Source organism: Anomaloglossus baeobatrachus, unplaced genomic scaffold (assembly GCF_048569485.1).
Source record: "Anomaloglossus baeobatrachus isolate aAnoBae1 unplaced genomic scaffold, aAnoBae1.hap1 Scaffold_452, whole genome shotgun sequence".
Lineage (NCBI taxonomy): Eukaryota > Metazoa > Chordata > Amphibia > Anura > Aromobatidae > Anomaloglossus > Anomaloglossus baeobatrachus.
Window position 1 is genome coordinate 1 of NW_027443859.1, and position 110,886 is coordinate 110,886.

General features: G+C 50.5%; 1 protein-coding gene, 1 long non-coding RNA gene and 2 pseudogenes across 2 annotated transcripts in view; 1 reads left to right on the forward strand and 3 right to left on the reverse strand.

The window, feature by feature from the left end:
* The first annotated feature begins 309 nt into the window (after window positions 1-309).
* On the forward strand, window positions 310-29,106 carry LOC142280473 (uncharacterized). Its single transcript, XR_012742745.1, has 3 exons — window positions 310-439; window positions 566-658; window positions 28,983-29,106. It is a non-coding gene; the product is annotated as an uncharacterized LOC142280473 (long non-coding RNA).
* LOC142280472 (lanosterol synthase-like) lies at window positions 28,997-45,311 on the reverse strand (annotated as a pseudogene).
* Window positions 45,312-61,231: 15,920 nt separating this feature from the next.
* On the reverse strand, window positions 61,232-90,516 carry LOC142280474 (lanosterol synthase-like; annotated as a pseudogene).
* A 3,180-nt stretch (window positions 90,517-93,696) lies between these two features.
* The window catches only part of LOC142280476 (endoribonuclease YbeY-like), a 22,636-nt gene continuing 5,446 nt past the window's right edge, over window positions 93,697-110,886 (reverse strand). The window contains exons 2-5 of the mRNA XM_075332737.1: window positions 108,819-109,032; window positions 107,090-107,221; window positions 105,730-105,798; window positions 93,697-93,911 (exon numbers count right to left, since the gene is read on the reverse strand). Of these exons, the coding sequence (XP_075188852.1) occupies window positions 93,816-93,911; window positions 105,730-105,798; window positions 107,090-107,221; window positions 108,819-109,028 (507 nt within the window). The 5' untranslated portion in view covers window positions 109,029-109,032 and the 3' untranslated portion in view covers window positions 93,697-93,815. The remainder of the gene's footprint in view (window positions 93,912-105,729; window positions 105,799-107,089; window positions 107,222-108,818; window positions 109,033-110,886) is intronic.

Here is a 110,886-nt window from a genome sequence, read left to right on the forward strand (position 1 = left end):
TCTTAAGATTGCCATACAGAAGAGATGACCACTCCCATTTGGCTAACTAGAATTGATTTACATACAGGGAAGAAGGGACTATATATCTGGGGAGGTCAGATGCAGTTGCAAAATATAAACATCGCCATATTAAGGAGAACAGCGGCATTTACACCAGGTTAAAAAAAATTTTTATGGCAACTATTTCGGTCCTATTTAACGTCCGATCGTATTACAGTGAATGTATTCAAAGTTAGTTCTAATTAATTGAATATTTGTCATGCTCAAATAAATAATTCTCATCATTTTCCTGTGTTCCTTTAAGTGAGTCATCTATAGTTGCTGATCAGCTGCTTGCAGATGTCGTACTGAATCTTTCAAGAAATGTCGCAGAAGAAGAAATAAAGGCAGAGATTGGAAGAGTGAAAGAGGAAAAACGAAGGAAGGCAGAAGAAGAAAGGTAAGATGCGGCATTTTCACATCCTTTGTACTTTATTTTAGCATGTTAGTTATGATAATATCCTTTTTTATTATTATTATTATTATTATTATTATTATTATTATTATTTCTTGAATTTTACAACAGGAGGATTCAAGAAAGAGAGCGACTTCTTTCTCTGGAGGCCCAATCTCAATGTGTTAACTGCTCCAGTGGCCCTGGTGCCGGGTGGCATGCTGGGTAATAAGGGGTTAAGACCAAGTTTGTTTTACCAGCTAGTATTAAGCCAGAGAGTCTTAATGTCAAGTCAAGTTTGAATCGGCCATTAAGAATCTCCAATAAAGGATTAAAAAAAAACAAAAAACAAGACACAGAAGAAAAATACTTTATTAGAAATAAATACACAGACACACTTAGAGACTCCCTCTTACCCCTCCACGATCCTGGTCTTTTGTCTTCTTCAACCAATCTAGCTCTGCGATATCACACAGCACAGGGGAGGAAGAACGCTACTCCTCTCCGTGCTGTCTAATCACTCAATGGGTGAGCAGAGGCTGCGGTTCGGTAAGCGGTGACATCACCGCTGCCACCGTTGCCATAGTAACCTGACGGGCGGGTTACTATAGCAATGGTGATCTCCGATCACCTGATTCCCGGCGCTGCTATTCATCGGCGTGTGGCAGCTAATCCCTGCATGTGGGCTGACTCTGTAAAGAGCGCCGACATGCAGGGACGAGGAGCATGTGCCCGAACATCTCGCCAGTACACAGCGATCGCCGAGTATACCGAGATGCTCGGGCAAGCACTGCGTACTGGCGAGATGCACTGACAGGCCAATGAGCAATGATCGTACTCGGAAGGAGAAGCAGCGGGAGACAGTCTGCAGGACGCATTGCGGGACCTGTAAGTATAATGACAATGTTTATTATTAACTGTATTCCTATTTTATAGCCCCCCCCGCCCCATCCCATAACTGTAAAGTCAAAGATCAGTGATTGGGACGCAAGATCGTGTTATCTTGATCCTGATCATGATCTTTACAAAATGATCGGCCGTGTCTCCCCAATCCCGACCATCAGGGGGATCGCCCATCCCTACTTTTAACATTTCTATTAAAATTGCCACAGAGAGGTAATCTAACATGTGTTAAAGGGAATCGGTCACCAGGTTTTTGCCACCTAATCCGAGAGCAGCATAATGTAGAGATAGAGATCCTGATTCCAGCGATGTGTCACTTACTGGGCTGCTTAGTGTAGTTTTGATAAAATCACTGATTAATCAGCAGTAGATTATCATTACAGGACTACTTGGCGTGCTGCAGGTAGTCCAGCATATTCATGAGCTCTGTATAACTGCTAGATCGGCAGCAGATAAAAAAAGAGAATTTTGTTTACTTACCGTAAATTCTTTTTCTTATAGTTCCGTATTGGGAGACCCAGACCATGGGTGTTTAGCTTCTGCCTCCGGAGGACACACAAAGTACTACACTCAAAAATGTAGCTCCTCCCTCTGAGCTTATACACCCCCTGGAGAACCAGATCTAGCCAGTTTAGTGCAAAAGCTGAAGGAGAATAACCACCCACAAGTAAAAACAGAGCAAGAACCGGAACAACCGGAGACTCTGTCCATGACAACAGCCGGTGATAACACGCGGAACAAGAAACTGCCAACAGGCAACAGGGAGGGTGCTGGGTCTCCCAATACGGAACTATAAGAAAAAGAATTTACGGTAAGTAAACAAAATTCTCTTTTTCTTTATCGTTCCTATGGGAGACCCAGACAATGGGACGTCTCAAAGCAGTCCATGGGTGGGAATAAACAGAAAAACTAAGAAGTAGGCGGAGCCTAACTTCACAAATGGGCGACAGCCGCCTGAAGGATGCGTCTGCCCAAGCTCGCATCTGCCGAAGCATGAGCATGCACTTGGTAGTGCTTTGAAAAGGTATGCAGGCTAGTCCAAGTGGCAGCCTGACAGACTTGCTGAGCCGTAGCCTGGTGCCTGAAAGCCCAAGAGGCACCGACAGCTCTGGTCGAGTGTGCCTTGATCCCCGGCGGGGGAGGCACCTGAGAACACTGGTAGGCATCCGAAATGGTCGACCTAATCCAACGGGCTAAAGTCGGCTTAGAAGCAGAGAGGCCCTTACGCCGACCGGTGGTTAGCACAAAAAGAGAGGTGCACCGCCTAAGAGCAGCGGTGCGAGACACACAGATCCGGAGAGCACGCACCAGATCCAGAGTATGCAACGCTTTTTCAAAGCGATGAACAGGAGCCGGACAAAAGGAAGGTAGTGTAATGTCCTGGTTAAGGTGGAAAGGAGAAACCACCTTAGGAAGAAAGTCCGGAGTCGGACGGAGAACCACCTTGTCTTGATGAAAAACCAAAAGAGGTGACTCCGAAGAGAGCGCAGCCAAATCAGAGACTCTCCTGAGGGAAGTTATGGCCACTAGAAAGACCACTTTCTGTGAAAGACGAAACAAAGAAACCTCCCTAAGAGGCTCAAAGAGGGGTTTCTGCAAAACCGTGAGAACCAAATTGAGGTCCCAGGGATCCAAGGGCCGCCGGTAAGGCGGAATGATGTGAGACGCGCCCTGCAAGAAGGTGCGGACCTGAGCCAGCCGGGCGATACGCCGCTGGAACAGCACTGACAGAGCCGAGACTTGTCCCTTGAGGGAGTTGAGGGACAGTCCAAGCTGCAGACCGGACTGTAGAAGGACAGAAGGGTCGGCAAGGAAAAAGGCCAAGGAGGATGGCCGGAAGAGCGACACCAGGACAGGAAAATTTTCCAAGTCCTGTGATAGATCTTGGCAGAGGAAGACTTACGGGCCCGAGTCATAGTGGAGATGACTTCAGGGGGGATACCGGAAGCCGTCAAGATCCAGGACTCAAGAGCCACGCCGTCAATCTGAGAGCCGCAGAATTCTGGCGGAAAAACGGACCTTGTGAGAGAAGGTCTGGACGGTCCGGAAGATGCCACGGCACCTCTACGGACAGAAGGAGCAGGTCTGGATACCAAGCTCGCCTGGGCCAGTCCGGAGCAATGAGGATGACTCGACGGCCCTCCATTCTGATCTTGCGCAGAACTCTGGGCAGGAGAGCTAGAGGGGGAAACGCATAGGACAGACGAAACTGGGACCAGTCCTGAACCAGAGCGTCCGCGGCGAATGCCTGAGGATCGTGGGAGCGAGCCACGTAAACCGGAACCTTGTTGTTGTGACGGGATGCCATTAGGTCCACGTCCGGAGTGCCCCACTTGCGACAGATTGACTGAAACACTGCCGGATGCAGGGACCACTCCCCACTGTCCACGGTTTGACGGCTGAGATAATCTGCCTGCCAGTTTTCCACGCCTGGGATGTGGACTGCGGATATGGTGGACTTGGAGTCCTCCGTCCATTGAAGGATGCGTTGTACCTCCAACATTGCAAGGCGGCTGCGTGTCCCGCCTTGGTGATTGATGTAGGCAACCGCTGTCGCGTTGTCTGACTGGACTCGGATGTGCTTGCCCGCCAATAGCTGGTGAAAAGCTAGGAGAGCCAGAAGCACGGCTCTGGTTTCCAGCACATTGATCGAGAGGGCTGACTCGGACGGAGTCCAAGTGCCCTGTGCTCGGTGGTGGAGACATACCGCTCCCCAGCCGGATAGACTGGCAACCGTGGTGAGGATCACCCAGGACGGGGCCAGGAAGGAGCGTCCCTGAGACAGAGAGAGGGGCCGAAGCCACCACTGAAGAGAGCTCCTGGTCTGTGGCGACAGAGCCACTAACCTGTGCAAGGAGGAAGGCCGCTTGTCCCAACAGCGGAGAATGTCCAGCTGCAGTGGACGCAGATGGAACTGGGCAAAGGGAACAGCCTCCATTGACGCGACCATCTGACCCAGCACCTGCATCAGGTGCCTGATGGAATAACGGCGGGGCCTCAGCAGAGAGCGCACCGCCAGTTGGAGGGACTGCTGTTTGCCGTCACTTGTGAGGTTGCCCTTAATCAGAGTCTCGAACTGCATCCCTAGGTACGTGAGCCTCTGGGTCGGAGTCAGAGTGGATTTGGGCAGATTGACAAGCCACCCGAATTGGGCTAGAGTGGCAAGAGTGAGCGAGAAACTCCGCTGACAGTCTGCGCTGGATGAAGCCTTGACTAGAAGGTCGTCCAGGTAAGGAATCACTGCCAACCCCTGGAGGTGCAGGACCGCAACCACTGCTGCGATGACCTTGGTGAATACCCGAGGGGCCGTGGCTAACCCGAAGGGAAGAGCCACGAATTGGAAATGTTCCTCTCCGATTGCAAAACGTAGCCAACGCTGGTGTGACACTGCAATTGGCACATGGAGATAGGCATCTCTGATGTCGATTGATGCCAGGAAATCCCCTTGGGTCATTGAGGCAATGACTGACCGCAGAGACTCCATGCGAAAATGCCGCACCCGAACATGCTTGTTGAGAAGCTTGAGATCCAAGATGGGCCGGATGGAACCGTCCTTTTTGGGGACTAGGAAGTGATTTGAGTAGAAACCTCTGAACCGTTCCCGGGCGGGAACCGGTACAATTACTCCGTTGGCCTGCAAGGATGCCACGGCCTGAGAGAAGGCGGCGGCCTTGGAGCAGGGGGGAGTTGACAGAAAAAATCTGTCTGGCGGGTTGGAAGAGAATTCTATCCTGTAGCCGTGGGAGATGATATCCCGCACCCACTGATCGGAGACGTGTTGAAACCACGTGTCGCCAAAGTGGGAGAGCCTGCCACCGACTAAGGACGTTGCTGGCGCGGACAGATAGTCAAGAGGAGGCTGCCTTAGTGGCAGCAGCTCCTGCAGTCTTCTGTGGACGCGCTTTTGTGCGCCAGTTGGATTTTTGGTCCTTGGCTGAGTTAGTGGACGAGGCCGAGGGCTTAGAGGACGACCAGTTGGAGGAACGAAAGGAACGAAACCTCGACTGATTCCTACCCTGGACAGGTTTCCTGGTTTTGGTTTGTGGCATGGAAGTACTCTTCCCGCCAGTAGCTTCCTTAATAATTTCATCCAGCTGTTCTCCGAACAGCCGGGACCCAGCAAAAGGGAGCCCAGCAAGGTACTTCTTTGAAGAAGCATCTGCCTTCCACTCTCGAAGCCACAAGATCCTGCGGATAGCGAGGGAATTAGCCGAAGCCACCGCAGTGCGGTGAGAAGCCTCCAGCATGGCAGACATGGCATAGGATGAAAAAGCTGAAGCTTGGGAAGTTAAGGTAACCATTTCGGGCATAGATTCCCTGGCGAGGGAATGCATCTCCTCCAGAGAAGCAGAGATGGCTTTGAGAGCCCACACTGCTGCAAAAGTTGGGGAGAACGAGGTCCCTGCCGCCTCATATACAGATTTGGCCAGAAGGTCAACGAATCCTTAAGAGAGGTGCCATCAGCCACTGATACAACGGTCCGGGCTGAGAGTCTAGACACCGGGGGGTCTACCTTTGGTGAATGAGCCCACTCCTTGACCACCTCAGGTGGAAAGGGAAAACGGTCATCAGAACCACGCTTTGGAAAGCGTTTGTCAGGACAGGCTCTGGGCTTGGTCACAGCGGCCTGAAAACTGGAGTGGTTAAAGAACACACTCTTTGTCCTCTTAGGCGAGGTAAACTGGTGCTTTTCTGCCAGAGAGGGTTGCTCCTCTGATACTGGCGGATTGACATCCAGTACAGAATTAATGGACGCAATCAAATCACTAACATCTGAGTCACTTTCGGACAGATCAATGGGGCACATGGAATTAGCCTCCGAGCCCCCTGTAAAGGCATCGTCCTCGTCCTGCGAGTCAGCTTCTGAAACAGAGCCGCGGGACGAGGAAGGAGAGGGAGCCCTGCGTCTCCTCTTAGGAGGACGGGGTCTGGGACCAGATGATGAATCCTCTGTGAGCTCCGCTGAGAGAGCCCTAGCAGAAGAGGCACCCTGTGAAGGGGGCTGATGCATGTTCAGCAAAGTCCTGGACAGCTGTCCCATGGAGTCGGCAAAAGACTGGGAGATAGACCTAGATAAGGATTCTACCCAAGCCGGGGGTTCAGCCACAGGAGCCGGAGCAGCCGGAGAGACCACTGGGGGTGCGATTCCAGGCTGAGGCATCGTCAGGTTAGAGCAGGCATCACAATGTGGATAGATGCTCGGATCAGGCAGTAGGAGCTTACATGCAGTGCATACTGAATACAGCTTTGGAGCTTTGCTCCTCGTGTGAGACATGCTGCTGGAGTGGGGGCTCTGCCAGAATGACCCCCAGAGAGTATATACAGAGGTCCACAACCAGAGGTTGTGGCTTACCAGACCGCTGGAGCGGTGTTGTGTGCCCTCCAGATCCCGAAGCCCGGACCCCCAAGCACCTCCGCAGGGATGCTGCAGACCAGTGCTGATCGCAGAGAAAACGCTGAGAAAATGGCGCCGGAGCGAAGAGAGGGGGCGGGACCTACTCTGAGAGCGGGATCTGGAGGGCCAAAGAGACTTACAGGGGAGGAGACATGTACCCAGTGAGGAGTGTCCCTCCCCTGTGCAGAACGGCCGCTGGGCGGAGCCGCGCTGTCCCTCTGCATGAATGACATGCGAGGGCAGTGAAACCGAAAGTAGGCCTCCGGCGAAGCCGGGGCCTAAATTTGAGCGGTGCGGCCGGCGCGCAGGCACCATCGGCGCGGTTCTCAGGCGACAGCCAGAGAACCCGCCGGAAATGTCAGAAAACTCACTCAGCACACTCTCCCACAACAATAAAGTAAAGGGACCCCCAATATATAAACGTCTCAGGTACTTAGCTTGCTGAGACGCAGGGTTCCAAGTCCCTGGGGATGAGTGCTCCAGTCCAGCAGGATCCTGAAGGGCTGCGGATGGAGACCGGTCTCCTGCCAAGCATGGAGAACCGTGCTGGCTCCCACTTCAAGCCAGAGCCCAGGAGGGATGGTGAAGGAGCACGGCATGTAAGGCTCCAGCCTTGGAATCAACCTTAACAGCACCACCAACACAGTGGGGTGAGAAGGGACATGCCGGGAGTCCAGGCTTGGACCCGCTTTTCTTCAAACTCTTTCCAAAAATCAAAAATCAGATGAGAATGCATGTGTGGATGTATGCCTCCTGAACACAAAGCGATAAACTGGCTAGATCTGGTTCTCCAGGGGGTGTATAAGCTCAGAGGGAGGAGCTACACTTTTGAGTGTAGTACTTTGTGTGTCCTCCGGAGGCAGAAGCTAAACGCCCATTGTCTGGGTCTCCCATAGGAACGATAAAGAAACATTGATTTTATCAAAATGACAGCAAACAGCTCAGTAAGTGACACATCACTGGAATCAAGGTCTCTGTCTCTGCATTATGCTGCTATCAGAACGGGAAGCAAAAACCTGGTGACAGATTCCCTTTAATACACCCTAAGTGAATAACAGTCCAACATTACAGAAGCTTGAAGGTCTACTAGCGGTAACCTTTGGAGGCTTCAGCAATAAATATTGTCATTTTTTTCCTTTAAGAAATAAAAAAAAGTCCCTATAGTTATAACATTTTTCCAATATTCCTTAGTTTATTCCTGCTGCACTCTGAATATTCTGTTTTGTTGGGGTTTTTTTTAATCTGCCATATAGTTCCAGATACATGGGCCTTTTTATCTAATGCAAGTTTTGTTGGTCTTTCCAAGGGGACGGTGCTCACAGGTTTCTTTGGGGGCGTGTACTTAGGCTGCTCTGCATAATTATCTTGCTGACCATGCCCTCTTAGTAAAGATCATGAAAATTGGCACTACATAGAAAAAGCCCATATCTCTGGAAAAGAAAATAGAATAATCAGGGGAGCAGCGGGAATAAAATCAGAGCAAAACCTGAACACTTTTGACCTTGAGATGGATCCTCTTTAAATATTATGGCAGATCCAATAATATTCCAATTCTAACACCTCCAAAAAGACAACTGCAACCTCCTCACAGAAAAACATGGTGGGAGTCCCTTTATTCTATTCTAAGTTCATAAACCTGAATTGAAGTAACCCACTGCCATGGCTCTCTATTGGCTTTACCTACGTGGCCAATTTGATGGCTTGAACAACAAACAGGACCTCCAAAAAGTAATATACTGCAACAAAGAAATCCGATGTACAAGCCAAACCCCCCCCCTCAAAACATAGTGTATGTATATACAGCTGTAGCCCCCCAAATCTTAACTTTGGAGCCAAATTACAACACTAAAATGAGCCACTGATTTCAGCATTTAGATAAATAAATTTAAAAGATTTATCCAACAATAGGTGTAGGAAAAAAAAATAAATTTATACCTCCAAAACCAGCCCCATTCCTCTATAGTCCGTGTTGTGGGACCAGTTTATGGAGTATAATTTTTTTAAATTTTTATTCATCACACACTACTAAAGGGGTTTCCAGTTATTAACTTTAAGGCTATGTGCGCACTTTGCGTTTTTACCTGCGTTTTGAACTGCAGCGTTTTCATGGCAAAAGGCATGCGTTTTGATTTTCCAGCAATTTCTATGGGAAAAAGGGATTTCATGTGCGCACTATACAGTTCAAAACGCTGCGTTTAATTTGCATATTTTTGGGCAAAAACTCAGCGTTTAAAGAAGCAGCATGTCAATTGTTTTTTGCCATTTGGGCAGCGTTTTGCTATCACTGGAGGCAATGGGAAATGTCAAAACGCATTCTACATCAAAATTCCAGCGTTTTACATGCTTTTTAGCTGCAGAAAATATGCTTTTTGGACAAAATAAACGCATGCGGTTTTGACTTTATAATATTGGAATAATATGTCCCTTTACACACAGAGTCCGATAATTAAATTAATGAAATACCATAATTTCATGTTATTTTATGCATATATATTAAAAAAGTTATATATTTAATAAAAATATTTATTTTGCGTATGATTTTAATCAATATATTTATTATCATTTTTCCCGTTTTTTCAATAGTGTTTGAATGTTTAAACTTTATATAGTAGTGTCTTTGTATTGAAAACGCATTTGACTTTAAGCAATGAAAAAGCATGTAAATCGCACTAAAAACGCGGTAAAAACGCACGCATACTTATCACGTTTTTTCAAAACCAACTATGGCAAAAACCATTTCTGCCAGAGGATGCGTTTAGAACTGCAACTACCTCGACGCAAAGTGCGGACATAGCCTAAAAGTTCCAACATTAAAAAGACGTCATATTTACCTGCATTTTCATCCCATCTAATCCCAGCCTGCAAGAAGGTAATTGTGTAAGAAAAAATGTAGAAAGAAAGTAAACTTCAATTACATGCGACAGCATAAAGAAAAAAGAGAATTTTGTTTACTTACCGTAAATTCTTTTTCTTATAATTCCGACATGGGAGACCCAGACCATGGGTGTATAGCTTATGCCTCCGGAGGACACACAAAGTACTACACTAAAAAGTGTAGCTCCTCCCTCCGAGCATATACACCCCCTGGATGACAGAATCCAACCAGTTTAGTGCAAAAGCTGAAGGAGGACATCCACCCATAAGTAGAGATAGAGTAACACCCGGAATAACCGGAACCTCTGTCTACAACAACAGCCGGTGAAAACACACGGAACAAGAACTGCCAACAGGCAACAGGGAGGGTGCTGGGTCTCCCATGTCGGAACTATAAGACAAGGAATTTACGGTAAGTAAACAAAATTCTCTTTTTCTTTATCGTTCCTTTATGGGAGACCCAGACCATGGGATGTCTCAAAGCAGTCCATGTGTGGGAATAAACAGATAACTGAGAAGTAGGCAAAACCTAGCTTCACAAATGGGCGACAGCCGCCTGAAGGATGCGTCTGCCCAAGCTCGCATCTGCCGAAGCATGAGCATGCACTTGTTAGTGCTTCGAAAAGGTATGCAGACTGGACCAAGTGGCAGCCTGACAGACCTGCTGAGCCGTAGCCTGGTGCCTGAAAGCCCAAGAGGCACCGACAGCTCTGGTCGAGTGTGCCTTGATCCCCCGGCGGGGGAGGCACCTGACTGAGTACACTGGTAGGCATCGGATATGGCCGACCTAATCCAGCGAGCTAAGGTCGGCTTAGAAGCCGAGAGACCCTTGCGTTGACCTGTGGTCAGCACAAAAAGAGAGGTACACCGCCTAAGAACAGCGGTGCGTGATACATAGATCCGGAGCGCCCGCACCAGATCTAAAGTATGCAATGCTTTCTCAAAGCGATGAACAGGAGCCGGACAAAAGGAAGGCAATGAAATGTCCTGGTTAAGGTGGAAAGGAGAAAACCACCTTAGGGAGAAAGTCCGGAGTCGGACGGAGAACCACCTTATCTTGATGAAAAACCAAAAAAGGTGACTCCGATGAGAGCGCAGCCAAATCAGAGACTCTCCTGAGAGAAGTTATGGCCACCAGAAAGACGACTTTCTGTGAAAGTCGAAATAAAGAAACCTCCCTAAGAGGCTCAAAGGGGGGCTTCTGTAAGGCCGTGAGGACCAGATTAAGGTCCCAGGGATCCAAGGGCCGCCGGTAAGGCGGAATGATGTGAGATGCGCCCTGCATGAAGGTGCGCACCTGAGCCAGTCGGGCGATACGCCGCTGGAACAACATTGACAGAGCCGAGACCTGTCCCTTAAGGGAATTGAGGGATAGTCCAAGCTGCAGACCGGACTGTAGAAGGACAGGATGGTCGGCAAGGAAAAAGGCCAAGGGGCATGGCCGGAAGAACGACACCAGGACAGGAAAATTCTCCAAGTCCTGTGGTAAATTTTTGCCGAGGAAGACTTCCGAGCCTGAGTCATAGTGGAGATGACTTCGGGAGGAATGCCGGAAGCCGTCAGGATCCAGGACTCAAGAGCCACGCCGTCAATCTGAGAGCTGCAGAATTCTGGCGGAAAAACGGACCTTGTGAGAGAAGGTCTGGGCGGTCCGGGAGATGCCACGGCACCTCTACGGACAGACGGAGCAGGTCTGGGTACCAAGCTCGGCTGGGCCAGTCTGGAGCAATGAGTATGACCCGACGGCCCTCCATTCTGATCTTGCGCAGGACTCTGGGCAAGAGAGCTAGAGGGGGAAACACGTAAGACAGACGGAACTGGGACCAATCCTGAACTAGCGCATCCGCTGCAAAGGCCTGAGGATCGTGGGAGCGAGCCACGTAAACCGGGACCTTGTTGTTGTGCCGGGATGCCATTAGATCCACTTCCGGAGTGCCCCACTTGCGGCAGATGGACCGGAACACTGCCGGATGCAGAGCCCACTCGCCGCTGTCCACGGTTTGACGGCTGAGATAATCTGCCTCCCAGTTTTCTACGCCTGGGATGTGGACTGCGGATATGGTGGACTTGGAGTCCTCCGTCCACTGAAGGATGCGTTGAACCTCCAACATTGCCAGGCGGCTGCGAGTCCCGCCCTGGTGGTTGATGTAGGCAACTGCTGTCGCGTTGTCTGACTGGACTCGAATGTGCTTGCCCGCCAACAGGTGGTGAAAGGCTACGAGAGCTAGGAACACAGCTCTGATGTCCAGCACATTGATCGAGAGGGCTGATTCGGACGGAGTCCAAGTGCCCTGTGCTCGGTGGTGGAGAAATACTGCTCCCCAGCCGGATAGACTGGCGTCCGTGGTGAGGATCACCCAGGACGGGGTCAGGAAGGAGCGTCCCTGAGACAGAGAGAGGGGCTGAAGCCACCACTGAAGAGAGCTCCTGGTCTGTGGCGACAGAGCCACCAACCTGTGCAAGGAAGAAGTCCGCTTGTCCCAACAGCGGAGAATGTCCAGCTGCAGAGGACGCAGATGGAACTGGACAAAGGGAACCGCTTCCATTGACGCCACCATCTGACCCAGCACCTGCATGAGGTGCCTGATGGAATGACGGCGGGGCCTCAACAGAGAACGAACCGCCAGATGAAGGAACTGCTGTTTGACTAAGGGCAGCTTCACAAGTGCCAGCAGAGTCTCGAATTGCATCCCTAGGTACGTAAGTTCCTGGGTCGGGGTCAGAGTGGACTTGGGCAGATTGACAAGCCACCCGAATTGAACCAGCGTGGCGAGAGTAAGCGAGACACTCCGCTGACAGTCTGCACTGGATGAAGCCTTGACTAGAAGGTCGTCCAGGTAAGGAATCATTGCCAACCCCTGGAGGTGCAGAACCGCAACCACTGCTGCCATGACCTTGGTGAATACACGAGGGGCCGTGGCTAACCCGAAGGGGAGAGCCACGAATTGGAAATGTTCCTCTCCGATTACAAAACGTAGCCAACGCTGGTGTGAAACTGCGATTGGCACATGCAGATAGACATCTCTGATGTCGATGGATGCTAAGAAATCTCCTTGGGTCATTTACTGATCGCAGAGACTCCATGCGAAAATGCCGCACCTGAACATGCTTGTTGAGAAGCTTGAGATCCAGGTCGTAAGGCACCGTCCTTTTCGGGGACTAGGAAGAGATTTGAGTAGAAATCTCAGAACCGTTCCCAGTCGGAAACTGGTACAATTACTCCATTGGCCTGCAAGAATGCCACGGCCTGTGAGAAGGCGGCGGCCTTGGAGCAGGGGGGAGTTGACAGAAAAAATCTGTTTGGCGGGCTGGAGAGAATTCTATCCTGTAGCCGTGGGAGATGGTATCCCACACCCACTGATCGGAGACGTGTTGAAACCACACGTCGCCCAAGTGGGAGAGCCTGCCACCGACCAAAGGACGTTGCTGGCGCGGCCAGATAATCAAGAGGAGGCTGCCTTGGTGGCCGCAGCTCCTGCGGACTTCTGAGGACGCGGCTTCATGCGCCAGTTGGTTTACGGTCCTTGTCTGAGTTAGTGGACGAGGCCGAGGGCTTAGAGGACGACCAGTTAGAGGAACGAAACCTCGACTGGTTCCTGCCCTGGACAGGTTTCCTGGGTTTGTGGCATGGAAGTACTCTTCCTGCCAAAAGCTTCCTTAATAATTTCATCCAGTTGTTCGCCGAATAGTCTGGTCCCAGCAAAAGGGAGCTCAGCAAGGAACTTCTTAAGAAGCATCTGCCTTCCACTCTCGAAGCCACAGGGGCCTGCGGATAGCGAGGGAAATAGCCGAGGCCACCGCAGTGCGGTGGCAGTCTCCAGCATGGCAGATATGGCATAGGATGAAAAGACTGAAGCCTGGAAGTTAAGGCAACCATTTCAGGCATAGAGTCCCTGTGAGGGAATGCATCTCCTCCAGAGAAGCAGAGATGGCTTTGAGAGCCCGCACTGCTGCAAAAGATGGGGAGAACGAGGCTCCTGCCACTCATATATCGATTTCCAGAAGGTCGACCTGGCGGACAGTGGAATCCTTAGAGAGGTGCCATCAGCCACTGACACAACTGTCCGGGCTGAAAGTCTAGACACCGGAGGGTCCACCCTTGGTGAATGAGCCCACTCCTTGACCACCTCTGGTGGAAGGGGAAAACAGTCATCAGAACCACGCTTTGGGAAGCGTCTGTCAGGACAGGCTCTGGGCTTGGTCACAGTGGGCTGAAAAACTTGAGTGGTTAAGGAACACACTCCTTGTTCTCTTAAGGTATACTGATGCCTTTCTGCCAGAGGGGGATGCTCCCCTGATACAGGCGGATTGTGGTCCAGTACAAATATAATGGACGCAAACAAATCATTAGCATCTGCGTCACCTTCGGACAGATCAATGGAGTACATGAAGTAGCGTCCGAGCCCCTAGTAAAGGCATCCTCTTCGTCCTGCGAGTCAGCTCGTGAATCAGAGCCGCGGGACGAGGAAGGAAAGGGGACCCTGCGTCTCCTTTTAGGAGGACGGGGTCTGAGACCAGATGAAGAATCCTCTGTTAGCTTTGCTGAGCGAGCCGTAGCAGCAGAAGCGCCCTGAGAAGGGGGCTGATGCATGCTCAGCAGTAAGTATAGACACAAGGCACTCCCAAAATTCTTGATGCTGTGATTTTATTTATCAGTGGATGTGCATAAATAACGTTTTCGGTCACAGAAGACCTTCATCAGTTGCACATGGGGAAACTGGATGGTGCTCGTGTCACAGCGCGGAATCCACCGCTGCATGGGGGCATGCAGCGGTGGATTCCGCGCTGTGACACGAGCACCATCCAGTTTCCCCATGTGCAACTGATGAAGGTCTTCTGTGACCGAAAACGTTATTTATGCACATCCACTGATAAATAAAATCACAGCATCAAGAATTTTGGGAGTGCCTTGTGTCTATACTTAGTTTCTTGGCTTTGGAACCTACTAAGTGCACCCCTTTCCATCTACCAATATTTTCCATTTCAAGGAAGTGCCATTTGTTATATTCAAGCATGCTCAGCAGTGTCCGGGATAGCTGTCCCCTGGAGAGAGGGATTCTACCCAAACCGGGGGTTCAGCCACCGGAGCCGGAGCAGCCGGAGGGATCACTGATGAGCTTCCAGGCTGAGGGACCACTATGTTAGAGCAAGCATCACAATGTGGTTATGTGCTCGGTACAGGCAGTACGAGTCTACATGCAGTGCATATTAAAAACAGCCTTGCAGCCCTGCTTTGATGTGAGACATGCTGCAGAAGTGGGAGCTCTGTCCAGAATGACCCCCAGTAAACAGAGTATATAGGCAGCTCCACAACCGGAGGTTGTGGCTTGCCAGACCGTTTAACATAGAGATATCTCTGTGCCGTCCAGATCCCCCAGCCCAGGCCCCCATTTGTCACAATGTGGTTATGCAGACATTGAGAACGCTGATAAAATGGCGCCGGAGCGAGGAGAGGGGGCGGGGGCCTACTCTGAGTGCGGGATCCGGAGGGCAAATGAGGTATACAGGGGAGGGAATCTTTCCTCAGTGAGGAGTGTCCGTTCCCTGTGCTGAACAGCCGCTGGGCGGAGCCGCACTGTCCCTCTGCATGACTGACATGCAGGGGCAGTGAAATCGAAACTAGGCCTCAGGCGAAGCCGGGGCCTAGATTTAAACATGCGGCCAGCGTGCAGGCACCATCGGCGCGGTTCTCCAGTGAAAACTGGAGAACCGGCCGGAAATGTTAACACAGTCATATAACACACTATCCCCAATATATAAAGTACAAGGGACCCCTGGAAAGACCACTTTCTGTGGTAATAACGTCTCAGTACTTAGCTAGTGAGACGCAGGGCCAGGTCCCTGGGGGGGTGAGCGCTCTGTCCGGCAGGATCCTGAAAGGGCTGCGGATGGAGACCGGTCTCCTGCAAAGCAGTGAGAACCGTGATGGCTCCCACTTCAAGCCAGAGCCTCAGAGGATGGTGAAGGAGCGCGGCATGTGAAGGCTCCAGCCTTGTAAAATCAACCTTAACAGCACCGCCGACCCAGTGGGGTGAGAAGGGACATGCCGGGAGTCCAGATTGGACCCGCTTTTCTTCCAAATCTTTGAAATCAAAATTCAGAGAATGCATGTGTGTGTGTGACCTCCTGAACACAAAGCATTAAACTGGTTGGATCTAGTCATCCAGGGGGTGTATATGCTCGGAGGGAGGAGCTACACTTTTTAGTGTAGTACTTTGTGTGTCCTCCGGAGGCAGAAGCTAAACACCCATGGTCTGGGTCTCCCATAAGGAACGATGAAGAAAGACTGCTCCCCAGCCGGACAGACTGGCATCCGTGGTGAGGATCACCCAGGACGGGGTCAGGAAGGAGCGTCCCTGAGACAGAGAGAGGGGCCGAAGCCACCACTGAAGAGAGCTCCTGGTCTGAGGCGACAGAGCCACTAGCCTGTGCAAGGAAGCGGTCCGCTTGTCCCAACAGAGGAGAATGTCCAGCTGCAGGGGACGCAGATGGAACTGGGCAAAGGGAACCGCCTCCATGGAGGCCACCATTTGACCCAGCACCTGCATCAGGCGCCTGAGGGAATAACGGCGGGGCCTCAGGAGAGAGCGCACCGCCCCCCGAAGGGACTGCTGTTTGACTAAGGGCAGCTTGACAAGTGCCGGCAGAGTCTCGAATTGCATCCCAAGGTACGTGAGTTTCTGGGTCGGGACCAGAGTGGACTTTGGCAGATTGACAAGCCACCCGAATTGGACAAGCGTGGCAAGAGTGAGTGAGACACTCCGCTGACATTCTGCACTCGAGGACGCCTTGACTAGAAGGTCGTCCAGGTAAGGAATCACTGCCAACCCCTGGAGGTGCAGAACCGCAACCACTGTTGCCATGACCTTGGTGAATACTCGAGGTGCCGTGGCTAGCCCGAAGGGGAGAGCCACGAATTGGAAGTGTTCCTCCCCGATTGCAAAACGGAGCCGACGCTGGTGTGAAACTGCAATTGGCACATGCAAATAGGCATCTTTGATGTCGATGGATGCAAGAAAGTCTCCCTGGGTCATTGAAGCAATGAGTGATCGCAGAGATTCCATGCGAAAGTGCCGCACCTGAACATGCTTGTTGAGAAGCTTGAGATCCAGGATGGGCCGGAAGGAACCGTCCTTTTTGGGGACTAGGAAGAGGTTTGAGTAGAAACCTCTGAACCGTTCCGGAGCGGGAACCGGTACAATTACTCCGCTGGCCTGCAAGGAAGCCACGGCCTGAGAGAAGGCGGCGGCCTTGGAGCAGGGGGGAGTGGACAGAAAAAATCTGTTTGGCGGGCTGGAAGAAAATTCTATCCTGTAGCCGTGGGAGATGATATCCCGCACCCACTGGTCGGAGACGTGTTGAAACCACACGTCGCCAAAGTGGGAGAGCCTGCCACCGACTAAGGACGCTGCTGGCGCGGCCCGATAGTCAAGAGGAGGCTGCCTTGGTGGCAGCGGCTCCTCCGTTCTTCTGGGGACGAGGCTTCGAGCGCCAGTTGGGTTTTCGATCCTTAGCCGAGTTAGTGGACGAGGCTGAGGGCTTAGAGGAGGACCAGTTTGAGGAACGAAAGGACCGAAACCTCGACTGGTTCCTGCCCTGGACAGGTTTCCTGGCTTTAGTTTGTGGCAAGGAAGTACTCTTCCCGCCAGTAGCTTCCTTAATGATTTCATCCAGTTGTTCACCGAACAGTCGGGTCCCAGAAAAAGGGAGCCCGGCTAGAAACTTCTTGGAAGCAGCGTCTGCTTTCCACTCACGAAGCCACAAGATCCTGCGGATCGCGAGGGAATTAGCGGAGGCTACCGCTGTGCGGTGAGACGCCTCCAAAATGGCAGACATGGCATAGGACGAAAAAGCCGAGGCTTGGGAAGTTAAGGCCACCATTTCGGGCATAGAGTCCCTGGTAAGGGAGTGCATCTCCGCCAGGGAAGCAGAGATGGCCTGAAGGGCCCACACTGCTGCAAAAGACGGGGAGAAAGAGGCCCCTGCCGCTTCATATACAGATTTGGCCAGAAGGTCAACCTGGCGGTCAGTGGAGTCCTTAAGAGAGGTGCCATCCGCCACAGACACAACTGTCCGGGCTGAGATTCTAGACACCGGAGGATCTACCTTTGGTGACTGAGCCCATTCCTTGACCACCTCAGGTGGAAAAGGAAAACGGTTATCAGAAGTACGCTTAGGAAAGCGTTTGTCAGGACGGGCCCTGGGTTTGGTCACAGTGGCCTGAAAACTGGAGTGGTTAAAAAACGTACTCCTTGCTCTCTTAGGTGAGGTAAACTGGTGTTTTTCTACCAGAGAAGCTTGTTCATCAGACACTGGTGGATTAAGGTCCAGTACGGAGTTAATGGACGCAATCAAATCGCTAACATCTGCATCACCTTCGGTATCAATGGGGTACATAGACGTAGCGTCTGAGCCCACAGTAAGGGCATCCTCCTCGCCTTGCAATTCGGCCCGTGAATCAGAGCCGTGGGACGAGGAAGGAGAAGAGTCCCTGCGTCTCCGTTTAGGAGGACGGGGTCTGGGATCAGATGAAACATACTCTGTGAGCTCTGTAGAGCAAGTCGGAGCAGCAGAGGCACCCTGAGAAGGGGGCTGATGCATGCTCAACAGCGTCCGGGACAACTGTCCCATGGAGTCGGCAAAGGACTGGGAAATAGCTTTAGAAAATGATGCTACCCAAGCCGGGGGTTCCGCCACCGGGGCTGGAGCAGCCGGAGGGACCCCTGGGGAGACTCCAGGCTGAGGCACCACCACATTAGAGCAGGCATCACAGTGTGGGTCTGTGCTCGGTTCGGGCAGTATGAGCTTACATGCAGTGCATATTGAGTACAGCCTTGCAGCCTTGCTCCTGGTGTGAGACATGCTGCTGAGGAGGATGTTCGGTAGTAGAGAATTCACTCCTTCAAAAAGCCACCAGAGAGTGTATAAAAAGTCCACAACCAGAGGTTGTGGCTTACCAGACCGTTTTGTGTGCCCTCCGGATTCCCAGCTTGGACCCCCAGACAGATAATTCACTCCTTCTGCAGAGCTGCAGCAGCCAGCGCCGACCAGTGTAAAAACGCTGAGAAAATGGCGCTGGTGTGAGGAGGGGGGGCGGGGGTTAATCCAAGAGCGGGAACCGGAGGGCTAAGGAGAAATACAGGGGAGGGAATCATCTCCTCAGAGAGGAGTGTCCTCCCCTGTGCTGAACGGCCGGTGGGCGGAGCCGCACTGCCCCCCTGCATGACTGACATGCAGGGGCAGAGAAACGAAAGTAGGCCGCGGCCGAAGCCGGGGCCTAAATTTATCCATGCGGCCGACGATCAGGCACCCTCGGCGCGGTTCTCAGGAAAAAACCAGAGAACCGGCCGGAAATCACAGTAAAGGGACTTATGAAGCAGAATTGCACAAATAACACACTCTCCCCACAATAAAATGCAGAAGGGACCCCTGAATACCGTCTCAATACTTAGCTTTTGAGACGCAGGGCCAGGTCCCTGGGGGGGGGTGAGCGCTCCGTCCAGCAGGATCCTGAAAGGGCTGCGGATGGAGACCGGTCTCCTGCAGAGCAGTGAGAACCGTGAAGGCTCCCACTTCAAGCCAGAGCCCGTAGGGATGGTGAAGGAGCGCGGCATGGAAGGCTCCAGCCTTAAGGTCAACCTTAACAGCACCGCCGACACAGTTGGGTGAGAAGGGACATGCCGGGAGTCCGGTGGACCCGCTTTTCTTCCAAATCTTTAAATAAAAATCAAAAATCAAAAGAGGATGCATGTGTGTGTGTGACCTCCTGAACACAAAGCATTAAACTGGTTGGATTCTGTCATCCAGGGGGTGTATATGCTCGGAGGGAGGAGCTACACTTTTTAGTGTAGTACTTTGTGTGTCCTCCGGAGGCATAAGCTATACACCCATGGTCTGGAGCTCCCATAAAGGAACGATAAAGAAAATGCAATTTTATATTAAATTGTACATTAACATGTACCTCTAATGAAAAATTAAACATTTGCAATGGTTTTGTGACCTTGTATAGTACCTGCAAAGACTTTCCCTTCAAAGCTCAGCTTTACGCTAAATGCACACGCTGAAGTTTTTGTTGCATTTTTGATGCTTTTTTTGGTGCAGTTTTGTTGTCATAAACTTCTAACTTTTGACTTCTCAGCAAAGTCTATGAGAATTCAGATTTGCTGTGCGCGTGTTGCAGTTTTTTTGTCTGCAGTTTATTTGTCACGAACTTGTGACAAAAAAATTGCAGCATGTTCTATCTTTTTGCGTTTTTTTGGCTTGCTTCTACTGAAAAAACGCATCAAAAATCGCATGGTCAAAAAACATCTAAAATGCACTTAGGCCCTGTGCGCACACTGCGTTTTTTGCTGCGGATTTGCTGCGGGTTTTGCTGCAGAAAAGGAGCGGTTTTTGTTCATAAAGTTCATGCAGTCCTTCCCCAGCAAAATCTATGAGAAATCCAAAATGCTGTGCGCACATTTCCCCTACAGGTTTTGCTGCAGAATTTCTGCAGCAAAAATAAGCAGCATGTCACTTCTTTTCCATAGGTACCTACGGTTTTCCCCTGTGTTTTGACATTGATAATGGTTAAAAACCGCAGGGAGAAAACCATGGCAAAACCGTAACAAACTGCAGAATGGTAAAACCGCATGCAGATTTTGGGTGCGTTTTTTTTGCCGCAGGTGCGGAATTCTGCCAGAGGGAGCATGTTTTGCTGAAGAAACACATCTATCCAGTTTGCACAGACCCTAAAAACGCAGCATCATAAGGGCTTGTTTGCACGTACATGCTGAATATTCTGCAGCGATTTGACAGTGCATGTGAGCTTTAAATCGCTGCAGAAACACTGCGTAATGGATGCAGTGTTTCAGCAGAATAAATGCCGATTTCATGCGCTCGGGATGCTGCCGCCACCATAGACAGAGTGGGAGCTACATCCAAAGCGCACAAAATAATTGACATGCTGCTTTTTTGAACGCACGGATTTGGGTCAAAATTCTGACACTCAAATCGCTGTGTTCTAAAAAGCAACGTGCGCACGGATTATGCATAATCTTCATAGATTGTGCTGGGAATGCAAGACGCATGCAGTTACGCTGCAGTTCTATATGCAGCGTAAATGCATGAAATTACGCAATGTGCGCACAAGCCCTTACAAGCATATTTTTTACAAATCTGGGGCAAGGTGCAGTTTTGTTGCGGCAACAAAACTGCAGTGTGCGCATGTAGCTTTAGGGTATGTCTGCACGCTGCAGTGTGCGCATGTAGCCTTAGGGTATGTCTGCACACTGCAGTTTTGTCATAACTACAAAGAAGGGAATTTTGTTTACTTACCGTAAATTCCTTTTCTTCTAGCTCCAATTGGGAGACCCAGACAATTGGGGTGTATAGCTTCTGCCTCCGGAGGCCACACAAAGTATTACACTTTAAAAAGTGTAACCCCTCCCCTCTGCCTATACACCCTCCCGTGCATCACGGGCCCATCAGTTTTGGTGCCAAAGCAGGAAGGAGGAAACTTATAAATTGGTCTAAGGTAAATTCAATCCGAAGGATGTTCGGAGAACTAAAACCATGAACCAAAAGAACAATTCAACATGAACAACATGTGTACACAAAAGAACAAAAGCCCGAAGGGAACAGGGGCGGGTGCTGGGTCTCCCAATTGGAGCTAGAAGAAAAGGAATTTACGGTAAGTAAACAAAATTCCCTTCTTCTTTGTCGCTCCATTGGGAGACCCAGACAATTGGGACGTCCAAAAGCAGTCCCTGGGTTGGGTAAAAGAATACCTCGATAAAAAGAGCCGAAAAACGGCCCCTTCTTACAGGTGGGCAATCGCCGCCTGAAGGACTCGCCTACCTAGGCTGGCATCTGCCGAAGCATAGGCATGCACCTGATAGTGTTTTGTGAAAGTGTGCAGACTCGACCAGGTAGCCGCCTGACACACCTGCTGAGCCGTAGCCTGGTGCCGCAATGCCCAGGACGCACCTACGGCTCTGGTAGAATGGGCTTTCAGCCCTGAAGGAATCGTAAGTCCAGATGAACGGTAGGCTTCAAGAATCGGTTCCTTGATCCACCGAGCCAAGGTTGACTTGGAAGCCTGCGACCCCTTACGCTGGCCAGCGACCAGGACAAAGAGCGCATCCGAACGGCGCAGGGGCGCCGTGCGAGAAATGTAGAGCCTGAGTGCTCTCACGAGATCCAACAAGTGCAGATCCTTTTCACCTTGGTGAACTGGATGAGGGCAAAAGGAAGGTAAGGAGATATCCTGATTGAGATGAAAAGGGGATACCACCTTAGGGAGAAATTCCGGGACCGGACGCAGAACCACCTTATCCTGGTGAAACACCAGGAAGGGGGCTTTGCATGACAGCGCTGCTAACTCAGACACTCTCCTAAGTGAAGTGACTGCCACTAGGAAGGCCACTTTCTGTGAAAGGCGTGATAGAGAGACATCACGCATCGGCTCGAAAGGTGGCTTCTGGAGAGCCGTGAGCACCCTGTTAAGATCCCAGGGTTCTAGCGGACGCTTGTAAGGTGGGACTATGTGGGCCACGCTCTGCAGGAACGTGCGGACCTGCGGAAGCCTGGCTAGACGCTTTTGAAAGAACACGGAAAGCGCCGATACTTGTCCCTTGAGGGAGCCGAGAGACAAACCCTTGTCCATTCCGGATTGAAGGAAGGAAAGAAACGTGGGCAAGGTAAACGGCCAGGGAGTAAAACCCCGATCAGAGCACCAGGATAAGAAGATCCTCCAAGTCCTGTGGTAGATCTTGGCGGACGTTAGTTTCCTGGCCTGTCTCATAGTGGCAATGACATCTTGAGATAACCCTGAGGACGCTAGGAGCCAGGACTCAATGGCCACACAGTCAGGTTGAGGGCCGCAGAATTCAGATGGAAAAATGGCCCTTGAGACAGCAAGTCTGGCCGGTCTGGCAGTACCCACGGTTGACCCACCGTGAGATGCCACAGATCCGGGTACCACGACCGCCTCGGCCAGTCTGGAGCAATGAGGATGGCGCGGCGGCAGTCGGACCTGATCTTGCGTAACACTCTGGGCAGCAGTGCCAGAGGAGGAAAAACATAAGGCAGTCGAAACTGCGACCAATCCTGAACTAAGGCGTCTGCCGCCAGAGCTCTGTGATCTTGAGACCGTGCCATGAATGCCGGGACCTTGTTGTTGTGCCGAGACGCCATTAGATCGACGTCCGGCGTTCCCCAGCGGCAACAGATCTCTTGAAACACGTCCGGGTGAAGAGACCATTCCCCTGCGTCCATGCCCTGGCGACTGAGAAAGTCTGCTTCCCAGTTTTCTACGCCCGGGATGTGAACCGCGGAGATGGTGGAGTCTGTGGCTTCCGCCCACAGCAGAATCCGCCGAACTTCTTGGAAGGCTTGACGACTGCGTGTGCCGCCCTGGTGGTTGATGTACGCAACCACCGTGGCGTTGTCCGACTGTATTCGGATCTGCCTGCCCTCCAGCCACCGCTGGAACGCCTTTAGGGCTAGATACACTGCCCTTATCTCCAGGACATTGATCTGAAGGGAGGACTCTGTCGGAGTCCAGGTTCCCTGAGCCCTGTGGTGGAGGAAGACCGCTCCCCACCCTGACAGACTCGCGTCCGTCGTGACCACAGCCCAGGATGGGGGCAGGAATGATTTTCCCTTCGACAAAGAAGTGGGAAGAAACCACCACTGAAGAGAGGTTTTGGCTGCCCGTGAAAGGGAGACGCTCCTGTCTAGGGACGTCGACCTCCTGTCCCATTTGCGGAGAATGTCCCATTGAAGTGGACGCAGATGAAACTGCGCAAAGGGCACTGCTTCCATTGCTACCACCATTTTCCCTAGGAAGTGCATGAGTCGCCTCAGGGGGTGTGACTGGGCTCGAAGGAGAGAGTGCACCCCTGTCTGTAGTGAACGCTGTTTGTCCAGCGGTAGCTTCACTATCGCCGAGAGAGTATGAAACTCCATCCCGAGGTAAGTCAGCGTTTGGGTCGGTGTCAATTTTGACTTTTGGAAATTGATGATCCACCCAAACCTCTGGAGAGTCTCCAGGGCAATGGTCAGGCTGTGTTGGCATGCCCCCCGGGAGGGTGCCTTGACTAGAAGATCGTCTAAGTAAGGGATCACCGAGTGGCCCTGAGAGTGCAGGACCGCCACTACTGCTGCCATGACCTTGGTGAAGACCCGTGGGGCTGTCGCCAGTCCGAAAGGCAGTGCTACGAATTGAAGGTGTTCGTCTTTGATGGCAAAACGCAGGAAGCGTTGATGCTCTGGTGCAATCGGCACATGGAGATAAGCATCCCTGATGTCGATTGAAGCTAGGAAGTCTCCTTGGGACATCGAGGCGATGACAGAGCGGAGAGATTCCATCCGGAACCGTCTGGTTCTGACATGTTTGTTGAGGAGTTTGAGGTCCAGAACGGGACGGAATGATCCGTCCTTTTTTTGGCACCACGAACAAGTTGGAGTAGAAGCCGTGACCATGTTCCTTAGGGGGAACGGGAATCACCACTCTTTCTGCCTTCAGAGTATTCACCGCCTGAATCAGAGCATCGGCTCGCTCGGGGGGCGGAGATGTTCTGAAGAAACGAGTCGGAGGACGAGAACTGAGCTCTATCCTGTAACCGTGAGACAGAATGTCTCTCACCCATCGGTCTTGGACATGTGGCCACCAGGCGTCGCAAAAGCGGGAGAGCCTGCCACCGACCGAGGATGCGGTTTGGGGAGGCCGAAAGTCATGAGGATGCCGCCTTGGGGGCGGTTCCTCCGGCGGTCTTTTTAGGACGTGACTTAGACCGCCATGCAGAAGAGTTCCTCTGGCCCTTCTGTGACCTGTTGGACGTGGAGCAATGGGGTCCGGCTGAGGGCCGAAAGGACCGAAACCTCGGTTGAATCTTTTGCTGCTGAGGTCTGTTTGGTTTAGACTGGGGTAAGGACGAGTCCTTTCCCTTGGATTGTTTAATAATTTCGTCCAATTGCTCGCCAAACAAACGGTCGCCAGAAAATGGCAAACCGGTTAAGAATTTCTTGGAAGCAGAGTCTGCCTTCCATTCGCGTAGCCACATGGCCCTGCGGACTGCCACCGAATTGGCGGATGCTACCGCCGTGCGGCTCGCAGAGTCCAGGACGGCGTTCATGGCGTAGGACGAAAAATTCAACGCCTGAGAAGTCAAAGACCCAACCTGCGGGGTCGAGGTACGTGCGACCGCATTAATCTCAGACAAACAAGCTGAGATAGCTTGGAGTGCCCACACGGCTGCGAATGCCGGAGCAAAAGACGCGCCTATGGCTTCGTAGATGGATTTCATCAGGAGCTCTATTTGCCTGTCAGTGGCATCCTTGAGCGATGAGCCGTCTGCCACTGATACTACTGATCTAGCCGCCAGTCTAGAGACTGGAGGATCCACTTTGGGACACTGAGCCCACCCCTTAACTACGTCAGGGGGGAAGGGGTAACGTGTGTCATTAAGGCGCTTAGTAAAGCGCTTGTCCGGAAATGCTCTGTGCTTCTGGACAGCATCTCTGAAGTTAGAGTGATCGAAAAACGCACTCCTTGAACGTTTGGGAAACCTAAACTGGTGTTTCTCCTGCTGTGAAGCCGACTCCTCTATAGGTGGAGTTGGAGGAGAAAGTTCTAGCACCTGGTTGATGGACGCTATAAGGTCATTTACTATGGCGTCCCCTTCAGGTGTATCAAGATTGAGAGCAACGTCAGGGTCAGAGCCCTGAGCTGCGACCTCCGCTTCATCCTCCAGGGAGTCCTCATGCTGAGACCCTGAGCAGCGTGACGAAGTCGAGGAAGATCTCCAGCGAGCCCGCTTAGCTGGTCTGGTACTGTGGTCCGAGTCGGAGTCTTCACCGTGGGACCTAGGTGTCACCTCAGGAGCACTTTCCTGCGCCGACCGAGATGGGCCTGGGGGCGATGAACGCACAGCGTCCTGGGCCTGTGTTACCGGTCTGGACTGCAAGGCTTCTAATATCTTAGCAGACCATTTATCCATAGACTGAGCCATGGATTGTGAAAGTGACGCAGAGAGTTTGTCAGCCAAAACTGCAAACTCTGTTCCTGTCACCTGGCCAGTGGAAGCCGTCTGTTCTACCTGAGCCGAGGGTCCCACCAGTGCCCGGGGCTCCGGCTGAGTGAGTGCCACAGGGGCCGAGAATTGCACACAATGAGGGTAGGTGGAACCTGCAGGTAACATTGCCGCACAAGAGGTACAGGTTGCAAAATAAGCCTGTGCCTTGGCACCCTTGCTCTTTGCGGACGACATGCTGTTGTCTCCCCTTAGAGTAATCAGTGAGGGTATATAGCCACAGGCAATAATGCGGCCGAACAGAGAAAATGTATACAGTATAACTATATATATATACACTTCGGCACCCAAGGGGGCCAGCACCTAACGGTGCTGCTTACCGACCGCCCAAAGCGGTTGTGTGACCACCAGATTCCCTGCCTGGGCCTCCCAGAGCTTGCTCTGTATTCCTCCACTGGCAGCAGTGTTATAACAATGGCTGCCAGCGTTCCGAGAGGAGGAGGGAGCCGTGGGCGTGACCTAAAAAGTGCGGGAATCTGATGCCCCACAGTGCTCAGTGAGGGGGGAGGAGGATATCAAAGTATGCTCCAGCCCTCACTCTCGACGTGCAGTCGAGCGTCCCGCCCTTACCCCTGACTGGCAGGCCCGGGGGCGGGAGTTATCGTACTAGGCCGCAGAAGCCGGGGACTAAATTTAATAGCCGCGGCCGGCAAACAGGTGCGGTCGGCGCGGTAGTCCCGGCGCCACAACAAAACACAGCAGCCGCTGCAGCGTTTGTTACACAGGCGCTCCAGCGCCGACCCCAAGGGGACACAGAGTACCTATTTAGATGCAGGGCCTGTCCCTGATGAGCCTCAGTCTCCTGTCCGTCAGATTCCCCCAGGGGCTGCGGAGGGAGCCCGGTTCCAGTGCCTGGTGACCGGTTTGGATCCCACTTCTCCCAGAGCCTCTAAGGGATGGGGAAGGAAAACGGCATGTGGCTCCAGCCTGTGTACCCGCAATGGGTACCTCAACCTTAACAGCACCGCCGACATTAGTGGGGTGAGAAGGGAGCATGCCGGGGGCCCTGTGAGGGGCCCTCTTTTCTTCCATCCGATAAAAATCAGCAGCTGCTGCTGACTAAAATGTGGAGCTTGCGTGAATGTGTGCCTCCTTCAACACAAAGCATAAAACTGATGGGCCCGTGATGCACGGGTGGGTGTATAGGCAGAGGGGAGGGGTTACACTTTTTAAAGTGTAATACTTTGTGTGGCCTCCGGAGGCAGAAGCTATACACCCCAATTGTCTGGGTCTCCCAATGGAGCGACAAAGAAAATGCACCTTGTGGCCAAAAAAAGCATGCGCTTTGGTGCGTTTTTGACCATGCGTGTTTTAGCACCAATGGGTGAAAAACACAGGTAAAAATGCAAAAAGAACTGACATGCTGCAATTTTGTGGTCACCACAAAACTGTAGCCAAATAATAAAAAGCAATGTACGCACAGCAAATCTGAAATCTCATAAACTTTAGTGGGGAATGCAGCTTGTGGTGACTAAAAGTTCATCACAAACTGCACCAAAAAACGCGTCAAAAACTGCAGCGTGTGCATGGAGCATTGGATGTTGCACTTTCCCTTCTTCCCAATTCACATCTTAGTAAAGTATGTGATTGTCAAGTTACAATACAACTGCAGCCTAAGGCTATGTGCCCACGGGGAAAGTGTCCTGCGGTTATATCCGCAGGAGCTCCCCGAAAACCGTACCACAACTTTTGTCTGTTTCCATGCTGCGGAATGTCGTGCGGATATGCTGCGGGCATTCTGCATTGAGTATACAGTGCCATGGCTTCGGCACTGCATCCTCTATGAAGAACAAGTGCTGAGTGATCGGGGCGTTCATACTTTCCTCCATCACACAGCACTTCTCTCCGGCCGTGTCACTCTGTCAGCGTCTGCACTGTGCAGGAGAAGGTGGGCGGGCCTGAACTAGCTCTGGCTGTCACATGACCGGAGCTCGTGTAGGCCCCGCCCACCTCCTCCTTCCTGCTCCTAGCTCCACTGCCGTCCTGACTCGCGTGTCTGTTATCAAGGCAGGTAAGTATGGGACCAAGGCAGGTAAGCCTCTATCTCCATAGTGGAGCGCCAGGATTTCCGCAGGTAAATCCACAGGAATAATTGACATGCAGTTATGCGCGGCTGCGGGACATCCGCAGCAAATCCCGCAACCGCACATACCGCAGCGTGGACACAGACACTCCCCATGTGCCGCTTGCTTCTGCGGATTTTTCTGCGGAAAACCTGCGGATTTATCTGGATTTTCCAGATAAATCTGCAGGTTTCAAAATGTACAGACACTCCCCATGTTATCCTATGGGACATGGGGAGTGTCTGTGTCCACGTTGCGGAATGTGCAGTTGCGGAATATACTGCAGATGTCCCGCAGCCGCACATAACTGCATGTCAATTATTCCTGCGGATTTACCTGCGGAAATCTGCCTTGGTCCCATACTTACCTGCCTTGATAGCAGACGCCCGTCACTTTCTTCCGGAGCACAGGAGCGCGGTGGAGCTAGGAACAGGAAGGAGGAGGTGGGCGGGGCCTGCACGATCTCCGGTCATGTGACAGCCAGAGCTCGTTCAGGCCCGCCCACCTTCTCCTGCACAGTGCAGACGCTGATAGATGCCGGAAAGTGAAGTGCTGCGTGATGGAGGTAAATATAAACTCCCCGATCACTCAGCACTTGTTCTGCATTGAGGATGCAGTGCCAAAGCCATAGTACTGTATCCTCAATGCAGAATGCCCGCAGCATATCCGCAGGACGTTCCGCTGTACATCCACAGCATGTAAACAGACAAAAGTTGTGCTGCGGATTTCTGGGAGCTCCTGCGGATATATCCGTAGTACACTGTCCCCGTGGGCACATAGACTTCCATTACACTTCTCCTTCCTGCCGTCTGACATAATGCAGAGGCTGCTGTAATCACAGGATTCTATTATCTCGCAGGCTTCTTCTAGAGACATAGAAAAAGCTTGTAATCCCATGTTTGGGTAAATATATTCTACTTCATTATATTGGGCAAGTATTTATAATCTACCTATCTCTCATATTTATCAATTCTTGGAGCATTCTTTTGCAGGGAGAAAGTACAGAGCTCCTTGTACTATGCCCGATATTGGAAAGAATAGAATGGGCATATAGTAAGGGAATGAAGCCAATAAACAGCATTGATCGCCCACTTTCTTTTTAGAACATAAACTTTAATTAACACCTTTGGACGAATATCATCAGATTTTTTAAGTGGCTCATTAGTGGTACATTTTAAAAGTTAAGTTGCAACAAATCAGATAAGAAAACTAATCCTACGAACTGTATTTCTGCACAGGATGTGATCACTACTTACCAAAGGTAATCAGGGATGCGATCTACATGTTCCCGGAATGATGGAGATTCTGGTCCATCTACATGCCAACGGACCATCATATTAATCACTTTAGAGATCTGTTACAGAAGAAGATTTATTTCAAAATTAGAATTTTTCTTTAAAAAAAAAATCAATAAATAATTCATGTTTCCAGGAGACTTACTGGACCAATGCTGATACACTTGGTAAAGCGGTCATCTGCTGTTACATGGTCATATAATTCATGCACAGCACGCCGGCGAAGAGCAGGAATGTGGTACGCCTCGTATGCATTCAACAGGACTGAGAAGAAAAGTACAAAATGACTTATGGGAATAAAATACTTCAACTGAAAAGTTAAAGGGAATCTGTCACCAGGTTTTTGCCACCTAATCTAATGTAGGGGCAGAGATCCTGATTGCAGCGATGTGTCAATTACTGAGCTGCTCAGTGTAGTTTTGATTAAATCACTGATTAATCATCAGTAGGTTATCATTACAGGACTACTTGGCATGCTGCAGGTAGTCCAGCATATTCCTGAACTCTGTATAACTGCTAGATCTGCAGCAGAGAAAGCATTGATTTTATCAAAATGACAGCAAGCAGCTCAGTAAGTGACACATCGCTGGAATCAGGGTCTTTGTCTTTACATTATGCTGCTCTCAGATGGGGGAGCAAAAACCTGCTGACAGATTCCCTTTAAAATCATAAAAAGTGAAAATCTCATTAAATTTAATTTATTTAAATTTTGAATTCTAAGAGAAACAACACACATAAAAATCTGCATAATTGTATAGGTACAAATGCTGCACTGACGATAATCAATGCCTCCTACCATAGGCAAAGTCCAGTAAGATACTGTGCGGTGTATACAGGTCACAAGCAGCAACACAGTTCCTCTGTGCCGGCCAATTTATACTGCTATATTCCTGCACGTACAGCTCCTGCATGAGAAGCAAATGTGTAAATACATGTCCCACTTGATAAAATACAAGTGATAAAATACGTGTTCTGCCCCTTACTTGTCTCAAGCTGCGGATCAAGTTATCCTCACGGGCACTCAGACGTGTAGCATAGCAGTAACTCATGGGTAAGTAAACCTGACGGCAGTGACACCATATGGTGCTGGGGTGAGCAGGGAACCACTGGGGAAGAAGCCTACAAGACAACACTAGATGTTAAGGGGGCTTTACACGCTACGATATCGTTAATGTTTTATCGTCAGGGTCACGTCGTTAGTGCCGCACATCCGGCGTCATTAACAGTATCGCGGCGTGTGACACTTACCAGCGACCTTAAACGTCCTCCAAAGTGGTGAAAATCGTTCACCATGGAGGGGTCGTCCTAAAACCAAAAATTGTTAATGGTTGTTAGTAGATGTTGTTCCTCGTTCCTGCGGCAGCATACATCGCTGTGTGTGACACCGCAGGAGCGAGGAACGTCTCCTTACCTGCGTCCACCAGCAATGAGGAAGGAAGGAGGTGGGCGGGATGTTCGTCCCGCTCATCTCCGCCCCTCCGCTTTGATTGGTCGGCCGCTTAGTGACGTCGCGGTGACGTCGCCGTGACGCCGAACGCACCTCCCCCTTGAAGGAGGGATTGTTCGGAAGTCATAGCACCGCCGCCGACCAGGTAAGTGCGTGTGACGATGCCGTAGCGATAATGTTCGCTGCGGCAGCGATCACGCGATATCGCATGTGTGATGGGGGCGGGTGCTTTTGCGTACGATATTGATAGCAATTGCTAGAAATATCGTAGCGTGTAAAGCCCGCTTTAGAGAAGAGTGGGAAAGGATAATTCACATTACTTTCCCAGCAAGATTATTAGAAAAATACCTGAAGATATGCGGAGACTATATGTAACGCAGAGCGGTGCTGATTAAAGGGAACCTGTCACTAGATTTGTCCCCTATAAACTTCAGCAACGAACAGTGAGCCCTTACATACAGTATTCCAGAATACTGTATATAAGACCCCAGGCCGCACTGCATAAAGTAAAAAACCAGCTTTTATTACACTCGTCTGGGGGGCGGTATGGTCCGATGGGCGTCGCTGCTCTTAGTCTATTGCCTCCTCTCTCCATCACCTTCCTCCTTATCTGCTCCATGTGGATGACGCATCCTAAATCATGCACACAGAGTCCTCCACTGTGTTCCTGCACAGGCGCACTTCTCTATACCATGCTGAGGGCAGAGCAAAGTATTGTAGTGTGCTTTGACCTTGAGCCAATGCCTCCTCTCTTCTTGTGATCGCCGTCCTCCTTCTTGCTTTGTGTGGATGACACATCCTACATCATCCACAAAGAGTCCTCCATTGTGCTCCTTCGCAATTCTCTCTGCCCTGCTGCAGGCAGAGCAAAGTATTGTAGTGCGCAAGGAAATATTAAGACCGCCCACGCATGCGCCCACTATACTTTGATCTGCCCTCAGAGAGCAGTGCGCGTGCACAGAAAAGCAATTGAGGACTCTTTGTGGATGATGTCAGACGCGTCATCCACACTAAGCAAGAAGGAAGACAGCGATCGCAAGAAGACAGGAGACACTGGATCAAGGCCAGCAATGCCCATCCGACCAGACCACCCTGCAGGTGAGTACAATAAAAGCTGTTTTTTACGTTATTCAGATTGGTCTGGGCTTTTATATACAATATTGTAGAATTCTGTATATAAGAGCTCATTGGTGGTGGCCGCAGCTTTTAGGGGACAAATCTGCTGAGTGGTTCCCTTTAAAGGGCTCTGTCAGATTTCCAGTGCCCCCAGAACCACTAGTAGTTCTGGTGCTTATCTAGAATCCCTCACTAACTGTCCCTTCATGTAGTACCATGTTTTTCCAAAAGTAAGACACTGTCTTATACTTTTTTTTGCCCCCCAAAAAGCGCTAGGGCTTATTTTTGGGGGCGGTCTTATTTTTGGAGAAACACGGTTTCCAAAAAAACAGACCCCCCCACTTCCCAGGAGACTCATACTTACCAGACCCTGGAAGGCTGAGTAATTCCGAAATCTTCCCTGTGATCTCCGGCAGCCGCTGCCAGCAAGTATGCTGCACGCTGCCTCCTGCTGCTGGACGGACACACACACACACACACATACTCATAACCCAAACACTCATACACACACACACACACACACTCCATCCAGTGGTACAGAGTGCGTCCGTCAGGTTATACCTTTCAGAAGCCCGTACATTCTAGCCTCTACCCCAGCCTAAGGGATGGGAGTAAGTCATGTGTCCCAGGTCCTTGCGCTCCACCGTACGGCTTCTCAGGATCGGTATCGCTGGATGTGGTGAGTGTGTGTGAGCGATCTGAAGGGAGATTGTGTGTATGGTGTGTGATTGTGTGTGTGATGTGTGCGGGGGTGCGATCACTACAGGTTCTGCCGCTCAGCGTCTGGTCAGTATAATTGCAGGGTGTCCGCTTTCTATAATGAAGTGTCCTGTAGTATCTTTCTGCACTGACACTTCATTATTGAACCGCGACTAAGGCTTATTTTCGGGGGAGGGCTTATATTTAAGCCTTGCTATGAAAATGCTTAAAATCCCTGCTAGGGCTTATTTTTGGGGGAGGTCTTATTTTAGGAAAAATACGGTAGCATACATAAACACATCTTTAGAAAAAGTATTTCTTAAGATCGTTTATGACATGCTAATAAGGTCAGTGACTAGTTGCAGGGACGTTAGTTCCCTGGCTAGTCGGCCGACTCAGCATGGTATCACACCCCAGTGGGCGCATGCGCACTGCTTTGTACCCATTAGCATTGAGCTTCTTTGACGCCGGGTGTATGTGTAGCCGGCTTCAAAGACGCTCACTATCCACGAAGGATGCGATGTTCCTGACTTCCACAATAACTAGCATTTTTAGAAGAGAGTATCTGGAGTAAAAAGAGCATTTGAAGGTAGAAATCCAATGTTTCTAAGCGCGGTGTCAGGGGACTGGGTCCACAGACAATTGATTTTTAGTAAATGCTACTAATATTGATACAGATAATTATCTCACGGTCACAGCCACCAATAAAGTCATATCAAGTCTGAATAATCCAAAAAGAAACTCACCACATCTCTGGGAATAGAGTGTTCATTCCCTCCCAACTGTACACATTCAGCACAGATAGCCAAAATTTCCCCCAAGAAGGAATACCAATGGCACCTCCTGCAACGAAAGTTGGATACATCGGATCAAGCATGGAAAAAATATACTGACATATTATCTGCAAACGATTGTCAGTTGTGAGATGCGCTGGATTGATGCTAAAAGCTGATGTGAACTTACCCTTACTATGAAGATTGTTGCGGGCGCGGGTCATATCTGGGTCATCCTGTGACACTCCGAGAAGTCGCAAAGAGGTGTAACTGAGCGCCGTGCCAAACACAGTGCTCTTATCTTCAATATGCCTATGTATAAGATAGTTATTTATTATGGGGAACATAGATATAGAATCAGTACAAATTTTATTTTGTGATTTCGTAAAAAAAAAAAAAACAAATAATTAACGACCAAATTCAAATGTGAAAGGACTCCTTAAAGGGGCTATTCACTATTTGGAACAACCACTTCTTAATTGTTAGATTCCAAAGCATAGACAATACACACATCACTTTTAAAATTAAAGTTAAAGTGAATAACACTTAATATTTCAATAACATGGCACCTGGTAAGCGGGGTAGATGTTACCTGGCACATGGACAGTGTGCTTTTAAAACTGAATGTCACAACAGTGTACAGATGCACAGCGTGCTGTGCAACACAAAGGTAACATCGGGAATAGTATAGAAGGAAGGCCCTGGTGACAGGGATAGAAGCCACACACTGCAAGTCACTTGAGTTTGTACCCTACGCTCCCTAACGTCCCTACACGGGTCCTTCCCCTTGTCGCCGTTACATGCCTAGTCACTCGCTTGCCCTGAACTCACCCTGGCTAGTGAGAAGGCCGGCAAGAACACTAGTCTCAACACTGCAATAATACAACACAAGGAATAGACAGAAAGACAATAGACACAAAATGAAAACACTCCAAGCTCCTCCAATGCAGCTAACACTACAGCTGCAATAGTCATGACTCCTCTGTTTCTTCCAGAGACAGGCTCCATCCAAAGTGGTCAATATAGAATCAGAATCTATCACCAGCATTAGAGGGTAAGACATGTGAATTTTTATAGCGAATGGGAGTGGTCACAAAAGAGCTGCACCAGAGATTAAGGCTACAAAGGACAGCCAGATAGGATAGAACCCTTAATCCCTCCAGCACTAAAAGAAAGTACGGTATATTCACTCAAATAAAAGTTGTAGACCTGCGCATAAGGTGTTGTGACCTTCTAGTCCCTGATTAGCCAGAGGTCTCCCCAAAGCAGGACACAGACATGACACTGATGTGTTGGAAGTAGTAATAATGGCCAGGGATAGGGATCTGAGCAATTTTGATAAGAGCAAAATTGTGAATGTGATATGACTGGGTAAAAGGTGGGGTGTTCCCTGAATAAAGTGTTTACTAACCACAAAAAGTAGTGTAAAGAAGGTCGCCCGGTAAGCAGGAGTCAGGGGATCTACATTATATTAGCAGAGTGGTAATAATGTTATAGTCGATAAGTATTTAGATAAATCCCTTCACCACCAGTGCAGTGCACACCCAGAGTCTGCACTTTATGTTACTTATCAATGTGTCCATCACCTTTTTTTTCAACAGAAAAAGAGAATTTTGTTTACTTACCGTAAATTCTTTTTCTTATAGTTCCGTATTGGGAGACCCAGACATTGGGTGTATAGCTTCTGCCTCCGGAGGACACACAAAGTACTACACTCAAAAGTGTAGCTCCTCCCTCTGAGCTTATACACCCTCTGGAGGACGAGATCTAACCAGTTTAGTGCAAAAGCTGAAGGAGAATAGCCACCCACAAGTAAAAACAGAGCAAGAACCGGAACAACCGGAGCCTCTGTCTACAATAACAGCCGGTGATAACACGCGGAACAAGAAACTGCCAACAGGCAACAGGGAGGGTGCTTGGTCTCCCAATACGGAACTATAAGAAAAAGAATTTACAGTAAGTAAACAAAATTCTCTTTTTCTTCATCGTTCCTTATGGGAGACCCAAACCATGGGACGTCTCAAAGCAGTCCATGGGTGGGAATAAACAGATAACTGAGAAGTAGGTAAAACCTAACTTCACAAATGGGCGACAGCCGCCTGAAGGATGCGTCTTCCCAAGCTCGCATCTGCCGAAGCATGAGCATGCACTTGGTAGTGCTTTGAAAAGGTATGCAGACTGGACCAAGTGGCAGCCTGACAGACCTGCTGAGCCGTAGCCTGGTGCCTGAAAGCCCAAGAGGCACCGACAGCTCTGGTCGAGTGCGCTTTAATCCCCGGCGGGGGAGGCACCTGAGCACATTGGTAGGCATCGGATATGGCCGACCTAATCCAACGAGCTAGGGTCGGTTTGGAAGCCGAGAGCCCCTTGCGCTGACCTGCGGTCAGGACAAAAAGAGAGGTGCACCGCCTAAGAGCAGCGGTGCGTGACACATAGATCCGGAGCGCCCGCACCAAATCTAAAGTATGTAACGCTTTCTCGAAGCGATGCACAGGGGCTGGACAAAGGGAAGGCAATGAAATGTCCTGGTTAAGGTGGAAAGGAGACACCACCTTAGGGAGAAAATCCGGCGTCGGACGGAGAACCACCTTGTCTTGGTGAAAAACAAAAAGGGTGACTCCGAAGAGAGCGCAGCCAAATCAGAGACTCTCCTGAGAGAGGTTATGGCCACCAGAAAAACCACTTTCTGGGAAAGTCGAAACAAGGGAACCTCCCTAAGAGGCTCAAAGGGGGGTTTCTGTAAGGCCGTGAGGACCAGATTAAGGTCCCAGGGATCCAAGGGCCTCCAATAAGGAGGAATGATGTGAGATGCGCCCTGCATGAAGGTGCGCACCTGAGCCAGCCAAGCGATACGCCGCTGGAACAACACTGAAAGAGCCGAGACCTGTCCCTTGAGGGAATTGAGAGATAGTCCTAGCTGCAGACCAGACTGCAGAGAGGACAGGATGGTCGGCAAGGAAAAAGGCCAAGGAGCATGGCCGGATGAACGACACCAGGACAGGAAAATTCTCCAAGTCCTGTGGTAAATCCTGGCCGAGGACGACTTGCTAGCCTGAGTCATAGTAGAGATGACCTCGGAAGGAATGCCTGAAGCCGTCAGGATCCAGGACTCAAGAGCCACGCCGTCAATCTGAGGGCCGCAGAATTCTGGCGGAAAAACGGACCTTGTGAGAGAAGGTCTGGGCGGTCTGGGAGACGCCACGGCAGTTCCACGGACAGACGGAGCAGGTCTGGGTACCAAGCTCGTCTGGGCCAGTCTGGAGCAATGATTATGACCCGACGGCCCTCCATCCTGATCTTGCGCAGTACTCTGGGCAAGAGAGCTAGGGGAGGAAACACGTAGGCTAGACGGAACTGGGACCAATCCTGAACCAGCGCGTCCGCTGCCAAGGCCTGAGGATCGTGGGAACGAGCCACGTAAACCGGGACCTTGTTGTTGTGCCGGGATGCCATGAGATCGACTTCCGGAGTGCCCCACTTGCGGCAGATTGACCGGAACACCGTCGGATGCAGGGCCCACTCGCCGCTATCCACGGTTTGACGGCTGAGATAATCTGCCTCCCAGTTTTCTACGCCTGGGATGTGAACTGCGGATATGGTGGACTTGGAGTCCTCCGTCCACTGAAGGATACGTTGGACCTCCAACATTGCCAGGCGGCTGCGAGTCCCGCCCTGGTGATTGATGTAGGCAACCGCTGTCGCGTTGTCTGACTGGACTCGAATGTGCTTGCCCGCCAACAGGTGGTGAAAGGCTTCGAGAGCTAAGAGCACAGCTCTGATCTCCAGCACATTGATCGAGAGGGCTGATTCGGACGGAGTCCAAGTGCCCTGTGCTCGGTGGTGGAGAAAGACTGCTCCCCAGCCGGACAGACTGGCATCCGTGGTGAGGATCACCCAGGACGGGGTCAGGAAGGAGCGTCCCTGAGACAGAGAGAGGGGCCGAAGCCACCACTGAAGAGAGCTCCTGGTCTGAGGCGACAGAGCCACTAGCGTGTGCAAGGAAGCGGTCCGCTTGTCCCAACAGAGGAGAATGTCAAGCTGCAGGGGACGCAGATGGAACTGGGCAAAGGGAACCGCCTCCATGGAGGCTACCATTTGACCCAGCACCTGCATCAGGCGCCTGAGGGAATAACGGCAGGGCCTCAGGAGAGAGCGCACCGCCCCCCGAAGGGACTGCTGTTTGACTAAGGGCAGCTTGACAAGTGCCGGCAGAGTCTCGAATTGCATCCCAAGGTACGTGAGTTTCTGGGTCGGGACCAGAGTGGACTTTGGCAGATTGACAAGCCACCCGAACTGGACAAGCGTGGCAAGAGTGAGCGAGACACTCCGCTGACATTCTGCACTCGAGGACGCCTTGACTAGAAGGTCGTCCAGGTACGGCGCGGCCCGATAGTCAAGAGGAGGCTGCCTTGGTGGCAGCGGCTCCTCCGTTCTTCTGGGGACGAGGCTTCGAGCGCCAGTTGGGTTTTCGATCCTTAGCCGAGTTAGTGGACGAGGCTGAGGGCTTAGAGGAGGACCAGTTTGAGGAACGAAAGGACCGAAACCTCGACTGGTTCCTGCCCTGGACAGGTTTCCTGGCCTTAGTTTGTGGCAAGGAAGTACTCTTCCCGCCAGTAGCTTCCTTAATGATTTCATCCAGTTGTTCACCGAACAGTCGGGTCCCCAGAAAAAGGGAGCCCGGCTAGAAACTTCTTGGAAGCAGCGTCTGCTTTCCACTCACGAAGCCACAAGATCCTGCGGATCGCGAGGGAATTAGCGGAGGCTACCGCTGTGCGGTGAGACGCCTTCAAAATGGCAGACATGGCATAGGACGAAAAAGCCGAGGGCTTGGGAAGTTATGGCCACCATTTCGGGCATAGAGTCCCTGGTAAGGGAGTGCATCTCCGCCAGGGAAGCAGAGATGGCCTGAAGGGCCCACACTGCTGCAAAAGACGGGGATAAAGAGGCCCCCTGCCGCTTCATATACAGATTTGGCCAGAAGGTCAACCTGGCGGTCAGTGGAGTCCTTAAGAGAGGTGCCATCCGCCACAGACACAACTGTCCGGGCTGAGATTCTAGACACCGGAGGATCTACCTTTGGTGACTGAGCCCATTCCTTGACCACCGTCTGGTGGAAAAGGAAAACGGTCATCAGAACTACGCTTAGGAAAGCGTTTTGTCAGGACAGGCCCTGGGTTTGGTCACAGTGGCCTGAAAACTGGAGTGGTTAAAAAACGTACTCCTTGCTCTCTTAGGGTGAGGTAAACTTGGTGTTTTTTCTACCAATGAAGCTTGTTCATCAGACACTGTGGATTAAGGTCCAGTACGGAGTTAATGGACGCAATCAAATCGCTAACATCTGCATCACCTTCGGTATGTACATAGACGTAGCGTCTGAGCCCACAGTAAGGGCATCCTCCTCGCCTTGCCATTCGGCCCGTGAATCAGAGCCGTGGGACGAGGAAGGAGAAGAGTCCCTGCGTCTCCGTTTAGGAGGATGGGGTCTGGGATCAGAGGAAACAGACTCTGTGAGCTCTGTAGAGCGAGTCGGAGCAGCAGAGGCACCCTGAGAAGGGGGCTGATGCATGCTCAGCAGCGTCCGGGACAACTGTCCCATGGAGTCGGCAAAGGACTGGGAAATAGCCTTAAAAAAAGATGCTACCCAAGCCGGGGGTTCAGCCACCGGGGCTGGAGCAGCCGGAGGGACCCCTGGGGAGACTCCAGGCTGAGGCACCACCACATTAGAGCAGGCATCACAGTGTGGGTCTGTGCTCGGTTCGGGCAGTATGAGCTTACATGCAATGCATATAGAGTGCAGCCTTGCAGCCTTGCTCCTGGTGTGAGACATGCTGCTGAGGAGGATGTTCTGTAGTAGAGAATTCACTCCTTCAGAAAGCCACCAGAGAGTGCATAAAAAGTCCACAACCAGAGGTTGTGGCTTACCAGACCGTTTTGTGTGCCCTCCGGATTCCCAGCTTGGATCCCCAGACAGATAATTCACTCCTTCTGCAGTGCTGCAGCAGCCAGCGCCGACCAGTGTAAAAACGCTGAGAAAATGGTGCTGGAGTGAGGAGGGGGGGTGGGGGTTAATCCAAGAGCGGGAACCGGAGGGCTAAGGAGAAATACAGGGGAGGGAATCATCTCCTCAGAGAGGAGTGTCCTCCCCTGTGCTGAACGGCCGGTGGGCGGCGCTGCACTGCCCCCCTGCATGACTGACATGCAGGGGCAGAGAAACGAAACTAGGCCGAAGCCGGGGCCTAAATTTATCCATGCGGCCGACGATCAGGCACCCTCGGCGCGGTTCTCAGGAAAAAAACAGAGAACCGGCCGGAAATCACAGTAAAGGGACTTATGAAGCAGCATTGCCCAAATAACACACTCTCCCCACAATAAAATGCAGAAGGGACCCCTGAATACCGTCTCAATACTTAGCTTTTGAGACGCAGGGCCAGGTCCCTGGGGGGGGGTGAGCGCTCCGTCCAGCAGGGGCCTGAAAAGGGCTGTGGATGGAGACCGGTCTCCTGCAGAGCAGTGAGAACCGTGAAGGCTCCCACTTCAAGCCAGAGCCCGTAGGGATGGTGAAGGAGCGCGGCATGGAAGGCTCCAGCCTTAAGGTCAACCTTAACAGCACCGCCGACACAGTGGGGTGAGAAGGGACATGCCGGGAGTCCGGTGGACCCGCTTTTCTTCCAAATCTTTAAATAAAAATCAAAAATCAAAAGAGGATGTGTGTGTGTGTGTGTGACCTCCTGCACACAAAGCATTAAACTGGTTGGATTCTGTCATCCAGGGGGTGTATAGGCTCGGAGGGAGGAGCTACACTTTTTAGTGTAGTACTTTGTGTGTCCTCCGGAGGCATAAGCTATACACCCCATGGTTTGGGTCTCCCATAAGGAACGATGAAGAAATAAAGTTATGGGTGTTAGAGGATAGCAACGCAAACCAAATATATGAATATTTAAAACAAATTATGATTTTTCTTTTGATCCAAACAAACAAAAATAAAAACAACTCGGAAGAATCATGCTGTAGGTTTATACTGCACACTGAATGCAGTAAAAAGAAAAGCCCAAAAAGTAATGGCTTTTTTTCCACCCGCCATTTCACTACATTGAGGGTTTTTTTCTCCCACTTTTCAGTCATATGGTTAAGTCAATGATGTTAGTCAAAATATTAACTCGTCCCTCGCATTGTGGTCCTGCGCATGCGCACTTTGATTTGCCCTGCACAAAGCAGATCAAAGTATTGTAGTGCGCATGCACGGGCAGTCTGTAACCTTTTCTCGCTCCTGCGCTTTCCAGTACTGTGATCTGCCCTCAGTAGGGCAGATCAAAGGGTGCCTGCGCTGAACTGCAGTGTTGGCCTGTGTGGATGACGTAGATGCGTCATCCATACTGGGCTGGGTAGAAGGAGGACGGAGATCACTGCAAAGAGTAGGAGCCGGATCGGAGAGCAGCGACACCTAATGGACCGAACTGCCCTGCAGGTGAGTACTATAAAAGTGTTTTTTACGTTCTACGAGCGACATCCATCGGTGTCATCCACATGGAGCTAGGAAGAAGGACGACGACTGCACAGGATAGAGGAAGCACTGGACCCGAGACCAGTGACTCCCATTGGACCCAATCTCCCCGCAGGTGATTATAATAAAGGTCTTTTTTACATTTTACAGAGTGGCCTGGGCTCTTATATACAGTATTCTGGAATGCTGTATATAAGAGCTCAGTGGTGGTGGCCGCAGCTTATAGGGGACAAATCTGGTGACAGGTTCCCTTTCAGGGGTTAATAAATTCATTGTAACTACAAAGTCAACAGAAAAAATACATTTCATACTTATCAACTGACCTTTGGCTTGTGCTCTCATACTCCGAGATAAACCTATAAGCGGGCTTTACATGCTGCGATCTCGCTAGCGAGATCGCAAGCGATTGTACCCGCCCCCGTCGGTTGTGCGACACGGGCAAATCGCTGCCCGTCGCGCACAACCTCGCTTAACCCCGTCATACCTGCCCTGCGACATCGCTCTGGCTGGCGACCCGCCTCCTTCCTAAGGGAGCGAGTCGTGCGGCGTCACAGAGACATCACACGGCAGGCGTCCAATAGAAGCGGAGGGGCGGAGATGAGCGGGACGTAAACATCCTGCCCACCTCCTTCCTTCTGCATTGCTGGTGGAGGCAGGTAAGGAGATGTTCCTCGCTCCTGCGGTGTCACACACAGCGATGTGTGCTGCTGCAGGAACGAGGACCAACATCGCTAATGAGAGGTAAATGATTTTTTGTTTTAGGACGACCTCTCCGCAGCAAACGATTTTTGCCGCTTTTGCGATCGTTTTAGGTCGCACATAAGTGTTACACGCTACGATCTCGTTAATGACGCCGGATGTGCGTCACAAACACTGTGACCCCGACGATAATTCATTAACGATATCGTAGTGTGTAAAGCCCGCTGTAGGGTATTTCACGTGCAATCATACACACAGAGCTCATCCAGAAGTCTGTATTTTTGATCTGAGTGTTTTTTGTCAACGGATGGCCACCTATAGGTGGAGCCACGCCAGTCCACTAGTTGACCAGGTGGGAGGGGCAGACTGAGGACAGAGCAGACAGGAAGACAGTAGTCAGAAGAGAAACTGCAGTGAGACAGTGCACTCAGAGAGAGTCTGTAGTCGGGTCACTGTGGTGTGTGAAGGTGGAAGTGAAGTGACGGTCTGACGCGGATTAACGGTGACCTGGTACCCAGAAGAGGTGGTTGCCGATGGAGTACGGTGGAGTACTCCCAGGAACTACGCACTGACGGGGTACAGGACCCTAGGACAGGAAAGAGCTCGAAGCTGGCCTGTTAACACCTGCACAGCGAGGGGACCATGAAGGACCTGGCTAACCCTACGAATCCAAAGACTCAGTAGCAAAGGGAGAGCCGGAGACAGGACCAGAGACTACATCCCCACAGGGTTCATGCTACCGTCAGGCGGACAGAAATGGACAAACCACCGAACGGGAACCCCCCAGTTCCTCTACGCCACGGGGACCCATTTACCAGAGACAGGTGCAGGGGAAGAAGGTACCAAATCACCAAACTGGCACTGGAACGAAGGGAGGCGAAACCAGCCGGCCTCGGGCAACCAGTTATTACCAACCTGCCGTGAGTGAAACCAAAAAACTATGTGTCCAAAAACACATGAAAGAGTAAATATTGTCAAACACAATTTTATTAAGGATGTACAAAATACAAACTATTAAAAAAATGGTATACACCAAATCTGTGACACAAACTTTGGGTCACAGTGGGGCATGGGAGACAATTACAAGAAGAGATGGAAAACTCCACAGGGGTGGGTATCGGGACATCAGTATATGAATTGAAAACAGTCAGAGTGGGACACAATATACATCCCAAGCGGGTAACGTTATCGGATATACCCCCACTCTGGCTATGTTCAAAAATCAGAATGCTACCATATATAAAATATCAACCATGAGTTCCTGCGAGGATCTATCAGACCCATATATAAGTCAATATCTCAAAGGATCAAAGGTAAAAGTAACACTAATATAATATGCAGGGTGCATCAGTACATACAAGGCACAGAATGCCGCAATCAAAAAATGTCCACGGTCTAGGCCCGACGTGCGTTTCGTGTCCTTTGTCAAGGGCCACCACAGATTGTCTGTATTGTCAAAGGACAAAAACCAGTTGCACTAAACCTTAGTGTGGACTCCCTTTTTCTAACACCTATCACATCACCCATCCTCTGGGGCCCGATCCTGCTTGCGGAGGGTCTACTATCCAAGCTGCAAATAACACCAGCCCCAGTAGTGACATTCTGCAGCGGCGGCTCCATCTATATAGCCACAACACCGCAAGTGGGGTCACGTGTGAACACTAATTTAATCCCTTGTAAATATATCCCATTACAAAAAGGGCACGGAAGCGGGCAACAGCCACCACAGTGACATCCCCCAAGAGAGACATCGCCCGGAACCAAGTACCCCATATCCCTGGGTGCTACACAGCCATATCCTGAGTACAAAGACTTGAATGTGCGCAGCACGTCCACACACTCTTATGTATGTGCAGTCAGTCATATACTCACAGGCCCCATCCGCCATCAGGCAGCTGCACAGATCGCAGGTACCGCACCATCTCCTTCTTGGTAGCGTCAGGGAGGGGCGTCTGTGTCACGTGGCATACAATCAGCAGACCTAAAGAGTATCACAGATTTACAGCAAGTAAAGTAGACGGGAGTCAGATGTAGTGATGGTGGTCATGTATCACTGACAAGTCTCACCTGGCATCAAGAACAGTGGGCCGCCATAATCCCCAGCCCAATGGCCATCCTCCGCTTGTAAGGCAGAATAAAATGTTAGTCCATTTTCTGCTCCATCCTGGGCCGTATTCGCCTTGGGTAAGTCTTTTAAAAATTCACTCTGCACGAGAAAGTAAAAGTCGCGTTATTGATGGTCAGCTTATACCGACGTATATGGATCAATAAAACGCTACGGGTCAGTGCACTGTCCGAGGGATAACGGATGTGTGAATACAGCATTAAGGGTGCTTTACATGCTGCGACATCGCTACCGATATATCGTCGCGGTCATGTCTTTAGTGACGCACAGCCGGCGCCGATAGCGACATCGCAGCGTGTGACACCAAGGAGCAACAATCAATGATCGCAAAAACGTCAAAAATCGTTGATCGTTGACACATCGCTTGTTTTCATAATATTGTTGTTTGTGCATGCCGCTGGTTGTTCGTCGCTCCTGCGGCGTCACACATTGCTATTAACTCATTTTTAAGCCAGCAATGCAAAGGTTATGTTATTGGATGAAGGCTGGGCACAGTTTTTGTTTTACATCATACTATATATTGAACAATTTGAAAGGTAAATTCCTTGAGATTTATTTTTTTAATTTTCTGCGATTTTCTGCGCGTAGCACTGAAAAACCTAATTTCATGCAATTTTGCCTTTCTATATTTGCTCCATTGTGTCTGCATTAGGCATCATAGACTTTAGGAAGACTTCCCTTTGATATTGAAATCTGGTGATTTTTTTATGTAAGATTTTTTTTCTAATATATGTCCACTTTATGGATTTTACTTCTTTGCTTATATTTTAATGATTTATGACCACAAACCACAACAAAGTTTAAGGTTCCGGGTAAAAAGAGAAATCATGCAGATTTATTATGTACTCCAATTGCAAAAATGATTTTTAGTCCTAAATGTAAGTACACAAAAAATAAAATTAAAAACGTGTCCTCAAATGTGGAGAACCCCTAGTGCTGCTCTCCTGCAGTTAAAGGGAGTGTTTCACTTTCTTATACAAAAGTATCATTATTTATAAGGTTTTCAATACTGGATCTTTTCTTATCTAAACTCCTTAGAAAAATAATACAGGCTGCATGTGAATAAGTGTTAGGTACCGTGTCCAGCCCCAGCGAGTGCACCTCCAGGGCGGATTGTGGACGGTCGTCTCCCTCCACATAGCGCTAACACTGTCTGCCCTCCGTACAGGACAGGCGCCAGCGGGTGAGGTCTGTGGCTGGATCGCTCTTGTAAGGACCCCCCCTTCTGCGCAGACACCTGGGGGAAAAAAAATTGCAAAATGACTTTCTAAGTTTAATTTTAATTATTACCATTAAAGGGGTATTCCCATCTCCAAGATCCTGCCCTAATATGTAGTAGATGTAATAATAACAATATTAGCAAATACCTCCAATTAGAAATGTAGTATAGTTCTCCTGATTATCTATGTCTCTTACCTCATGTGCAGGGCATTGCAGCTTAGGTATCCATAGTTATGACCACTTGCAACATACTATCACTATATGAGTCTTCGTAACCATGGATACCTAAGCTGCAATGCCCTGCAAATGAGGTAAGTGACATGGCTATATCAGGAGAACTATATTGCATTTCTAATTGGAGATATTTGCTATTATTATTATTATTATTATTATTATTATTACACCTACAACATATTGGTATAAGATCTTGGAGATTGGGATAGTCTTTTAAGAATAACCGCAAATAATAGTGTCAGAAATACTGGACAACTGCATAAATAGCAATTCCCCTTTATACTCAGAAGATTTGACTAGAATACAATAAAACCAGCTCAGGGCTATGAAGAACCTAAACCTGACATTACGCAAGGTTATGTTGGATCGTCACCAGGCTGCTTCTCCGGTGATTGCAGGGACAGTTCCCTAATACTCACGTCCCCTCGCTCATTTCTCTGTTCTGCACCTGGTTACTGTCTACCCCTCCATCCCTTAAAACCCAAAGTGGTAACGCATTAAGACCCAGAGGATTCTAGGACTTGTAGTTCTTAAAACCTCTCAATCCAAAGCCCGAGATACGGTAAAGGACTACATTTCCCAGACAACACCGCGCCGCCAGATCCTACATCACGCTATCCTGACATGAGCAGAGACAGCAGGAGCCAATCACAGCGCTGATAGCTGTATACATGTAGGCGGGGCCATCAGCTATCAGCCAATGGGTGGTGACAAATACAGAATAGCGTGTTCCGTCAAGTGCTGTCCCCGAGTCTCTGCAGCTGTCGCTTCAGTGTGAGGTCAGCGCTGCCGGGAGGCGGAGGAGCGGAGAATAAGCTCCAGTCCTTATATTGACAAATAAAAGGAAACTGGTTTTCTGTAATATTTCTCACGACCCTCCCATTCAATTTTGTTGTGACACAAATAAAAACCCCCATTATGTCACCTGCAGCTCAAACTCTACTTACTGCTCACTAAACCTGCCAGGTGCAATATGCATCCAAGACCATGAGCAGTTCTGGGTGTATATTGCTAATCCCTGCCTAACCGTCCCTGTATACACTAGCATACAGTAGATAAAGCGAGCTTTAGAAAAAGTATTTCTAAAGATCCTTTCTGATATGCTAATGAGTGAGGGGACTAGTCCCCTGGGCGTTAGTTCCCCTGACTAGTCGGCCCCATTAGCATGTTAGCACGTCCCTGTGGGCCCCTGTAGGCGTGCTCTCATGCTAATGAATGCGCAGGATCACAGGATGATCTCACTCAACCCTCCGCTGCCATCGCGTCCGACACTGGATTTCGGCTCAGTGCACATGACCCCGCAGTGTCCATATTTCTAATCCATACCTAACTGTCCCTGTATACACTAACATAGATAAAGAGATCTTTAGAAAAAGTATTTATAAAGATCCTTTATGATATGCTAATGAGGCCAGGGACTAGTCGCAAGGGCTGTAGCTCCTGCGCTCATTCTGCTCTCTTAGCACGCCCCTGGGGGCTAACATGCTGTTGAATGCCCAGCGTCATCAGTGGTGATACGCATACCTGTGTTTGTTGTCACGGACTCAGACGCCAGGTTTAGGCTCAGTACACATGATCCGAAGTCACCGACACTTCTGGTCATATTTCTAAAGTCAGTTTATCTTATGAACATTACCCCTTCAACTAGTCACAGGGGCGGGGGCGTTAGTTTCCCTGACTAGTCAGCCCACTTAGCATGTAATCAGGCCCCTGTGGACTTGATAACATGATTTACAAGAGCCGGTGTCATTGCCAGCCCTGTACAAATCTTGCACATGCGCAGCTTTGTTCCCTCACATCACTTAACCTCTGAAGCCGGGTGTACGCGTCCCTGCATCAGAAAGGCGCACTGCACACGGGGGCAGAGATACCATTGGTGTATCCTGTGCGGCCGTACAGGGACCCAAGAGGTCTGGGGGCCCATTTATACCCCAAAAGCAGGTGCAACTTTGCATTTTTATGAGCTCTTGGGCTGCAAAGGGCCCATATATTCTTCTTGCACAAGGGCCCTCTTCTGTCTGTGATCTCTCCCGTCCAGTCCCTGGACTTGTACTTCCTGCAAAGTTATTTTCTCTGATGAAGCCCTTCTGACTCTTGAGGACATCTAGATGAATGATTGTCCTGTATAAGCAAAACTATTTTTTTTTTTAATTAAACTGAACTACAAAAGTGATTTTTAGCTTTGCATACATGCAGTTAAGTAAAAAAAAAAAAAAAATGTCCCCAGAGGTGGACATCCCCTTTAAATTATGTTTTTTCTGTAATGAGTTATTAAGGTGAGGCGATATTTATCAAGTTACACTTGGATACATCTGTAGTGAGATATAGTTTGGAGAACAAGTCTGGAGGGTACAAAGACTACTTTTCTGCCGTCACAGACCTCTGTGCCACATATGATATGAGCAGGAATATCATTGTCACAAGAAGGTTGGGGGAGCCTGCGTGCAGATACTGCTTAGATGCCTTCAACTTAACCTAACAGTGAAACTGCTGATTAGAAATGTGCAGCCCTAAAATGCATTACATGAAAGGTCCACTATATGTACATAGGCTTTTGGTGGAGGAAAACTTATCAAATAATTTGTTCATGGAAACTGTTTGTGCTGCCCCTCGTCTGTACTGTGTGAACTCAGTCTAAAGGCCTGTTCAGACCAGAGTATTATGCAGATGCGTGCCGTCTGAGTAAAATCAGTTTGACTCAATAGGGCTTTTCAGATGACATTTTTTTACACAGACGCTCAGTAATTGCAGCATGCACTATGCTTATCTGAATGCCGAATGAAACTCACCCATAGAAGTCTATGGATCTAAAGAAAAAACCCTGATTCCACACACATGTTGATTTAATCTGATTTTTATGAATACACTAGCTGTAGTACCTAGTGTTAGTAACTAAGTGTCTTTCTGTTTCTCTCTCACTCTCTCCCTGCCTCTTTCCTTGCCTGGCTGTCTCTGTCTGTCTGTCTGTCTCTCTGTGTCTGTCTTTCTCTCTCTCTCTGTCCATCTATTTCTATTTATTTTAAACACGAGGTTAAATTTTCCCCTCAAAACATAGTCTATGACGTTCCCTAAGTCACATGAGGTGGCTGTGAAAAATGTCATGATTGTAAATGAGACTGTGCGGATTCCTTTAGCGGAGACACACACACACACACACACACACACACACACACTCCAATACATGTACACATTCATACATACATTCAGCTTAATATATTAAATCTCCAATATGAACTAAGGAAACTCTATTTGATCCTGTACATTTTTTAATGTAGATGTCTGAAAAGGGATTGCACATGGACATAAAAAACGGACACATTGACGACAACATGAGTTAAAGCTTTCTGGATGAAAATCGGATGAATATTCATACGCTCGAGTGACCCGGCCTCAGTCTTCTTTCTCTTCTGATCAGACTTTTAGAACTTTTTGTCTAAATCTACTGAGATCATGTAACTCATTTTTGCCGATGTCATTCTTCATGACAACGTATAATTGGGCTAAGAAAAATTGTTATCCAATGTAAAAAAAATTCACCATTAGATTTGCAAACTGGATAATGTACAGTCACGGCAATATCAGAATCCTCCCTTGTTTCTTGGCTCTCCTAATAATGGAACTCATCCCCAGGATAGTGATTCTAATATTGCAATCAGCTGGTAATGATGGATTAGGGAATCATCTGGGATAGTATAAAGTGCAAAATCCTACAATTATCGCTAACCATCATGTCCTATAATTGATGCATGACGTATGTATATAATTCCTGTTTCTCAGACGCCGCTTTCTCTGTTCTCCGTGCAGCTCATGACATGGAAGTGATATTATTCTTGGTCGTAATGCTCTGACGTCAGTGGGCTAAGTGCAGATCCAGTCGCTCGGTTTATCTCCATTAGAACTTCACTTTCCTTCTCAAACATCTGTGAGAGTGAACAAACGATATGAAAATAACTAGAATTTATTAATATTCATTAATACTAAATATATAAAATCTTGGGTTAACTTTTATATTAGTGTTCCTTTATAAAAAAAAAAACGTATACTCTATGGAGCATAGAGACTAGCGGTGTCCCCAGAGGCCAGAAGACCTTTCTACAACAGATGAAAAATAAAAGCAGTATTGGGGAGCAGCAGCACAAATTTTGCCTGATCGCCAGGGATGAAATGAGAAATACACAACATAACAGGTTGCTGATTATATGTGTGGCGCCCCTGACCTGGTCAGGCACCACTGAGTACTGCACCCATGCTGGGGACAGTACAATACAGGTAATCCAGATGGCTGACTGGGGTGTGGAACACAGGCGCATAGTGATCAGGCCTCACACATGTACCTAAGAGAGGACCCCTGGGGAACCCAGGAGGGGGCAGAGCCTACGCCTTCACTGGAATAGTGGAGGGGGTGAGAGCTTCCATCTCCTCTCAAGGGGTGTGGTAAGAGAGTCTGGTTGCTAGGTGGCGTAGGCAGACACAAGTGGGGAAGGAAAGAGAGATAGGAGGAGTTAGTTAGAGCTTGGAGCTCGGACTGAGGAGATGTCAGCAGAAAGAGGAGAGATGGAAAAACCCACCAGTGAGTCGGTTAGAGCAGAACTCCAGAGGGCTCAGTGAGGAGCAGACCTGTGGGGCTGCTGCTGTCTAACAGCGCCCGCGCAGTGGCTACAGACGGGGGAGAACGGTCAACTAGGAGTGCTGCCTGAAAGCCAGCTTCAGCTAGAGAGTGCACGGAGTGGGAAGTAAGGAGACTTCTAGAGAGCACCAGGCCCAACCGGGCGGCAGATCCCGAAGCGAGGATAGATTCACCTTTCCCTGCTAAACCTGCCGGTGTGGGGCTCTTACAGCCCACACCACAACACTACAAAAGCCGCAGCCACGTAACCGCAGTGAGGGCCCATAGGTCATAGGAGGCAAGAGGCTGGAGTGGCCTGGTCCGGGGAACAAGCATACGGCGAACGAAGGGGAGAGAGGCTGCAGCATCTTCCCTGGGTGACCCCCATAGGGACTCAAAGTCGGGGTCACCCCAAACCACCAAGGGCTAAGGAAGGCGAGTCAGTAGTCACCCTCATAAAGTCAGCCTGAAGGATACCTGGTTCCCACCTGGTTCATCTCAGCTACGCCCGGGTTACTCACCCTGCCACCTGAAGTGAGTAAAAACCCTGAAAGACATCCTGCCTGTGTGGTCATTCTGCGACTTGTGGTACTACAAACCTACACAGGGCCCTGGGGCTTGCCTCACTCTCAGGAGGCTACTACATCTAACTGCACACACCATCAGCCCCAGGCGACCCTCAACCTGCAGTGGCGGTCCCTACTGGCCGCAATACTGAGAGTGGCGTCACGATCAAAACAGAAGATTTCCTACCAGTGACGGAGATCCAGCAACGTGGAGTCCCTGAAGGTAACGCACCGACACCGACACTACACCTGCGGGGCTTCACATCTGGCGTCACGAACAGGATAAGGACTAGACCTGTTGAGACAGGTGACCATGTGCCTGGGCGGTCCGCTTGAAAAATTGGAAGCGCCGCCATATTGCCACCATGAAAAGCGCGCTGAAAAACAACAGCAGCCCGCGCTGGAAGAAGTTACCGCCCACGAAGAGGTGTGGCTACCCAGAGATCCCCTGCAGAGTTCTGACCTTGCCAGCTATGAGAGTGGAAGCGTCGAGAAACGGCGGAGCAGAAGGGGAGCCACAAGCCTGCTGCTGGGAGAGGAGCTGCTGAAAGAGGCAGAACAGAAGCTGGACAGCTTGCTACAGGAGGCTGACGGCGCGGATCCACCAGGCCAGGTATACCCTGAAACCACCAGCCCATGAAAGCCGCCTATACATCCTGCCAGAAGTGGCTGAAGTCGCGGCCAACGGGAGAGGAAGATTGGAGGAAAGGTCTGGGGAAGTAGATGGCCCAGACCTGGTTGCCAACAGGACCGGTGACCTGCCTCCTGAGAGGGTTTTGGGTGGGTTAACGGACTTGTGGGTGGAGGGTGGTGATGTCTGATACCTGGTGCTTTTAAAAATGTTTTACATGTTTTAATGTTTTATGCATTTTAAAATGTTGTCTTGCAGCCCGAGGACGTGCTGGTGATAACTAAGGGGGAATGTGGCGCCCCTGACCTGGTCAGGCACCACTGAGTACTGCACCCATGCTGGGGACAGTACAATACAGGTAATCCAGATGGCTGACTGGGGTGTGGAACACAGGCGCATAGTGATCAGGCCTCACACATGTACCTAAGAGAGGACCCCTGGGGAACCCAGGAGGGGGCAGAGCCTACGCCTTCACTGGAATAGTGGAGGGGGTGAGAGCTTCCATCTCCTCTCAAGGGGTGTGGTAAGAGAGTCTGGTTGCTAGGTGGCGTAGGCAGACACAAGTGGGGAAGGAAAGAGAGATAGGAGGAGTTAGTTAGAGCTTGGAGCTCGGACTGAGGAGATGTCAGCAGAAAGAGGAGAGATGGAAAAACCCACCAGTGAGTCGGTTAGAGCAGAACTCCAGAGGGCTCAGTGAGGAGCAGACCTGTGGGGCTGCTGCTGTCTAACAGCGCCCGCGCAGTGGCTACAGACGGGGGAGAACGGTCAACTAGGAGTGCTGCCTGAAAGCCAGCTTCAGCTAGAGAGTGCACGGAGTGGGAAGTAAGGAGACTTCTAGAGAGCACCAGGCCCAACCGGGCGGCAGATCCCGAAGCGAGGATAGATTCACCTTTCCCTGCTAAACCTGCCGGTGTGGGGCTCTTACAGCCCACACCACAACACTACAAAAGCCGCAGCCACGTAACCGCAGTGAGGGCCCATAGGTCATAGGAGGCAAGAGGCTGGAGTGGCCTGGTCCGGGGAACAAGCATACGGCGAACGAAGGGGAGAGAGGCTGCAGCATCTTCCCTGGGTGACCCCCATAGGGACTCAAAGTCGGGGTCACCCCAAACCACCAAGGGCTAAGGAAGGCGAGTCAGTAGTCACCCTCATAAAGTCAGCCTGAAGGATACCTGGTTCCCACCTGGTTCATCTCAGCTACGCCCGGGTTACTCACCCTGCCACCTGAAGTGAGTAAAAACCCTGAAAGACATCCTGCCTGTGTGGTCATTCTGCGACTTGTGGTACTACAAACCTACACAGGGCCCTGGGGCTTGCCTCACTCTCAGGAGGCTACTACATCTAACTGCACACACCATCAGCCCCAGGCGACCCTCAACCTGCAGTGGCGGTCCCTACTGGCCGCAATACTGAGAGTGGCGTCACGATCAAAACAGAAGATTTCCTACCAGTGACGGAGATCCAGCAACGTGGAGTCCCTGAAGGTAACGCACCGACACCGACACTACACCTGCGGGGCTTCACATATGCCCTCAAATCCAGAGCAGAAACATAATCAACATGTAAATGGGGTTCTCTGTGGACCACAGTCTCCTGGAATACATATAATATGGCTTGGTCACCCATTCGTAGGAAATAAGGAGGGGCATTTCTTATAGACATCCCATTTGTGGCTGTACTTAAAGGGGTTATCCACTACTAGGACAACCTCTTTAATTCCACATATTTCTCGAAGGTAAAATAATAAAGAATATAATTACCTCCCATACCGGCGCCCTTCTAGCTATGTACGGGCTCGAGGTGCTGGAGATCACATGGAGTTGTGACGTCATGCGAGCCCCGCATCCAATCAGCGCCAGCTTCCTTCTCAACGCCTTAGGACCAAATGAGTTAATCAACAGGAAGTGAGCTCACTTCCTGTTGATTATTCGTTTGGTCCGAAGGTGGGGAGAAGGAAGCTGGCACAGATTGGATGCGGGGCTCTCATGATGTCAAAACCCCACATGAGCAATGGGAACGCGAACCACGGCACTGTTAGAAGGGCGCCAGTAAGGGATACAAGTATAGTCTTTATTATTTTACCTGGGGGAAATGTGAAACAGAAGGGGTTGTCCTAGTAGTGGACAACCCCTTTAAATGTGTATGCACATCTTCTGTCTTCTGATGCGCACCGTGCCTCTGACTCCAGGATTTCTGCTTGCCAGATGGAATGTACAATGACAGTTAACACCTCCAGTATGGTTGCACTACTGGTCTAAACCGTCTTCTTTCCCTTCTGGCTAGTAGGGGCAGTTCTGCCTCTGCAGCATGGAAGAAGTGCAAGGACACTGAAGCTGGCCGGACCCAGACAACTTCAGAGTGGCATTTACAAACTGTATAGTAAAAAGCCTTTAATCACCTGCTTCTTGCCTAGGGAAAAGCCACTAAAGTGGTCGGTAACCAAGGCAACAAGCAATCAACTTTACAACTAAAAATGAAGGGAATTTTGTTTACTTACCGTAAATTCCTTTTCTTCTAGCTCCAATTGGGAGACCCAGACAATTGGGTGTATAGCTTCTGCCTCCGGAGGCCACACAAAGTATTACACTTTAAAAAGTGTAACCCCTCCCCTCTGCCTATACACCCTCCCGTGCATCACGGGCCCATCAGTTTTGGTGCCAAAGCAGGAAGGAGGAAACTTATAAATTGGTCTAAGGTAAATTCAATCCGAAGGATGTTCGGAGAACTAAAACCATGAACCAAAAGAACAATTCAACATGAACAACATGTGTACACAAAAGAACAAAAGCCCGAAGGGAACAGGGGCGGGTGCTGGGTCTCCCAATTGGAGCTAGATGAAAAGGAATTTACGGTAAGTAAACAAAATTCCCTTCTTCTTTGTCGCTCCATTGGGAGACCCAGACAATTGGGACGTCCAAAAGCAATCCCTGGGTTGGGTAAAAGAATACCTCGATAAAAAGAGCCGAAAAACGGCCCCTTCTTACAGGTGGGCAATCGCCGCCTGAAGGACTCGCCTACCTAGGCTGGCATCTGCCGAAGCATAGGCATGCACCTGATAGTGTTTTGTGAAAGTGTGCAGACTCGACCAGGTAGCCGCCTGACACACCTGCTGAGCCGTAGCCTGGTGCCGCAATGCCCAGGACGCACCTACGGCTCTGGTAGAATGGGCTTTCAGCCCTCAAGGAATCGTAAGTCCAGATGAACGGTAGGCTTCAAGAATCGGTTCCTTGATCCACCGAGCCAAGGTTGACTTGGAAGCCTGCGACCCCTTACGCTGGCCAGCGACCAGGACAAAGAGCGCATCCGAACGGCGCAGGGGCGCCGTGCGAGAAATGTAGAGCCTGAGTGCTCTCACGAGATCCAACAAGTGCAGATCCTTTTCACCTTGGTGAACTGGATGAGGGCAAAAGGAAGGTAAGGAGATATCCTGATTGAGATGAAAAGGGGATACCACCTTAGGGAGAAATTCCGGGACCGGACGCAGAACCACCTTATCCTGGTGAAACACCAGGAAGGGGGCTTTGCATGACAGCGCTGCTAACTCAGACACTCTCCTAAGTGAAGTGACTGCCACTAGGAAGGCCACCTTCTGTGAAAGGCGTGATAGAGAGACATCACGCATCGGCTCGAAAGGTGGCTTCTGGAGAGCCGTGAGCACCCTGTTAAGATCCCAGGGTTCTAGCGGACGCTTGTAAGGTGGGACTATGTGGGCCACCCCCTGCAGGAACATGCGGACCTGCGGAAGCCTGGCTAGACGCTTTTGAAAGAACATGGAAAGCGCCGATACTTGTCCCTTGAGGGAGCCGAGAGACAAACCCTTGTCCATTCCGGATTGAAGGAAGGAAAGAAACGTGGGCAAGGTAAACGGCCAGGGAGTAAAACTCCGATCAGAGCACCAGGATAAGAAGATCCTCCAAGTCCTGTGGTAGATCTTGGCGGACGTTAGTTTCCTGGCCTGTCTCATAGTGGCAATGACATCTTGAGATAACCCTGAGGACGCTAGGAGCCAGGACTCAATGGCCACACAGTCAGGTTGAGGGCCGCAGAATTCAGATGGAAAAATGGCCCTTGAGACAGCAAGTCTGGCCGGTCTGGCAGTACCCACGGTTGACCCACCGTGAGATGCCACAGATCCGGGTACCACGACCGCCTCGGCCAGTCTGGAGCGATGAGGATGGCGCGGCGGCAGTCGGACCTGATCTTGCGTAACACTCTGGGCAGCAGTGCCAGAGGAGGAAATACATAAGGCAGTCGAAACTGCGACCAATCCTGAACTAAGGCGTCTGCCGCCAGAGCTCTGTGATCTTGAGACCGTGCCATGAATGCCGGGACCTTGTTGTTGTGCCGAGACGCCATTAGATCGACGTCCGGCGTTCCCCAGCGGCAACAGATCTCTTGAAACACGTCCGGGTGAAGAGACCATTCCCCTGCGTCCATGCCCTGGCGACTGAGAAAGTCTGCTTCCCAGTTTTCTACGCCCGGGATGTGAACCGCGGAGATGGTGGAGTCTGTGGCTTCCGCCCACAGCAGAATCCGCCGAACTTCTTGGAAGGCTTGACGACTGCGTGTGCCGCCCTGGTGGTTGATGTACGCAACCGCCGTGGCGTTGTCCGACTGTATTCGGATCTGCCTGCCCTCCAGCCACCGCTGGAACGCCTTTAGGGCTAGATACACTGCCCTTATCTCCAGGACATTGATCTGAAGGGAGGACTCTGTCGGAGTCCAGGTTCCCTGAGCCCTGTGGTGGAGGAAGACCACTTCCCCCACCCTGACAGACTCGCGTCCGTCGTGACCACAGCCCAGGATGGGGGCAGGAATGATTTTCCCTTCGACAAAGAAGTGGGAAGAAGCCACCACTGAAGAGAGGTTTTGGCTGCCCGTGAAAGGGAGACGCTCCTGTCTAGGGACGTCGACCTCCTGTCCCATTTGCGGAGAATGTCCCATTGAAGTGGACGCAGATGAAACTGCGCAAAGGGCACTGCTTCCATTGCTGCCACCATTTTCCCTAGGAAGTGCATGAGTCGCCTCAGGGGGTGTGACTGGGCTCGAAGGAGAGAGTGCACCCCTGTCTGTAGTGAACGCTGTTTGTCCAGCGGTAGCTTCACTATCGCCGAGAGAGTATGAAACTCCATCCCGAGGTAAGTTAGCGTTTGGGTCGGCGTCAATTTTGACTTTTGGAAATTGATGATCCACCCAAACCTCTGGAGAGTCTCCAGGGCAATGGTCAGGCTGTGTTGGCATGCCCCCCGGGAGGGTGCCTTGACTAGAAGATCGTCTAAGTAAGGGATCACCGAGTGGCCCTGAGAGTGCAGGACCGCCCCTACTGCTGCCATGACCTTGGTGAAGACCCGTGGGGCTGTCGCCAGTCCGAAAGGCAGTGCTACGAATTGAAGGTGTTCGTCTTTGATGGCAAAACGCAGGAAGCGTTGATGCTCTGGTGCAATCGGCACATGGAGATAAGCATCCCTGATGTCGATTGAAGCTAGGAAGTCTCCCTGGGACATCGAGGCGATGACAGAGCGGAGAGATTCCATCCGGAACCGTCTGGCTCTGACATGTTTGTTGAGGAGTTTGAGGTCCAGAACGGGACGGAATGATCCGTCCTTTTTTGGCACCACGAACAAGTTGGAGTAGAAGCCGTGACCATGTTCCTGAGGGGGAACGGGAATCACCACTCTTTCTGCCTTCAGAGTATTCACCGCCTGAATCAGAGCATCGGCTCGCTCGGGGGGCGGAGATGTTCTGAAGAAACGAGTCGGAGGATGAGAACTGAGCTCTATCCTGTAACCGTGAGACAGAATGTCTCTCACCCATCGGTCTTGGACATGTGGCCACCAGGCGTCACAAAAGCGGGAGAGCCTGCCACCGACCGAGGATGCGGTTTGGGGAGGCCGAAAGTCATGAGGATGCCGCCTTGAGGGCGGTTCCTCCGGCGGTCTTTTTAGGACGTGACTTAGACCGCCATGCAGAAGAGTTCCTCTGGCCCTTCTGTGACCTGTTGGACGTGGAGGAATGGGGTCCGGCTGAGGGCCGAAAGGACCGAAACCTCGGTTGAATCTTTCGCTGCTGAGGTCTGTTTGGTTTAGACTGGGGTAAGGACGAGTCCTTTCCCTTGGATTGTTTAATAATTTCGTCCAATTGCTCGCCAAACAAACGGTCGCCAGAAAATGGCAAACCGGTTAAGAATTTCTTGGAAGCAGAGTCTGCCTTCCATTCGCGTAGCCACATGGCCCTGCGGACTGCCACCGAATTGGCGGATGCTACCGCCGTGCGGCTTGCAGAGTCCAGGACGGCGTTCATGGCGTAGGACGAAAAAACCAACGCCTGAGAAGTCAAAGACCCAACCTGCGGGGTCGAGGTATGTGCGACCGCATTAATCTCAGACAGACAAGCTGAGATAGCTTGGAGTGCCCACACGGCTGCGAATGCCGGAGCAAAAGACGCGCCTATGGCTTCGTAGATGGATTTCATCAGGAGCTCTATTTGCCTGTCAGTGGCATCCTTGAGCGATGAGCCGTCTGCCACTGATACTACTGATCTAGCCGCCAGTCTAGAGACTGGAGGATCCACTTTGGGACACTGAGCCCACCCCTTAACTACGTCAGGGGGGAAGGGGTAACGTGTGTCATTAAGGCGCTTAGTAAAGCGCTTGTCCGGAAATGCTCTGTGCTTCTGGACAGCATCTCTGAAGTTAGAGTGATCGAAAAACGCACTCCTTGAACGTTTGGGAAACCTAAACTGGTGTTTCTCCTGCTGTGAAGCCGACTCCTCTATAGGTGGAGTTGGAGGAGAAAGTTCTAGCACCTGGTTGATGGACGCTATAAGGTCATTTACTATGGCGTCCCCTTCAGGTGTATCAAGATTGAGAGCAACGTCAGGGTCAGAGCCCTGAGCTGCGACCTCCGCTTCATCCTCCAGGGAGTCCTCATGCTGAGACCCTGAGCAGCGTGACGAAGTCGAGGAAGGTCTCCAGCGAGCCCGCTTAGCCGGTCTGGTACTGTGGTCCGAGTCGGAGTCTTCACCGTGGGACCTAGGTGTCACCTCAGGAGCACTTTGCTGCGCCGACCGAGATGGGCCTGGGGGCGATGAACGCACAGCGTCCTGGGCCTGTGTTACCGGTCTGGACTGCAAGGCTTCTAATATCTTAGCAGACCATTTATCCATAGACTGAGCCATGGATTGTGAAAGTGACGCAGAGAGTTTGTCAGCCAAAACTGCAAACTCTGTTCCTGTCACCTGGCCAGTGGAAGCCGTCTGTTCTACCTGAGCCGAGGGTCCCACCAGTGCCCGGGGCTCCGGCTGAGTGAGTGCCACAGGGGCCGAGCATTGCACACAATGAGGGTAGGTGGAACCTGCAGGTAACATTGCCGCACAAGAGGTACAGGTTGCAAAATAAGCCTGTGCCTTGGCACCCTTGCTCTTTGCGGACGACATGCTGTTGTCTCCCCTTAGAGTAATCAGTGAGGGTATATAGCCACAGGCAATAATGCGGCCGAACAGAGAAAATGTATACAGTATAACTATATATATATATACACTTCGGCACCCAAGGGGGCCAGCACCTAACGGTGCTGCTTACCGACCGCCCAAAGCGGTTGTGTGACCACCAGATTCCCTGCCTGGGCCTCCCAGAGCTTGCTCTGTATTCCTCCACCGGCAGCAGTGTTATAACAATGGCTGCCAGCGTTCCGAGAGGAGGAGGGAGCCGTGGGCGTGACCTAAAAAGTGCGGGAATCTGATGCCCCACAGTGCTCAGTGAGGGGGGAGGAGGATATCAAAGTATGCTCCAGCCCTCACTCCCGACGTGCAGTCGAGCGTCCCGCCCTTACCCCTGACTGGCAGGCCCGGGGGCGGGAGTTATCGTACTAGGCCGCAGAAGCCGGGGACTAAATTTAATAGCCGCGGCCGGCAAACAGGTGCGGTCGGCGCGGTAGTCCCGGCGCCACAACAAAACACAGCAGCCGCTGCAGCGTTTGTTACACAGGCGCTCCAGCGCCGACCCCAAGGGGACACAGAGTACCTATTTAGATGCAGGGCCTGTCCCTGATAAGACTCAGTCTCCTGTCCGTCAGATTCCCCCAGGGGCTGCGGAGGGAGCCCGGTTCCAGTGCCTGGTGACCGGTTTGGATCCCACTTCTCCCAGAGCCTCTAAGGGATGGGGAAGGAAAACGGCATGTGGCTCCAGCCTGTGTACCCGCAATGGGTACCTCAACCTTAACAGCACCGCCGACATTAGTGGGGTGAGAAGGGAGCATGCCGGGGGCCCTGTGAGGGGCCCTCTTTTCTTCCATCCGATAAAAATCAGCAGCTGCTGCTGACTAAAATGTGGAGCTTGCGTGAATGTGTGCCTCCTTCAACACAAAGCATAAAACTGATGGGCCCGTGATGCACGGGAGGGTGTATAGGCAGAGGGGAGGGGTTACACTTTTTAAAGTGTAATACTTTGTGTGGCCTCCGGAGGCAGAAGCTATACACCCCAATTGTCTGGGTCTCCCAATGGAGAGACAAAGAAAATGCACCTTGTGGCCAAAAAAAGCATGCGCTTTGGTGCGTTTTTGACCATGCGTGTTTTAGCACCAATGGGTGAAAAACACAGGTAAAAACGCAAAAAGAACTGACATGCTGCAATTTTGTGGTCACCACAAAACTGTAGCCAAATAATAAAAAGCAATGTACGCACAGCAAATCTGAAATCTCATAAACTTTAGTGGGGAATGCAGCTTGTGGTGACTAAAAGTTCATCACAAACTGCACCAAAAAACGCGTCAAAAACTGCAGCGTGTGCATGGAGCATTGGATGTTGCACTTTCCCTTCTTCCCAATTCACATCTTAGTAAAGTATGTGATTGTCAAGTTACAATACAACTGCAGCCTAAGGCTATGTGCCCACGGGGAAAGTGTCCTGCGGTTATATCCGCAGGAGCTCCCCGAAAACCGTACCACAACTTTTGTCTGTTTCCATGCTGCGGAATGTCGTGCGGATATGCTGCGGGCATTCTGCATTGAGTATACAGTGCCATGGCTTCGGCACTGCATCCTCTATGAAGAACAAGTGCTGAGTGATCGGGGCGTTCATACTTGCCTCCATCACACAGCACTTCTCTCCGGCCGTGTCACTCTGTCAGCGTCTGCACTGTGCAGGAGAAGGTGGGCGGGCCTGAACTAGCTCTGGCTGTCACATGACCGGAGCTCGTGCAGGCCCCGCCCACCTCCTCCTTCCTGCTCCTAGCTCCACTGCCGTCCTGACTCGCGTGTCTGTTGTCAAGGCAGGTAAGTATGGGACCAAGGCAGGTAAGCCTCTATCTCCATAGTGGAGCGCCAGGATTTCCGCAGGTAAATCCACAGGAATAATTGACATGCAGTTACGCGCGGCTGCGGGACATCCGCAGCAAATCCCGCAACCGCACATACCGCAGCGTGGACACAGACACTCCCCATGTCCCGCTTGCTTCTGCGGATTTTTCTGCGGAAAACCTGCGGATTTATCTGGATTTTCCAGATAAATCTGCAGGTTTCAAAATGTACAGACACTCCCCATGTTATCCTATGGGACATGGGGAGTGTCTGTGTCCACGTTGTGGAATGTGCAGTTGCGGAATATACTGCAGATGTCCCGCAGCCGCACATAACTGCATGTCAATTATTCCTGCGGATTTACCTGCGGAAATCTGCCTTGGTCCCATACTTACCTGCCTTGATAGCAGACGCCCGTCACTTTCTTCCGGAGCACAGGAGCGCGGTGGAGCTAGGAACAGGAAGGAGGAGGTGGGCGGGGCCTGCACGATCTCCGGTCATGTGACAGCCAGAGCTCGTTCAGGCCCGCCCACCTTCTCCTGCACAGTGCAGACGCTGATAGATGCCGGAAAGTGAAGTGCTGCGTGATGGAGGTAAATATAAACTCCCCGATCACTCAGCACTTGTTCTGCATTGAGGATGCAGTGCCAAAGCCATAGTACTGTATCCTCAATGCAGAATGCCCGCAGCATATCCGCAGGACGTTCCGCTGTACATTCACAGCATGTAAACAGACAAAAGTTGTGCTGCGGATTTCTGGGAGCTCCTGTGGATATATCCGTAGTACACTGTCCCCGTGGGCACATAGACTTCCATTACACTTCTCCTTCCTGCCGTCTGACATAATGCAGAGGCTGCTGTAATCACAGGATTCTATTATCTCGCAGGCTTCTTCTAGAGACATAGAAAAAGCTTGTAATCCCATGTTTGGGTAAATATATTCTACTTCATTATATTGGGCAAGTATTTATAATCTACCTATCTCTCATATTTATCAATTCTTGGAGCATTCTTTTGCAGGGAGAAAGTACAGAGCTCCTTGTACTATGCCCGATATTGGAAAGAATAGAATGGGCATATAGTAAGGGAATGAAGCCAATAAACAGCATTGTTCGCCCACTTTCTTTTTAGAACATAAACTTTAATTAACACCTTTGGACGAATATCATCAGATTTTTTAAGTGGCTCATTAGTGGTACATTTTAAAAGTTAAGTTGCAACAAATCAGATAAGAAAACTAATCCTACGAACTGTATTTCTGCACAGGATGTCATCACTACTTACCAAAGGTAATCAGGGATGCGATCTACATGTTCCCGGAATGATGGAGATTCTGGTCCATCTACATGCCAACGGACCATCATATTAATCACTTTAGAGATCTGTTACAGAAGAAGATTTATTTCAAAATTAGAATTTTTCTTTAAAAAAAAAATAAAAAAAATCAATAAATAATTCATGTTTCCAGGAGACTTACTGGACCAATGCTGATACACTTGGTAAAGCGGTCATCTGCTGTTACATGGTCATATAATTCATGCACAGCACGCCGGCGAAGAGCAGGAATGTGGTACGCCTCGTATGCATTCAACAGGACTGAGAAGAAAAGTACAAAATGACTTATGGGAATAAAATACTTCAACTGAAAAGTTAAAGGGAATCTGTCACCAGGTTTTTGCCACCTAATCTAATGTAGGGGCAGAGATCCTGATTGCAGCGATGTGTCAATTACTGAGCTGCTCAGTGTAGTTTTGATTAAATCACTGATTAATCATCAGTAGGTTATCATTACAGGACTACTTGGCATGCTGCAGGTAGTCCAGCATATTCCTGAACTCTGTATAACTGCTAGATCTGCAGCAGAGAAAGCATTGATTTTATCAAAATGACAGCAAGCAGCTCAGTAAGTGACACATCGCTGGAATCAGGGTCTTTGTCTTTACATTATGCTGCTCTCAGATGGGGGAGCAAAAACCTGCTGACAGATTCCCTTTAAAATCATAAAAAGTGAAAATCTCATTAAATTTAATTTATTTAAATTTTGAATTCTAAGAGAAACAACACACATAAAAATCTGCATAATTGTATAGGTACAAATGCTGCACTGACGATAATCAATGCCTCCTACCATAGGCAAAGTCCAGTAAGATACTGTGCGGTGTATACAGGTCACAAGCAGCAACACAGTTCCTCTGTGCCGGCCAATTTATACTGCTATATTCCTGCACGTACAGCTCCTGCATGAGAAGCAAATGTGTAAATACATGTCCCACTTGATAAAATACAAGTGATAAAATACGTGTTCTGCCCCTTACTTGTCTCAAGCTGCGGATCAAGTTATCCTCACGGGCACTCAGACGTGTAGCATAGCAGTAACTCATGGGTAAGTAAACCTGACGGCAGTGACACCATATGGTGCTGGGGTGAGCAGGGAACCACTGGGGAAGAAGCCTACAAGACAACACTAGATGTTAAGGGGGCTTTACACGCTACGATATCGTTAATGTTTTATCGTCAGGGTCACGTCGTTAGTGCCGCACATCCGGCGTCATTAACAGTATCGCGGCGTGTGACACTTACCAGCGACCTTAAACGTCCTCCAAAGTGGTGAAAATCGTTCACCATGGAGGGGTCGTCCTAAAACCAAAAATTGTTAATGGTTGTTAGTAGATGTTGTTCCTCGTTCCTGCGGCAGCATACATCGCTGTGTGTGACACCGCAGGAGCGAGGAACGTCTCCTTACCTGCGTCCACCAGCAATGAGGAAGGAAGGAGGTGGGCGGGATGTTCGTCCCGCTCATCTCCGCCCCTCCGCTTTGATTGGCCGGCCGCTTAGTGACGTCGCGGTGACGTCGCCGTGACGCCGAACGCACCTCCCCCTTGAAGGAGGGATTGTTCGGAAGTCATAGCACCGCCGCCGACCAGGTAAGTGCGTGTGACGATGCCGTAGCGATAATGTTCGCTGCGGCAGCGATCACGCGATATCGCATGTGTGATGGGGGCGGGTGCTTTTGCGTACGATATTGATAGCAATTGCTAGAAATATCGTAGCGTGTAAAGCCCGCTTTAGAGAAGAGTGGGAAAGGATAATTCACATTACTTTCCCAGCAAGATTATTAGAAAAATACCTGAAGATATGCGGAGACTATATGTAACGCAGAGCGGTGCTGATTAAAGGGAACCTGTCACTAGATTTGTCCCCTATAAACTTCAGCAACGAACAGTGAGCCCTTACATACAGTATTCCAGAATACTGTATATAAGACCCCAGGCCGCACTGCATAAAGTAAAAAAACAGCTTTTATTACACTCGTCTGGGGGGCGGTATGGTCCGATGGGCGTCGCTGCTCTTAGTCTATTGCCTCCTCTCTCCATCACCTTCCTCCTTATCTGCTCCATGTGGATGACGCATCCTAAATCATGCACACAGAGTCCTCCACTGTGTTCCTGCACAGGCGCACTTCTCTATACCATGCTGAGGGCAGAGCAAAGTATTGTAGTGTGCTTTGACCTTGAGCCAATGCCTCCTCTCTTCTTGTGATCGCCGTCCTCCTTCTTGCTTTGTGTGGATGACACATCCTACATCATCCACAAAGAGTCCTCCATTGTGCTCCTTCGCAATTCTCTCTGCCCTGCTGCAGGCAGAGCAAAGTATTGTAGTGCGCAAGGAAATATTAAGACCGCCCACGCATGCGCCCACTATACTTTGATCTGCCCTCAGAGAGCAGTACGCGTGCACAGAAACGCAATTGAGGACTCTTTGTGGATGATGTCAGACGCGTCATCCACACTAAGCAAGAAGGAAGACAGCGATCGCAAGAAGACAGGAGACACTGGATCAAGGCCAGCAATGCCCATCCGACCAGACCACCCTGCAGGTGAGTACAATAAAAGCTGTTTTTTACGTTATTCAGATTGGTCTGGGCTTTTATATACAATATTGTAGAATTCTGTATATAAGAGCTCATTGGTGGTGGCCGCAGCTTTTAGGGGACAAATCTGCTGAGTGGTTCCCTTTAAAGGGCTCTGTCAGATTTCCAGTGCCCCCAGAACCACTAGTAGTTCTGGTGCTTATCTAGAATCCCTCACTAACTGTCCCTTCATGTAGTACCATGTTTTTCCAAAAGTAAGACACTGTCTTATACTTTTTTTTGCCCCCCAAAAAGCGCTAGGGCTTATTTTTGGGGGCGGTCTTATTTTTGGAGAAACACGGTTTCCAAAAAAACAGACCCCCCCACTTCCCAGGAGACTCATACTTACCAGACCCTGGAAGGCTGAGTAATTCCGAAATCTTCCCTGTGATCTCCGGCAGCCGCTGCCAGCAAGTATGCTGCACGCTGCCTCCTGCTGCTGGACGGACACACACACACACACACATACTCATAACCCAAACACTCATACACACACACACACACACACACACACACACACTCCATCCAGTGGTACAGAGTGCGTCCGTCAGGTTATACCTGTCAGAAGCCCGTACATTCTAGCCTCTACCCCAGCCTAAGGGATGGGAGTAAGTCATGTGTCCCAGGTCCTTGCGCTCCACCGTACGGCTTCTCAGGATCGGTATCGCTGGATGTGGTGAGTGTGTGTGAGCGATCTGAAGGGAGATTGTGTGTATGGTGTGTGATTGTGTGTGTGATGTGTGCGGGGGTGCGATCACTACAGGTTCTGCCGCTCAGCGTCTGGTCAGTATAATTGCAGGGTGTCCGCTTTCTATAATGAAGTGTCCTGTAGTATCTTTCTGCACTGACACTTCATTATTGAACCGCGACTAAGGCTTATTTTCGGGGGAGGGCTTATATTTAAGCCTTGCTATGAAAATGCTTAAAATCCCTGCTAGGGCTTATTTTTGGGGGAGGTCTTATTTTAGGAAAAACACGGTAGCATACATAAACACATCTTTAGAAAAAGTATTTCTTAAGATCGTTTATGACATGCTAATAAGGTCAGTGACTAGTTGCAGGGACGTTAGTTCCCTGGCTAGTCGGCCGACTCAGCCTGGTATCACACCCCAGTGGGCGCATGCGCACTGCTTTGTACCCATTAGCATTGAGCTTCTTTGACGCCGGGTGTATGTGTAGCCGGCTTCAAAGACGCTCACTATCCACGAAGGATGCGATGTTCCTGACTTCCACAATAACTAGCATTTTTAGAAGAGAGAATCTGGAGTAAAAAGAGCATTTGAAGGTAGAAATCCAATGTTTCTAAGCGCGGTGTCAGGGGACTGGGTCCACAGACAATTGATTTTTAGTAAATGCTACTAATATTGATACAGATAATTATCTCACGGTCACAGCCACCAATAAAGTCATATCAAGTCTGAATAATCCAAAAAGAAACTCACCACATCTCTGGGAATAGTGTTCATTCCCTCCCAACTGTACACATTCAGCACAGATAGCCAAAATTTCCCCCAAGAAGGAATACCAATGGCACCTCCTGCAACGAAAGTTGGATACATCGGATCAAGCATGGAAAAAATATACTGACATATTATCTGCAAACGATTGTCAGTTGTGAGATGCGCTGGATTGATGCTAAAAGCTGATGTGAACTTACCCTTACTATGAAGATTGTTGCGGGCGCGGGTCATATCTGGGTCATCCTGTGACACTCCGAGAAGTCGCAAAGAGGTGTAACTGAGCGCCGTGCCAAACACAGTGCTCTTATCTTCAATATGCCTATGTATAAGATAGGTATTTATTATGGGGAACATAGATATAGAATCAGTACAAATTTTATTTTGTGATTTCGTAAAAAAAAAATAAACAAATAATTAACGACCAAATTCAAATGTGAAAGGACTCCTTAAAGGGGCTATTCACTATTTGGAACAACCACTTCTTAATTGTTATATTCCAAAGCATAGACAATACACACATCACTTTTAAAATTAAAGTTAAAGTGAATAACACTTAATATTTCAATAACATGGCACCTGGTAAGCGGGGTAGATGTTACCTGGCACATGGACAGTGTGCTTTTAAAACTGAATGTCACAACAGTGTACAGATGCACAGCGTGCTGTGCAACACAAAGGTAACATCGGGAATAGTATAGAAGGAAGGACCTGGTGACAGGGATAGAAACCACACACTGCAAGTCACTTGAGTTTGTACCCTACGCTCCCTAACGTCCCTACACGGGTCCTTCCCCTTGTCGCCGTTACATGCCTAGTCACTCGCTTGCCCTGAACTCACCCTGGCTAGTGAGAAGGCCGGCAAGAACACTAGTCTCAACACTGCAATAATACAACACAAGGAATAGACAGAAAGACAATAGACACAAAATGAAAACACTCCAAGCTCCTCCAATGCAGCTAACACTACAGCTGCAATAGTCATGACTCCTCTGTTTCTTCCAGAGACAGGCTCCATCCAAAGTGGTCAATATAGAATCAGAATCTATCACCAGCATTAGAGGGTAAGACATGTGAATTTTTATAGCGAATGGGAGTGGTCACAAAAGAGCTGCACCAGAGATTAAGGCTACAAAGGACAGCCAGATAGGATAGAACCCTTAATCCCTCCAGCACTAAAAGAAAGTACGGTATATTCACTCAAATAAAAGTTGTAGACCTGCGCATAAGGTGTTGTGACCTTCTAGTCCCTGATTAGCCAGAGGTCTCCCCAAAGCAGGACACAGACATGACACTGATGTGTTGGAAGTAGTAATAATGGCCAGGGATAGGGATCTGAGCAATTTTGATAAGAGCAAAATTGTGAATGTGATATGACTGGGTAAAAGGTGGGGTGTTCCCTGAATACAGTGTTTACTAACCACAAAAAGTAGTGTAAAGAAGGTCGCCCGGTAAGCAGGAGTCAGGGGATCTACATTATATTAGCAGAGTGGTAATAATGTTATAGTCGATAAGTATTTAGATAAATCCCTTCACCACCAGTGCAGTGCACACCCAGAGTCTGCACTTTATGTTACTTATCAATGTGTCCATCACCTTTTTTTCAACAGAAAAAGAGAATTTTGTTTACTTACCGTAAATTCTTTTTCTTATAGTTCCGTATTGGGAGACCCAGACATTGGGTGTATAGCTTCTGCCTCCGGAGGACACACAAAGTACTACACTCAAAAGTGTAGCTCCTCCCTCTGAGCTTATACACCCTCTGGAGGACGAGATCTAACCAGTTTAGTGCAAAAGCTGAAGGAGAATAGCCACCCACAAGTAAAAACAGAGCAAGAACCGGAACAACCGGAGCCTCTGTCTACAATAACAGCCGGTGATAACACGCGGAACAAGAAACTGCCAACAGGCAACAGGGAGGGTGCTGGGTCTCCCAATACGGAACTATAAGAAAAAGAATTTACGGTAAGTAAACAAAATTCTCTTTTTCTTTATCGTTCCTTATGGGAGACCCAGACATTGGGACGTCTCAAAGCAGTCCATGGGTGGGAATAAACAGAAAAACTGAGAAGTAGGCGGAGCCTAACTTCACAAGTGGGCGACAGCCGCCTGAAGGTTGCGTCTGCCCAAGCTCGCATCTGCCGAAGCATGAGCATGCACTTGGTAGTGCTTTGAAAAGGTATGCAGGCTAGTCCAAGTGGCAGCCTGACAGACTTGCTGAGCCGTAGCCTGGTGCCTAAAAGCCCAAGAGGCACCAACAGCTCTGGTCGAATGTGCCTTGATCCCCGGCGGGAGAGGCACTTGAGAACACTGGTAGGCATCCAAAATGGTTGACCTAATCCAACGGGCTAAGGAGAGGTGCACCGCCTAAGAGCAGCGGAGCGAGACACATAGATCCGGAGCGCCTGCACCAGATCCAGAGTATGCAACGCTTTTTCAAAGCGATGAACAGGAGCCGGACAAAAGGAAGGTAAGGTAATGTCCTGGTTAAGGTGGAAAGGAGAAACCACCTTAGGGAGAAAGTCCGAAGTCGGACAGAGAACCACCTTATCTTGATGAAAAATCAAAAAAGGTGACTCGGAAGAGAGCGCAACTAAATCAGAGACTCTCCTGAGGGAAGTTATGGCCACTAGAAAGACCAGCTTCTGTGAAAGACGAAACAAAAAAACCTCCCGAAGAGGCTCAAAGGGGGGCTTCTGCAAAACCGTGAGAACCAAATTGAGGTCCCAGGGATCCAAGGGCCGCCGGTAAGGCGGAATGATGTGAGACGCACCTTGCATGAAGGTGCGGACCTGAGCCAGCCGGGCGATACACCGCTGGAACAGCACTGACAAAGCTGAGACTTGTCCCTTGAGAGAGTTGAGGGACAGTCCAAGCTGCAGACCGGACTGTAGAGAAGACAGAAGGGTCGGCAAGGAAAAAGGCAAAGGAGAATGCCCGGAAGAGCGACACCAGGACAGGAAAATCTTCCAAGTCCTGTGATAGATCTTGGCAGAGGAAGACTTACGGGCCCGAGTCATAGTGGAGATGACTTCAGGGGGGATACCAGAAGTCGTCAAGATCCAGGACTCAAGAGCCACGCCGTCAATCTGAGAGCCGCAGAATTCTGGCGGAAAAAACGGACCTTGTGAGAGAAGGTCTGGACGGTCCGGAAGATGCCACGGCACCTCTACGGACAGATGGAGCAGGTCTGGATACCAAGCTCGCCTGGGCCAGTCCGGGGCAATGAGGATGACTCGATGGCCCTCCATTCTGATCTTGCGCAGGACTCTGGGCAAGAGAGCTAGAGGGGGAAACACGTAGGACAGACGAAACTGGGACCAGTCTTGAACCAGAGCGTCCGCTGCAAAGGCCTGAGGATCGTGGGAGCGAGCCACGTAAACCGGAACCTTGTTGTTGTGACGGGATGCCATTAGGTCCACTTCCGGAGTGCCCCACTTGCGGCAGAGACTGAAACACTGCCGGATGCAGGGACCACTCGCCACTGTCCACGGTTTGACGGCTGAGATAATCTGCTTCCCAGTTTTCCACGCCTGGGATGTGGACTGCGGATATGGTGGACTTGGAGTCCTCCGTCCATTGAAGGATGCGTTGAACCTCAAACATTGCCAGGCGGCTGCGTGTCCTGCCTTGGTGATTGATGTAGGTAACCGCTGTCGCGTTGTCTGACTGGACTCGGATGTGCTTGCCCGCCAACAGGTGGTGAAAGGCTAGGAGAGCTAGAAACACAGCTCTGGTTTCCAGCACATTGATCGAGAGGGCTGACTCGGACGGAGTCCAAGTGCCCTGCGCTCGGTGGTGGAGACATACCGCTCCCCAGCCGGATAGACTGGCATCCGTGGTGAGGATCACCCAGGACGGGCCAGGAAGGAGCGCCCCTGAGACAGAGAGAGGGGCCGAAGCCACCACTGAATGGAGCTCCTGGTCTGTGGCGACAAAGCCACTAGCCTGTGCAAGGAGGAAGGCCGCTTGTCCCAACAGCTAGAATGTCCAGCTGTAGAGGACGCAGATGGAACTGGGCAAAGGGAACCGCCTCCATTGACGCCACCATCTGACCCAGCACCTGCATCAGGTGCCTGATGGAATAACGGTGGGACCTCAGCAGAGAGCGCACCGCCAGTTGGAGGGACTGCTGTTTGACTAAGGGCAGCTTCACAAGTGCCGGCAGAGTCTCGAACTGCATCCCTAGGTACGTCTGGGTCGGAGTCAGAGTGGATTTGAGCAGATTGACCAGCAACCCGAATTGGGCTAGAGTGGCGAGAGTGAGAGAGACACTCCGCTGACAGTCTGCGCTGGATGAAGCCTTGACTAGACGGTCATCCAGGTAAGGAATCACTGCCAACCCCTGGAGGTGCAGAACCGCAACCACTGCTGCCATGACCTTGGTGAATACCCGAGGGGCCGTGGCTAACCCGAAGGGGAGAGCCACGAATTGGAAATGTTCCTCTCCGATTGCAAAACGTAGCCAACGCTGGTGTGAAACTGCAATTGGCACATGTAGATAGGCATCTCTTCGATGGATGCCAGGAAATCTCCTTGGGTCATTGAGGCAATGACTGACCGCAGAGACTCTGTGCGAAAATGCCGCACCTGAACATGCTTGTTGAGAAGCTTGAGATCCAGGATGGGCCGGAAGGAACCGTCCTTTTTGGGGACTAGGAAGAGATTTGAATAGAAACCTCTGAACCGTTCCCGGGCGGGAACCGGTACAATTACTCTGTTGGCCTGCAAGGATGCCACGGCCTATGAGAAGGCGGCGGCCTTGGAGCAGGGGGGAGTTGACAGAAAAAATCTGTTTGGCGGGCTAGAAGAGAATTCTATCCTGTAGCCGTGGGAGATGATATCCCGCACCCACTGATCAGAGACGTGTTGAAACCACGCGTCGCCAAAGTGGCAGAGCCTGCCACCGACTAAGGACGTTGCTGGCACGGACAGATAGTCAAGAGGAGGCTGCCTTAGTGGCAGCAGCTCCTGCGGTCTTTTGTGGACGCGCTTTTGTGCGCCAGCTGGATTTTTGGTCCTTGGCTGAGTTAGTGGACGAGGCCGAGGGCTTAGAGGTTGACCAGTTGGAGGAACGAAAGGAACGAAACCTCGACTGATTCCTACCCTGGACAGGTTTCCTGGGTTTGGTTTGTGGCATGGAAGTACTCTTCCCGCCAGTAGCTTCCTTAATAATTTCATCCAGTTGTTCACCGAATAGCCTGGACCCAGCAAAAGGGAGCCCAGCAAGGTACTTCTTTGAAGAAGCATCTGCCTTCCACTCTCGAAGCCACAAGATCCTGCGGCTAGCGAGGGAATTAGCCGAAGCCACCGCCGTGCGGTGAGAAGCCTCCAGCATGGCAGACATGGCATAGGATGAAAAAGCCGAAGCTTGGGAAGTTAAGGTAACCATTTCGGGCATAGATTCCCTGGCGAGGCAATGGATCTCCTCTAGAGAAGCAGAGATGGCTTTGACAGCCCACACTGCTGCAAAAGTCGGCGAGAACGAGGCCCCTGCCGCTTCAAATACAGATTTGGCCAGAAGGTCAACCTGGCGGTCAGTGGAATCCTTAAGAGAGGTACCATCAGCCACTGATACAACAGTCCGGGCTGAGAGTGTAGACACCGGGGGGTCTACCTTTTGGTGAATGAGCCCACTCCTTGACCACCTCAGGTGGAAAAGGAAAACGGTCATCAGAACCACGCTTTGGGAAGCGTTTGTCAGGACAGGCCCTGGGCTTGGACACAGCGGCCTGAAAACTGGAGTGGTTAAAGAACACACTCTTTGTCCTCTTAGGCAAGGTAAACTGGTGCTTTTCTGCCAGAGAGGGTTGCTCCTCTGAGACTGGCGGATTGAGGTTCAGTACCGAATTAATGGACGCAATCAAATCACTAACATCGGAGTCACTTTCGGACAGATCAATGGGGCACATGGAGGTAGCCTCCGAGCCCCCTGTAAAGGCATCCTCCTCGTCCTGCGAGTCAGCTCCTGAAACAGGGCCGCGGGACGAGGAAGGAGAGGGAGCCCTGCGTCTCTTTTTAGGAGGACGGGGTCTGGGACCAGATGAGGAATCCTCTGTGAGCTCCGCTGAGAGAGCCCTAGCAGCAGAGGCGCCCTGAGAAGGGGGCTGATGCATGTTCAGCAAAGCCCAGGACAGCTGTCCCATGGAGTCGGGGAAAAGACTGGGAGATTGACCTAGAGAAGGATTCTACCCAAGCCGGGGGTTCAGCCACCGGAGCCGGAGCAGCCGGAGGGACCACTGGGGGTGCGATTCCAGGCTGAGGCATTGTCAGGTTAGAGCAGGCATCACAATGTGGATATATGCTCGGTTCAGGCAGCACGAGCTTACATGCAGTGCATACTGAGTACAGCCTTGCAGCCTTGCTCCTTGTGTGAGACATGCTGCTGGAGTGGGGGCTCTGAGCCAGAATGACCCATAGAGAGTATATAAGAAGGTCCACAACCGGAGGTTGTGGCTTACCAGACTGTTTGTGTGCCCTCCAGATCCCACAGCCCGGACCCCCAAGCAGCTTAGCAGGCATGCTGCAGCCAGCGCTGATCACAGAGAAAACCGCTGATAAAATGGCGCCGGAGCGAGGAGAGGGGACGGGACCTGCTCTGACAGCGGGAACTGGAGGGCCAAGGAGACTTACAGGGGAGGGGACATGTACTCAGTGAGGAGTGTCCCTCCCCTGTGCCGAACGGCCGCTGGGCGGAGCCGCACTGTCCCTCTGCATGATTGACATGCGAGGGCAGTGAAATCGAAAGTAGGCCTCCGGCGAACCCGGGGCCTAAATTTGAGCGATGCGGCCGGCGCGCAGGCACCATCGGCGCGGTTCTCAGGCGACAGCCAGAGAACCGTCTGGAAATGTCAGAAAAGTTACACAGCACACTCTCCCACCATAATAAAGTACAGGGACCCCAGAATATAAACGTCTCAGGTACTTAGCTTGCTTGAGACGCAGGGTTCCAGGTCCCTGGGGATGAGTGCTCCGGTCCAGCAGGATCCTGAAGGGCTGCGGATGGAGACCGGTTTCCTGCAAAGCATGGAGAACCGTGCTGGCTCCCACTTCAAGCCAGAGCCCGAGGGATGGTGAAGGAGTGCGGCATGTAAGGCTCCAGCCTTGGAATCAACCTTAACAACACCGCCGACACAGTGGGGTGAGAAGGGACATGCTGGGGGTCCAGAATTGGACCCGCTTTTCTTCCAGCTCTTTCCAAAAATGAAAAGTCAGATGAGAATGCATGTGTGGATGTATGCCTCCTGAACACAAAGCAATGAACTGGTTAGATCTCGTCCTCCAGAGGGTGTATAAGCTCAGAGGGAGGAGCTACACTTTTGAGTGTAGTACTTTGTGTGTCCTCCGGAGGCAGAAGCTATACACCCAATGTCTGGGTCTCCCATAGGAACGATAAAGAAAAGTATCTAAGTACTAGAATGCACGTCAGCATAGAAAATGTATGAGATTCCTCCTTACAGGGAAGATGGCGGCTGTGTTATACAGCCAGCACTTTCTTCAATCGCTGCTGTTTAACAATTTAGATATCGCGTTCAATCGCTGATGGCATTCAAACGGTTCCGTAGCCAATGCACACCCATATCGCCACCCAACGGGATATATCTGCAGGTCCCTATAGTTGCATAATTTCCATTTTTGGGTCAGGATAAAAATGTAATAAAAGGAAATCAAAATTAGGTATGTACCCCAATAAATAAGAAAACAAAAACAAGCCCTCACACCGCTTTTCCGATGAAAAAAAAGAGAATTTTGTTTACGTACTGTAAATTCTTTTTCTTATAGTTCCGACATGGGAGACCCAAACCATGGGGTGTATAGCTTATGCCTCCGGAGGACACACAAAGTACTACACTAAAAAGTGTAGCTCCTCCCTCCGAGCCTATACACCCCCTGGATGACAGAATCCAACCAGTTTAGTGCAAAAGCTGAAGGAGGACATCCACCCATAAGTAGAAATAGAGTAACACCCGGAATAACCGGAACCTCTGTCTACAACAACAGCCGGTGAAAACACACGGAACAAGAACTGCCAACAGGCAACAGGGAGGGTGCAGGGTCTCCCATGTCGGAACTATAAGAAAAAGAATTTACGGTAAGTAAACAAAATTCTCTTTTTCTTCATCGTTCCTTATGGGAGACCCAAACCATGGGACGTCTCAAAGCAGTCCATGGGTGGGAATAAACAGATAACTGAGAAGTAGGTAAAACCTAACTTCACAAATGGGCGACAGCCGCCTGAAGGATGCGTCTGCCCAAGCTCGCATCTGCCGAAGCATGAGCATGCACTTGGTAGTGCTTTGAAAAGGTATGCAGACTGGACCAAGTGGCAGCCTGACAGACCTGCTGAGCCGTAGCCTGGTGCCTGAAAGCCCAAGAGGCACCGACAGCTCTGGTCGAGTGCGCTTTAATCCCCGGCGGGGGAGGCACCTGAGCACATTGGTAGGCATCGGATATGGCCGACCTAATCCAACGAGCTAGGGTCGGTTTGGAAGCCGAGAGCCCCTTGCGCTGACCTGCGGTCAGGACAAAAAGAGAAGTGCACCGCCTAAGAGCAGCGGTGCGAGACACATAGATCCGGAGCGCCCGCACCAAATCTAAAGTATGTAACGCTTTCTCGAAGCGATGCACAGGGGCCGGACAAAGGGAAGGCAATGAAATGTCCTGGTTAAGGTGGAAAGGAGACACCACCTTAGGGAGAAAATCCGGCGTCGGACGGAGAACCACCTTGTCTTGGGGAAAAACCAAAAAGGGTGACTCCAAAGAGAGCGCAGCCAAATCAGAGACTCTCCTGAGAGAGGTTATGGCCACCAGAAAAACCACTTTCTGGGAAAGTCGAAACAAGGGAACCTCCCTAAGAGGCTCAAAGGGGGGTTTCTGTAAGGCCGTGAGGACCAGATTAAGGTCCCAGGGATCCAAGGGCCTCCGATAAGGAGGAATGATGTGAGATGCGCCCTGCATGAAGGTGCGCACCTGAGCCAGCCGAGCGATACGCCGCTGGAACAACACTGAAAGAGCCGAGACCTGTCCCTTGAGGGAATTGAGAGATAGTCCTAGCTGCAGACCAGACTGCAGAAAGGACAGGATGGTCGGCAAGGAAAAAGGCCAAGGAGCATGGCCGGATGAACGACACCAGGACAGGAAAATTCTCCAAGTCCTGTGGTAAATCCTGGCCGAGGAAGACTTGCTAGCCTGAGTCATAGTAGAGATGACCTCGGAAGGAATGCCTGAAGCCGTCAGGATCCAGGACTCAAGAGCCACGCCGTCAATCTGAGGGCCGCAGAATTCTGGCGGAAAAACGGACCTTGTGAGAGAAGGTCTGGGCGGTCTGGGAGATGCCACGGCAGTTCCACGGACAGACGGAGCAGGTCTGGGTACCAAGCTCGTCTGGGCCAGTCTGGAGCAATGATTATGACCCGACGGCCCTCCATCCTGATCTTGCGCAGTACTCTGGGCAAGAGAGCTAGGGGAGGAAACACGTAGGCTAGACGGAACTGGGACCAATCCTGAACCAGCGCGTCCGCTGCCAAGGCCTGAGGATCGTGGGAACGAGCCACGTAAACCGGGACCTTGTTGTTGTGCCGGGATGCCATGAGATCGACTTCCGGAGTGCCCCACTTGCGGCAGATTGACCGGAACACCGTCGGATGCAGGGCCCACTCGCCGCTGTCCACGGTTTGACGGCTGAGATAATCTGCCTCCCAGTTTTCTACGCCTGGGATGTGGACTGCGGATATGGTGGACTTGGAGTCCTCCGTCCACTGAAGGATACGTTGGACCTCCAACATTGCCAGGCGGCTGCGAGTCCCGCCCTGGTGATTGATGTAGGCAACCGCTGTCGCGTTGTCTGACTGGACTCGAATGTGCTTGCCCGCCAACAGGTGGTGAAAGGCTTCATGAGCTAAGAGCACAGCTCTGATCTCCAGCACATTGATCGAGAGGGCTGATTCGGACGGAGTCCAAGTGCCCTGTGCTCGGTGGTGGAGAAAGACTGCTCCCCAGCCGGACAGACTGGCATCCGTGGTGAGGATCACCCAGGACGGGGTCAGGAAGGAGCGTCCCTGAGACAGAGAGAGGGGCCGAAGCCACCACTGAAGAGAGCTCCTGGTCTGAGGCGACAGAGCCACTAGCCTGTGCAAGGAAGCGGTCCGCTTGTCCCAACAGAGGAGAATGTCCAGCTGCAGGGGACGCAGATGGAACTGGGCAAAGGGAACCGCCTCCATGGAGGCTACCATTTGACCCAGCACCTGCATCAGGCGCCTGAGGGAATAACGGCGGGGCCTCAGGAGAGAGCGCACCGCCCCCAGAAGGGACTGCTGTTTGACTAAGGGCAGCTTGACAAGTGCCGGCAGAGTCTCGAATTGCATCCCAAGGTACGTGTCACGCTCCCCGGGTCCTCACCCCCGTTCCCCGGCTCACCTGCCACGCTCTCCGCTTCCCAGTCACCGGATTCCGTCCGTCCCAGGGCTCCGGGCCCCCGATCCCGGCGCCCGACAGCTTCCCTGGACCTGGCCGGCTCCCCTGCGTCCTCCTCGCAGCCTCCTTCCCTGGCTTCTGGCACCCGGGCGGCGCGCATGCGCATTAGGGCGCGCGCGCGGTCACTGACCCTTTCTTAAAGGGCCAGCGTCCATTAACAGGAAATGAGGTTGCACAGGTACAGGGTATATAGGGGGTCATTGTCCAAGGGGGCGGGGCCTGATCTTCGTGTTCCCTGAGCTAGGAGTCAGGTCTCTTGGTGTTTATGTGCCTGTACTCACCTATCTGTCTTTGTAGAGCCGTACCTGCCTCGCCATCCAGTCTGCCGTGTCCTGATCCCCGCACGCTGTCCGTCTGCCATCTGACAGTCCGTACCATCCCGGATCCCTGCGGTGACCCGTCATCTTGCTCCAGAGGTTCCGGACCCCGCCTGATATCACCTCGGCCTCCGAACCTGAGCTACGTCACCAAGACCACCTTCTGTGACTCCGTGGTCCCTGGGACTCCTCCGCTGCCTTCACTTGCACGGACTGTTCTGCTGCCCATCAGTGCTTCAGCTGCCGGACTCCCTACCACCATCTCAGAGAGTTCGGTCCAGTGGATCCACCTCCTGGGTCTGCCCGACCGCCCGGCCGTGACAGTAAGATCAGGCCATGGATCCCGCTGCAGCACTATCGGTCCTGCAAGAGGAACTCCAGCGTCAGCATGAAGTCCAGACCCGCATGCTGCAATTCATGACCTCCGTGGACACCCGCCTGTACACATTACAAGCATCAATGACGCCTGCGGCACCCAGGTCCCCCGCCAGGCAAGCCATGGCCCCCGCACCAGTGGCAACCTCGTCAGATGCTTCCCGACTCCGTTTGGCGTCACCTCCTCGTTATGCTGGAGATCCCAAGACCTGCAGGGGCTTCATAAATCAATGTTCCCTTCATTTCACGCAGCTGCCACATCTGTTCGCCTCCGACCAAGCCAAGGTCGCCTTTATAATGTCCCACCTAGAGGGCGAGGCGCTGGCGTGGATGAACCCCTTGTGGGAGAAGGAGGACCCCATGACCAAGGATCTTCAACAGTTCCTGCAGGCATTCCGCAGCACCTTTGACGAGCCGGGACGCGCTTCTGCCTCTGCTTCATCACTCCTCCGCCTACGTCAAGGAACACTGACGGTGGGCCAATACGCCATCCGTTTTCGCACTTTGGCTTCAGAACTCGGGTGGAATAATGAGGCCCTAACAGCCGCCTTCTGGGAGGGACTCTCGAGTCGCATCAAGGATGAGTTGGCGGGTCGGGACGTGCCCTCCACCCTAGATGCCCTGATTGCCCTAGCAACTCGTGTGGACATACGTTTTCAGGAGCGCTCCAAAGAGCTATCTCGTGAGAGACGCCCGTTACGGCATTCATCTCCTCCTCAGAAGCCCTCCGTACCTCAGTCATCAACAGCTGGGAGTTCCGTCCACGAGCCCATGCAGATTGACCGAGTGCGTCAGTCTGCACAACGTAGAGCAGAGCGGCTTGCCAAGGGTCTCTGCTTTTACTGCGGTGAGGGCACACACCTCCTCCGTTCCTGTCCGGAAAGGCCGGGAAACTCCAAAGCCTAGGGTTGGTAGGAGAGGCCACCCTAGGTGCTGGGACTCTCTCTGATCCGGTCACATGGACCGTGCAAGTGACAACGGGAGAGACGCGGTTCACGGCTGAGGCCTATCTTGATTCCGGGGCAGCAGGCAATTTCATCCAGCAAGCCACCGTGGACAAATACCAGGTGCCTGTTATCCCACTCAGCAAGCCCCTGGTGATTGCCTCTGTGGATGGGAGACCCCTTTCTGACACCATCTCCTGGACCACCAGGCCGGTTGAACTGCGTATCGGTGCTCTTCACACCGAGAACATCGCCTTATACGTCCTTCCGCACATGTCCCATCAGATCCTGCTGGGCCTTCCATGGTTACGGACTCACGAACCATCAGTCAGCTGGGGCACTGGCGAAATCACCCGCTGGGGTGCTTCGTGTCATGAGAGATGCCTAAAATCCACACAACCCATCCGACGACCTCCGGTTCCTGAGAACCTACCGGGGCTGCCCTCGGCTTATTGGTCCTTTGCTGATGTCTTTGATAAAAAAGAATCCGAGGTACTGCCGCCACATCGCCCCTACGATTGTGCCATCGACCTGCTCCCTGGAACAACGCCACCACGAGGACGGATATATCCTTTATCTCCAGCCGAAACAAGGGCTATGTCTACTTACATCTCAGAGAGCCTGGCTAGGGGATTCATTCGGAGATCCTCCTCTCCTGCTGGAGCAGGTTTCTTCTTTGTCAAGAAAAAAGAGGGCGATTTACGTCCCTGCATCGACTACCGGGGTCTGAATCAGATCACTGTTAAGAACAAGTACCCTCTGCCGCTCATCCCCGAATTGTTTGACCGGCTTAGAGGAGCTCGTCTGTTCACCAAGCTGGATCTTCGGGGTGCTTACAATCTGGTGCGCATCCGCTCTGGTGACGAATGGAAGACCGCGTTTAATACGCGCGATGGACATTATGAGTACTGCGTGATGCCCTTCGGCCTGTGTAACGCTCCTGCCGTCTTCCAAGAACTGGTGAACGACGTGTTCCGAGACCTCCTCTACACCTGTGTGGTAGTATATCTAGATGACATCCTTGTCTTCTCTCCGGACCTCCCAACCCACAGAGAGCACGTACAGCTGGTTCTACGAAGACTGAGAGAGAACCGTCTGTACGCAAAGTATGAGAAGTGTGTCTTTGAGCAGTCTTCTCTCCCCTTTCTGGGGTACATCATCTCTGAGACTGGACTGCAGATGGATCCCAAGAAGGTCTCCGCCATTCTCAACTGGCCTCCCCCTTCTGGACTGAAGGCAATCCAACGCTTCCTGGGATTCGCCAACTACTACCGCCAATTCGTCCCTCACTTCTCTGCTCTGACTGCTCCACTTTCCGCTTTGACTAAGAAAGAGGCAAATCCAAAGGACTGGTCGCCTGCGGCCGACGCCGCGTTTGGCTCTTTGAAGCGGGCTTTTGCTTCCTCGCCTGTACTTCACCGTCCGGAGTTAAACCGCCAGTTCACCTTGGAGGTGGATGCCTCCTCCTCAGGAGCCGGAGCAGTGCTCATGCAGAAGTCCTCCTCCGGGAAGATGGTGACTTGCGGATTCTTCTCCAAGGGCTTCTCAGCGCCTGAACGCAACTATACCATCGGGGACCGAGAGCTCTTGGCAGTCAAACTGGCACTGGAGGAATGGCGCTACCTCCTGGAAGGTGCAGTGTATCCCGTGATCATCTACACGGACCACAAGAACCTAGAATACCTGCGGTCCGCTCAGCGACTGAACCCACGGCAAGCCAGGTGGTCCTTATTCTTTGCCAGGTTCGACTTTCAGCTTCACTTCCGACCCGCGGACAAGAATGTACGCGCTGATGCCTTGTCCAGGTCTTTCATGCCCATGGAGCAGGAGGAAGAGACTACCCAACCCATCATCTGTCCTAGCAACATCATTCCGGTGGCCCCTGTCACCCTAGCCCAGATACCGCCCGGGAAGACCTATGTCTCCGATACCGACAGGCAAAAAGTGTTACACTGGGGTCATGCCTCAAAAACAGCCGGGCATGCTGGTCAGAAGAGAACATGGGGTGCGATTGTACGCCATTACTGGTGGCCATCCCTTCGCACGGACGTCGCTGCTTTTGTCTCTGCCTGCTCCTCCTGTGCCAGGAACAAGACGCCCAAACACTTGCCCCATGGCCGTCTTCTGCCTTTACCGATACCCTCAGTCCCGTGGCAACACATAGCAATGGACTTTATTACGGACTTGCCATTATCCTCCGGGCACACAGTCATATGGGTCGTGGTTGATCGATTCTCCAAAATGGCCCACTTCGTTCCTATGGCCGGACTGCCCTCTGCTCAGGAACTCGCGGAAGCCTATATATATATCACATCTTCCGCTTGCATGGCTTTCCATCCCACATAGTGTCCGACAGAGGAACTCAGTTCACCTCCCGCTTCTGGAGGGCTCTATGCAAACATCTGGGAGTGACTCTGGACTTTTCTTCTTCTTACCATCCTCAGTCTAACGGCCAAGTGGAGAGGGTCAATCAAATCGTGACCTCATACCTACGTCACTATGTCAACGCCCATCACGACGACTGGTCCTCGCTTCTGCCTTGGGCTGAATTCTCCCATAACCACCACGTCAGTGAGTCATCCTCCGAATCTCCCTTCCATGTTGTTTACGGACTCCAGCCCGCCGTCCCATTGCCTATATCCCCTTCATCGGATGTCCCGGCTGCTGATACTGCAGTTCGTGACTTTGCTACCATTTGGGACTCTGTCAAGGCGTCCCTTGGGCGCGCTTCCCAGCGGATGAAGAAACACGCTGACAAGAGACGTCTGGATCCTCCGTGTTTCTCTCCTGGTGACCTGGTCTGGCTTGCTTCCCAGTACATCCGATTGAAGATACCTTCCTACAAGCTGGGTCCTCGCTACATCGGGCCGTTTAAGGTCCTCAGCAAGATCAATGAGGTATCCTACAAGCTACAGCTCCCGGCCACGATGAGGATACCCAACTCCTTCCACGTCTCTCTGCTCAAGCCGGTTGTCCTTGGTCCCTTCTCCGCTGCTGCCAGTCCGGCCCCTCCTCCTATTGCCGATGATGACATCTATGCGGTAAGGGATATCGTGGCCATGAAGACCGTACGAGGTCGACAGTTCTTCCTGGTGGACTGGGAAGGGTATGGTCCTGAGGATAGGTCCTGGGAGCCCAGGGAGAACGTGGGCACTCCTTTGATCCGTGCCTTCATGTCCCGGTTGCGGGGAGGGGGGCGTGGGGGGGGGGGTACTGTCACGCTCCCCGGGTCCTCACCCCCGTTCCCCGGCTCACCTGCCACGCTCTCCGCTCCCCAGTCACCGGATTCCGTCCGTCCCAGGGCTCCGGGCCCCCGATCCCGGCGCCCGACAGCTTCCCTGGACCTGGCCGGCTCCCCTGCGTCCTCCTCGCAGCCTCCTTCCCTGGCTTCTGGCACCCGGGCGGCGCGCATGCGCATTAGGGCGCGCGCGCGGTCACTGACCCTTTCTTAAAGGGCCAGCGTCCATTAACAGGAAATGAGGTTGCACAGGTACAGGGTATATAGGGGGTCATTGTCCAAGGGGGCGGGGCCTGATCTTCGTGTTCCCTGAGCTAGGAGTCAGGTCTCTTGGTGTTTATGTGCCTGTACTCACCTATCTGTCTTTGTAGAGCCGTACCTGCCTCGCCATCCAGTCTGCCGTGTCCTGATCCCCGCACGCTGTCCGTCTGCCATCTGACAGTCCGTACCATCCCGGATCCCTGCGGTGACCCGTCATCTTGCTCCAGAGGTTCCGGACCCCGCCTGATATCACCTCGGCCTCCGAACCTGAGCTACGTCACCAAGACCACCTTCTGTGACTCCGTGGTCCCTGGGACTCCTCCGCTGCCTTCACTTGCACGGACTGTTCTGCTGCCCATCAGTGCTTCAGCTGCCGGACTCCCTACCACCATCTCAGAGAGTTCGGTCCAGTGGATCCACCTCCTGGGTCTGCCCGACCGCCCGGCCGTGACAGTACGTGAGTTTCTGGGTCGGGACCAGAGTGGACTTTGGCAGATTGACAAGCCACCCGAACTGGACAAGCGTGGCAAGAGTGAGCGAGACACTCCGCTGACATTCTGCACTCGAGGACGCCTTGACTAGAAGGTCGTCCAGGTACGGAATCACTGCCAACCCCTGGAGGTGCAGAACCGCAACCACTGTTGCCATGACCTTGGTGAATACTCGAGGTGCCGTGGCTAGCCCGAAGGGGAGAGCCACGAATTGGAAGTGGTCCTCCCCGATTGCAAAACGGAGCCAACGCTGGTGTGAAACTGCAATTGGCACATGCAAATAGGCATCTTTGATGTCGATGGATGCAAGAAAGTCTCCCTGGGTCATTGAGGCAATGACCGATCGCAGAGATTCCATGCGAAAGTGCCGCACCTGAACATGCTTGTTGAGAAGCTTGAGATCCAGGATGGGCCGGAAGGAACCGTCCTTTTTGGGGACTAGGAAGAGGTTTGAGTAGAAACCTCTGAACCGTTCCCGAGCGGGAACCGGTACAATTACTCCGTTGGCCTGCAAGGAAGCCACGGCCTGAGAGAAGGCGGCGGCCTTGGAGCAGGGGGGAGTGGACAGAAAAAATCTGTTTGGCGGGCTGGAAGAAAATTCTATCCTGTAGCCGTGGGAGATGATATCCCGCACCCATTGGTCGGAGACGTGTTGAAACCACACGTCGCCAAAGTGGGAGAGCCTGCCACCGACTAAGGACGCTGCTGGCGCGGCCCGATAGTCAAGAGGAGGCTGCCTTGGTGGCAGCGGCTCCTCCGTTCTTCTGGGGACGAGGCTTCGAGCGCCAGTTGGGTTTTCGATCCTTAGCCGAGTTAGTGGACGAGGCTGAGGGCTTAGAGGAGGACCAGTTTGAGGAACGAAAGGACCGAAACCTCGACTGGTTCCTGCCCTGGACAGGTTTCCTGGCCTTAGTTTGTGGCAAGGAAGTACTCTTCCCGCCAGTAGCTTCCTTAATGATTTCATCCAGTTGTTCACCGAACAGTCGGGTCCCAGAAAAAGGGAGCCCGGCTAGAAACTTCTTGGAAGCAGCGTCTGCTTTCCACTCACGAAGCCACAAGATCCTGCGGATCGCGAGGGAATTAGCTGAGGCTACCGCTGTGCGGTGAGACGCCTCCAAAATGGCAGACATGGCATAGGACGAAAAAGCCGAGGCTTGGGAAGTTAAGGCCACCATTTCGGGCATAGAGTCCCTGGTAAGGGAGTGCATCTCCGCCAGGGAAGCAGAGATGGCCTGAAGGGCCCACACTGCTGCAAAAGACGGGGAGAAAGAGGCCCCTGCCGCTTCATATACAGATTTGGCCAGAAGGTCAACCTGGCGGTCAGTGGAGTCCTTAAGAGAGGTGCCATCCGCCACAGACACAACTGTCCGGGCTGAGATTCTAGACACCGGAGGATCTACCTTTGGTGACTGAGCCCATTCCTTGACCACCTCTGGTGGAAAAGGAAAACGGTCATCAGAAGTACGCTTAGGAAAGCGTTTGTCAGGACAGGCCCTGGGTTTGGTCACAGTGGCCTGAAAACTGGAGTGGTTAAAAAACGTACTCCTTGCTCTCTTAGGTGAGGTAAACTGGTGTTTTTCTACCAAAGAAGCTTGTTCATCAGACACTGGTGGATTAAGGTCCAGTACGGAGTTAATGGACGCAATCAAATCGCTAACATCTGCATCACCTTCGGTATCAATGGGGTACATAGACGTAGCGTCTGAGCCCACAGTAAGGGCATCCTCCTCGCCTTGCCATTCGGCCCGTGAATCAGAGCCGTGGGACGAGGAAGGAGAAGAGTCCCTGCGTCTCCGTTTAGGAGGACGGGGTCTGGGATCAGAGGAAACAGACTCTGTGAGCTCTGTAGAGCGAGTCGGAGCAGCAGAGGCACCCTGAGAAGGGGGCTGATGCATGCTCAGCAGCGTCCGGGACAACTGTCCCATGGAGTCGGCAAAGGACTGGGAAATAGCCTTAGAAAAAGATGCTACCCAAGCCGGGGGTTCAGCCACCGGGGCTGGAGCAGCCGGAGGGACCCCTGGGGAGACTCCAGGCTGAGGCACCACCACATTAGAGCAGGCATCACAGTGTGGGTCTGTGCTCGGTTCGGGCAGTATGAGCTTACATGCAATGCATATAGAGTGCAGCCTTGCAGCCTTGCTCCTGGTGTGAGACATGCTGCTGAGGAGGATGTTCTGTAGTAGAGAATTCACTCCTTCAGAAAGCCACCAGAGAGTGCATAAAAAGTCCACAACCAGAGGTTGTGGCTTACCAGACCGTTTTGTGTGCCCTCCGGATTCCCAGCTTGGATCCCCAGACAGATAATTCACTCCTTCTGCAGTGCTGCAGCAGCCAGCGCCAACCAGTGTAAAAACGCTGAGAAAATGGTGCTGGAGTGAGGAGGGGGGGTGGGGGTTAATCCAAGAGCGGGAACCGGAGGGCTAAGGAGAAATACAGGGGAGGGAATCATCTCCTCAGAGAGGAGTGTCCTCCCCTGTGCTGAACGGCCGGTGGGTGGCGCTGCACTGCCCCCCTGCATGACTGACATGCAGGGGCAGAGAAACGAAACTAGGCCGCAGCCGAAGCCGGGGCCTAAATTTATCCATGCGGCCGACGATCAGGCACCCTCGGCGCGGTTCTCAGGAAAAAAACAGAGAACCGGCCGGAAATCACAGTAAAGGGACTTATGAAGCAGCATTGCCCAAATAACACACTCTCCCCACAATAAAATGCAGAAGGGACCCCTGAATACCGTCTCAATACTTAGCTTTTGAGACGCAGAGCCAGGTCCCTGGGGGGGGGTGAGCGCTCCGTCCAACAGGGGCCTGAAAAGGGCTGTGGATGGAGACCGGTCTCCTGCAGAGCAGTGAGAACCGTGAAGGCTCCCACTTCAAGCCAGAGCCCGTAGGGATGGTGAAGGAGCGCGGCATGGAAGGCTCCAGCCTTAAGGTCAACCTTAACAGCACCGCCGACACAGTGGGGTGAGAAGGGACATGCCGGGAGTCCGGTGGACCCGCTTTTCTTCCAAATCTTTAAATAAAAATCAAAAATCAAAAGAGGATGCATGTGTGTGTGTGACCTCCTGCACACAAAGCATTAAACTGGTTGGATTCTGTCATCCAGGGGGTGTATAGGCTCGGAGGGAGGAGCTACACTTTTTAGTGTAGTACTTTGTGTGTCCTCCGGAGGCATAAGCTATACACCCCATGGTTTGGGTCTCCCATAAGGAACGATGAAGAAATAAAGTTATGGGTGTTAGAGGATAGCAACGCAAACCAAATATATGAATATTTAAAACAAATTATGATTTTTCTTTTGATCCAAACAAACAAAAATAAAAACAACTCGGAAGAATCATGCTGTAGGTTTATACTGCACACTGAATGCAGTAAAAAGAAAAGCCCAAAAAGTAATGGCTTTTTTTCCACCCGCCATTTCACTACATTGAGGGGTTTTTTCTCCCACTTTTCAGTCATATGGTTAAGTCAATGATGTTAGTCAAAATATTAACTCGTCCCTCGCATTGTGGTCCTGCGCATGCGCACTTTGATTTGCCCTGCGCAAAGCAGATCAAAGTATTGTAGTGCGCATGCACGGGCGGTCTGTAACCTTTTCTCGCTCCTGCGCTTTCCAGTACTGTGATCTGCCCTCAGTAGGGCAGATCAAAGGGTGCCTGCGCTGAACTGCAGTGTTGGCCTGTGTGGATGACGTAGATGCGTCATCCATACTGGGCTGGGTAGAAGGAGGACGGAGATCACTGCAAAGAGTAGGAGCTGGATCGGAGAGCAGCGACACCTACTGGACCGAACTGCCCTGCAGGTGAGTACTATAAAAGTGTTTTTTACGTTCTACGAGCGACATCCATCGGTGTCATCCACATGGAGCTAGGAAGAAGGACGACGACTGCACAGGATAGAGGAAGCACTGGACCCGAGACCAGTGACTCCCATTGGACCCAATCTCCCCGCAGGTGATTATAATAAAGGTCTTTTTTACATTTTACAGAGTGGCCTGGGCTCTTATATACAGTATTCTGGAATGCTGTATATAAGAGCTCAGTGGTGGTGGCCGCAGCTTATAGGGGACAAATCTGGTGACAGGTTCCCTTTCAGGGGTTAATAAATTCATTGTAACTACAAAGTCAACAGAAAAAATACATTTCATACTTATCAACTGACCTTTGGCTTGTGCTCTCATACTCCAACGAGATAAACCTATAAGCGGGCTTTACATACTGCGATCTCGCTAGCGAGATCGCAAGCGATTGTACCCGCCCCCGTCGGTTGTGCGACACGGGCAAATCGCTGCCCGTCGCGCACAACCTCGCTTAACCCCGTCATACGTACTTACCTGCCCTGCGACATCGCTCTGGCTGGCGACCCGCCTCCTTCCTAAGGGAGCGAGTCGTGCGGCGTCACAGAGACATCACACGGCAGGCATCCAATAGAAGAGGAGGGGCGGAGATGAGCGGGACGTAAACATCCTGCCCACCTCCTTCCTTCTGCATTGCTGGTGGAGGCAGGTAAGGAGATGTTCCTCGCTCCTGCGGTGTCACACACAGCGATGTGTGCTGCCGCAGGAACGAGGACCAACATCGCTAATGAGAGGTAAATGATTTTTTGTTTTAGGACGACCTCTCCGCAGCAAACGATTTTTGCCGCTTTTGCAATCGTTTTAGGTCGCACATAAGTGTTACACGCTACGATCTCGTTAATGACGCCGGATGTGCGTCACAAACACTGTGACCCCGACGATAATTCATTAACGATATCGTAGTGTGTAAAGCCCGCTATAGGGTATTTCACGTGCAATCATACACACAGAGCTCATCCAGAAGTCTGTATTTTTGATCTGAGTGTTATTTGTCAACGGATGGCCGCCTATAGGTGGAGCCACGCCAGTCCACTAGTTGACCAGGTGGGAGGGGCAGACTGAGGACAGAGCAGACAGGAAGACAGTAGTCAGAAGAGAAACTGCAGTGAGACAGTGCACTCAGAGAGAGTTTGTAGTCGGGTCACTGTGGTGTGTGAAGGTGGAAGTGAAGTGACGGTCTGACGCGGATTAACGGTGACCTGGTACCCAGAAGAGGTGGTTGCCGATGGAGTACGGTGGAGTACTCCCAGGAACTACGCACTGACGGGGTACAGGACCCTAGGACAGGAAAGAGCTCGAAGCTGGCCTGTTAACACCTGCACAGCGAGGGGACCATGAAGGACCTGGCTAACCCTACGAATCCAAAGACTCAGGGACCAAGGACGGCACAACCGCCAGTAACTCCATACAGGTTAGTTTCAGCTGCGCTCCACTTTATTACTATTATTGTTATTCAGAGTGACCGGATCTTGCCTGGAATCCCCAGACGCATAGCGCTGCTGCAGGCTCTGGGTGATGCACTCACAGGGAGCCCGTTATAAGGGAGAGATTACCGGATATAAAGGAAATATATCAGGATTTTAGTGGAGGCTTACTATAAGCCATTATTAGTCTATGCAGCTGTCTGCAACCTATTAGAGCGGTATTGGAGCTAGTCCAGTGTGATTAGGAATTGGACCCAGTTATATACATATGTGCATTTTTGTAAATGGATTTTTTATATTTGGAAATGAATAAAATAAAAGAATTTTACTGAGGTTATGCACCATCCCAAGTGTTTTTCTGTGGTTTCTGCAATCATTAGGTGTTATTCCTGCGGAATGTTGGTTCAAGAGTTGGACAAATGATGCAATGAATCCAAAGACTCAGTAGCAAAGGGAGAGCCGGAGACAGGACCAGAGACTACATCCCCACAGGGTTCATGCTACCGTCAGGCGGACAGAAATGGACAAACCACCGAACGGGAACCCCCCAGTTCCTCTACGCCACGGGGACCCATTTACCAGAGACAGGTGCAGGGGAAGAAGGTACCAAATCACCAAACTGGCACTGGAACGAAGGGAGGCGAAACCAGCCGGCCTCGGGCAACCAGTTATTACCAACCTGCCGTGAGTGAAACCAAAAAACTATGTGTCCAAAAACACATGAAAGAGTAAATATTGTCAAACACAATTTTATTAAGGATGTACAAAATACAAACTATTAAAAAAATGGTATACACCAAATCTGTGACACAAACTTTGGGTCACAGTGGGGCATGGGAGACAATTACAAGAAGAGATGGAAAACTCCACAGGGGTGGGTATCGGGACATCAGTATATGAATTGAAAACAGTCAGAGTGGGACACAATATACATCCCAAGCGGGTAACGTTATCGGATATACCCCCACTCTGGCTATGTTCAAAAATCAGAATGCTACCATATATAAAATATCAACCATGAGTTCCTGCGAGGATCTATCAGACCCATATATAAGTCAATATCTCAAAGGATCAAAGGTAAAAGTAACACTAATATAATATGCAGGGTGCATCAGTACATACAAGGCACAGAATGCCGCAATCAAAAAATGTCCACGGTCTAGGCCCGACGTGCGTTTCGTGTCCTTTGTCAAGGGCCACCACAGATTGTCTGTATTGTCAAAGGACAAAAACCAGTTGCACTAAACCTTAGTGTGGACTCCCTTTTTCTAACACCTATCACATCACCCATCCTCTGGGGCCCGATCCTGCTTGCGGAGGGTCTACTATCCAAGCTGCAAATAACACCAGCCCCAGTAGTGACATTCTGCAGCGGCGGCTCCATCCATATAGCCACAACACCGCAAGTGGGGTCACGTGTGAACACTAATTTAATCCCTTGTAAATATATCCCCATTACAAAAAGGGCACGGAAGCGGGCAACAGCCACCACAGTGACATCCCCCAAGAGAGACATCGCCCGGAACCAAGTACCCCATATCCCTGGGTGCTACACAGCCATATCCTGAGTACAAAGACTTGAATGTGCGCAGCACGTCCACACACTCTTATGTATGTGCAGTCAGTCATATACTCACAGGCCCCATCCGCCATCAGGCAGCTGCACAGATCGCAGGTACCGCACCATCTCCTTCTTGGTAGCGTCAGGGAGGGGCGTCTGTGTCACGTGGCATACAATCAGCAGACCTAAAGAGTATCACAGATTTACAGCAAGTAAAGTAGACGAGAGTCAGATGTAGTGATGGTGGTCATGTATCACTGACAAGTCTCACCTGGCATCAAGAACAGTGGGCCGCCATAATCCCCAGCCCAATGGCCATCCTCCGCTTGTAAGGCAGAATAAAATGTTAGTCCATTTTCTGCTCCATCCTGGGCCGTATTCGCCTTGGGTAAGTCTTTTAAAAATTCACTCTGCACGAGAAAGTAAAAGCCGCGTTATTGATGGTCAGCTTATACCGACGTATATGGATCAATAAAACGCTACGGGTCAGTGCACTGTCCGAGGGATAACGGATGTGTGAATACAGCATTAAGGGTGCTTTACATGCTGCGACATCGCTACCGATATATCGTCGCGGTCATGTCTTTAGTGACGCACAGCCGGCGCCGATAGCGACATCGCAGCGTGTGACACCAAGGAGCAACAATCAACGATCGCAAAAACGTCAAAAATCGTTGATCGTTGACACATCGCTTGTTTTCATAATATTGTTGGTGGTGCATGCCGCTGGTTGTTCGTCGCTCCTGCGGCGTCACACATTGCTATTAACTCATTTTTAAGCCAGCAATGCAAAGGTTATGTTATTGGATGAAGGCTGGGCACAGTTTTTGTTTTACATCATACTATATATTGAACAATTTGAAAGGTAAATTCCTTGAGATTTATTTTTTTAATTTTCTGCGATTTTCTGCGCGTAGCACTGAAAAACCTAATTTCATGCAATTTTGCCTTTCTATATTTGCTCCATTGTGTCTGCATTAGGCATCATAGACTTTAGGAAGACTTCCCTTTGATATTGAAATCTGGTGATTTTTTATGTATGATTTTTTTTCTAATATATGTCCACTTTATGGATTTTACTTCTTTGCTTATATTTTAATGATTTATGACCACAAACCACAACAAAGTTTAAGGTTCCGGGTAAAAAGAGAAATCATGCAGATTTATTATGTACTCCAATTGCAAAAATGATTTTTAGTCCTAAATGTAAGTACACAAAAAATAAAATTAAAAACGTGTCCTCAAATGTGGAGAACCCCTAGTGCTGCTCTCCTGCAGTTAAAGGGAGTGTTTCACTTTCTTATACAAAAGTATCATTATTTATAAGGTTTTCAATACTGGATCTTTTCTTATCTAAACTCCTTAGAAAAATAATACAGGCTGCATGTGAATAAGTGTTAGGTACCGTGTCCAGCCCCAGCGAGTGCACCTCCAGGGCGGATTGTGGACGGTCGTCTCCCTCCACATAGCGCCAACACTGTCTGCCCTCCGTACAGGACAGGCGCCAGCGGGTGAGGTCTGTGGCTGGATCGCTCTTGTAAGGACCCCCCCTTCTGCGCAGACACCTGGGGGAAAAAAAAATTGCAAAATGACTTTCTAAGTTTAATTTTAATTATTACCATTAAAGGGGTATTCCCATCTCCAAGATCCTGCCCTAATATGTAGTAGATGTAATAATAACAATATTAGCAAATACCTCCAATTAGAAATGTAGTATAGTTCTCCTGATTATCTATGTCTCTTACCTCATGTGCAGGGCATTGCAGCTTAGGTATCCATAGTTATGACCACTTGCAACTTACTATCACTATATGAGTCTTCGTAACCATGGATACCTAAGCTGCAATGCCCTGCAAATGAGGTAAGTGACATGGCTATATCAGGAGAACTATATTGCATTTCTAATTGGAGATATTTGCTATTATTATTATTATTATTATTATTATTATTACACCTACAACATATTGGTATAAGATCTTGGAGATTGGGATAGTCTTTTAAGAATAACCGCAAATAATAGTGTCAGAAATACTGGACAACTGCATAAATAGCAATTCCCCTTTATACTCAGATTTGACTAGAATACAATAAAACCAGCTCAGGGCTATGAAGAACCTAAACCTGACATTACGCAAGGTTATGTTGGATCGTCACCAGGCTGCTTCTCCGGTGATTGCAGGGACAGTTCCCTAATACTCACGTCCCCTCGCTCATTTCTCTGTTCTGCACCTGGTTACTGTCTACCGCTCCATCCCTTAAAACCCAAAGTGGTAACGCATTAAGACCCAGAGGATTCTAGGACTTGTAGTTCTTAAAACCTCTCAATCCAAAGCCCGAGATACGGTAAAGGACTACATTTTCCAGACAACACCGCGCCGCCAGATCCTACATCACGCTATCCTGACATGAGCAGAGACAGCAGGAGCCAATCACAGCGCTGATAGCTGTATACATGTAGGCGGGGCCATCAGCTATCAGCCAATGGGTGGTGACAAATACAGAATAGCGTGTTCCGTCAAGTGCTGTCCCCGAGTCTCTGCAGCTGTCGCTTCAGTGTGAGGTCAGCGCTGCCGGGAGGCGGAGGAGCGGAGAATAAGCTCCAGTCCTTATATTGACAAATAAAAGGAAACTGGTTTTCTGTAATATTTCTCACGACCCTCCCATTCAATTTTGTTGTGACACAAATAAAAACCCCCATTATGTCACCTGCAGCTCAAACTCTACTTACTGCTCACTAAACCTGCCAGGTGCAATATGCATCCAAGACCATGAGCAGTTCTGGGTGTATATTGCTAATCCCTGCCTAACCGTCCCTGTATACACTAGCATACAGTAGATAAAGCGAGCTTTAGAAAAAGTATTTCTAAAGATCCTTTCTGATATGCTAATGAGTGAGGGGACTAGTCCCCTGGGCGTTAGTTCCCCTGACTAGTCGGCCCCATTAGCATGTTAGCACGTCCCTGTGGGCCCCTGTAGGCGTGCTCTCATGCTAATGAATGCGCAGGATCACAGGATGATCTCACTCAACCCTCCGCTGCCATCGCGTCCGACACTGGATTTCGGCTCAGTGCACATGACCCCGCAGTGTCCATATTTCTAATCCATACCTAACTGTCCCTGTATACACTAACATAGATAAAGAGATCTTTAGAAAAAGTATTTATAAAGATCCTTTATGATATGCTAATGAGGCCAGGGACTAGTCGCAAGGGCTGTAGCTCCTGCGCTCATTCTGCTCTCTTAGCACGCCCCTGGGGGCTAACATGCTGTTGAATGGCCAGCGTCATCAGTGGTGATACGCATACCTGTGTTTGTTGTCACGGACTCAGACGCCGGGTTTAGGCTCAGTACACATGATCCGAAGTCACCGACACTTCTGGTCATATTTCTAAAGTCAGTTTATCTTATGAACATTACCCCTTCAACTAGTCACAGGGGCGGGGGCGTTAGTTTCCCTGACTAGTCGGCCCACATAGTGTGTTATCAGGCCCCTGTGGACTTGATAACATGATTTACAAGAGCCGGTGTCATTGCCAGCCCTGTACAAATCTTGCACATGCGCAGCTTTGTTCCCTCACATCACTTAACCTCTGAAGCCGGGTGTACGCGTCCCTGCATCAGAAAGGCGCACTGCACACGGGGGCAGAGATACCATTGGTGTATCCTGTGCGGCCGTACAGGGACCCAAGAGGTCTGGGGGCCCATTTATACCCCAAAAGCAGGTGCAACTTTGCATTTTTATGAGCTCTTGGGCTGCAAAGGGCCCATATATTCTTCTTGCACAAGGGCCCTCTTCTGTCTGTGATCTCTCCCGTCCAGTCCCTGGACTTGTACTTCCTGCAAAGTTATTTTCTCTGATGAAGCCCTTCTGACTCTTGAGGACATCTAGATGAATGATTGTCCTGTATAAGCAAAACTATTTTTTTTTTTTTTTAATTAAACTGAACTACAAAAGTGATTTTTAGCTTTGCATACATGCAGTTAAGTAAAAAAAAAAAAAAAAAAATGTCCCCAGAGGTGGACATCCCCTTTAAATTATGTTTTTTCTGTAATGAGTTATTAAGGTGAGGCGATATTTATCAAGTTACACTTGGATACATCTGTAGTGAGATATAGTTTGGAGAACAAGTCTGGAGGGTACAAAGACTACTTTTCTGCCGTCACAGACCTCTGTGCCACATATGATATGAGCAGGAATATCATTGTCACAAGAAGGTTGGGGGAGCCTGCGTGCAGATACTGCTTAGATGCCTTCAACTTAACCTAACAGTGAAACTGCTGATTAGAAATGTGCAGCCCTAAAATGCATTACATGAAAGGTCCACTACATGTACATAGGGTTTTGGTGGAGGAAAACTTATCAAATAATTTGTTCATGGAAACTGTTTGTGCTGCCCCTCGTCTGTACTGTGTGAACTCAGTCTAAAGGCCTGTTCAGACCAGAGTATTGTGCAGATGCGTGCCGTCTGAGTAAAATCAGTGTGACTCAATAGGGCTTTTCAGATGACATTTTTTTACACAGACGCTCAGTAATTGCAGCATGCACTATGCTTATCTGAATGCCGAATGAAACTCACCCATAGAAGTCTATGGATCTAAAGAAAAAACCCTGATTCCACACACATGTTGATTTAATCTGATTTTTATGAATACACTAGCTGTAGTACCCAGTGTTAGTAACTAAGTGTCTGTCTGTCTCTCTGTGTCTGTCTTTCTCTCTCTCTCTGTCCATCTACTTCTATTTATTTTAAACACGAGGTTAAATTTTCCCCTCAAAACATAGTCTATGACGTTCCCTAAGTCACATGAGGTGGCTGTGAAAAATGTCATGATTGTAAATGAGACGGTGCGGATTCCTTTAGCGGACACACACACACACACACACACACACACACACACACACACACACACTCCAATACATGTACACATTCATACATACATTCAGCTTAATATATTAAATTTCCAATATGAACTAAGGAAACTCTATTTGATCCTGTACATTTTTTAATGTAGATGTCTGAAAAGGGATTGCACATGGACATAAAAAACGGACACATTGACGACAACATGAGTTAAAGCTTTCTGGATGAAAATCGGATGAATATTCATACGCTCGAGTGACCCGGCCTCAGTCTTCTTTCTCTTCTGATCAGACTTTTAGAACTTTTTGTCTAAATCTACTGAGATCATGTAACTCATTTTTGCCGATGTCATTCTTCATGACAACGTATAATTGGGCTAAGAAAAATTGTTATCCAATGTAAAAAAAATCACCATTAGATTTGCAAACTGGATAATGTACAGTCACGGCAATATCAGAATCCTCCCTTGTTTCTTGGCTCTCCTAATAATGGAACTCATCCCCAGGATAGTGATTCTAATATTGCAATCAGCTGGTAGTGATGGATTAGGGAATCATCTGGGATAGTATAAAGTGCAGAATCCTACAATTATCGCTAACCATCATGTCCTATAATTGATGCATGACGTATGTATATAATTCCCGTTTCTCAGACGCCGCTTTCTCTGTTCTCCGTGCAGCTCATGACATGGAAGTGATATTATTCTTGGTCGTAATGCTCTGACGTCAGTGGGCTAAGTGCAGATCCAGTCGCTCGGTTTATCTCCATTAGAACTTCACTTTCCTTCTCAAACATCTGTGAGAGTGAACAAACGATATGAAAATAACTAGAATTTATTAATATTCATTAATACTAAATATATAAAATCTTGGGTTAACTTTTATATTAGTGTTCCTTTATAAAAAAAAAAACGTATACACTATGGAGCATAGAGACTAGCGGTGTCCCCAGAGGCCAGAAGACCTTTCTACAACAGATGAAAAATAAAAGCAGTATTGGGGAGCAGCAGCACAAATTTTGCCTGATCGCCAGGGATGAAATGAGAAATACACAACATAACAGGTTGCTGATTATATGCCCTCAAATCCAGAGCAGAAACATAATCAACATGTAAATGGGATTCTCTGTGGACCACAGTCTCCTGGAATACATATAATATGGCTTGGTCACCCATTCGTAGGAAATAAGGAGGGGCATTTCTTATAGACATCCCATTTGTGGCTGTACTTAAAGGGGTTATCCACTACTAGGACAACCTCTTTAATTCCACATATTTCTCGAAGGTAAAATAATAAAGAATATAATTACCTCCCATACCGGCGCCCTTCTAGCTATGTACGGGCTCGAGGTGCTGGAGATCACATGGAGTTGTGACGTCATGCGAGCCCCGCATCCAATCAGCGCCAGCTTCCTTCTCAACGCCTTAGGACCAAATGAGTTAATCAACAGGAAGTGAGCTCACTTCCTGTTGATTATTCGTTTGGTCCGAAGATGGGGAGAAGGAAGCTGGCACAGATTGGATGCGGGGCTCTCATGATGTCAAAACCCCACATGAGCAATGGGAACGCGAACCACGGCACTGTTAGAAGGGCGCCAGTAAGGGATACAAGTATAGTCTTTATTATTTTACCTGGGGGAAATGTGAAACAGAAGGGGTTGTCCTAGTAGTGGACAACCCCTTTAAATGTGTATGCACATCTTCTGTCTTCTGATGCGCACCGTGCCTCTGACTCCAGGATTTCTGCTTGCCAGATGGAATGTACAATGACAGTTAACACCTCCAGTATGGTTGCACTACTGGTCTAAACCGTCTTCTTTCCCTTCTGGCTAGTAGGGGCAATTCTGCCTCTGCAGCATGGAAGAAGTGCAAGGACACTGAAGCAGGCCGGACCCAGACAACTTCAGAGTGGCATTTACAAACTGTATAGTAAAAAGCCTTTAATCACCTGCTTCTTGCCTAGGGAAAAGCCACTAAAGTGGTCGGTAACCAAGGCAACAAGCAATCAACTGTACAACTAAAAATGAAGGGAATTTTGTTTACTTACCGTAAATTCCTTTTCTTCTAGCTCCAATTGGGAGACCCAGACAATTGGGTGTATAGCTTCTGCCTCCGGAGGCCACACAAAGTATTACACTTTAAAAAGTGTAACCCCTCCCCTCTGCCTATACACCCTCCCGTGCATCACGGGCCCATCAGTTTTGGTGCCAAAGCAGGAAGGAGGAAACTTATAAATTGGTCTAAGGTAAATTCAACCCGAAGGATGTTCGGAGAACTAAAACCATGAACCAAAAGAACAATTCAACATGAACAACATGTGTACACAAAAGAACAAAAGCCCGAAGGGAACAGGGGCGGGTGCTGGGTCTCCCAATTGGAGCTAGATGAAAAGGAATTTACGGTAAGTAAACAAAATTCCCTTCTTCTTTGTCGCTCCATTGGGAGACCCAGACAATTGGGACGTCCAAAAGCAGTCCCTGGGTTGGGTAAAAGAATACCTCGATAAAAAGAGCCGAAAAACGGCCCCTTCTTACAGGTGGGCAATCGCCGCCTGAAGGACTCGCCTACCTAGGCTGGCATCTGCCGAAGCATAGGCATGCACCTGATAGTGTTTTGTGAAAGTGTGCAGACTCGACCAGGTAGCCGCCTGACACACCTGCTGAGCCGTAGCCTGGTGCCGCAATGCCCAGGACGCACCTACGGCTCTGGTAGAATGGGCTTTCAGCCCTGAAGGAATCGTAAGTCCAGATGAACGGTAGGCTTCAAGAATCGGTTCCTTGATCCACCGAGCCAAGGTTGACTTGGAAGCCTGCGACCCCTTACGCTGGCCAGCGACCAGGACAAAGAGCGCATCCGAACGGCGCAGGGGCGCCGTGCGAGAAATGTAGAGCCTGAGTGCTCTCACGAGATCCAACAAGTGCAGATCCTTTTCACCTTGGTGAACTGGATGAGGGCAAAAGGAAGGTAAGGAGATATCCTGATTGAGATGAAAAGGGGATACCACCTTAGGGAGAAATTCCGGGACCGGACGCAGAACCACCTTATCCTGGTGAAACACCAGGAAGGGGGCTTTGCATGACAGCGCTGCTAACTCAGACACTCTCCTAAGTGAAGTGACTGCCACTAGGAAGGCCACCTTCTGTGAAAGGCGTGATAGAGAGACATCACGCATCGGCTCGAAAGGTGGCTTCTGGAGAGCCGTGAGCACCCTGTTAAGATCCCAGGGTTCTAGCGGACGCTTGTAAGGTGGGACTATGTGGGCCACCCCCTGCAGGAACGTGCGGACCTGCGGAAGCCTGGCTAGACGCTTTTGAAAGAACACGGAAAGCGCCGATACTTGTCCCTTGAGGGAGCCGAGAGACAAACCCTTGTCCATTCCAGATTGAAGGAAGGAAAGAAACGTGGGCAAGGTAAACGGCCAGGGAGTAAAACCCCGATCAGAGCACCAGGATAAGAAGATCCTCCAAGTCCTGTGGTAGATCTTGGCGGACGTTAGTTTCCTGGCCTGTCTCATAGTGGCAATGACATCTTGAGATAACCCTGAGGACGCTAGGAGCCAGGACTCAATGGCCACACAGTCAGGTTGAGGGCCGCAGAATTCAGATGGAAAAATGGCCCTTGAGACAGCAAGTCTGGCCGGTCTGGCAGTACCCACGGTTGACCCACCGTGAGATGCCACAGATCCGGGTACCACGACCGCCTCGGCAAGTCTGGAGCGATGAGGATGGCGCGGCGGCAGTCGGACCTGATCTTGCGTAACACTCTGGGCAGCAGTGCCAGAGGAGGAAATACATAAGGCAGTCGAAACTGCGACCAATCCTGAACTAAGGCGTCTGCCGCCAGAGCTCTGTGATCTTGAGACCGTGCCATGAATGCCGGGACCTTGTTGTTGTGCCGAGACGCCATTAGATCGACGTCCGGCGTTCCCCAGCGGCAACAGATCTCTTGAAACACGTCCGGGTGAAGAGACCATTCCCCTGCGTCCATGCCCTGGCGACTGAGAAAGTCTGCTTCCCAGTTTTCTACGCCCGGGATGTGAACCGCGGAGATGGTGGAGTCTGTGGCTTCCGCCCACAGCAGAATCCGCCGAACTTCTTGGAAGGCTTGACGACTGCGTGTGCCGCCCTGGTGGTTGATGTACGCAACCGCCGTGGCGTTGTCCGACTGTATTCGGATCTGCCTGCCCTCCAGCCACCGCTGGAACGCCTTTAGGGCTAGATACACTGCCCTTATCTCCAGGACATTGATCTGAAGGGAGGACTCTGTCGGAGTCCAGGTTCCCTGAGCCCTGTGGTGGAGGAAGACCACTTCCCCCACCCTGACAGACTCGCGTCCGTCGTGACCACAGCCCAGGATGGGGGCAGGAATGATTTTCCCTTCGACAAAGAAGTGGGAAGAAGCCACCACTGAAGAGAGGTTTTGGCTGCCCGTGAAAGGGAGACGCTCCTGTCTAGGGACGTCGACCTCCTGTCCCATTTGCGGAGAATGTCCCATTGAAGTGGACGCAGATGAAACTGCGCAAAGGGCACTGCTTCCATTGCTGCCACCATTTTCCCTAGGAAGTGCATGAGTCGCCTCAGGGGGTGTGACTGGGCTCGAAGGAGAGAGTGCACCCCTGTCTGTAGTGAACGCTGTTTGTCCAGCGGTAGCTTCACTATCGCCGAGAGAGTATGAAACTCCATCCCGAGGTAAGTTAGCGTTTGGGTCGGCGTCAATTTTGACTTTTGGAAATTGATGATCCACCCAAACCTCTGGAGAGTCTCCAGGGCAATGGTCAGGCTGTGTTGGCATGCCCCCCGGGAGGGTGCCTTGACTAGAAGATCGTCTAAGTAAGGGATCACCGAGTGGCCCTGAGAGTGCAGGACCGCCCCTACTGCTGCCATGACCTTGGTGAAGACCCGTGGGGCTGTCGCCAGTCCGAAAGGCAGTGCTACGAATTGAAGGTGTTCGTCTTTGATGGCAAAACGCAGGAAGCGTTGATGCTCTGGTGCAATCGGCACATGGAGATAAGCATCCCTGATGTCGATTGAAGCTAGGAAGTCTCCCTGGGACATCGAGGTGATGACAGAGCGGAGAGATTCCATCCGGAACCGTCTGGTTCTGACATGTTTGTTGAGGAGTTTGAGGTCCAGAACGGGACGGAATGATCCGTCCTTTTTTGGCACCACGAACAAGTTGGAGTAGAAGCCGTGACCATGTTCCTGAGGGGGAACGGGAATCACCACTCTTTCTGCCTTCAGAGTATTCACCGCCTGAATCAGAGCATCGGCTCGCTCGGGGGGCGGAGATGTTCTGAAGAAACGAGTCGGAGGATGAGAACTGAGCTCTATCCTGTAACCGTGAGACAGAATGTCTCTCACCCATCGGTCTTGGACATGTGGCCACCAGGCGTCACAAAAGCGGGAGAGCCTGCCACCGACCGAGGATGCGGTTTGGGGAGGCCGAAAGTCATGAGGATGCCGCCTTGGGGGCGGTTCCTCCGGCGGTCTTTTTAGGACGTGACTTAGACCGCCATGCAGAAGAGTTCCTCTGGCCCTTCTGTGACCTGTTGGACGTGGAGGAATGGGGTCCGGCTGAGGGCCGAAAGGACCGAAACCTCGGTTGAATCTTTCGCTGCTGAGGTCTGTTTGGTTTAGACTGGGGTAAGGACGAGTCCTTTCCCTTGGATTGTTTAATAATTTCGTCCAATTGCTCGCCAAACAAACGGTCGCCAGAAAATGGCAAACCGGTTAAGAATTTCTTGGAAGCAGAGTCTGCCTTCCATTCGCGTAGCCACATGGCCCTGCGGACTGCCACCGAATTGGCGGATGCTACCGCCGTGCGGCTTGCAGAGTCCAGGACGGCGTTCATGGCGTAGGACGAAAAAACCAACGCCTGAGAAGTCAAAGACCCAACCTGCGGGGTCGAGGTATGTGCGACCGCATTAATCTCAGACAGACAAGCTGAGATAGCTTGGAGTGCCCACACGGCTGCGAATGCCGGAGCAAAAGACGCGCCTATGGCTTCGTAGATGGATTTCATCAGGAGCTCTATTTGCCTGTCAGTGGCATCCTTGAGCGATGAGCCGTCTGCCACTGATACTACTGATCTAGCCGCCAGTCTAGAGACTGGAGGATCCACTTTGGGACACTGAGCCCACCCCTTAACTACGTCAGGGGGGAAGGGGTAACGTGTGTCATTAAGGCGCTTAGTAAAGCGCTTGTCCGGAAATGCTCTGTGCTTCTGGACAGCATCTCTGAAGTTAGAGTGATCGAAAAACGCACTCCTTGAACGTTTGGGAAACCTAAACTGGTGTTTCTCCTGCTGTGAAGCCGACTCCTCTATAGGTGGAGTTGGAGGAGAAAGTTCTAGCACCTGGTTGATGGACGCTATAAGGTCATTTACTATGGCGTCCCCTTCAGGTGTATCAAGATTGAGAGCAACGTCAGGGTCAGAGCCCTGAGCTGCGACCTCCGCTTCATCCTCCAGGGAGTCCTCATGCTGAGACCCTGAGCAGCGTGACGAAGTCGAGGAAGGTCTCCAGCGAGCCCGCTTAGCCGGTCTGGTACTGTGGTCCGAGTCGGAGTCTTCACCGTGGGACCTAGGTGTCACCTCAGGAGCACTTTGCTGCGCCGACCGAGATGGGCCTGGGGGCGATGAACGCACAGCGTCCTGGGCCTGTGTTACCGGTCTGGACTGCAAGGCTTCTAATATATCTTAGCAGACCATTTATCCATAGACTGAGCCATGGATTGTGAAAGTGACGCAGAGAGTTTGTCAGCCAAAACTGCAAACTCTGTTCCTGTCACCTGGCCAGTGGAAGCCGTCTGTTCTACCTGAGCCGAGGGTCCCACCAGTGCCCGGGGCTCCGGCTGAGTGAGTGCCACAGGGGCCGAGCATTGCACACAATGAGGGTAGGTGGAACCTGCAGGTAACATTGCCGCACAAGAGGTACAGGTTGCAAAATAAGCCTGTGCCTTGGCACCCTTGCTCTTTGCGGACGACATGCTGTTGTCTCCCCTTAGAGTAATCAGTGAGGGTATATAGCCACAGGCAATAATGCGGCCGAACAGAGAAAATGTATACAGTATAACTATATATATATATACACTTCGGCACCCAAGGGGGCCAGCACCTAACGGTGCTGCTTACCGACCGCCCAAAGCGGTTGTGTGACCACCAGATTCCCTGCCTGGGCCTCCCAGAGCTTGCTCTGTATTCCTCCACCGGCAGCAGTGTTATAACAATGGCTGCCAGCGTTCCGAGAGGAGGAGGGAGCCGTGGGCGTGACCTAAAAAGTGCGGGAATCTGATGCCCCACAGTGCTCAGTGAGGGGGGAGGAGGATATCAAAGTATGCTCCAGCCCTCACTCCCGACGTGCAGTCGAGCGTCCCGCCCTTACCCCTGACTGGCAGGCCCGGGGGCGGAAGTTATCGTACTAGGCCGGAGAAGCCGGGGACTAAATTTAATAGCCGCGGCCGGCAAACAGGTGCGGTCGGCGCGGTAGTCCCGGCGCCACAACAAAACACAGCAGCCGCTGCAGCGTTTGTTACACAGGCGCTCCAGCGCCGACCCCAAGGGGACACAGAGTACCTATTTAGATGCAGGGCCTGTCCCTGATAAGACTCAGTCTCCTGTCCGTCAGATTCCCCCAGGGGCTGCGGAGGGAGCCCGGTTCCAGTGCCTGGTGACCGGTTTGGATCCCACTTCTCCCAGAGCCTCAAAGGGATGGGGAAGGAAAACGGCATGTGGCTCCAGCCTGTGTACCCGCAATGGGTACCTCAACCTTAACAGCACCGCCGACATTAGTGGGGTGAGAAGGGAGCATGCCGGGGGCCCTGTGAGGGGCCCTCTTTTCTTCCATCCGATAAAAATCAGCAGCTGCTGCTGACTAAAATGTGGAGCTTGCGTGAATGTGTGCCTCCTTCAACACAAAGCATAAAACTGATGGACCCGTGATGCACGGGTGGGTGTATAGGCAGAGGGGAGGGGTTACACTTTTTAAAGTGTAATACTTTGTGTGGCCTCCGGAGGCAGAAGCTATACACCCAATTGTCTGGGTCTCCCAATGGAGCGACAAAGAAATATCCATTTTTGAGGACAGGATTTTTAATGACAAGTACATTGTAAAGTTGCCTGTTTGTACAAGCATTTTTAATCTTTAATGAACATGAGAAAACTTGTTTAAAGGGATATTCTCTTTATTAATGAGTAAAATTGTAATACAAGCAATATTGCAAAATACTTTTATATGAGAGTGAAGAGAGTTTTTACCCTTATTATTTACAGCTTGTTTCGTAGTTTAAGGCTATGTGCGCACTGGGAAATGGAATTTTCTTGAGAAAATTCCGCATGCTCTCAAAGATTACCGCACCCGCGGTAAAAAACCGCGGCAAACCGCACCCGAAAACCGCATGCGGTTTGCTGCGGTTTGCTGCGGTTTCACCGCGGTATTGTTCGCGGTATTGCCGCGTGCGGGTTGGGATGTGCTTTATTGCATTCAGTGCAATAAAGCACATTGAAAAAAAAAAAAAAGTCATTTAATTCTGAGATAGTAGATAGATAGACAGAAGAATAGATAGAGGGATAGATAGATAGATAGATAGATAGAGGGATAGATAGAGGGATAGATAGATAGATAGAGGACAGATCGCTGCATTTCCCACGGTCGGCAGTGAGTTCACATTACCGGCCGTGGGAAATGACCGGTAATTACCTCTGCTGTCTGCTGCATTCATTCAGCGCTGTGTCTGTGACACATCACGGCTGGATGTCAGCAGTGCAGGACCCTGTGGATTATGCCGGAGCTGTGTGGATTACGCCGGAGCTTTGGTGCGGGAGGGGTTAATAAAATGGTGAACGAGGCTTGTTTGTTTTATTTAAAATAAAGGATTTTTCGGTGTCTGTGTTTTATTCACTTTACTTACGGGTTGATCATGTCAGCTGTCACATAGACGCTGCCATGATCAAGCCTGGAGTTAATGGCGGTGATCCACCACCATTAACCCCTTGTATTACCTTGCTGCCACTGCTACACGGCAGCAAGAAGAGCCGAGGACACGCCGGTGCTGCCGCATAATGCATGCGACAGTGCCGGGGCAGCTGCGGCTGATATTCTCGGCTGCGGGAGGGGGAGTGAGGCGGGGGACATTAACCCTGCCCCTCTCCCTCCCCAGCCTGAGAACACCGGGCCACCGCTGTGTGCTTACCTCGGCTGGACAGTAAAAATACAGGGGAGCCCACGTTCTTTGTTTTCTATATTTCCGTTTTCTTTCTATGTGTGTTTTATGTGTCTGTGATGTGTTCTATGTCTGTGTTCTATGTCTGTGATGTGTGTGTGTGTGTTTGTGTTTACTCTCTGCTCCGCTTCCTCTTCCTGTAATGACATCACTTCCCTGCAAAACCGCAGACAGGCGATGTACATTACCGGAGGTAAACCGCGAAATACCGCAGGGAATAACGCAGGAAAACGCAGTGAACCGCACAGAATTTGCTGCCTGCGTTATTCCCTGCGGGATTTCATGATTAACATTGGAGTCAATGGAGTGAAATCCCGCAGCGATGTGCGGAAAAGAAGTGACATGCACTTGTTTTTGCTGCGGGAATCCCGCAGCAAAACATGCAGCTGTCAAATTCCGCCTAGTGCGCACAGGATTTTTTTTCTCCATAGGATTTGCTGGTGATTCACTGCAGAGATGTTATGAACATTTTCTGCAGCGAAACATGCAGCAAACCCGCGAAAAATCCGCGGCAAAATCCGGTAAGTGCGCACATAGCCTAAAGGATGTTTAAATGTGGCAGCCTCTCTCAATAGTTTGCACGCCCCGCTCGCGACACTGCACTGTTGGCTCCAAATCTGACCAGCTTCAGTGTAACTAAGGTCATTGACTGCTGTGAAGGCACAGCTGCTTCTGCTTGCAGTTTGGGCACGACTATGCCGCTAGTCTGCACTGTGAATCAAGCATTAGTGCTCTGCCTCCAGTTTGTAGGAAGCCGGGAGGCAGGGAGAGGCGCGCTCCTGAAGACTGAACATGAAACAATCCATTTTATCTGGAGGCACTGGAGATTTGTAACAGGGCACAAAGCATTGGTTTCCTTTGCGATAAAAGCGGTGACTAGATTAATTTAATTGAATCATGGGCAGCATGACGCAGACGCTGGATGAGCGATTGCAGCCAGGTCTAAACATTCCGGCGTTTCAGAAAAAACATAGTTTGGAAATCTGGCTGGTGACTATAGGGAGAGATTTAACTTATCTTACGCGGTTCTTGTCTGGCATATATGGGACACACCTGTCAATAAAGTGGGGAAGTCCGGGGAAAAGCTATCCGAGGAGCTCACTGGGCGAGTCAGGTTCTCCCTATAGTCTCCCTTTCAATTCATATTTTCTCTGAAATACTGAACTGTTTCAGAGTAAAACTTACCTGACTTTAATTGTGCAGCCAACATCTGATTCATGCTGCCCGTTACTGAGGCAGCATTAATCTATTAACAGGTTCCCTATAATAATTAATAATGCAAATATAAACCATTATTATATACTCATGTCAAGCTAAAAGCTTGTAATATCAGCAAAATCTTAACACTAGAACTACTGAGGTAGTCATTTTGACTACTTTGCACCATGTATTTCTATATAGGTGTCACGAGTCCAGTAGTTCTAGTGTTAAAGGGAACCAGTCACCAGGTTTTTCTCCTATAAGCTGCGGTCACCACCAGTAAGCTCTTATATACAGTATTCTGTAATGCTGTATATAAGAGCCCAGGCTGCGCTGTAGAACATAAAAACACCTTTATAATACTCACCTGTGGGGTGGCTGGGCCCAATAGGCGTCGATGGTCCTGTCCATCGCCTCCTCTCTTCCATCACCTTCCTCTTTCCCTACTCCATATGGATGACGTGTCCTACCTACTACATCATCCACATAGAGAGGCCTCCATTGCACTCCTGCACATGCGCTTCTCTCTGTACTGCTGAGGGCAGAGCAAACTACTGTAATGTGCAGGGAATGGTCAAAGACGGCCCGAGCATGCGCACTACAATACTTTGCTGTCCTCAGCAGGGCAGAGAGAAGTGCAGGAGGGCAGAGGAGGCCTCTGTGTGGATGTGTGACGCCCTGGGCAAGCCAGGGGTCACAGGTCATAACACCACCACACCCTACACCCCAGATAGGTACACCAAAGCTAACCAAAAATCCTTGTTGCCTTACTCCAGGGGCTGATGTCCACACCAGGGGGTGGGCCAGGCGGTTGGCTCCGCCCACCGAGGAGTTCACAGCCCTGGAGGCGGGAAAACCAGGCAGTTAAGCTAGGGAAGTGAAGGAGTGTAGACAGAACAGTGAGTGAAGTGGAAGCGAAGTGGTAGAGGAGCAAGAGAGAGGACTAAAGTTGACAGAAAAAGTGACAGTTGAGAAAGCCTGAAGTTGGTCCGGGTGTGTTCCCCGGACTGAGAACAGCAAGGTCAGCAGACGGCGGTGACTGTCTGCAGGAGAGGCTACTTGGAGGTTGCCGAAAGGACCGTGGACGGGTGGTGGCCCGGCGGTACCGGAGCGGTATACAAAGAGAAGCCAGCACCATTGGCAGGGGCCTTTCGGATCCCGGCAAGGCTAGGAGTCGCCGTGAATTTGCCAAATCCGTCAGTGAAGGGGACCTCTGGGTCTCCCAACACCCAAGTCCCGATTGAAGGCAACAGTCCAACCGTTAGAGAGAGACACCGCCACTGCCAAGGCACCAGTTTCTCAGGGCCAGCGCCTGCGGGCAAAGAGGGGCTCCTCCGGCCCATATCCAAGCCGGGGAGCGGGTTACCGGTGGGAACCCATCGCTACCAACATAGACTTAGGTGCAGGAAAAGGGACCGTCACCGTCAACTACTGGGGAAAAGCAACAGCAGCCGTCCGTGGGAACCGTCTTTCCAGCCGTGTGTTTTACCGAGAACTGTGTCCCCGTCTCAGGCTGAGTGAGTACCACAGTGCCGTGAGGCACAGCGCTGCCCCGCGTCCCTGCACCCCACCAAGCCCTGCACCGGCCCCGCCATCCCTCATCCCCCACCTCATCACTGGGCCCCGGGACAACTACCCCCTACCCACGGAGGGGAGAACCAACAACTTTGCTGCTCCCTGTCATCGCTCCCGGGATCCCCATACAGAGCAGCGGTGGTGTCCACATAATCACCACAACCGTGGGTGGCGTCACGGACAATAAACAAGCCCAAAAACCAATCCCTTTTCACTCACGGGCGAGGAGCGCCGCTCAAGTCCCCGGGATCCGGCCCATCGCTCGAGCCACCGAGCAGCAGCAGGCCGCGGCAGCAGCCGGACCCGAGCAGTGGGAGAGCGCGGCGTCCCCTCCTCCGCCCGCGACAGATGATGTAGGACGAGTCATCCACACGGAGCTGGGAAGGAGGTTGGTAATGGAAAGAAGAGAGGAGGCGCCGGACCGAGGCCAGAGATTCCCATCGGACTAGACCACCCCTCAGGTGAGTATAATGAAGATCTTTTTTATGTTATACAGAGCGGCCTGGGCTCTTAGATACAATATTCTAGAATGCTGTATATAAGGGCTCACTGGTGGTGGCCACAGCTTTTAGGGGAAAAACCTGGTGACAGGTTCTCTTTAATAAGAAAAGAAACAACTAACCTTTTTCCAGTCTTCTGGACTATGATGTGTATAACCAAGCAGGTGACATAAGCCGTGTACTGCTGTCACCTGGGAGAAAAATAATTATTTATATGTGAATCTTCTGGAAGTAGAAATACAAATATTCACTAGAAGGAACAACGCACTCAAATGTAATCTTTATATGTGACAGATTCGCTGACTATACTTACTGGTGGAGGCGCAGACACTGGACAGTGGAATGAAAGGGAATATGTCACCAGGTTTTTGCCATCTAATCTGAGAGCAGTATAATGTAGGGGCAGAGACCCCGATTAAAGCGATGTGTCACTTACTGAGCTGTTTACTGTCATTTTAATAAAATCACTGTTTTCTCTGCTGCAGATCTAGCAGTTACACAGTGCTCATGAATATGCTGGACTACCTGCAGCACGCCAAGTAGTCCTGTAATGATAATCTACTGCTGATTAATCAGTGATTTATCAAAACTACACTAAGCAGCCCGGTAAGTGACACATCGCTGGAATCAGGGTCTTTGTCTCTACATTATGCTGCTCTCAGATTAGGTGACAGATTCCCTTAAGGCTGGAGTCACACTTGTGAGTGACTCGGCAAGTCTCGCATCGGCATCACCTGGCACGGCCGCACACTCTCTGGACAGGAGCGTCTCAGCTGCATAGAAATACATGTAGCCGACCCGCTCCAGTCAGGAGAGTGTGTGGCCGTGCCAGGTGATGCCGATGCGAGACTTGTGCGAGTCACTTACAAGTGTGAAGCCGGCCTAAATGTTTCCCAGCAGATTTGTCAGAGCTTTTCCCTTCAATCTTCAGTACTGCTCTTAGGCCCTGTGCGCACTAGGCGTTTTTACCCGCGGATTTACAAGCGGTTTTGCTGCGGAAATTTCTTGAGAAATGTTTGAAATCTTTCTGCAGACATTTCCCAGCAAAACCTATGGGAAAAAAAATAGCTGTGCGCACACTGCGTTTTTTTCTCAAGAAAATTCTTTGTGAAGATTTTCTTGAGAAAATTTCTTGAGAAAATGTGCTTGTCACTTCTTTTCCGCAGGTACCTGCGGTATACCCCCAAATTTCACTCCATTCACTGTAATGTAATCGCGAAATTCCGGAAAGGGGATAGGGGAATCGGAATAGGGGAAACCATTCTTAACCCCTTGTGTAACCCAAGTAGAAGTATAATGGTCCAGGCAGTAAATCCTCTGTTTGACTACTGCCTACAGTGATCTGCTCATCTCCAAGTTATTATCCAACTCATCTCAGATCCTATTTCTATGTCATACCTCACAACAACCAACCTATGAGCTACAGAGAATTGTTACTGACAGCTCGATAACACCATAAGATTTGCATTCTCCATAACTTACAGTCAAGACATTGTTAAAATCCTCCTTCTTTTCTTGACACTGGTGATATGTAAACTCTACTCCAAGGTAAATGTCTCCTAAATTGTATTCATCTGGGAATGGTGGATTAGGTAACAATCCGGGGCACAAATTCTGGAAGTATACAAGGAGCACACACAGTCAGATGTAGCCAACACATATTGTATATCATTGCAATTACTTAAAGCACCACTCCAGCATTTTTTAGGGTTTTTTTTCAGCGTTGGAATGCTTTAAATCTAAATCCTCTGCCCCCGGTCTTATACTCAAGCCTGCTTTACACGTTGCAATTTCGCATACGATATCATATGCGATTTGCAACGCCCCCATCGTATGTGTAGCACGTTCAATTTGTTGAACGTGCCGCACAAACGATTAACCCCCGTCACAGGTACTTACCTTCCATACGACCTCGCTGTGGGCGACAAACGTCCACTTCCTGGAGTGGGAGGGACGTTTGGCGTCACATCGACGTCACGCGGCAGCCGGCCAATAGAAGCGGAGGGGCGGAGCTGAGCGGGACGTAAACATCCCGCCCACCTCCTTCCTTCCGCATTGTGGGCCCGGAGCCGCAGAACGTAGGTAAGATCTGTTCATCGTTCCCGGGGTGTCACACACTGCGATGTATGCTACCCCGGGTACGATGAACAATCTGATCTGACGTTCAATTCGTCAGGAATGAACGACGTGCATGCGATGAATGTTTTTTCGTTCAATCGCAATTGCACGTCGCTGTCACACGCTACAACATACCTTACGATGCCGGATGTGCGTCACTTACGACGTGACCCCGCCGACACATTGTAAGATATCTTGTAGCGTGTAAAGCGGGCTTCATTCTCTGCCATCTTCACCTTCTATCGCCACCGTTCCGGTCAGTCTTGGGCAGTGTTTCATGGAGCGCGCCAGTGGTCACAACTCAATCCAAGTCTATGAGAGCCTCGTTCTGGCTCACATTGACTTGCCTTGGGAGCTTGTGAAGTAACTTCTGCCCAGTCAGAATTTGTCATCACAAGATGGTACAGCGAAAACAAAAAAAGGTTAAGACGTCGGAGGGTAAGTATAAGACTTAGATGTAGGCCGGTGTCACAATTGCAAGGGACTCGCGCAAAAATTGAGTCGCATCACCCGTCACGGCCTGCTGCTCTTTGGGCAGGAGTGTGCAGCAGTATAAAAATACATGCAGCTGCACACTCCTGTACGGAGAGCGGCAGGCCATGACGGGTGATGCGACCTCAATTCTCGTGTGAGTCACTCCAGCCTTAAAGCAGCACTCCAGCGGTGAAATACCGAAAAAACCTCTGGAGTGGGGCTTTAAAGTCAGCCTTTCACCAGGTCAAAAGTGTTTATTTTATTCCCGTTGCTCCCATTGAGTATTAAGATGTTTTGGTTTGTTTTTTTTAAATCCACCATATGGTTCTAGAGACCTAGATCTGTTTATTTAGTGCTAATTTTTGACATATTTACCAAGGGGGTGTGGCTGAAAGGATTTGTTGGAGCTTATCTTTAGACTTCTGCATTATAAAACTGAGCCATGCCCCCTTGGTAAAGAGAATAAAAAGCACTAAATAAAAAGGTCCATATCTCTGGAACCGTATGGCGGATTTTGTTTTCTTAAATGAATACTCAGGGGAGAAGCCACCATAAAATAAGAGCAAAAACGGCCCACTGTTGAGATGGTGACAGATAACCTGCTCTGCTGTTTCTGTACCTCATGGAATGGAAATGACAGCACGTCCGTAGCTTTGTCTTGCTGTCTGTAAAGTCTGTTCAGGTGTCGGATCTTTGTATCATTTATACATATTACCCCGACATCAAACCTCTCCACGCGGAGACACTTTCTGGCAATTTCTAGATTCTTGCGTAAATGGGCTCTGCGGAGAGGGATCACATGCTGCAGGTTCCGGATAAGAAGAGACATTACCCTGTTGAGACAAGTAATACTTAGAGACTTGGCGCTTTGGTGTTCTCCCCTTTTTGTTAGAAGAGTTTTTAAATAGTGATGGGCGGACTCTCAGATTTATGAGATCAGCGCGTTTAGCCGGACTTTTAAAAAAAAAAAAAAAAAACGGTTCCAGCCCGGAATTGATCCCAGATATCTGGCTGGACGCCGGTCACCATATAAGTCTATGGGGACCAGAATTTGGTGCTTTTTTTCTTTATTTATTTAGTTTTACAGTGACCCACAGATAGGTTCTGTGATTGCAAGCAGCCAAAAACTACACTGCCCCACAGGCTGGGGGCGCATCTGACTGCAACCAATCACAGACACCAGAACTGCCGGTGGGCGGGGGAAGCAGTGAATATGTATGAGGCTAATGAGCAGCCCCGGAAGAAGACTGAGCAACCCAGAAGCAGTTACAGCCGCGCTGGAGACTCCGTAAGTATAGTGTGATTGCTTTATTTTTTTTTATTTCCCAAGTTGCCGGGTCAGGCACCCGGATACTTTTTAAGCCGCACGGATATAGACTTTTAAAGTCCTGGTCCGCCCATCACTATTCTTGGACAATAAAATGAACATGAAGTTTTCCTTCTCCAGTCAACAATCAACTTTATTCAGAGGGATAAACAGACAGAAAACATGAAATTTCCTTTCAGCTTTACTAAAAGGAAAATTAAATACGTTGAGTGGGACTAAATAGCCGCGGACCTCCTGTGTCTGATGGATAGGTCAGCATTAGGCTAATTTCACACATCAGTTTTTTCCATCAGGCACAATCCGGAAAAAAAATGGGTAAAACGGATCCGGCGCCGGATCCATTTTATCCCCATTGATTTGTATTAGCGCTGGATTGTGCCTGATGGCCTTGCGTTGCATCCGGCTTTTGCCGGATCTGTCATAATTGCCTAAAGCGGCGGCCGGAGGGAATGTATCTTGTAACTTTTTTTGTCCGGCAAAAAAAACGCATCACGCCGGATCCGGCGTGTTTTACAATGGAAGCCTATGGACGCCAGATCCGGCATAATGCGGTAAAAAACGGATGCGGCCGCCTGATCCGTTTTTGTAAACTGAGCATGCTTCGATGTATTGAAAAAAATGGATCCAGTAAAAAAAAACGGACAAAAAGGATGCAAAAACGGATGCGCCGGATCCGTTTTTTGATGGATCAGGTATATTGGAACCGTCAAAAAAAAGGGATCAGGCACATCAGTTTTTGCATGTTCTGCGCCGGATCCGTTGCATCTTGCACACGCCGGATTGTGCCTGATGCCAAAAACTGATGTGTGAAATTAGCCTAAAGGGGGCTTTACACGCTACGACATCGCTAATGCAAACTCGTTGGGGTCACGGAATTGGTGACGCACATCCGGCCGCATTAGCGATGCCGTTGTGTGTGACACCGATGAGCGATTTTGCATCGTTGCAAAAACTTGCAAAATCGCTCATCGGTGACATGGGGGTCCATTCTCAAAAATCGTTACTGCAGCAGTAACGAGGTTGTTCCTCGTTCCTGCGGCAGCACACATCGCTCCGTGTGACACCGCAGGAATGAGGAAGCTCTCCTTACCTGCCTCCCGGCCGCTATACGGAAGGAAGGAAATGGGCGGGATGTTACGTCCCGCTCAGCTCCGCCCCTCCGCTGCTATTGGGCGGCCGCTCAGTGACGTCGCTGTGACGCCGCACGGACCGCCCCCTTAGAAAGGAGGCGGTTCGCTGGTCACAGCGACGTCGCCGGGCAGGTAAGTATGTGTGACGGGTCTGGGCGATGTTGTGCGGCACGGGCAGCGATTTGCCCGTGTCGCGCAACAGATGGGGGCGGGTACCCACACTAGCGATA